Raw genomic sequence first — 144,179 nt, forward strand, 5'->3', positions numbered from 1 at the left:
TGAGGCAAACGTTTTCCTGAGCAGCAGCAGAAGGCATTTCTGTAGGCCAGGGTTTATTCCTCACTGGCACTGTAGGCTCTTAAAGGTGCATAGTGTTGCCAGTTCTTGCAATTTTATTACAAATGTTGTAATATTTAGTATTTTTGTTCAAACCTGAGCTCCTGGAATCCTGTGATTATGTGAAAATCCTGGGGCTGTTTTGTTTGGTGGTGTTTTTTTTTTTGTTTTTTTTTGAAGAAATGTCTCATCATTACAGTTGTGAAGAAAGGCTTGAAAATGTGATATCAGTGTACCCTAAAGGCAAATAAAAAGAACACAAAATCTATTTTAATTTAAAAATAACTTCATGATTTTGCGGAATGGATTCATTATTTAATTTTGGGTTGTGTGAGTGCTATTATAATTTCAATTTGTATTAAAAAGTATTGTCTTTTGTCTCTGTAATGTTTGTGGTTGTAGTATCACCTCCTTTTGTACTTTTGGGGCTTTTGGTGTAGGCAATATTCTGTTGTCTTTCTGGGCATATTCTAGGCAGTTCACCTGTCGATTTCAGACCAAATGAAGTAAAAGTCTAAAATCCAGTAAAAGTCTAAAATCCTGAGACACAGACCCAAAAGCCTCTTAGATATCCTTTCCAGCTACCTTAGCATCTGAGCCATCTTATTTTTGTCCAGTATTTTGAATTTCTGTTTCTTTCATGAGCAATATTAGAATATTGAAAATACTCATATTTTCAAAGGATTATTGAAAATTAGGATCAGAATAAGATAATATTTTAAGCTGAGTTTTAGTAGATATGTTCATAAGGGAAAGGTATGAGAAAGCAGAGAATTTATTTAGATGCTTTTCCACTTAAGAAAAATGTTTCCTCATAACCAAGCTGGGAGGGAAAGCCTCTTGGCAAAAACACATGAAGTGCCTTATACTGTGGAGAAGTACTTTAGTCAGCCAGAGGGACAAATGATGTCTGGCAGGCATGAATTAGCAGTACCCAAGGAGAGGTGACTTCATCCCAGGCAGAGAAATTATCCCACTTTTCTCTCAATTCTGCAGGGAAGGAGAGACAGGACTTAGCTCAGTATATAGCTCCTCTTATTGTTTGTATTATCATTGCACCTAGATTAATTACCAATTGAGGCTGGCATCGTGGGCTATTTGGAGGTGAGGGTAGCCTCTGTAATCTTATTTAGGAAGTATTTATCTTTTATCATGAAGTAGGGAAGTGCTTTTGCCCCCATTTTACAAATGGAAAGTGAGGCACTGAGAGCAAATGACTTGCTCAAAGTCAGACAGGAAGTCTGTGAGGGTATGTCTACACTACCCCGCTAGTTCGAACTAGCGGGGTAATGTAGGCATACCGCAATTGCAAATGAAGCCCGGGATTTGAATTTCCCGGGCTTCATTTGCATAAGCGGGGAGCCGCCATTTTTAAATCCCCGCTCGTTCGAACCCTGTGCCGCGTGTAGCCATGCGGCACGAACTAGGTAGTGAAATGAGGAGTAACGGTAGTTCGAACTAGGAAGCCTAGTTCGAACTACCTAGTTCGTGCCGCGTGTAGCCGCGCGGCACGGGGTTCGAACGAGCGGGGATTTAAAAATGGCGGCGCCCCGCTTATGCAAATGAAGCCTGGGAAATTCAAATCCCGGGCTTCATTTGCAATTGCGGTATGCCTACATTACCCCGCTAGTTCGAACTAGCGGGGTAGTGTAGACATACCCTGATAGAACAGGAAATTGAAATATGGTCTCTAACCACAGGACCATACTTCCTGATGAGTAAATGCTAGAGCATGGAACACCTAGTGATCTTGCATCTTAGCTTATGAATAATACAATCAAATATCTAAAAGAGAATTATGAGATTTTTAGTCTCGGTTTGACAAAGCCCTGGCTGGGTTGACTTAGTTGGGATTGGTCCTGCTTAGAGCAGGGGGATGGACTTCATGACCTTCTGAGGTCTCTTCCAGCTCTATGGTTCTATGATTCTGTGTATTACAACAATCAGTGACATTCTATTTTATCAGGGTTAGCTAGAGATTGGTGACAACCTGATATCCTTTTGCTTCATGGAACAATCTCTTCTTTGCTCCTTTCTTCTCAGGCAGGTGACATCTCTAGACTTTCTACCATAAGGAACAGTTCTTCCTCTTCACTTTCTCTGAAGGTTTATATCTCAGTTTCTGTTGCATAGGCTGCTGTCTTATTCCCATTATCTGGGGGTATGTCTACACTACCCCGCTAGTTCGAACTAGCGGGGTAATGTATGCATACCGAACTTGCTAATGAAGCCCGGGATTTGAATTTCCCGGGCTTCATTAACATAAAGCCGGCGCCGCCATTTTTAAAAGCCGGCTAGTGCGAACTCCGTGCCGCACGGCTACACGCGGCACGGGCTAGATAGTTTGAACTACGTAGCCATTCCGAACTATCTGTACTCCTTGTGGAACAGATAGTAGTTCGGAATGGCTACGTAGTTCAAACTATCGAGCCCGTGCCGCGTGTAGCCGCGTGGCACGGGGTTCGCACTAGCCAGCTCTTAAAAATGGCGGCGCCAGCTTTATGCTAATGAAGCCCGGGAAATTCAAATCCCGGGCTTCATTAGCAAGTTCTGTATGCATACATTACCCCACTAGTTCGAACTAGCGGGGTAGTGTAGACATACCCTGGGTGTCTTTTTGTAAAGTGATTCAGATGAGAGTCTGGAATTAGATGAAACCCACAGTAATGTTTTGTGCTATTTCCACTTTTGCCTCTGAAATTTTAACTCCAGGAATACTGAATTTCCCAAAGGAAGCAGCCCTCCATTGGCTAGATGCTGAATCTGGCTCCTCTCCGTTCTTTCTCTTCAATTTATTCTGGGGGAGAGGTGCACACCAATTAGACAGAGGTTTATTATAATGCCACATTGCTTCTTTACCCATTCTCCTCCCTGCCTCCAAAAAGTAGAAATGTCTATTTTTATAGCCAGCAGATTATTAATTTTTATGAAATTTGACCAAACTCTTGAGGACTATTCTTTCACACTCTTTAAAATATTCCTTAAAAACAATCAGCATCTGCAGCACCTTAGAGACAAACAAAATGTAGAGAGTATCATGAGCTTTTGTGGGCACAACTCACTTCTTCAGATGAAACAGGTTGTGCCCACAAAAGTTCATGATACTATCTACATTTTTTGTTAGTTTCTAAGGTGCTGCAGAATCATTCATTTTTTAAGTTTTTTTTTTTGTTTACAGACTAACACAGCTACCCATCTGAGACTTTTAAAATATTCCTGCAATTTTTCAGTTTCGTGGCAAGAATGAATATGAATTCACCCTACCCCATCTCTGCCCTTTGAATTTTTTCTTCTTTGTAGTTAGATTTTGTATTCCATACAGTTCTAGTTTCATTTATTCCCTGTATGTAGAGTATCATAATCTGGAAAATCCCAAAGACCAAGCACCACCCAAACCTCTCGCTAACTGGGTCTTTATGGTGTATTGGCTGGATATTCAGGGCATGTCTCCATGAACACTTACTGGGTGGCAGGCTGGACTATAAATCTACAGTATTTCAGCATGCCATGCATTAACTGTCCCTGTGGACTTTGCTACTGTGCACTGAAAGTTCCTTAGAGCACATCACTTCCTGCTTTTCCAAAGAACAGTAGGTCAAAGTGCACTTCAGAGTTTCCAGCGCATAACAGCTGGATCCACATGGATAGTTAGTGCACAACAAGCTGGAGAGCTGGAGATTTACATCTCAGCTTGCTCTATAGTAAGTAACCATGTAGACAAGCCCTCAGTTTATGTCCTTCATTGGCAATCTTATCGGGCATCCAAAGCTTTTGGCAACCAAGTGATCATCAGCCACGTAGTGATTTTCTTTGGTAAATATGTGTTATAGTTTGTTGGTAATTCACATCAAGAAATCTACTGAAACTGAACCAGTTTTTATGCAGACAGTTGCTGGGTTTGTCTGAAAATGTCCTCAATGCTGTCCTGACGCTGCCACTTAACATGGAGCAGCTGAGTCACAAGTGTCTGCATGCAGAGATTCAAGGCAATCATTAGCTGCAAAATGATAAATGGCTTGGCAGTATAAACATGTGGGGCATACAAGCTGTGGCAGTGGTGGTGATTATTTTTACCAGAGGGGACCATCTGGACACAAAATACGGAAATGGGCAGAAAATAGGAAGGTATTTTAAAGCTCTGACCAGTATTCATTTGAGATTCTGTTTGTTACTCTGTAAAGTAAACTCTTCACAACCATAGCACATAGAGCTCACCAACAATTTTCCAGTCCCAAACGTGGCTTAACATATAATAGAATAAACTTAGCCTTAATGTAAAGCTATCCAGGTCATTGGAGTTACACCATGAATAATGTGGAGCAATATAACAATACTGAAAGCACTTCCTTCTTGTTGTTCAAATGGAGCTTTTCAAAGCCAGTCATGTCTATCATATCACTTTGCCAATCTGTAATATTCACTATTTCACATGCTTTTCACCTTTGCAATAATATTAACTTTTGGATGAAAAACCTGATGGGTCAAAGAACTGTTGTGATAGTAGTGGGAGCTGGAGACATGGACTTACAGGCTGTCATTTGTGATGAGTTATCAATCTGTGCTTCTTGGTGCTTAACGTTCCAGAGGGCTAGTATTCACTGCACCTTTCTTTACAAATTCTTGCTGTTATCATGCTCTCTAACTGGTTCAGGGGACAATGGGAGGAGGGAACATGAATGTTTAGCCACTTTTACTTTGAGTATATCTCAAAATAATAACACACTTGGAAGGACTAGAACCCAGAAATGAAAACCAAAGCATTGCTTTAGTAGTAGGTGAAGCATGACTAGGCTGTGGAGGATGCTAAGCATGAAGTGAACTCCCCAAATACAACCTCTCATACCCTTCTGACTACATCCCAGGGTGGCAGTTACATTTTGCTGATCTAAAAGTGTTTATTTTCTCTTGGTTAAGGTAATGTTTTAACTTCCTGTACTAAATTGGTTGCTGTGTGCCCATATGCACTTTTCTGAGTCATCCTAGTGTTCGCTGCATTTTGTATGCAATTAAAATTCTCATCAGTTTAAATTTATATTTGTAAGAGTTCTTAGGAATCTCAGGATATTTAAATCGTATACAGGTTGAACCTCTCCAGTCTGGCACTGAGCCTGAAAATTTGGTGGACTATGGGAGATCAATATTGACTAGCAGCATTACTAACACTTCCACTACTTCCTGGGTTCTTAGAAGACATTTAAAGGTAAATTAGAGCTAAATAACAGCCCACAACATTGAAAGCCAAGACTGGTGGCTGTAAGCACATTTTATGAGAAACTTGGCCACACCCATGATAAGTGGGCATCCAGCAAACTAAAATCATGCCGGAACATGGATGTTGCTGGACCAGAGAATGCCAGACTAGAGAGGTTCAACCTGTACTTACTACATGAAAATTATTATGGTTGAGGGATCATGCCCATTGAACAGAATTACACTAAAAACTTATGGCAAAGCTTATAGTATATATTATGCAAAGACATAAAAAATTGCCTCATATGAAAAGGCCACCAGCATCCCCCAACCCCCAAGCTACTGCTTCAACCATTCAGCAAGCTTTTATCTTTTGTCCATTAACCGACTTCTCCACAAATGTCTATACAAAAAGGTGTAAGCACATCTTTGCCTTGACCCTGGTTTTCTGTCATTCAGGTGCTGGAGGTGAGAAAACATTGAGACAATTGCCATTTTGGGCAATGGCTACATTCTATCTAGTGCCATATTTCCCTTATAAAGTTGTGACGAGTAGCAGTTATCATTCTGTGGTGTGAGACAATATTTGCTCATACTCTGTGGTTCCTGGTTATGGAACTGCACATGCACATCTACTAGCCTGCTTTCCCAGAACCAAGCTTTGCAGTGTTATTACTGACTGCCAGAAGCACTGAAAGTGATAACTTTCTGAGACTATTTGAGAAAAAAGCCAGAAAGGAGGGCTACAATTACATAAGAGAAAAAAAATGCAGCCAACAGCCCTACATAACAGCAGATGCAGTGGATGGAATGTTGCACTTCACCATATTTATATATAGTGTCTGTCAAATACAGTAAACAGTGTCATCTTAGAGGTTAATGGCATTTATTATGGGAATGCCTAACTGAATTTGTCTTGAAATTTTAGGGTGTATGTAATATAGAGAGAATTTGTTCTCATGAGGGGAGACAAATGACGTGTATGATTATTGAAAAGCATAGCGCTAATGGGAATAAATTTCTGAATGACATCACCATGTTCAATAATCAACGTATACCGAAATTCACTATACTCTCTTTAATTCATTCTGATCAGAATATCCTTTGTAATGACTAATGGTCACCTCATGGATGCTTCTGGCTGGCAGCACTTGCCTACATATTAGTTCTGGATGAGACCCAGGTTGCTTTTAATGACAGTGGGTGGCTTTGATGCATTTGGTTGCCCAATGTTACATTGTTGTTTTTTCCAGGATCTGCCTGCTGTGTCGAATATTTGATGGGGAAGCCGAGAGAAGTATGAAGAGAGAGCTTGGAAAAACATGAAACAGTTCTAAATCTGGTTGAACCTCCTGGTGTCTGAGGCTTTGTAAAAATCAGGTTTTGAAAAAAAAATAGACTGAAGGCTTGTGTCCAAGTTCCTACTAGCCTCTGTGTCCTAGACCCTGTCAGAAGTGTGTGTGTGTGTGTGTGTGTGTGTGTGTGTGTGTGTGTGTGTGTGTGTATTCAAGTTGCTACACCCAGGAGTGTTAGCAAAAGACTCACATTTACTTCATGGTCACAGTTTCATGTCATCAGTCAGGGTTACTAAAATTTAGGTCTGTCAATTGGCAGAAATACATACCATTAACTTCAGGATGTGGGATTTAAGGTTTGCCTACATGGAAGGGAAGGGTAATGTACTGTATGATCCATGTATACATTATTGGCACATTTCAATGGAATGCTGTTTGAAATCATACTACATTAAACTTCTGTGTGCACCAGCAAAGTCTACATGGACCAGCTAGTGATATGCGAATGTTTTAGAAATATGCCCTCAGAACAATTGGAATAGTGTACCAAGGATTGTGATGAAGTCACAGTCATTGGCAATTTTTAAATCAAAATTGCAATTTTTGGAAGTTACTATGCTGTAGTTCAAAAGAAATTATTTTGGGGAAGTTCTATGGCTTGTGTTATACAGGTCAGATGATATGACCACAATGGTCCCTTCTGGCCTGGAATCTATGAATCCCAAGCTTTATCTTCCTTCCATCCAGGAGAAGTGAGTAGAGAAGTACCATTTCCCTTGCTCTTTTTGCTGTCTCCCAGGAACATCTTGGAGTGCTCTATTTCCTCTCCAGCTACTCTCTTCAAAGTATACAAGCAAGGGGCCCTCTCTGCAAAGAAAGGGTTTTCTGAGATCTGGTAGCCTGCTACTCCTCTTATCCATCCTCAGTCCATCTGCCAGCAGCAGATTAAGGAAACACCTCTTAGGGCACTCCACCGTACCTTTAAATGCTGTGGGGGCAGAAATGAAACAAACATACTGAATTAAACCCCACTCAGAGGCTTTGAGTATCTCAACTTTTCTATAGGAATTGAGCAAGATGGGGTTGTGCAGAGGAATCACCTCTCTCTTACCTAGAGCAGGGTGTTCTCTCCTGCACTGTTTAGAAAAAAGAGGAGGGTCATGCCTCAATTTAGACTGCACAGACTTATGATTTGGGGGACTGTTAGCATCAGTAGACATAAACTGGTAGCTGCTAGGGACTAGGGGAATACAGTACCCTAAATATTAGAGATCTGTTCCTTATTTCAAACCCACAGGTTGTGTCTACACTGGGCCACTTATTCCGAAAAATCAGCCGCTTTTCCGGAATAAGCTGCGAGCTGTCTACACTGGCCCTTGAATTTCTGGAAAAGCAACGACGCTCTACTGTACAAAATCAGCCGCTCTTCCGGAAAAACTATTCTGCTCCCGCTTGGACATAAGTCCTTATTCCGGAACACTGTTCCGGAAAAGGGCCAGTGTAGACAGCCCAGTAGTCTTTTCCGGAAAAGCGCGTCTACATTGGCCACAGACGCTTTTCCGGAAAAAGGGCTTTTCCGGAAAAGCAGCCTGCCAAAGTAGACGCTCCTTTTCCGGAAAAACTGAAAACGGAATAGTATTCCGTTTTAAGCATTTCCGGAAATTCATGCCAGTGTAGACACAGCCACAATGTTTGAACAGATTCAAAATTCAACAAATATCCTTGTTCACTGGGGCTACATCTAGACTGCACGCCTTTTTCGACAGAGGCTTTGTCGACAGATACTGTCGACAAAGCCTCTGTTGAAAAAAAGCATCTAGACTACAATCAGTATTGTCAACAAAGCAAGCCACTTTTTTGAAAGAGAGTCTAGACACTCTTTCGAAAAAGCACAGTTTGCATGCAATAGCGCCTTTTTTCAAAAGAGTACTTATGAAAAAAGGTGTTATTCTTCATAAAATGAGGTTTACCGCTGACGACAAAACTGCCACATTCTGTCGACAGAACGCGGCGATAGTATAGACGCAGGTATAGTTTTGTCAACAAAAGCCAACTTTTGTCGACAAAACCCTGTAGTCTAGACACACCCTATAAGTTCCAACAGTAATTCATGGCTGTCACTAATATAGAATTTCATCTTATCTGTTTAAAAAACATGGAAGTGATCTGAATAGTATGTATAATGAACTTGCATCCCTGAAAAGGATTATCTTCTGTTTACTTTAGTTTTGGCACCAGTCATGTATGTTTTCTGCATTATAATAAATATTAACATTAAAAGATAACATGAAAGATGGGTCCAAGCCAAAACAGTCCTCTGGCTCTCAAAACACCTGAACTTTGTAGAAATTTGGATCAGATCCAAACTTTGGAACAAATCATTCTTTCTAGATAAGATCAGAAGCAAAGAAAAGTTATATTTGAAAAAGTAAGGGAGCCCTGTATTCTAGTGGAATTTAGAATAAGTTTAGTACAGAGGCACATCAGAGAAGGCTAAACTGCCCAGTTTCATGGAGCAATTATTTCCATATATTAAATGACAGCATTCAAACTACTGAAATTGTCTTTTGTTTTCAGGAAATAGTATTCCAGGAGTTATGAAATACCTCTTTGCCTAAATGAGATTTGTTGATATTATGACTTTTTTTCCTGTAGTGTCACTAAATAAATATTGATCAGATAGTACTACATCACAAGATGGAGCACACCAGAGGAGACAATCTTGAGGTAAGGGATGAGATAGCTTACTTTAAAAAGACTCACCGAAAACACTATATATTTCTTATAAATCATTAGCAACTGTAAGTGCTTCAGAAATGATCTTATATAGTTAACAGAATGTCTCAGAAAAGAAAAGATTTCTCAAACAAACACATTTTCTAAACAGGAAAAATAATGCTACATGCAACAAAAATGAATCTTATATAAATGAACAGAATACAGCTCATTAGAAAAAATAAATTCCTATTGTCCCTGAAGGTAAAATACAATTGAATGTCGGCCTATTTAAAACTCCATTCAATTAATATCATTTGTGCATACTAAAGCAAAATGTATTTCATAACAAAATAGATCCTTCTTAAATGGCTTTTTTTTTTACTATTAAATGTTCTTGTTCTATAAGTTGCATTTTCTACAATATTGTCTTTAAGAAACCATACTTTTGTTAGAGTGGCATACTAATTTGTTTTAAATTATTTGTTATATTGTAGAGACAACTGTATTGTGTAATGAACTAGTAAATATTTAGAAGTGTACTTAAATTACTATATGAGCATGCATTGTATTTTATTACTACTTATAGATGCTTTGTAAAATAAGGCTACGTCTACACTGGCATGATCTTGAGCAAAAACTCTTTTGAGGAAGAGTCCTTATGCAAAAACTCTTCCAGAAGAGAGCATCTACACTGGCATGTGCTTTTGCTCAAGAGATGTGCTTTTGCACAAGAGCATCCATGCCACTGTAGACGCTCTCTTGTGCAAGAAAACTCTGATAGCCATTAGGGCTTTCTTGCACAAGAAATTCATGTTGCCTGTCTACACTGTCCTCTTCTGAAAGAGCTCTTGCACTAGAGGGCTTATTCCTGAGTGGGAGAATCAGAGTTCTTGCACAAGAAGCCCTGATTTTACACAGTAGAACGTCAGTTTACTTGTGCAAGAACTCGCGGCCAGTGTAGACAGGCAGCAAGCTTTTGCGCAAGAGCGGCCACTTTGGCGCAAGATCGCGCCAGCGTAGACACAATGTATTCCCAGCTCATTTAGACTAAAGGAGCAATTGATTTTAAAAAAGAGCTCCAGGGAAGAATACTGCATTGCAACTAGGTCATTCTATCAATGGATTAGAGTTGATACTATGTTGTCCTCAACGACATTGAATAAAAGGTGTGGGATCTGAGTTGGAGGACAGTGCAGGAGCAAGTTGGGAGTGCAGGGTCTGGAAGAGTGTGAGTAGGGAATGGGTCAGCTCGGAGGGAGGAGGCTGGAAGTGTCTTGCATGGCTACTGTGTACTGTGCAGGCACCAGCCCCCGCCACTCCCATTGACTGATTCCTGCCAATGGGAGTGACCACGGTGGTGTCAGCACAGAGCACTTCTCTGCAGTGTTCAGAGTCATGCAGAACTGCTTTCAGATCTGGCCTGTTGCTTGGACCTGTGAAGCTGGAAGTTTCTCCGTCACACTGATTATTCAGTCATGGTGCCCCCATGTGGCTGGAGTACCAGTGGCAGCTCATGCCACTGTGGGGAGGGGGAAGCCCCAAGCCAAATTGCCTCTCCCCTGACAGAGGAAAATAGTAGAGAGGACCTGGATGCCAAATTTTTGCTGTTAGGTAAGAGATTAAAGGCCAAGCCCTCCCTGGTAGCGTTCTCTGAAATGTTTCCAGTTCTATATACAGAGCACAGTTAGGCAGAGCTGCAGAATCTCAGTGCATGGATGAGCCAATGCTTCAGGGAGATGGGTTTTAGGTTTATTGGGAACTGTGCAAAGGAGGAGCCTATATAGCAGGAGTGGGGAAGTGAGGAGCAAAAAACAAAGCAAAACTCACTGACCTGGTTCCCAACAAGCAAAACACAAAAACAAAACAAAACCAGAACTCTCTGACCTGGCTGTCAACAAGCTCAGAGACTGCAGTCCCACAGGGTGTGTGCACCATGGATCAGAGACTTGCTGCAGGGCTAAAGAGCAAGCCCTGACCCTCAGTATGGGCTGGATCCATGTAAGCTGGGGGCCAAATCTGGCCTACGGGCCATAGGCTCCCCACTTCTGATCCAGAAGTTTGCAGTCAGGCAACATGTTGGGCCTCCAGGTCTTTCTGAATTCCAGTCAGTTTGATTTAAAGCCTTGTAAGCGGAGAGTGTGCTGGCTATATTGGTTGAAGATCTGCCTTTGGCAATGGATAAAATTCACCAAGCTGATTCTCTATTACTGTCTTTGTTGTTGATAACCTGCAGTCTCCATAGCAGGGTAGATGAATCATTCTTACATGGATCACTTGATGCTTTGTCAGCTACCTCATCATATATATAGTAGCCCAGTGTCTGTGAGTCTGTAATGCCAAAATGCTGGCTGTTCCCTCTGGGCAGTGCTGTTGCTGAAATGCTGGCTGTTCCCTCTGGGCGGCCCGTGCTGCATAGAGAGTGTGGGGCCCAAGAAGAAGTCCCGCCGCAGGGCTTGGCTGACTTCTGCACCACTCAGCCAGGCTGCTGCGTGAGAGCCCAAACGGCCACTTTTCCCCCCGCAGCGGCCTGGCTGAGCGGTGCAGAGGTCAGCTGAGTGCCATGGCGGGAGGTGAAGGGGGGCGTGAAGGGGTCAGGGCAGTGATGTACACGGACAGGCCCCACCCCCTGGTGGTGTACATCAACATCCCGCCCCCCTTCCCCTCCCGCCGTGGCACTCGGCTGACTTCTGCACCGCTCAGCCAGGCCGCCATGGGGGAGCAAGCAGCCGTTTGGGTCCCCCGCGTGAGCGGAAGGAGGGGGAGGAGAAGGGAAAGAGGGAGACAAAGAGAGAGGCAGGAGGTGGAGGAGAGTTGAGGGGGGGGGAGGCAGAAGGAGGAGGAGAGAGAGAGAGAGAGAGAGAGAGAGAGAGAGAGAGACTGGAGGCTCAGGAGAGAAGACTGACCTGGAGGAGAGGCCTGAAAATCCCGTCTTATGATGAGCTTTCTGGCTAGTGGGGTAATATGAGGCATTTATTCCATTGTCTCAAGATCACTCCTATGTTGGGTTCCACAAGTTCAGCTTTGGGACTGCTCCTGTTCAGACTGTGGGGCAGTACATAAACAGCAGTGTCTTTAGTACATGATATCTGTTCTATGTCTCCATCTCATCTGATTTTTTCTCTATGCAGCTGAGCAACTTACTCAGTATTTGACTCAAACTGGGATCTGCCTGGAGAATAATTATCTCAGGCGAGCTCCAGATTACAGTGAACTAATGCTTGATAAAGTGGAGAAGTAACAAAAATTGGGAAAAATAATTGGCCTGTGATGGGGTAACCACACACAAGATTGAAAGAGGTTAAGGTGGCCAGGCAGGTCAATTATCTTCACAGGCTGCACCTGAAAGTGCAAGGAGCTAGTAGGAAACAGGTTCAAGCTGTGCAGGAACAGGCAGAGCCTGTATAAAGCCAGAGAGCTCCCTGCAGGTGGGCCCTATAGGAAAAAGATTGCAGGGGGGAGTCATTCTCTAGGAAGAAGGTCATGGAGTTTGTATGCTCAGTAGGAAAAGGGAAGCTAGATGAGCCTGGAATCAATCCAGGGAAAGAGCAGTGAGGGCTGAGAGAGGAAGATACAGAAGTGCTACCTGAGGGTCCCTGGACTGGAACCTACAGTAGAGGGTGGGCCTGGGTTCCCCTTACCAGCTACTGAGGGACTGGCATTAAAGGGGCAAGGAGAAGGAAGACTGCCTAGCAGTGATAGAGAGAAGGGACTTCATTACCATGGAAGGGAGAAAACACTCTTCCAGAAGAGAGCGTCTACACTGGTATGTGCCTTTGCACAAGAGATGTGCTTTTGTGCAAGGACATCCATGCCAGTGTAGATGCTGTCTTGTGCAAGAAAGCTCCGATGGCCATTTTAATCATAGGGCTTTCTTGTGCAAGAAATTCATCTTGCCTGTATACACTGGCCTCTTGCGCAAGAACAGTTGCACAAGAGGGCTTATTCCTGAGCGGGAGCATCATAGATCTTGTGCAAGAAGCACTGATTTCATGCATTAGAACTTCAGTGTTCTTGTGCAAGAACTCATGGCCAGTGTAGACAGGCAGCAAGAACTATGGCAGCAAAATCTTGCCAATGTAGACACAGCCTTAATGTTTTGACTTCTAAAACTGCTACCTGGTTTGGTTACCTCAGTGTCATGTCACAGCTGTTGTGATCAGTTTCTTTCATTGTGCCATGTTTCTCATATCTGTTCTAATCCTCTTGGATATAAAAAGGAGGGGGAAAAGCAGGTGGTGTTAGTGGTGGGTCCTTGTCTTTGGACTGTGCTTCCACATTCTTTGGTTTACCAGAGTCTTTGAGTGACCTTCAGATCACTCTTCAAAGCTTAAACATTCTCTTGGGCTACCTGGATGGGTTGATTAAATAGGGCTTTGTGGTATAACAGTGAGTAGGAAAGGGTTGAAGTTTTGGAGATTGGAACAATTTGTCTGTTCTCTAGAAAACATTATTTTTTGTATGGCAAATTCAGCTTGAGGTTTAGCTAAGGGCACTTGCAATAAAGGCAGTGCTTCTTAAAGCCACGGTTTCTCCTCACAAGGTGTCAGATTGATGGCATTGGAAATTAAAGTAATCTGTTTCTTCACAGGACAGGTGGCAAGCTTCTCTACACTACCCCACCAATATCCTGTAAGAATGACCTTGAAAGGCCCCATCTCTGTAAATGAGAGAACTCAATCTCCGCTCCCCCTCAGTCCTTGGCCTCTGTGCTGATAAAGCCAACAGCCAAACACCATCAGTGCCAATTATGATGGTGATTGTTTAGGAAAAAATACTTAACTTGGACTTCATTCAACTTCATTTCACAAGGGGTATTGAACAGCCATAAGGTCTTTGGTGGCTGCCCAATAAATAGTGTAAATTGTACCTGGGATGGTTATGTTTTGTATATTCTGTCCCCCTCTGATCCAAACAATTAAACCTATGTAGGATGCTGCTGAAAGTGATTGTGACTCTATGGTTTTTTGCCTCTTTAGTCACAATGTTATAATGCAAGCTTGTTATACATGCTTGTTATATAAAGTGCATATTGTATTAGAGTCCCACTGTACAATAAAAATACATTCTGGAAATTCTTTAATGTGGAGCTACAACCTGTGTAACATTTAACTAAATAATTCTGTTCCAGGTTTGAAAACTCAAAATTGACGTAATGACTTATTTTCAACATAAATAATTAAGGCATCTTTTCTTAAAATAGAATAAAAATGGAAGGTGAAGTTATTTTAAATTTTATTTTTAATTTTCTTAGTTAATAAAATGGTTTTATTTAGAAAAATCAAGAAAGCGTGTTCCCCTTCATTTTCCAGTAAGTACAGTGAAATCAGAGCTTTCAAAGTTTCAGAGGCTGAAATAGTTTTCTTTTAAAGTGTGCTTTTTTATATAAAGATATCATGCAGTCTTCACAATATGCATGAATTAGACACCATATGTAGCTGTTGTTCATATAATAGAACCACAAGATAAATTGCGTTTATTATGCACCTTTCACAATCTCACCTCCTATTAATCCTCATTACTAGCAACTTTTAACATTCTAAAACTTGAAACAGCTGCCATTTAAAGAGAGAAGTGATGCCATTTGTAACTGGTGATGGGGACTGAACCCCAGATCTCTAGGTCTAAAGGTAGGAGCTTATACTGACTGGGTTAAAAGACTTAGCTCTGTTGGTGTGAAAGCTGTACAGATGCAATATTCTACCAAAGGTCTAATCAAAGAGGGTGACAGAGCCACACAATGACCGGATTTATTTTCCTATTGGTTGGAAGGTGCTTGTAGGGGTCAATTGTGGAAGAACTATGTACGTGTGAAGTATAGGGGTGGTGAGGCCTGCATCCCCCCGCCTTTTCCATTATCCCTCCTCTCTTTCCCTACTACTGATGAGCCAGGAGCAAGCCTCTAGGAACATACGCCATTGTAGCAAGAGCGAATTGTAGATAAGGGCGGGAACATGACAATCTTGTTTACCTAAATGTACTGATCATGTAAACAAAGTCAAAGGACAAGCAGCACAGCTGAGCCATAATGTAACAAGCAATGAGTAACCACTGAAAATTTCCAAACTGCCACAAACAAGGTAGACACCCCATATTTAAAGCTGCACCAGAGCACAGCAATTTGGACCTCACCAATGGGCTTTGGGTACCAGCGCCTCGGAAGCCGAGACAGTCTCCCACTTTATCCACAGCCAAAATTAGTTCCTTGGCTAGAAAGGATGTAAGAAATGCCACTTTTCCTGTCATGTTGTTCTTTTAGTTACGGGGCACAGATGATAGCTGTCAGGAAATAAACTGCTTGTGTTTGACAGATACCTGTGTAGCATGTCTTTGTACTTTGAGAACCCAGTGTTGGACCTGAGACTTACTCTTGCTGGCAACAGTGCTGCATAATTTGTGTGTGATTTCCCTACTCATGAGTGTTAGTGTTTAAGACTCCTAATAAAGTCTTTATGCTACTCTACACCACAATATACTTTCTATGTATGAACTTGTATATGCACATGAAGCTCCTCCTGTTCAGTAACCCAGCATGAGATTATTCAACATAGAGGAAGCCTTGTGACTTTTTACACAACTCTGAGAGACTAAGCCTGAGGTTGCTTTGTGTGCTCTGCATTGTGTGTCAGTGTGTGTTCACTTCAGACAAACCGCCAAGAACAAGCTTTATTCTGTAAAGAATATAGAACAGGATTACAGTTCAGCAGCTTCTTCTCTGCTTGCAGTCAGTGCTGAGTCCCTGCTGGGAGAGCAGAGGGCACATCCTAGTAGGAACCAGGAAGTTCTCCCAAACTGCCACAGTTTGTAGTCCACAACTTGTAGTTCCAAGGGCTGCTCCTGAAGAACACTGGACCTTGGGCAACACACATATACTGTATACATAGGCTCAGCTTTTTTTGTAAGGGCATAAGTGGGCCAGAGCTATCCACAGATAATTACTCCTCGGCTACATCTAGACTACATCCCTTTTTCGGAAAAGGGATGTAAATTAGACGTATCGCAATTGCTAATGAAGCAGGGATTTAAATCTCCCGCGCTTCATTAGCATAAAAATGGCTGCCGCTTTTTTTCGGCACGGAGCTTTGCTGGAGAAAAGCACCAGTCTAGACGCTGATCTTTTGGAAAATAAAGCCTTTTCCAAAAGATCCCTTATCGCTTATTTCAAGAGGGATGCTGTACAGATGCAATACTCAACCAAAGGTCTAGTCAAAGAGGAAAATAAAGCCTTTTCCTAAAGATCCCTTATCCCTTATTTCAAGAGGGATAAGGGATCTTTTGGAAAAAGCTTTATTTTCCGAAAGATCGGCGTCTAGACTGGCGCTTTTCTCCGGCAAAGCTCCGTGCCTAAAACAAGCGGCAGCCATTTTTATGCTAATGAAGCGCGGGAGATTTAAATCCCCACTTCATTAGCAATTGCGATACGTCTAATTTACATCCCTTTTCCGAAAAAGGGATGTAGTCTAGACGTAGCCCTCATGTATGGGGAATCTTGTCTGGTGCCAATCTTGTGCAGTCTGCGTGCAGTCCAGACCAGCAGGAGATTGTCACCACTTGGCCCTTAACCCTATGTGCCTCCAGTGCTTTGCTGCCATAGCTTCCAAGCTGTGATGCTCAGAACCAGCCTACAAGTGTGCAGATCATGCTTTGAATGTATGTCAATGGAACCAGCCCCGGTTCAACAGCTCTGGCCTTAGCAGCCTGTCTACAGCCTTACTCTGGTTTCTGCAATCCTTGGTCACTGCTTTCAAGGTGACCTCAACACACTCTAAGTACTAGATTTTTTTCCCCTAGATTGTGCTCTGTGATATCTAGCTTGCTTCTAGACACTTAAAAGAAATATGATTTTCTTTTTCTAGGGACCCAAACCATATCACAGCTTATGAACTTAACTGGAATAAATATACTCTCTCATTTAAACCCAGCACTGAGGGGTTTTTTTAAATAAAAATAGAACAATCTATGTCCTAATGCAAAGTAAAAGGAATAGTTAGATTTACAAGCAAATTAAAGTACAAATAAGCATCTAGTGTCAGAAGGGTAGCCGTGTTAGTCTGAATCTGCAAAAGCAGTCTATAAGGTGCCACAGGACTCCTTGCTAACATAAGCTTTCGTAGGCAAAGACACACTTCGTCAGATGCATGTCATCTGACGAAATGGGTCTTTGCCCACGAAAGCTTATGCTCCAACACTTCAGTTAGTCTGTAAAGTGCCACAGGACTCCTCACTGAATAAGCATCTAAAATGCTAAAACTTAACTTAGCAAGGTACACACTTTGTTCAAGCTGTTTTCTCTCTCATTTATTTTCTTCACAGCTATGGTTGAATTTCAATCAAGACCTTCCACAAAAAGCACAAGGGGCTGATTTCCCTTTTATTTCCTAGTGGAAATAAAGAGAAAGATCTTTGTGTAAGCAGACTTTGCTTGTATCAAGTTCCAGAGACTTTGAACCTCTTCCTATTGGTTGAAAGACGAGTCTTTCTAAGTTTGCAGATGCTCTGGCCTGCTATGTCTGTCTAGTGTTAAAGGTGGTTTCTATTCTTGTTTATATCTACCAAAATCTCAGAGGGGTTGCCATGTTAGTCTGTAACTTAAAAAAAAAGAGTAGTCCTATAGAACCTTAGGATTCACAAATATATAGTCATATCATGAGTTTTTATGGGCAAAATTGAGAGAGTGGATTTTGCCTATGAATGCTCATGATACCATATATATACATATAGGCTGTGTCTAGACTGGCAAGTTTTTCCGTAAAATCATCTGCTTTTGCGGAATAACTTGCCAGCTGTCTACACTGGCCGCTTGAATTTCCACAAAAGCACTGACGATCTCATGTAAGATTGTCAGTGCTTTTGCGGAAATACTATGCTGCTCTCGTTCGGGCAAAAGTCTTTTTCTGAAAAACTTTTGCGCAAAAGGGCCAATGTAGACAGAAGAGATTTGTTTTCCGCAAAAAAGCCACGATTGCAAAAATGGCGATCGGGGCTTTTTTGCGGAAAAGCGCGTCTAGATTCGCCATGGACGCTTTTCCGCAAAAAGTGCTTTTGCGGAAAAGCGTCCTGCCAATCTAGACGCGCTTTTCTGAAAATGCTTTTAACGGAAAACATTTCCGTTAAAAGTATTTCCGGAAAATCATGCCAGTGTAGACGTAGTCATATTGTTAGTTTCTAAGGTGCTACAGGACTCCTCCCAAAGTTGAATTAGGTTGTTTCAAGAGACAGGTTAACCTCATGTTGCTTTTTCTTCTTGTGGGCTTTCCGTCCCTGTGTATATAAATAGGGCTGCTATTGTTTTGTTTACACTAGGCTTAGTTTACATAAGATGCAGATAAATCTGTGCCTTCTGTCCTGTCCACAGACTTTAAAACATATCAGTAGGTATCCATACTTCTTCAAATAGTATTAGTACTATATACATTTCACAATTTTATATATATACCTGTGTGCCAGAGAAGACCTCACTATGCACTTTCATAATATAGTAATAATTATACACTTGGGCTACATCTAGATTGCATCCCTTTTTCGTAAAAGGGATGCAAATTAGACGTATCGCAATTGCTAATGAAGCAGGGATTTAAATCTCCCCCGCTTCATTAGCATAAAAATGGCTGCTTCTTTTTTTCGGCATGGAGCTTTGCCGGAAAAAAGCGCCAGTCTAGATGTGGATCTTTTGGAAAATAAAGCTTTTTCTGAAAGATCTCTTAGCCCTTATTTTAAGAGGGATAAGGGATCTTTCGGAAAAGGCTTTATTTTCCGAAAGATCCACGTCTAGACTGGCGTTTTTTCTGGCAAAGCTCCATGCCGAAAAAAGCGGCAGCCATTTTTATGCTAATGAAGCAGGGGAGATTTAAATCCCCGCTTCATTAGCAATTGCGATACGTCTAATTTGCATCCCTTTTACGAAAAAGGGATGCAATCTAGATGCAGCCAATCTGTTCATTCAATTACTTATCACTTGAGCTTCAGCTTTTTCCCCCCTCCTGTTCTGGTAGATGAATATACCTTTGAAACTGATTCTGCTTCAGTTTAACTACCCAATCTTCAGATACTTACTGATGCTCTGTCTCCCACTCCCCTCCATTTTTCTTCCCTATCCCTCCCCTCTCCTATTTATTTTGGGTGTACACATCCTAAACTCATAACTCCAGTCATCTGAAGAAGTGGGCTGTGCCCGCGAAAGCTCATGATACCATCTACATGTTTTGTTAGTCTATAAAGTGCTACGAAACCATTTGTTGTTTTTTTCTGTAACAAACTATCTCAGCTACCCCTTGAAGCTTCCGATGCTTTACTGTAAATTTACTTGTGCAAGAACATGCGTACAGTGTAGATGCACCGCAAGTTTTTGCACAAGATTGACTGTTCTTGTGCAAAAAGCCTGCAGTATAGACGTAGCCACTGAGAGTGGAAAGGTGTATGTGCAAAAGCGGCGAGGAGTCCTGTGGTACCTTATAGACTAACTGAAGCGTAGGAGCATAAGCTTTCATGGGCAAAGACGTGGGTGTATGTGGTATAACTGAATTCCTCTATATCAGCCATCCACTGATCTAAGGAAACTCACCATCTGGCAGAGAGCCCTGTAATTAGGGAGCTGAAGACAACCCCTTGCAACTGCCCCTCTCTAAGTCGGAACACAACTCAGATGTGATGGAGATTTGGGGCCATGATACTTGCCAGATATTGAATCCTCTGAAATGTTTTATATTAAATTAATAACTGCACTTTCACTTCAAATCTCCACCTGTATCCTGTTCTCTACAACATGGAAGACATGAATTAGGATCAGACGCCATGTAAATTTGGTCAGAGAACTAGCTGTGAATTTTAGATATATTGTTTAATACCCTAAGGAGAGCCTATAAATACTTGAACATGAACTCATTACATTATTTTGCCATGCCAAAATGACAACAACCATGAAAGCTTTTCTTTAACACCTCTTTACTTAGGCTTACTTAGACATTTCATTGCAATAATTTAAGTACTGAAACAAATCCTCCCTTTGCTTATCTTACATAGAAACAAAACTGTAGCTTATTGGCACCCTCACTGCATTGTCTGTGTATTTTTGTGGATTTATAATCAATCTGCCAGCTTCCTTATCAGTGCTCATTTTATTCTTCTACTGTAAGTGCATTGCCAGAAGACAGACATAAATACTTCTGCACCCCCAACCGTTTGCCTACTTTTAATGACTACATTATTTCTGGAGCCCCGGGAGCTTGAAAAGCCCACCTGACAAATGGACTTAGTTAATTGTGACATGGAATTTGGAGAGGCAATGATGAGATGAATTGAAAGATGTTTCTCACCCAGTGGTAATGAATACACAGCAAGAGATATTTGACTAGCAATCTTCGCAGTGGCAGCTGGAGTACTGGTATCCATAAAATTCATCTAACACAAACACTTATCCCTCCCAGACCTTATTTAACATCAAATTGGCCACCCTTACATGCGTGCCCTGAATAGGCTCATTGTTTTCAGTGGGTCAACTCATGGGATAAGGTGCTAATTAATGTAAGAAGAATTTGTCCTATTTGGAATGTAGGAACTCAGCTGTCTCCAACTTGATTAACTAGCAACCCAATGAGCTTGGCTGAACCTGTGTAAGTGACTGTGTTCTCTGACCAAAAGAACCAACATATTACCATGTAAGCTCTGTAGCAACAGCAGCCAAGTGACTGCTCAGTGTGTTCCATGTATGTAGCAGACCTTCTCTCTGTCCAGACCTTGCTCCATCCTTGTCTGCTCTGTTCCAGCCCAAGTCCCTGCCAACCTCTTGACCTCTGATTCTTAACTCCAGGCTTGTCCCCTCACCATGGGTACGTCTAGATTATATGCCTCTGCCAACAGAGGTATGTAAAATAGGCTACCTGACATAGTCAATGAAGCGGGGATTTAAATATCCTCAGCTTCATTGAAATAAAAATGGTGCCACGCTATGCCAGTTTAGCTGATCGTCGGCACAGCGCGCGCGTCAAGATGCGGATCAGTCGACAAGAGAAGCCTTTGTCGACCGCTCCCTTGTGCCTCATGAAATGAGGTTTACAGGAGCGGTGGACAAAGGTTTCCCTTTTCGACTGATCTGCATCTTTACTTGCGCACTGTGCCAACGATCAGCTGAACCAGCACAGCGTGGTGGCCATTTTTATTTCAATGAAGCTGAGGATATTTACTATGTCAAGTAGCCTGTTTTACATGCTTCTGTCGGCAGAGGCATATAATCTAGACATACCCCATGAGTCCCGCTTTGTCTTGTTGGTTCCATTCTGAATTCTGGTTCCACCCATTGCCTCCTGACCATACCTCCAGTTTTACTTTATAGCTTTGCTTTGACCATTAGGTTGCACTGTCTACACCTGTGATAGAATATAAACAGTATCTGGACTTTAAAGATTTTATATAATTGAACAGAAAATGTCATATCCACCAGTCTGATACTTAATTAGAAGAGTTGAGGAGGGCTCCTATAGCATATTACACATAGCTGATTGTTTCTATCAATAAGGAAACACGGGTGACTATTTTCAATTATAAAAATATTGTGTGTATGTATTGGTTTTTGTGGTGGTGACTATTGTAATGAACAAAGATTATTACTGAATTTTATATATTTATATAATGAAATACATTTAATTAAAAAGTTTTCCATCGACTACTCAATAAGGTGATAAGCGGGGGGAGGGGCGGGACTTGATACCCTCTCTCTCCCCGCTCCCCACTGTGGCTCTGCAGTTTGACTGTAGTAGGAGACAGGCTGCTGTGCTCCTACTAAATTTAAACTGCAAAGCTGAAGTGGGGTTGGTTTCCAGGGGCAGTGTGAGCCAGGACAAAGCAGTCCCGGGTCACACCAGCCCTAGTGGGCTCTTACTGCCTTTAAGAGGCAGAGGCACAGTGTCCCAGAGCTGGTGCAAATTGTGATTGCTCTTACTACTTTTAAAAGGCAGAGCTGCAGCAGTTGGGGACCCAGCAAAATTGGGAACTGTATCAGTCTCTGCTCATGCCAGGTTCCACGCAGCACCTCTGCCTCCCCTGCTCGTTCCTTCTCCTCCCTCCGGCACATCTCAAAGGCTCCCAAGAACTGGCTCCTGCTCTGATAGAGAGGTAGCAAGGAGAGGGGAAATGCAAATAGTAGACTCGACTACCCAATAATCCTAGGCTTATCAAGTAGTTGACTATTTGACTACTCTTTTTTACCTCCCTAATTGCAAGAAATAGGCTGAAACATAACAATGTCCAATAGACATGAACAAAAATGCCAACCTGTAATAAGGTCTTTGAAAAAGTCAGAAGCCAGGTATAAAATGGATCGGAACATGTACAAAAGGAGATTGTATAAATGGCAAAGTACAGTTAACAGTGTGTTACAATAAACAAAGGGAGAAAATGAAAGGAACATTGCACAGTTTGTTATGGCTCTCCCACCCCACTTGCCTACAGTGTGTCACTTATGTAATACGTATTTGAAACAATTATATAGTCATTTTTGAAGCTTTGACTTTTCTGCTAATTATAACATTAGCTTTGAGTAATTGGACAGAAAGGCTCCTTTACTGGTTATATTTGACTTGGGTAAGGGTGGGATCCTAATTCCAGTCCCTGGCACACATGTGAAGCCTGAGAAAAAGGACAAGCACCACAACTCCGCTGGGAGGATGTAGGCTGTTGTTCAGTAGGGGTGTATCTGCATCTCCCAGTATGCCAAAGATGTTTGCGAACAGGAACAGCTAACAGGAGAGTTTAGAGAGGGAGTTTAGAGGGCACTAGTGACTTCTGACCTTCTTTAAAACATAACTCTTAGAATAATCTATACTCCAGAGATTTAAAAAGAATCCCAGTTTATACTTAAACTTATTCATTAGAAAAATGGAGACAGAAGCCCAGCAGCAGAGTGGGGGCTATCCTGTTTATTGCGTCGAGTGTAACATGTATGATTACCTGCCCTGTGGGCGGGTGGCGTATGTGTGCACCCGTTGCAAGGAGCTCCTGACCCTCAGAGATTGAGTTCGGGTTTTGGAGGCCAGGGTGGCTGAACTGGAGGAGCTAAGGGAGGTAGAGAGCTATGTTGATGATACTTTCCGGGACACTGTAGTACTGTCCCACCTCCAGTCTGAGAGCCGCAGTGCTCTTAAGGAGGATGAAAGTCTTAAGGGAACAGAGCATTCAATGGGAGTAGAGGGAAACCATCCCGTAGTTGGGACCCTCCTCACAGAGGATGTTGCTGTATCCTCTCACACTGAGGATACCTCTGAGGGGGAGGGAATGCCAGTTAAGAAGATGCAGGTGTTTGTAGTGGGTGATTCGATCATTAGAAACATAGATACTTGGGTTTGTGATGACCGGGAGAACCGTATGGTCACTTGCCTGCCTGGTGTGAAGGTTGCGGATCTCTCGAGGCATCTAGATAGACTTATGTGTAGTGTTGGGGAGGAGCCGGTGTTTGTGCTACATGTAGGTACCAATGACGTAGGGAAGGGTAGGAGAGATGTCCTGGAGGCCAAATTTAGGCTGCTAGAAAAGAGACTGAAATCCAGGACCTCTATGGTGGCATTCTCGGAAATGCTTCCAGTTCCACACGCAGGCCCAGGTAGGCAGGCAGAGTTTCAGAGTCTCAATGCGTGGATGAGACGATGGTGTAGGGAAGAGGGGTTTAGATTTATTAGGAACTGGGGACACTTTTGGGAGAGGGGGAGCCTATACAGGAAGGATGGGCTCCACCTAAACCAGGATGGAACCAGACTGCTGGCACTAAACATTAAAAAGGCCGTAGAGCAGTTTTTAAACTAAGAGATGGGGGGAAGCCGATTGGTGCGGAGATGCACGTAAATTGGAGGGAGACTTCTCTTAGAGGAGAAGCCATTGATAGAGACTCTCTAAGCTGTAGTCAGAAAGAGAGGAGGGGAGAGGGCAAACTATGGGCCAGAGCAGACAAACAACCGCATACAAAGGAATCCAATGCATCAGGGAAGGGCAGACAGATAACCAGTGGCAAATTTTTAAAGTGTTTGTACACAAATGCTAGGAGTCTGACTAATAAGATGGGTGAACTAGAGTACCTCGTATTAAATGAGGAGATTGACATAATAGGCATCACTGAAACTTGGTGGAATGAGGAAAATCTGTGGGACACAATCATACCAGGCTATAAAATATATAGAAAGGATAGAGTAGGCCAGGTAGGTGGCGGAGTGGCACTGTATGTGAAAGATAATGTAGAATCAAATGAAATAAAAATATTAAGTGAATCAACATGTTCCATAGAATCGCTACGGATAGTAATTGCATGCTCCAATAATAAGAAATTAGCAGTAGGATATATTACCGACCACCTGACCAGGACAGCAATACTGACATTGAAATGCTGAGGGAGATTAGAGAGGCTACCAAAATAGAGAACTCTATAATAATGGGGGATTTTAATTACCCCCACATTGAGGATACATGTCACCTCAAGAAGAGAAGCGGAGATAAAATTTCTCAATGGCTTAAATGACTGCTTCTTGGAGCAAATGGGGCAGGAACCCACAAGGGGAGAGGCAATTCTTGATTTAGTCCTGAGTGGAGTTCAGGATCAGGTCCAGGAAATAACCGTTACAGGGCCGCTTGGGAATAGTGACCATAATATAATAACATTCAACATTCATGTGGTGGAAGAATGCCTCAGCAGTCCAGCACCCTGGCAATTAATTTCAAAAAGGGGAATTACACAAAAATGAGGAGGTTAGATAAACAGAAATTAAAAGGCACAGTGACTAGAGCCAAATCCCTGAAAGCTGCATGGAAACTTTTTAAAGACACCATAATAGAGGCCCAACTTAAATGTATACCCCACATTAAAAAACCTAGCAAGAGACCTAAAAAAGTGTCACCGTGGCTTAACCACCATGTAAAAGAAGCAGTGAGGGACAAAAAGGTATCTTTTAAGAAAAGTGGAAGTCCAATCCTAGTGAGATAAATAGAAAGGAATATAAACACTGTCAAATCAAGTGTAAACATGTAATAAGAAAAGCAAAAAAAGATTTTGAGGAACAGCTAGCCAAAAACTCAAAAAGAAATAACAAAATGTTTTTTAACATTAGAAGCAGGAAGCCTGCTAAAAAACCTGTGGTTCCCCTAGATGATCGAGTTATAAAAGGAGCAATCAAGGACGATAAAGCCATTGTGGAGAAACTAAATGATTTCTTTGCTTCAGTCTTCATGGCTGAGGACGTTGGGGAGATTCCTGAATCTGCACTGTCCTTTGTGGGTGATTAATCTGAGGTACTGTCCCGGATTGAAGTGTCATTAGAGGAGGTTTTGGAACAAATTGAAAAATTTAATGTTAACAAATCTCCGGGACCGGATGGCATTCATCCAAGGGTTCTAAAAGAACTCAAATGGGAAATTGCTGAGCTATTATCTGTGGTTTGTAACCTATCCTTTAAATCGGCTTCTGTACCTAATGACTGGAAGGTAGCCAACGTGACAGCAATATTTAAAAAGGGCTCTAGAGGCGATCCTGGCAATTACAGACCAGTAAGTCTAACTTCAGTACCGGGCAAATTAGTCGAAACAATAGTAAAGAATAAAATTGTGAAGCATGTAGAAGAACATAATTTGTTGGACAAAAGTCAACATGGTTCCTGTAAAGGGAAATCCTGTCTTACTAATCTATTAGAGTTCTTTGAAGGGGTTAACAAACATGCGGATAAGGGGGATTCAGTAGATATAGTATACCTGGATTTTCAGAAAGTCTTTGACAAGTTCCCTCACCAAAGGCTCTTGTGTAAATTACATGGCCATGGGATAAGAGAGAAGGTCCTTTCTTGGATTGAGAACTGGTTAAAAGACAGGAAACAAAGGGTAGGAATAAATGGTAAATTTTCAGATTGGAGAGGGGTAACTAGTGGTGTCTCCCAAGGGTCAGTCCTGGCACCAATCCTTTTCAACTTATTCATAAATGATCTGGAGAAAGGGGTAAGCAGTGAGGTAGTAAAGTTTGCAGATGATAAAAAAACTGTTTAGGATAGTCAAAACAGAAGCAGACGGTGAGGGACTCTAAGAAGATCTCACCAAACTGAGGGTATGTCTATACTACAGCACTAATTCGAACTAACTTAGTTCGAGTTAGTTAATTCGAACTAAGCTAATTCGAATTAGCACATCTAGACTTAAAAACTAGTTCGAATTAGCGTTTTGCTAATTCGAACTAGCATGTCCAAACTGAGTGGACCCTGAACTGAGGTTAAGGATGGCCGGAAGCAGTGCCGGCAGGGCATCAGATTAGGACTTAGAGCATGGAGCTGCTGTCTCAGGCTAGCCGAGAGCTGTGCTTAAAGGATCCCGACCCCCACCCTGGACAGACAGTTCTCAGGGGTTCCCCGCTTGCAAAGCAGGGCTGGCTTGGAGTACCCTGAGTGCCCACATTCGGCACATCACAGCACTCGGCCATCAACCCGGCTGCACTTGCCGCAGGCTGCCATCTGGAGGTGGGGGGGTCAATCAAGGGGCTTCAGGAGAGCTTCTACCCCGAGGAGCCCGCAGAGCCAGCCCAGTCCTCCCCATCGGGGGCTCGTACCCCATTCCTCCCTCACCTCCTTCCACTTATCCCTCCCTAGCCTCCCTTCCTGATGTACAAAATAAAGGACACGTGTGTTCAAAAAAAGAAACTCTCTTTATTGAACAAAACTGGGGGAGACTGAGAAAAGGAGGTGGGAGAGGGGAAGAGAGAGGGTGGGAGAGGGGAGGGCAACTAAAATGATCAGGGGTTTGGAACAGGTCCCATATGAAGAGCGGCTAAAGAGGCTGGGACTTTTCAGCTTAGAAAAGAGGAGACTGAGGTGGGATATGTTAGAGGTCTATAAAAACATGAGTGGTGTGGAGAGGGTGCATAAAGAAAAGTTCTTCATTAGTTCCCATAATAGAAGGACTAGAGGACACCAAATGAAATGAATGGGTAGCAGGCTTCAAACTAACAACAGAAAGTTCTTCTTCACAAAGCAAATAGTCAACCTGTGGAACTCCTTGCTGCAGGAGGCTGTGAAGGCTAGAACTAGAACAGAATTTAAAGAGAAATGAGATAAAGTCATGGAGGTTGGGTCCATGGAGTGCTATTAGCCAGGGGGTAGAAATGGTGTCCCTGTCCTCTGTTTGTGGAAGGCTGGAGATGGATGGCACGAGACAAATGGCTTTGTCATTGTCTTCGGTCCATCCCCTCTAGGGTACCTAGTGTTGGCCACTGTTGACAGACATGCTACTGGGTTAGATGGACATTTGGTCTGACCCAGTACGGCCATTCTAAGCTCAGGGCTCAGGGTCGGGGGTCTCACTGGACCACCTTGATTTTCATGCAAACCTGCTCCTGGGTGGCCAGGCTGGCAGCTATCCTGCCCTAGAAGGCCACTTTCCTGTGCCTAGTGCAGAGATCGTGGATGAGGTCCACGATGTCTGCACTAGACCAGGCAGGCGCCCGCCTCTTACAGACCCGGGCAGGCTCCCGGGAGCTGCCAGCCTGGCCTGGGAAGAGGCGGAGGGCTGGGTAGCAGTGGGTGGCTGGCTCGAGCTGTGCTAGGTACAGGGTCTGCTTGCTGGGTGCTGGCAGGCTTGCACCTGGCATGGGCACCGTAGCCAGACCATGCCCCTTTAAGGGCTCCGGGGCCGGGAGGGGGGCAGAAGAGTTTCCCTGGTGGTTCCCAGAGTGGCCACCAGGGCAAGCTGGGGAGGGCTAGCCTCCCACTACTTCGAATTAAGTGGCTACACAGCCCTTAATTCGAACTAGTTAATTTGAACTAGGCGTTAGTCCTCGTGGAATGAGGTTTACCTAGTTCGAATTAAGCGCTCCGCTAGTTCGAATTAAGTTCGAACTAGCGGATTGCTAGTGTTGCCCCATCAAAGTTAATTCGAACTAACGTCTGTTTGTTTGAATTAACTTTGTAGTGTAGACATACCCTGAGTGATTGGGCAACAAAATGGCAAATGAAATTTAATGTGGATAAGTGTAAAGTAATGCACATCGGGAAAAATAACCCCAACTATACGTACAGTATGATGGGGACTAATTTGGCTACGACAAATCAGGAAAGAGATTTTGGAGTTATCATGGACAGTTCTTTGAAAACTTCCACGCAGTGTGCAGCAGCAGTCAAAAAGGCAATTAGGATGCTAGGAATTATTAGGAAAGGGATAGAAAATAAGACCCAGAATATCTTACTGCCCCTGTATAAAACTATGGTACGCCTACATCTTGAATACTGTGTACAGATGTGGTCTCCTCACCCCAAAAAAGATATTTTGGTCTTGGAAAGGGTTCAGAATAGGGCAACTAAAATGATTAGGGGTTTGGAACGGGTCCCATATGAGGAGAGGTTAAAGCGACTGGGACTTTTCAGTTTAGAAAAGAGGAGACTGGGGGGAGATATGATAGAGGTATATAAAATCATGAGTGGTGTGGAGAGGGCCGATAAAGAAAAGTTATTTATTAGTTCCCTAAATAGATGAACTAGAGGACACCAAATAAAATTAATAGGTAGTAGGTTTAAAACTAATACAAGAAAGTTCTTCTTCACACAGTGTGTAGTCAACCTGTGGAACTCCTTGCCAGAGGAGGCTGTGAAGGCTAGGACTATAATAGGCTACGTCTACACTGGCCCTATAAAACGGAATAGTCATGCAAAGCAGGTAAGTCAGAATAGGGAAATCTGCGGGGGATTTAAATATCCCCTGCGGATTTAAATAAACATGTCCGCCGCTTTTTTTCCGGCTTGGGGAAAAGCCGGAAAAAAGCGTCTAGACTGGCACGATCCTCCGGAATAAAGCCCTTTTCCGGAGGATCTCTTATTCCTAAATAAGAGATCCTCCGGAAAAGGGCTTTATTCCGGAGGATCGCGCCAGTCTAGACGCTTTTTTCAGCTTTTCCCCAAGCCGGAAAAAAAGCGGCGGACATGACATTTAAATCCACGGGGGATATTTAAATCCCCCGCGGATTTCCCTATTCTGACTTACCTGCTTTGCATGACTATTCCGTTTTATGGGGCCAGTGTAGATGTAGCCATAGAGTTTAAAGAGAAGCTAGATCATTTCATGGAGGTTAGGTCCATAAAAGGCTATTAGCCAGGGGATAAAATGGTGTCCTTGGCCTCTGTTTGTCAGAGGCTGGAGAGAGATGGCAGGAGACAAATCGCTTGATCATTGTCTTCGATCCACCCTCTCTGTGGCATCTGGTGCTGGCCACTGTTGGCAGACAGGATACTGGGCTAGAAGGACCTTTGGTCTGACCCAGTACGGCCGTTCTTATGTTCTTATGTTCCATGCCAACTTTTCTGCTAACAGTGCAAGGGGTACATGGTAGGGAAGTGGGACTATAGTTTGCCAGTGAGTCTATGAATTACATAGATCCATTAATTGAAAGCCTACTGAGCCATAGGTAGGGGGCAGCAGGAACATATGTGGAGTTGCTGTTTGGCTGCTACATAGGGGAAGTGGGGATACTATTGCTTTCCCAGTCCTGCAAATACCAGCTACAGTATTTGAAGGGGATGTGGTTCTTATCCTCCATGAATGTATACTGTAAATTCTGAAGACCAAAGCTAGTGTGAGATCTTGGTGAACTAAAATAACATTATACTAAGTTATACTAATAAAATAAAATTAAACAAAGCTGCAAATGGACTTAAGAGGAAGAAATGTTTTTTAAAAAATTGTGCCTCCCTCCTCCCAAAAGTTAGTCTAAGAACTTCGATTATGTAGCTGTTACAAATCAAGAGATTTTGTACAAACATAGCATTAACATTAAGTAGTTCTATAGTAATATCCAAAATGAAATGGAAATCTTATAGCACTGTTTCTTACCTATTAAGCATGGCCCTTTTTCTTTTTCTTTTAAATAAAAACAGAGTCTTCATCTACATAAGACAATAAAAGACTTCTCACTTCCTACAAGATAGATGCTTGTACCCTAACGTGTATTTTTAGCCTCTCTGTGTGTGAATTGAGTAAGATAAATCTGTATAGGCCTAAAATATATTAATGTCTGTGCTGCTTGTTCCATTTATGTAAGTGAAATTGGCTTTGTATGATGGGCAGCTCTCAAAATGTTTGCCAATTGTGAGAATCCTTGACCATAACATATAGGCTAATTTGCATTTGGGCTGCTTATTTATATGCTAAGTTTAGTTTCCATGTCTTTCTGAAATAGACCAACTGTAGACACATGAAAATGTGGGGCTTACAACTATATCACGTGCTGAGTGCAATTTTATATAACTTGAAAAAACTGAATGGTCAAACAGCAATAAAAAATACATAAAGTGACAGACCATTAAGCTAATCCTTTAAGATCTTAACTATCATACAGTCATGACATATTTTCCAGATACACAGGGAGGAACTCTGCAAAGTTTATTAATGGTTCATCATACTGCTTATATTACTTACATTTTTCATATGCAACACTACCTTTCCTTGTTGGGACTTTCCATGCAACAGACTGTAGCAAGGAAAATGGCAATATTTTTCCAAAGTAATTGAAGAACAGCCATGAAGATGAATATTGATCTCTTTAAATGGTCTTAAAAATACCTCTGTTTTCTTGCAAAATGTGTGTGTAATATAGGCAAGAAGAGCAAAAATGAAGGTGTAGTACTCCAAAGAAATGTTGCTTATAATAGCTAGCCAAGGCTGTGATGATGTGTATAAGAAAGGTGACCACTTATTACTATTGTTATAGTTTCCATAAATCTGGCACTAAATCATGAAAAGTATAAATGGAAAAGTTATGATTTGCTTTGTATGATCTTTTTTATATGCATGTATCATCTTTATATCTGAAGTTATGAATTTTGGCTGTGTACTTGTATCTTTCATTCTTTTCCTTTTTTGTATTCCTAGATGACATCCCACAGAGAGATATACATTAAAGCTAGAGAGCTATGTGTTGATGGTCCATCAAGGACACTACATACTCACAATGGACCATTGAAGAAACTCATCTCACCCAACATGTTTTCCAGCTAGGAATGTGAGTATATAACTGTGTAAACCTGTCCCACTCCTGGGGAGTCAACCACCACTCATGCTGCTGCATCTATATCAGCGTGGGGGTGGAAGACAGCTTCTGGGAGTGGAGTTATAGGCAGGAGCCAGTGCATGCCAGGGCAGCAACTAGCTCCCGGGAAGTGGTATGCACCATCTGCTAGGGCCGTGGTCACCGACAGGTCGATCGTGAGGCCTCGACCAGTCAATCGCGAGGCATTCGGGCAACCTCACCCCCTAATTTCACCCCCACCCCCGAGAAGCCGGCTTCCCACGGAGTGGACGGAAGTCCTGTCTGAAGCTCGCGTCACTTCCGGGGGTTCCGGAAGTGCACGAGCTGCTCCCTTCCCACAGCTCTGTTGCATGCTGGGGGAGGGGGCGTCGGCCCTGAAGGAGGAGTGTGGAAGCTTCCATGTGCCGCCAGCACTGGAGGGGTGAGTTGAGCCCAGGGTCGGCCCCAGGGTTTGGCCGCGCTACGGGAGGGGAGGGAGTTGGCTGGTCCGGGCTGGGCTGCGCCGCGGGAAGGGGTTTTGGCCCCAGGGTAGGCGCCTGTGTGGGTTGGTAACTCTGTCCCCATTCCTGTCCCCACTCCCTGAACTATGTCCCCACTGGCACCCTGTCCCCTGCTGCAGAACCCTGTCCCCTGCTGCAGGAAGGAGGAGGAAGGGGAAGAAGGGAAGGGGAAGCTCAGGGTTGTGGGTCCTGCTGGGTCTCCCGTCTCACAGCACTGCGGGTGTGGGGGCGTCGGGGGGGAGTGGGTGTGGAGGGTGGGGCAGGAGTGATGGGGGGCGTGCGGAGGAAGCGGGAGTGGGAGCAGGGGTGGTAGGAGGAGTGAGAGATGGGGCGGCCACAGGGGCTGGAGCAGAAGGAGGCCGGAACCTGACCACCAAGGTCTGGAGGTGGCCATGGAGGGCACAGCCCTGCTCCTCCAGCGCCTCCAAGCTCCGCTGCCACAGCCGCAGAATCTCCTGGACCCAGTGGTCCTGGGTGCGGAGCTGGTGCTCCAGTAGCTGCAGGTGCCACCACTGGTAGTCCTCCAGGTTCTGGGTGCGCCTGCTGGCCTGGGTGCGGGTGGCTGTTGCAGGCGGGGTGGTGCATCCTGCAGGCCCAGGTGCTGCGGCTGTGGTGAAACAAGAGCAGTGGTCAGTTCTCCCTGGGGACACAGTGGGTGAAACCCAGCCCCACTCTGCAAGGCGAGGTCGGCATGTGGGGAATGGGCCAGGGCCCCTGCATGACACCCAGCTGCTGTTCCATGGTGGGCAATGCCCAGGCGCATGGTTCCTGGGCTCCCTTTCGCCCTACTCCCCGCCCCCATACAGATAAGGGGAGCATGATAGCACTCACTTGTGAAGCCCTCCCCGGCATCGGATGACGCAGCCGATGTGCTCTGTGGGGTGCCTCGGGGGTCCTGGGTAGGCTCCTTGCAGGCTCCTGGCTCTCGGCATCCTCCTCCTCCTCTGTGTCAGGGACAGGTCCCTCTGCCCCGGGGTCAATCACCATCTGGGGGGCATGGACTGCATGAGCCCCCAGGATGTGGTCCAGGGCCTCGTAATGAGTGCATGCCTCCGGGTCATCCCCTGTCTGGGAGGCCCTGGAGTAGACCTGCCACAGATCTTTAACCTTGCAGTGGACCTGCTTCTGGATCCACATGTGGCCTCTGGTGGCCAGGCTGGCAGCTATGTGGCTATAGATGGCAGTGTTCCTGTGTCTAGTGCGGAGATCATGGATGTTGGAGGCCTCCCTCCAAGCCTCGATAAGGTCCATGATCTCCTCACTAGACCAGGCAGGTGCCTGTCTTTTGCGATCCCGGGCAGGCTCCCGTGAGCCACCAGCCTGGTCCTGGGAAGAGGTGGAGGGCTGGGTGGCAGTTGGTGGCTGGCTCATCTCATACCAGGTGCAGGGTCTGCTGACTGGATGCTGACAGGCTTGCAACTGGCACGGGCACCGTGGGCAGACCGTGCCCCTTTAAGTGCTCTGGTGCCGGGAGGGGGGGCAGAAGAATTTCCCTGGTTTGGCCCAGAGTGGCCACCAGGGCAACCTGGGGAGGGCTAGCCTCCAACTAGTTCGAAGTAAGTGGCTACACAGCCCTTAATTCAAACTACTTAATTCGAACTAGGCGTTACTCCTCGTAGAATGAGGTTTACCTAGTTCAAATTAAGCGCTCCACTAGTTCGAATTAAATTTGAAATAGCAGTTTGCATGTGTAGCCCCTATTAAAGTTAATTTGAACTAACGACTGTTAGATAGAATTAACTTTGTAGTGTAGACATACCCTTACAGGTTAAGAGAACTTTTACTTTTTTGTCTTATTGCTACTTCTTTCCCCCTATAATATGTATCTACCATCTTTTCCTTTTTTATTTTCTTCTTCTGCTTAATTTTTTTCGATTTTGGTTTTATGCAATCTCTACCATTGTTATTGGTGGAGTAACTGGGCCCTCATTGTCCTGTGTAAATCAGGAATAAATCCACTGAAGTCAGTGGAGTTCCTGTTGTAAATCTGGAGGACCTCCACTTAAAAGGTATCTTAAGAAATCATTGAGAGATTCTCTCAGCAGTTGAGTAGTGGGCTCTCACAAGCCTTGGCTACAGTGCAGGATGATTGCACTGCTTTCCCAGTCTTAAAATTTTTACACCAGAGATTTAACACTTGTTTTGCCAAGTCTTCTCCTATACAATAAAAGTATATATAAAGACCATTATTTAATAGAAATAGTATGAACACAGCTTGCAACCCTAAATGGAGTTTTCCAAACACTTCAGTTTAAACACATTAGGTTAGACACACTTAATAAGCTACAAAAATATTAAGTAGATAAAAGTAATGAGGCATGAAAGTCATAAATAGTTACCACTGCCTCCTTCCTTCCCCTTCCTATCTCCCTTTCCCCAGGAGTTAACATGCTACTGTTGCCTAGCTTAATAAACTAACAAATTCAGATGAAGTTTTTCACCATATGCTGTCAGTAGTCTTACTGGACAAATCCTCTAGGTCAGCAGAATGCTTCCTTGATTGCTACAGGTACCATGACTACAATGGACAGGAAAAGAGATGGGGGTGCCTTGGAGTATTTATTCATCCTTTTTTATAGTTTCAGTCCCCCTTTTGAAAAAAACAATTCAAGATGAACCCCACCTTAGGAGACAAAGTTTGTGGAAAGACATTCCCTGCTGCTTTTTTCCCTCAGCTGTGGGCTCTTTGTTTTCCATTGTGCTTGATGACTATTTTACTGTTTACATGTAAATTAAGCAGAGCATATTCCTTTTTAAAGACAGACCTGTGTACCAATTTCAGTTTGGAGCATGTGCTGATACCCCACATATAATTTCTCATACAATTATGCCGCACATTTTACTAGGACAATAATGACCAGAACACTGAGTCTTCAAATAATGCCTTGCCAGGAATACTTTATCCCAAGATTATTACAATAATGTGCAGGGTGTAGATACAAGGATACATTCTGGCACAATTTGTTTGCTTCTTATTGGTTCACTACAGTTGGCAGTGAACATTGTTTTGAGGAACAATGTGTAACAATTTGTAGCAACTAATTCTGTAGGTCAGAGAAAAAGCTCCGACACTGTCAAGCCAGTGTTAATGGCTTTTTCTTGGAGCAGTTGGGCCTGGAACACATAAAGGGAAAGTCATTTTTTATTTACTCCTGAGCAGAGTACCGGAATTTGTCCAAAATGTTGAACAGTTCAGTAATAGTAACCATAATATAATTAAAATTAGCATCCTTGGGGGGAAGGGGGAAGGAGGGGAGAAATAACCCTCACCTCCTCCCACCCCCACAACAGGATTTAACTTCAAAAATGGGAACTACACAAAAATGAGGAAACTAGTTAAACAAAAATTTTAAAGAATTGTCATAACCATGAAATGCCTGCAAGCTGCATGGAAACCATTTTAAAACTACACCTACACTACAAATAATAAAGTAAAAGGAACAGAAAAAGAATTGTGATAGAAATGTAGCCGTGTTAGTCTGGGGTAGTTGAAGCAAAATGCAGGACAATGTAGCACTTTAAAGACTAACAAGATGGTTTATTAGATGATGAGCTTTTGTGGGCCAGACCCACTTCCTCAGATCAAATAGTCTATTATTTGATTTGTCTATTTGATCTGAGGAAGTGGGTCTGGCCCACGAAAGCTCATCATCTAATAAACCATCTTGTTAGTCTTTAAAGTGCTACATTGTCCTGCATTTTGCTCCAGAAAAAGAATTGTCATCATTGTTAGCAGCAGAGTAAAAGAGGCATCCTTTTAAAAACTAGAAGTCAAATCTTATGGAGGAAAATAGAAAGAAGCTTTTATGCTGACAGGTCAGGTGTAAAAATATAACTAGGCAGCCCCCCAAAAAGACTGCAAGAACAACTAGCAAGTCAGAAGAACTAACAGCATTTGTTTAAAGTACATCAGAAGCAGGATGCCTGCCAAACAATCAGTGGGCCCACTCAATTATCAGGCTACTAAAGGAGCTCTCAAGGAAGACAAGGCTCTTGTGGAGAAGCTAACTGAATTCTTTGCTTGGTCTTTACTGCAGAGAATGTGAAGATGATTCCCAGGCTTGAGTCATTATTTTTAGGTGACAGCTCAGAAAGTGTCCCAGATTGAGGTGTCAATAGAGGATGCTTTGGAACAGATTGATAAATTAAACATTAAAGTTAGCAGGGCCAGATGGTATTCATTGAAGAGTTCTGAAGGAAATAGGATATGAAATTGCAGAATTGCTGACTATTTTACATAATGTATTGCTTAAATCAGACACTATACCAGGTGGCTAGAGCAATGGTCACCGAGCAGGCACTGGACCAGCACTCAGCACCACCCAGAATGTGTCACGCTGGATCTCCTACTGGCCAGCCTACTGGCTGGCCAGCCCTGAGAGCTTCCTGGAGCATGCCGTAAAGATCTTGGGGCTCTGGCTGCCACCATTCCTGCACCCAAGGCAGCAGCAGCCAGGAGCCGGGACCTTTTAAATTGCAAATTCCCAGGGCAACTGCCTCCTTTACTCCCTTGTCTGTGGGCCTGCCTGTATCCCAAGCACCTGCACCAGTCCTGACCCAGAGACATCATCCCCTCCTGAACCCCAACCCTCTGCTCCAGCCCAGTAAAAGTAAGCAAGAGTGTGGGAGAGTGAACTACAGAGAGAAAGGGGATGGAGTGAGTTGGGCAGGTTTTCGAGGGAAGGGATAGAGTCTCAGGTTAGAGGCAGGGTAGAGCTTTGGTTTCCCTGAAATTCAGAAAGTGATCTTGGGCATAAAAATGTTGCCGACCACTGAACTAGAGGATAGCTATTGTAACACAAATGTTCAAAAAATGCTCCATGGCTACTCCTGGCCACTACATACAAGTAAGCCTAACTAAGTACCAGGCAAATGAGGTTGAAACTATAGTAGAGTACATAATTATCAGACACACTGATGACCATTATGTTTGCGAGGGATCAACATGTATTTATAAAGGGAAAAATATCTCCCCAAGATATCAGAATTATTTGAGGAGGTCAACAAGCATGTGGACAAAGATTATATAATATTCTATGACTTTCAGAAAGCCTTTGACAAGCTCTCATATCAAAGACTATAGAGGTACGGCTAGACTGAGAGGATCTATCGGAAAAAGATACACCAAATGCGCTCTGCAATTTGCATATCTTTTTCTGATACTTTTGTCAGAAGAGGCTTTTCTGAAATTTGACCCATCTAGACCGGGCCAAATTTCGGAAGAAACCCGTCTTTCAAAAGGCCCCTTCTTCCTTGTGGAATGAGGAATACAGGGACTTCTGAAAGAGTGCGTTTGCTATTCTGCAAAAAAAAAGCAGAAGAGCATACGTGTTCCCTGGATGCGGCGGACTTTTTTGGGGATAACAGAGGTACCCCGAAAACCTCCCGCAGTCTAGCTGTACTGTGGGTAAAAAAAAGCATTTATGGGATAAGAAGGAAGATTTTATCATGGACAAGTAACTACTTAAAAGATCGGACACTGAGGGTAGAAAAAATAGCTTTCACAATAGAACGTGATAAATAGCAGAGATCCTTAAGGACCCATATTATTCAAAATACTCAAATGATCTGAAAACACGGTAAGCAGTGAGGTGGTAAAATTTTCATATGAAGCTAAATTACTGAACATAGTTAAATCCAAAACTGTTTGCAAAGAATTACAAAGATATTTTACAAAAATGGGGTGATTGGGCAACAAAATGAGAGATGAAATTCAGTATTAAACATGGGTTTGTGGTATTCTGAAATCTCTGCGGGTACGTCTACACTACAGCGCTAGTTCGAACTAACTTAGTTCGAATTAGTTAATTCGAACTAAGCTAGTTCGAACTAACGCATCTAGAACTAAAAACTAGTTCGAACTAGCGTTTTGCTAGTTCGAACTAGTAAGTCCACATTGAGTGGACTCTGAACAGGGCTTAATGATGGCCGGAAGCAGTGCCGGCAGGGCATAAAAGGAGGACTTAGAGCATGGAGATGCTGTCTCAGGCTAGCCGAGGGCTGCGCTTAAAGGGTCCCGACCCCCACCCCGGACACACAGTTCTAAGGGGTGCCCCGCTTGCAAAGAAGTTCTGGCTTGGAGTGCCCTGAGTGCCCACACTGGGCACATCACACCACTCGGCCATCAGCCCGGCTGCACTTGCCGCAGGCTGCCATCTGGGGAGAGGGAGTAATTGGGGGGCTGCAGGAGAGCTTCCACCCCCAGAAGCCCGCAGAGCCAGCCCAGTCCTCCCCATCGGGGGCTCGTACCCCATTCCTCCCTCACCTCCTTCCACTTGCCCTTCCCTAGCCCCCCTTCTTATTGATGTACAAAATAAAGATAACGTTTCTTCCAACATTGACTCTGTCTTTATTGAACAAAACTGGGGGAGACTGGGAAAAGGAGGTGGGAGAGGGGAAGAGAAAGGCTGGGAGAGGGGAGGGCAACTAACATGATCAGGGGTTGGGAACAGGTCCCAGATGAAGAGAGGCTACAGAGACTGGGACTGTTCAGCTTAGAAAAGAGGAGACGGAGGGGGGACAGGATAGAGGTCTCTAAAAGCAGGGGTTGGGTGGAGAGGGTGCATTCAGAAAAGTTCTTCCTGAGTTCCCATAAAGAAGGACTAGAGGACACCAAAGGAAAGGAATGGGTAGCAGGCTTGAAACTAGTAAGAGAAAGTTGTTGTTCTTGACAAAGCAAATAGTTAACCTGTGGAACTCCTTGCTGCAGGAGGCTGTGAAGGCTAGAACTAGAACAGAGTTGAAAGGGAAGTGAGATAAAGTGATGGAGGTTGGGTCCATGGAGTCCTATTAGCCAGAGGGTAGGAGTGGTATCCCTGCCCAAAGTTTGTGGAAGGCTGGAGAGGGATGGCACGAGACAAATGGCTTGGTCATTGTCTTCGGTCCATCCCCTCCAGGGTCCCTAGGGTTGGCCGCTGTTGGCAGACAGGCTACTGGGCTAGATGGACCTTTGGTCTGACCCAGTACGGCCATTGTAAGCTCAGGGCTCAGTGTCGGGGGTCTCAGTGGACCCCCTTGATTTTCATGCACACCTGGTCCTGGGTGGCCAGGCTGGCAGCTCTCCTGCCCTAGACGGCCACTTTCCTGTGCCTAGTGCGGAGATCGTGGACGAGGTCCACGATGTCCGCACTAGCCCAGGAAGGTGCCCGCCTCTTGCGGTCCAGGGCAAGCTCCTGGGAGCCGCCAGCCTGGTCCCGGCAAGAGGGGGTGGGCTGGGGGGCATCGGGTGGGTGGCTCTGTGCCGTGCCAGGTGCAGGGTCTGCTAGCTGGGTGCTGGCAGGCTTGCACCTGGCACGGGCACCGTAGCCAGCCCGTGCCCCTTTAAGGGGTCCGGGGCCGGGAGGGGGGCATAGAGTTTCCCTGGTGTTGGCCAGAGTGGCCACCAGGGAAACCTGGGGAGGGCTAGCCTCCCACTAGTTCGAACTAAAGGGCTACACAGCCCTTAGTTCGAACTAGCTAGTTCGAACTAGGCGTTAGTCCTCGTAAAATGAGGTTTACCTAGTTCGAACTAAGCGCTCCGCTAGTTCGATTCAAATTCGAACTAGCGGAGCGCTAGTGTAGCGCATAGGAAAGTTAGTTCGAACTAACGTCCGTTAGTTCGAACTAACTTTCTAGTGTAGACATACCCTGCAAGTCATAGCAGTTCAAGAGTCATCTGGGTGAAACAGCTTTGAGTAGATCCACTGTGAAATCCACATCATCATTCAAGAATCATGGCAGCATATTGGCTTGCTCTGTAATGCAGAAATGATAGAACAATGGTTCAAGGCATATTGGGTTTCCTTCTGCCTCTTATATGTATAGCTGTTCTTTAATTATTCTATAAGTGTATAATTATTGCTAACATTGTCACTGAGAATTACCTTTAGTCCAATCTGGATTTCATCACACGAGCTTACTGAACTCTCACTCAATAATGAGAAAACTAAAGTACTTCATCAACCTGCTTCAGGCCTTGCACATGACCTACCACAAAACACCATCAGGGTTAGACTTTGGAGACAGTTGAGCACTTTTGCTACATTGAGACCCAACTTTCTCAAAATGCAAAAATCAACAGAGAAGTCCAGGACAGGATCCAGTGTGCAAGTACTTCCTTTGGGAATTAGCTACAATGTGTCTTTACGGACTGTGACTTTGTCAAGACATCAAGATCCAGGTCTACAAGACATCTGTTGTTCCTACACTTCTCTGTGGAAGCAAAACCTGGGTGGCAGCACCTCAAGAGCTTAGAGAGGTAGCATCAATGATGCCTCATGTTGCAAGATCACTGTACTAATCCCAACATCCTCACTGAAACCAGTGTTACAGGCATTGAAACAATGACCCTCATGCAACAACTTCAATGGGCTGGATATTGCATGTGAATGCCAGGCCTCTTGCCTCCCAAACATGTCCTCTATACTTAGCTCACCCATTGGCAGAGATCCTATGGTGGTCAGAGGAAAAGTTACACTTTCAGTGTGTTTGTATCTTAAGAAAACTGATGTGGACATCACAAGCTGGGAGGAGAGGGCCATCAATCAACCCCAATGGTACCATATCTGTAATCAGGTAGTGGCTTGCTTCGAGGAGAAGCACCGTGCCCTCAACACGGAAAAGAGAAAGAAAAGGAAGGAAAAAGAAAGAACTTCTCCCAGCAGGCAGATGGCCTGCCTCAAAATGCCATCTGTACTGATTGCAGGCAGAATTACGGTTCCAGGATCAGACTCCTGAGTCACCTCAGGGCCCATATGTAAATTTGTGGTAGACATTATACTCAAATTGAGGGATTGCCAATGAGTGATGATTGTTAATGTTAAAGGGGAAAAAATAGGTTTTACTCATTAATGGAATGACACAATGCTTGATTGTGTGTGGGAAAACATCTGAAAAACTCATTTCAATAAAAGAAGGTTGGGTCAGATAAGCCAGTTTAGATAAAAGAGAAATCACCTTTATACATTTTCCCAAATCTTGAACTAAAGCTCAACTGCACCTTGCTTGGAATTTGAAACATTTCTAATAATTTCCATTTGTTTTGTTTTTCCTGTGTATCTCGGTCCTGGCTAGGTCTAGAAGCAGAAGTGCCAAAATAACAATCCTTTTCTGGACTACCGATTTATTAGAAGTCTCATAAAAGAGCCTATTTTTATGAAATGTCAAGATGGTTTTGCAGACTCAGAAGTTTCAAATAGTTTGGTTAAATTTAAGATAACTTTCACCTAGGTGGACCTCTTATTTTTTAGGTTTGCCATCCTTAATGAAGATAACACACTAGCTTGGGACCTTGAACTTTCCATTGCTGCAAGCTCTGTCTACAGGCTTCAGGCAAATTGTATAATCATCATAGGAATAGGTAAAACAAAAGTGTGTCTCTGAGGAGTACTTTAAATTAATTGCTCCAAGATTTACCATTGTTATTAATAACATTAATCTGAGAAATATTTATACATAAATGGTGATGCTCATTAAAAGCTATGAAATCACACACTCATCTATCTATGGAAATAAATAGGAAACTATTTTACCTTCAGGTCATGGGGAGTTCTGTATGTTTTAGATCCCTTTATTACATCCTTTAGTGTTTCCTATTGCCAGGAAAGGATTGTTCCCTAAATAACAAATATGGATATCTTTGAACAGAAGCAGGAGAGCTTGGTAGATAGGCAAAATAGATATCTAAAACTGCCACAGTAGACTTCTTACCAGAGTGTGTGAAGATCATTCTATGTGACTCAAAACAAAATAAACCAAATGACCTTAAAGAATTTACACTGGCTAGAAATTAGTTGCAAGTATATAGATCCTACGTGTCTAACTTTGCTACAATTGTTTCATGAGTAAATAAAATCATTTGAAATATTGTTGGTTTTTCTTTTTTCCTAATATAATTTTTAGAAAATTGCAGCAGTAGGTAGGCAGATGATTATATTCCTAATTAAAACCCAAATACAGTAATTAGTTTATTTGCTGTTATCCTGAATCTACACAGGATGACTTTAAACAGAAAATAAGCCATTAATTTTACCATTCAAAGAAATGCTCATAATCTTTTAAAAATGCCATATAAAATATTCATTTCTAAATGCCCTACAGTGATTTCTGAATTTATTTAAAGTGGCCTGCTGGTAGCTTTTTTTTTTTTTTTTTTTTTTATAAATAAGCAATTTCAGTACACTAAATATATCATGGCCCATCTCTTTATAAATTCTATAATTTCATGGATGAAAGGCCTATAGCTGATCTGCATAAATATGGTGCATCTCACAGCAGGTGAAGGGTTTGATTACACAGGATAATCAGTGTTATTATTTATAGTAACCATTTATACCTGTTATTTATTAAAACTCAGTAAATCAGATATTGGTTTATTTTAAGAAGAAGTTTAGATTAAACTAGATGTATTACTATTAAACAGATTTTTAAAATTCCCTGTTAGGTTGTTAGCTTGAATCTAACCCTGGTCTGCCGTGAATGAAAGTGAATACAATCAGATAGTTGCACAAAGACCATTAGGAGAAGTTTCTGTTTTCATCCAGTTATGACTGGACAGATGTCCTGATCACAGACATGACTACCAAAATTGCAGTATTCAGTATCCTTGTTGACTGTCTAAACACAGAAAGCAAGGACTCACAGAGATGATCCCTCCTGGACTTGGACACATTCATAGCAAGAGAAGAGGCTACAGAGAAGATTTTAATGCAGCTGCTCATGCTTTACCTGCTTACAGTTATAAAGTTTTAATAAATATAAACAACAGATAATAGGACAGAGATATTGATTATCAGAATGTAATTATAAGTCCTGGAAAAATATCTACTTATTTACAGCCTTTGTATTTTCATAACGCCTCTGTATCTCACATTATGTAAACATGCAAACACTCTTTAGCTCTACACTTAGTATGACTACCCGGACTGGGTAGGTTTATGTATGGGGGATGAGGGAGGGAGATAAATTATCCACTATGGATGAAAGGATCCACCTAACAGTTGATCTACCAGTTCCACTCTCATTTGCCCTCCTCAGATGTACTCAGCTTCCTCTAACTGCCGCTGAATTAAGGAATAGGACAGCAACCAGGAGACATTGATAGTTCCACAATCCTAGGGCCAGTTTTAAAACTGTTTCTCAAGGGAAGCACTAGCATTAACAATCTTAAACAAGCCATCTGATCCCTACACCTGTGTTATGAATTAATGTAACTTCATTCAGTCTCTAAGGAAGGAAAAACATGACACTTATTTGAGAACATTTCAGTGGAGTAGCTGAGATGTGGGAATTGCCTGGGTCTTCAAAGGAAGGAACAGACATCTCTTGAGAGAATTCAGAATTGCTGACATCCAACAGAATGACAGCAATATATTACATTAAAACAGGCCTAAAATGTGTTGGGATGAGGGCCTATTTGAAAATTAGAATAATTGATGATACGGATAGGGTGACCGCAGAAGGTCTAATTCTCTAGTTACAATAAAACAGCACCCAACCTTTGTGTAATTGAGCAACTGAATGTCAAACACTGAAAACTAACTCAGTATATAAATTAGAAATATTGAGTGTAAATGCATATCTGAGCTGTGAAAGCCAGTCAAGTCTGTAAAACTAGTTCAGAAATTTCATGAAAACTGACATTTTTGCAACGTTTCTGATGCTACTTGCTCCCAGAAGAAAAAGAAACAACAAAAACAGCCCTTTGTGGGATTCTGAAATGACTCAGGAGGGGGGAGGGGATGCATTGTGCATTGTTCCTCTTCCAGTTTCAAGAATGGTCTTCTATGGACATATTAACTACATTTGTCTAGAATTCATAGGAAGACAAAAGTGTATCTGTATTAAATTAAGAAAAAGTTGCACATTCAAACACAAAACAAAACAGAGAGGATGACAGAGCCTTATGTGAGCTGAAATGTAGCTAATGGTTGCTTTATATATCCTTCTTTTTTCTTAACAAAGCTGTTTATGTTCTTTTCTTGGACAGAAGAACTTAGTCATAATTACAGAAAATGAGTATTATCAATAATTAAAACATTAAGCACTTATACCTATTTCTGTTTATATTTACATATACGTTTCATTTAAAAAATGTAAGAATATTAGAGGAACTAATTTAAACTCATACTTCAGATATGTGAAATTCCCTCAAATAAGGAGGTAACTGTGGTATTATTAATTCCAATGTACAGTATAAAGACTGACATTTTGGCTCTGTTAGGATTTTTAGCATTGTCTTAGTGAAGCCAGAATTTCAGTGTTTCTAAATAATGAAATATAGTATATAATTTACAGGAATTATTAAAATAATGTATTTTTCAAAGGTGGGCCTTAATGTGCCTAAAACGTGCATACCTGAATCTTTGCACATTCACATCAGTATTTGTATATGCAAATTGAACAAACATTTACTAATCAGATTGCATTTGCAAATATAATTTGACTGCAAATTCAATATGCAAATCAGTTAACAGAATGTTTGGGGGTAATTTGGCCCACAAGATCTGTACATTTTAGTTATGTGATTCAGTAATCTAAAATGGTTTGTAACAAAAACATTGTTGGGTAACTCAAAATGATACTGGCTCTAGGCCTCTGGCTTAGTGGCTTCTAAAATACTTCCTATTATAAAAATGTTGGCCCATAGGTCTTTCATTTTACTTTACAAGATTTTCTTTTAACTTTTAAATATTAAAATACTGCTGTTGTTTTCTAACTGTTTAGAAACACTAAGTATAACAATGAGGGGTTTTTCTTGGGGTGGGGGGAATGGTGGAGGAGAGGGATTGTGCAAGATTTCTTAAGGTTTTGGTAAAATGTCTTTCTTCCAAAATAGCAATGTAAAAGTATGGCATTCAGAGTCTCCTAGGGGATGTCTACACTACAGCATTAATTCGAACTAACTTAATTCGAATTAGTTAATTCGAACTAAGCTAATTCGAACTAGTGCATCTAGACCTAAAAACTAGTTCGAATTAGCATTTTGCTAATTCGAACTAGCATGTCCACATTGAGTGGACCCTGAACCGAGGTTCAGGATGGCCAGAAGCAGTGCCGGCAGCGCATCAGATTAGGACTTAGAGCGTGGAGCTGCTGTCTCAGGCTAGCCGAGGGCTGTGCTTAAAGGGACCTTAGAAAAGACGAGACTGGGGGGGGAAACGATAGTGGTCTATAAAATCATGAGTGGTGTTGAGAGGGTGCATAAAGAAAAGTTCTTCATTAGTTCCCATAATAGAAGGACTAGAGGACACCAAATGAAATGAATGGGTTGCAGGCTTCAAACTAATAACAGAAAGTTCTTCTTCACAAAGCAAATAGTCAACCTGTGAAACTCCTTGCCTCAGGAGGCTGTGAAGGCTAGAACTATAACAGAGTTTAAAGAGAAGTTAGATAAAGTCATGGAGGTTGGTTCTATGGAGTGCTATTAGCCAGGGGGTAGAAATGTTGTCCCTGGCCTCTGTTTGTGGAAGGCTGAAGATGGATGGCACGAGACAAATGGCTTTATCATTGTCTTCGGTCCATCCCCTCCAGGGTACCTAGTGTTGGCCGCTGTCAGCAGACAGGCTACTGGGCTAGATGGACCTTTGGTCTGACCCAGTATGGCCGTTCTTATGCTTTATGTTCTAAGCTCAGGGCTCAGGGTTGGGGGTCTCACTGGACCACCTTGATTTTCTTGCACACCTGATCCTGGATGGCCAGGCTGGCAGCTATCCTGCCCTAGACGGCCACTTTCCTGTGCCTAGTGTTGAGGTCGTGGATGAGGGCCATGATGTCCACACTAGACCAGGCAGTCACCCACCTCTTGCAGCCCCGGGCAGGCTCTTGGGAGCCGCCAGCCTGGTCCCGGGAAGAGGCGGAGGGCTGGGTGGCAGTGGGACATATTTCATGATTCAAAGAAAAGGGACAAGTGAGAACAGAGGAATAAGAACAATGGATTTTGAAAGGGAAGATAATTTAAGGGATAAAGGAGGACAGGAAAGCAGTTTCTTAAGGAGACAGTATTAAAGACACAATTGCAATGCTGTCCCAATGTATATGAAAGACTCACATCAGAAGAATGATAAGAGGCCAATATTTTTGCATCAGGAGTTTTTTAAATTATCTGAACAATTAAAAGTAATACTATAGAAAATGGAGGGAAATGGATGAATTGCTAAATGGGAATAGAAGTAGCACAAGCATTTAGGGACAAAAATCAGAAAGGTTAAGGCATAAAATGAATTACATCTAGCAAGGGACATAAAAACAATAAGAACTGGTTCTATGAATACATTAGTACTAAGAGAAGGAAGAGGAAAAGTGTAGGCTGTCTATTAGTGGGGAAGAAGAGCTAATAGTTGATTATATCAAAATTTCTAAGGCATATAATGCCTATTTTCCTTCAATTTTTACTAACTTCAATACCTGGAAAGATAAAGGAACAAATTATTGTTAAAAAAACAATTTTTAAGCACTTGAAGGATAATAAAGACAAGGAATAGTCTACGTCAAATAAAAATTATGCCAAACCAACCTAATGTCCTTTTTTGACATGGTTACTAACCTAGTGGTTGCCGGCCTGGTGGTAAATGTGATATAGTCTGATGTTAGTAAGGTTTTTTATATAGCATCTCATAACATTTTCATATGTAAACTAGGGAAATATAGTCTGGTTGAAATTAATATAAGGTGGATGCACAATTGGTTGAAAGACTTAGGAACAATTATCAATAGTTCATTGTCAAACTGGGTGGATGGATCTTGTGGGGTCTTGCAGGTGTCAATAGTGGATTTGGTACAATTTAATTTTTTTCATTTATGAATTTGAGAAGGGAGTGGAGAATGTTTATAATATTTGCAGATAACACCAAGAAGAGAGGGGTAGCTAGCACTTTGGAGGAGTGGATTAGAATTCAAAATTACCTTGACAAATTGGAGATTTGGTTTGAAATCAACAAAATGAAATTCAATAAAGATAAATGCAAAGTATTTCACTTAGGAAGAGGTAATCATAGCCAGTCATTTTCCATTTTGTTGTTGTGGATGAGTGGCACTACTGCTGAACATGATCCGGAGTTTAGAGAATACCACAAATTAAATGAGTTAATAGTGAGATGCATGTATGAAAAAAGTTAATATCATTCTGGGATGTAATAACAAGACTACTACAAGGAAGATATCATAGGCAATTGTCCCACTCAACTTGGCACTGGTGAGATTTAAGCTGCTGGACTGTGTCCATTTCTTCATTCTAACTTTAGGCCAAACTGGAAAGGAACCAGGGGAGAGCAAAAAACCTCAAGAGGGATAAGGGATCTTTTGGAAAAGGCTTTATTTTCCGAAAGATCAGCGTCTAGACTGGCGCTTTTGCCCAGCAACGCTCTGTGCTGAAAAAAAGTGGCAGCCATTTTTATGCTAATGAAGTGTGGGAGATTTAAATCCCTGCTTCATTAGCAATTGCGATACGTCTAATTTACATCCCTTTTCCGAAAAAGGGATGTAGTCTAGACGTAGCCATGAAGGATAGGTGAGATCTCAGAAGACAGAAAAATATAGTATCTATTTATAAAAAGGGGAAGGACAACCCAGGAAATTGTAGGTCAGTCCTTAACTTTGTTGCCTGGAATGATAATGGAACAACTAATCAAACATTCAGTTTTTAAGCACTTTGTAGATAATAAAGTGATAAGTAACAGTCAACACAGATTAAGAACAAAGCATGTCACACCAACTTGAGGGTGCATGTACACTGCACCCTTAGTTCGAAATTTGATATGCAATTTGCGCGACACAAATTGTGTATCTTATTTTTGAAACTGTTTCGAAATTTGAAATTTGGTGCATCTATTCAGCACCAAATTTCAAAATAACGCACTATTTCAAGCCATTCCTTATCCCTTGTGAAACAAGGTTTTCCGGGATGGTGAAATAGTGCGACCATTATTTCAAAAAATATTTTGAAATAATGAGCAGCTTGTGTAGATGCAGGGTAGCTATTTTGGGATACCTCCAATATCCCGAAATAGCCATGCAGGGTAGAAATAGACTTGTAGACAGCATAACAAGCAGTAGATTCACAACAGGTTAGAGAACTGTACTTGAAGACTAGTTATTAATGATTCATAGTCAAACTGAAAGGGTTTTTTGAGTGGAGTCCTCTGGGGTCAGTCCTAGGTCCAGTTCTACTCAAAATCTTCATAAATGAGTTGGAAAATGACAGAAAGAGTACACTTATGCAATTTGTGGATGATACCAAGCTGGGAGGGATTGTGAGCACTGTAGAGGACAAAATTAGAATTCAAAATGGTCTAAAAAACTGAAGAAATGGTCTGAAAGAAACACAATGAAATTCAATAAGGACAAATGTGAAGTACTAGACTTGGAAAAGAATAAACTATGAAGTAGGGAATGACTGCTCAGGATGAAGTTCTGCAGATGTTCTAGAGACTGTACTGGATCGCAAATTAAATGTAAGTTAACTATGCAATCTTCTCCCAAAAAAGCAAACCTCTTTCTGAGTGTTGTAAGCAAGACACAAGAAATAATTCTTCCACTCTACTCAGGAATGATTCTACTCAGTTCTGGGCATCTCTCTTCAGGAAAGCGGTGAACAAATTGGAGAAAGTCAAGAGGAGAGCAACAAAAATATTAAATATCTAGAAAACATGACCTATAGTCTTCAAGTACATAAAAGGTTACTATAAAAAAGTGATAAATAATTCACTTTATCCACTGAGGCCAGGACAACAAGTAATGGGCTTAAACTGTAGCCAGAGAGATTTAGGTTAGAAAAAACTTCCTAAATGTTGAACACTGGAACATATTATTGAGTGAGGTTGTGGAATCTCCATCATTGGAGATTTCTAGGAACAGGTTAGACAAGCACATGTTGGGGATGATTTAGATAAGTTGTTTTCAACCTCTCGTCTATAGACACCTGAGAGTCCATAGACTATGATTTCCAAAAGTGTCTGCACCTCCATTTGAATTTTTTATGGGTCTGAAAATGAAAAAAAAAATTGAAAACCACTTATCAAGACAATGCGCAGTCCTACTTCAGTGCAGAGGACTGGACCTGGTAATTGATTGAAGTCCTAAATTTCTCTTATGGTATGGCAAGTGTACCATTGGACAGCTGGCACAACACTGAAAATGGGCCAACCAAAATTATCACTCTGGAAAAAAATACTTAGGGGGAAACTTATGGGAGTTAGCAACACACAGGACATTCAAAGAGAGGCCTGGGATAACTAGGGATGGCAGTCTTGTTTGTACCATAAGTGATATGTGATGCAGTCTGTAAAAAGCTCCATAACCAGCACTGGCTTTTTTCAAAAAGATTGCTGTATTCTCATGACTTCTGGCCTTTCACCATCCTATGACTCTCAAAACTTGTTATATAAGAAAAATATTTATATTACAGTTGTGCCTTGAGGCCCCAATCAGGTCCTTGTTGTGCCAAATGCTGAACAGCATGTAATTATAAAAAGACAGTCTTATTCCAAGGAGTTTACCCTTTAGTGTGTGAGCAGAGGACAAGTGAATAAATTTCATCAGGAGAGGGAAGAGGATAAGGTGCATATGAAGTGAAATGTTTAGTAAAATAAGCAGCAGATGAAAAGGATGAATCAGTTCTGAGCATGGCTGGGGAGACCCTTTGGTGGATGAAAGAGTTAAGAACTCCAGGGCTACGTCTACACTGGCCCCTTTTCCGGAAGGGGCATGTAAATTTCAGCAGTCGTCGTAGGGAAATCCGCGGGGGATTTAAATATCCCCCGCGGCATTTAAATAAAAATGTCCGCCGCTTTTTTCCGGCTTTTAAAAAAGCCGGAAAAGAGCGTCTAGACTGGCCCCGATCCTCCGGAAAAAGTGCCCTTTTCCGGAGGCTCTTATTCTTACTTTGAAGTAAGAATAAGAGCCTCCGGAAAAGGGCACTTTTTCCGGAGGATCGGGGCCAGTCTAGACGCTCTTTTCCGGCTTTTTTAAAAGCCGGAAAAAAAGCGTCGGACATTTTTATTTAAATGCCGCGGGGGATATTTAAATCCCCCGCGGATTTCCCTACGACGACTGATGAAATTTACATGCCCCTTCCGGAAAAGGGGCCAGTGTAGACGTAGCCCAGGGGTATATCTACACTACAAAGTTAATTCGAACTAGCGGAGCGCTTAGTTCGAACTAGGTAAACCTCATTGTACGAGGACTAAGCCTAGTTCGAACTTACTAGTTCGAATTAAGGGCTGTGTAGCCCCTTAATTCGAACTAGTAGGAGGCTAGCCCTCCCCAGATTTCCCTGGTGGCCACTCTGGCCAACACCAGGGAAACTCTATTGTCCCCCTCCTGGCCCCGGAGCCCTTAAAGGGGCACGGGCTGGCTACGGTGCCCGTGCCAGATACAAGCCTGCCAGCACCCAGCCAGCAGACCCTGCACCTGGACCGCCTCGAGCCAGCCACCCGATGCCCCCCAGTGTGGGTACTCCGGGCAATCCAAGCCAGGACTGCTTTGCAAGTGGGGCACCCCTGAGAACTGTCTGTCCGGGGTGGGGGTCGGGTCCCTTTAAGCACAGCCCTCGGCTAGCCTGAGACAGCAGCTCCACGCTCTAAGTCCTTATCTGATGCCCTGCCGGCACTGCTTCCGGCCATCCTTAACCCCAGTTCAGGGTCTACTCTGTGTGGACATGCTAGTTCGAATTAGCAAAACGCTAATTTGAACTAGTTTTTAAGTCTAGCTGCGCTAATTCGAATTATCTTAGTTTGAATTAACTAATTCGAACTAGCTTAGTTCGAATTAGCGCTGTAGTGTAGTCATACCCCAGGGGTGTGGAAAATGGAGAAAGAAGAGCCTAAAATCTGAGTCAGTGAAGTAGTGAGAAGACAGGAGACAGAGAAGAGGACTTTAGAGCAGAGAAGAATATATGTGTATTGATGAACTGGATATGATAGGTTGGAGAGGGAGGAAAAGGAGTCTTGTGTGCATTGTTGAAGGTGATGAACATGTTACCTGTATATCAACAGAATTAGAAAGGATGTCTTAAGGACAACCTTCCGAAGGTTAATTTAACAGCTTGACCAATCCGCAAGGGATGGTACTTAAGGTAACGACCCCCTACTCCGTATCTATTCACCGGAGAGTGTCAGATCTTAGTTTATAAGGCGCGTAAATTAAAACATAAGTCTGGTTTAAAACTGGAAACCACAGGACTATATTGTTTAACAGAAATTTTAACAGCAATACCTCTAATGAACACACAAGGGGGCAGTCCCCTCTTTACATTAAATGAACCAGGAGGGGAAGTCCCTCAAGGTCCCTATACCTACAACAGAGTCAGCGGCGCTGCAGCCGATTGATGCGATGCTGGCGACCTACGACCTTTGGGCTAATTGAAAGCCTTCAGGGAGGAACTTCCAGGCGTCCCTTGTTGGGTGATCCTGTCGCTTGGCGACCTACAATCCTTTGGCTAATTGGAAGCCGCAGGAGAGGAACAGCCAAGGTGATCCCTCGAAGTGCCGGTTGAGTTCGGTGACGGTCGGTTCACCTTCCGTGAAGCCTCTGGTCTCCGGATCCTCTTCCTGTGCTTCGGTGCAGCAGGATCAGGCGATTGATGACTCTGTTCTATCTACTCTAATTCTATCCTAAAATAAAACCTTATCTAAATCGCGACGAGCCCGACGAACAAGCACGATGACGGCCGACATGCGTGGACCGACGCAACCTGCTGTACAAACTCGAGGACGATAGCTAATCTATCTAAAATACTAAACTAACTAACCTAACTAATCTATTTGAGGAGGTCTGGCCTTCCGCCAGCCTGACTCAAGAAAAATACTATATTATATAAAATAGAGGTAGCATAGCCTTCCGCTAGCTTCTCTAGAAGAATATCTCTACAGGACCTCTTTCATACACCTAGGACAAGGATGACTCACTCTCTCTGTAACCTAAGCTAAGCCTATCCCTAAGCCCGACGCCCCGACGCTGCAGGCCCCAGCTAGGTCCGGGAACCAGCACGAACTGACGTTTGGTCACACCTTATATAAGGTAGGTTCATACATATTCATTAGGACAAGGATGGTTTAAATTGATTGGATATAACAAAGATGCTCTTGCAGCGTGGTATGATTTGATTGGCTGATATGAATGCTCATGCATATTCATACTTATGCCAAGTTAACTGTCAGGTAGCTTAAGGTTTAAACTCAAACATTCTACCTGCACATTTGATGCCATACTCAACTGCAAAAGCAACTCTGCAAAGTTCTAAATACAAAATGGAGTTTTGGACTCCATTTTGGAAAGCCACAATTTAAACAGTTTCTCCATCATTAATGGTCTTTACACACATTTTCTTATAATTTGCAATTCCTCCCAGCATTTGACAAGAATACAGCACTAGATTATACCACTTAGATTCATTACAAGTAGTGGGCCTTAAAATTTACACAGTTCTTTTCTCTATTCAGCATTTCTGCCTTACAAACAGCTGGGTAATTCAGCAGTGGAGGGGGGAAGGTGACTCAAGGCTGCAGGAGAAACAAGGCTGGGAAGGCAAAGAGACAGGAAACTAGGAGGGATCAGATGAAAAATGTATCTGTGAAGTCTCCCTCAACACCCTTGTATGCCCCTTGATAGTACAGAAACTCCTCTTTCTGGATATCTTGTCTGGAAAATTTCTGTGTCAACGTGGACAACTTGCATGTCAATACATTCCTATTACCCAGACAGAAACATGGACAAACCAGAAAGAAGATCCTGAATATACAAATGCCGTGTTACAAACATCACAGCATGACAAATAATTATCCTATATGAAAATATAAAATCTGTACAAAGTAATAATAGTCTAAGAAACTTCTTCACCTTTCCAAAGCTGGCTGTTTTCACAGTAAATCCATTTTATATCAACAACTCAATATGGGCATATCTACAGTAGGAAATGATTTTGAAATAACTAAATTTGAAATAATAACTCTTGAAATAGCATGCCCATGCTACTCGGAAGCCTTGAAATTAGTCCAAGGCAGGCTCCTTTATTGTGGACATGCTACCTTGACTTAGAGACCCAGGAAGCAGGGGAGTAATTACTTCAAATTTCTCTGGGGGGTAGTTATATCAAAATAGCAGCAACAGAGTGTCCACATTAACATTGTTTCAAAATAAAATTTTCAAAATAAGCGTTATTCCCTGAGGGTATGTCTACACTACCCTCCTAATTCGAACTAGGAGGGTAATGTAGGCATACCGCACTTGCAAATGAAGCCCGGGATTTGAATTTCCCGGGCTTCATTTGGATGAAGCCGGCCGGCGCCATTTTTAAATGCCGGCAGTTCGAACCCTGTGCCGCGCGGCTACACGCGGCATGGAGTAGCTAGTTCGGATTAGGCTTCCTAATCCGAACTAGCTGTACTCCTCATTCCACGAGGAATACAGCTAGTTCGGATTAGGAAGCCTAATCCGAACTAGCTACTACATTCCTAATCCTAGGAAGCCTAATCCGAACTAGCTACTACATGCCACGTGTAGCCGTGCGGCACGGGGTTCGAACTGCCGGCATTTAAAAATGGCGCCGGCCGGCTTCATGCAAATGAAGCCCGGGAAATTCAAATCCCGGGCTTCATTTGCAAGTGCGGTATGCCTACATTACCCTCCTAGTTCGAATTAGGAGGGTAGTGTAGACATACCCTGAGGGTGCATCTACACACCACCCTAAACTCGAAATAAGATACGCAATTTGCACTACTCAAATTGTGTATCATATTTTGATTCTATTTTAAAATAGGTTATTTTGAAATTTGGTGCATCTACATAATGCCAATTTCAAAATAATGCACTTTTTCGAGACATCCCTTAACCCTCGTGGAACAAGGTTACATGGAAGCCAAAATAGTTCTCCTGTTATTTAAAAAAGTATTTCAAAATAATGGGCAGCTTGTAAAGACACGGGTAGATTCCTCCGGTATCCCAAAATAGCTGCACAGTATAGACATACCCTGAGGAAAGCAGGAGTACAGATTTCAAAATAACCAGCCAGTTATTTTGAAATAATGGGCTTGGTAGTATAGATTCTCCCCTTATTATTTAGAAATAAGAGGGGTTATTTTGAAACAACTCCATAGTGTCGAGTAGGGCTATGATAGGAAGTATATGGAAAAGTCAACAGTGTATTTTCATGTAGAAGCAAAAATAAATGTAAAGTACTTACACTTAAATATCAAGAATATTTCATATTTTAACTCAGATAACAGGCATTTTCTTAAACATCTATTAAAAGAAAGATGATGGTGTTATTTTCTATAGGGATTTAAAGCAAAGTACTTCAGAATGGAATATTTTCTCTCTCTCCTTTAATTCTTTCTGGTGGACAACAAACAGAAAAAGCTAGAGCCCAGATGGGAGGCTTTTTCTCAAGAGGATAGTTGTAATAGGCAGAAGGAAAGTGCAAGTAGGTGAAAAGGGAATAATAAATAACTGAATAGAAGCTGGAATGTTCTCTGCTGAAAACCCTGAGAAGTGGAAGCTGAGCGCTAAAAAAGGCATAGAAAACAGAAGGAAGGCTGAGAAATGCCACCCATGGCAATTAGTTTGAAATGCTGAGACTGAATCTGGTAGGAAATTTTATACCAGAATAATTTCTGTGCAGCTTCCACAAAATAGAAATTCTCCACAGGAAAATGTACGTATTTGTGAAAATTTGACTCTCCACTGGTAAAAACAAAATGAAAAAAATTGTTTTGGATTGGTTTGATCCAAATTATAGAATATTATACAATACTTCATTGTACTGAATATACTCTAAATATTTCTTTTTGAATCGGTAAAAAATAAACAAAAAATAATCAAACTGAATTTTCTTTTTTTTGCACATTATCATATGGGAATTGTAGTCCATTGTTTTCCCTAAACAGGGGTTCATGGAGGACTGCATTTCCCAAAATATAACATGGTCTAAACTGGATGATCCATCGGGGTGCCCATGGCATGCAAAGCATTATGGGAGATAGAGTCCAGCTATAGCCCTGACTTCCCACAGTTTCCTCTATGGTCCGGTACATTGTTCCCACCAAATGAGGATCAGCAGAAGAGCCTGGAAGGTCGTGAAAGTTGAAACTGTTTCTGACTTGAGGGCTGTGTCTAGATTGCACCCCTTTTCCATAAAAGGGATGCAAATTAGATACAGGGCAATTGCAAATGAAGCAGGGATTTAAATCTTCCCTGCTTCATTTGCATAAACATGGCTGCCATTTTTTTCCGGGCTCGGGGCTTTGCCGGCAAAAAGCGCCAGTCTAGACGGGGATCTTTCAGAAAATAAAGCCTTTCCCGAAAGATCCCTTATTCCTCTTAAAATCAAATGAAGCAGGGAAGATTTAAATCCCCGCTTCATTTGCAATTGCGCTGTGTCTAATTTGCATCCCTTTTACGGAAAGGGGGTGCAATCTAGACACAGCCTAGGTGTTGTAAAATAGTACTAGAGTGGCTGGTTGAGGGCACCCATGTTTTCTCTTCACGATGCAATAACATTGATGATAGACTTGCCTTTTTAGGGGCTTAGAATATATAAGAATTTAAAAATGTGGTATGTATTGCTCAGCTTCACCAGATTCTGGATTTGTCTTTGAAGCCAGTACTATGTAATTATTACTGCAACACAAGCAGCAAACTCTTTGAAATTTAAAATAAGAGAATATATTGTTAGCCCTCACTAGCTATGGTATAAATCTTGAACATCTAGTTTTTCTTATCTATTTTGGGGTATTTTATTATGTACCTCAAGGCTATTTTGATATAGTGCATATGTGAAATGTAAGGTGAGATTACTTATTTGGGGGATAGAGGAGTGAAGTGCTGTGCTGCTCAGTTGAGATGGTGAGTAATAATATGAGTATAAATTGGTATTCTTGCTTGGGAATTGTGATGTTCTCTGTCAGAGCCGGAGATGGCTGCACCCATGGGGTGAACTTCTTGGCATAGAAGCATATTAGAAGATCCATCAGCTTTTCCTTTGCTCTGCATGAGATGTAATTCTAGAAGTGTAATCTCCAGCAGGAACTGAAGAGCCTGAATCATGTCCATTGGTAAAAATTAGTAAGTCCATTGATATTAGCGAAATTTTTATATGAATTAAGACAATGTAGAAACATCAGATTAGGAATTTTGAGGTTAAAGTTGCTTCTTAAAAGTTAAAAACTTTTTTGGGGGATCTGCATGGTTTGAGGTAGGAATAATTTAAAGTAAATAAGAATCACTCAATCCATATCCACTCTCTTGGGCCACCTTAATGCTGAATCGCTGACAAGAGGAAAACTCATTTTCTGTACTTTAAATAGATTTTTCCAAGTAATGTCATACTGCACAAGAAAATATTTAGAACTTGATAACTCTGGCGATTTATATATTTCTTGTTTTATAATCCACCAAAATTGATCTTTTTTTAGAGGAAGAGTTTATTATCTGTAAAACTCCATGTTTCCAATGGGAACATGTTTTGTTTGAATTTTTTGACCAGCCCTATTATTTAGTAATGTTGTGTTGTTTCAATGTCCTAAGCAGTTGAGTCAATTGGTCTTAAATCTATATTTCTCATCTGCTTTAATTCCTACAGCTTTTCACTATGGCTGTCAGAACTGATATTAAAATCTGCAACCAAAGAAGCAGGGGTGGTGACTACTGTGTACTATAGTTGAGATATTTCCAGGTTTATCTTTCAATATGCAAATCACTCTGTAATTTTAAACGTTACGCTTCACTTGGTCAAATGATTTCCGGATACACTGTGATTAAAAGATGGGCCCAATCCACAAACCTCAGATCCAAAGACACATATCCCTAGAGTTTGTGAATGTTTAAACCTGGAGTTTTGGCTTACCATTATTGAGATAAGATCCATTGCAGATTTTATTCTGACAAAAAATTATATCATTTCAAGTATTTCTAAGAGTGAAGCACATTAGAATTTTTAAAACTCCTAGCAAAATGGATATTCTCATGCTGACAGTGTTTTCTACTTGCCACTTAAGTAGCATTCTGAAAGAATAGTTGCTGGAAAGATTGCACAATAAGAATTTGTGGGATTTTCCTGATGATATATTTGTCTCTCCAGCTATTATTCAGAAACTGATGATGCAAAATGGGCATTGGCAGATTTGGAATTAAAGGAGAAAAAACAGCAGTGTTGGACAAACTTGACTAATCTAGTGGTATTCCTTTGCTAGTTTTTTTATTATTATCTCCTCATTATCTGTCTGTGATTAATCAGGAATTAACGTGCATAAAATGTGCACTATCAGGCAGTGGCATTTCAGACTTTCCTAAATGTTTGTAAGGACAAAGTCAGTGTAATATTTGACAAGGAATATTCATCCTGGAGGATCTAGTTATTAAATCTCTTGCCAAGTTATTAGCCATTATTATCATCCCAAAAATGTGTGTACGTATGTGTGTGTGTACATATATATCTCCAAACAAAACAAAAAAAGAGTGTTCATGGTCTTCCAGAATTTTGGTCAGTGGTAAATGTCTATACTAGGAAATTATTTCAAAATCGTTTATTTTGAAAAAATAGCTCCTGAAATAACTATTTTGAAATAGCATGTCCTCACTATAGGGAATCCTCGAAATTAGTCCAAGGCAGGGTCCCTTAGGACGTGTCCAGACTCAGGGGTTTTTTCGGGAAAAGTAGCCTTTTCCCGAAAAAACTTCCCCTGCGTCCAGACTCAAGCCGCGTTCTTTCGAAATTATTTCGAAAGAACACGGCTTTTCTTTCGATGGCGGTAAACCTCGTTTCACGAGGAAGAACGTCTTCCTTCGAAAGTTCCTCTTTCGAAGGAAGGCGTTCTTCAATGTAAAGAGGCCGTCTTCGAAAGAGAGCATCCAGACTCGCTGGGTGCTCTCTTTCGAAAAAGCGGATTTCCTCTATCGAAAGATCCGCCTGCAGTCTAGACGCGATCTTTCGAAAGAGGCTCTTTCGAAAGATGCTTTCGAAAGAGCCTCTTTCGAAAGAAGCCTGCAGTCTAGACATAGCCTTAGGGTATGTCTACACTGTGGAGCTATTTTGGGATACCAGAAATATCCTGAAATAGCTATTCTGCGTCCATTGAAACAGCTCGTTATTTTGAAATAGATTTATAATGAGTGGCTTATTCTGACATCCTGGTAACTCTCATTCCACAAGGGTTAAAGGAATTTCTGAATAGCTCATTATTTCAAAATTTTAATTATAAAATAAGCTATTTTGAAATACAATAAAAATAAGCTACGCAATTTGCATGGCGCAAATTGCGTAGCTTATTTTGAGTTAAGGGTACTGTGTAGATGTACCCTACATATGAATGTGCTACCTTGACTTAGAGCCCCAGGAAACACTCAGAATTACTTTGAATGACTCTTGGGAATATTTATTTCAAAATAGCAGCTGTGTAGTGTCCACACTTACCATTATTTCGAAATATCTATTTTGAAATGAGCATTATTCCTTGTAGAAAGCTGGATTTATTATTCTGAAATAACCAGCCCCTTATTTCAAAATAATGGCGTGGTAGCGTGGATGCTCTGATTGTTATTTTGAAATAAGCGGAGTTATTTCTAAATAATTCTGTAGTGGAGACCAGGGCTTAAAGTAATTAAAATTAAGATAAATGAAAGATAGGGAGTAGGTACTTGATTTAGCTGTCCAATAAATCTGAGAAGCATGGAAAATTCTTTTCAGATTTGGTAGGAACTTTTGTAGTCATAAGGATTTATAGTATAAGGAAAAAGTTAGTACCAGATTCTGGAAGAGGTGCTAATATGAAGATATTGTCTGTTAGACTCTGTCAAAGATTCATGCAAGGGAAGGTGAGCAGTGCACCCTGACTACTTTCAAATTCTTTCAGAGAAGGAAACTGGCTATTCCTGAGGTAAAAATATAACAAAGAGAAAGAAAGAGGGTGCCCCACCACAGCTTGTAAAGTAGCCCCTGTGACAGCGTTTAAAAGATTGATAGTGGATGTCACTTTATGTCTCAGCCACATAAAGTGGTTGTGGTGCTGGAGTGCAAAATGGAAAGGAAAATGGAGAATCATTGGTTTGGCTTCCACCATGGAAAAGGATGTTGTATAGAAAAGACTCAGGTCTTGTCTAATTAGTGCATTAGTCCCCACCAGAGGAGGGGGACACATTATGGTACATGTGTTTTGTGCTCTAACTAGCCCATGTGGGACCCTGCAGGCATGGACTAAAAATTCTTTTCTGTACGTTAATGTAGACCAGTTTCCAATAGTCAGAACTACATGTACAGGAAACTTTTAGTGTATACCAGCAGGGTCTACATGGACCTATTAGAATGTGACATACTAGTGTACCCTAAAGTTTATATTCCACTAATGCATTTTTAGACAAAAGTGCTGATAGCTATATGAAGCAGCTTTCAGTTCAGTGATGATGAGACAAACTAGAAGTGGGCTCTCTGCACAGGAAAGAGAGCTTAAACTTGAGTCTCTGCAGAAACTGTTGCCGTATTTAGCTCCTGAGGCTACATTAATTTCTATGAGAGTAGGAAGAAAGCTGTGATCTGTGCTCATGTAGCTGGGTCAAATTGGCACTTGAAATGGAGACAAGCACTAATTTAAGCTTTCTCTCTGGTAGGTGGCTTTGCAGCTGAGTGGAATTCTGCTAAGCAACTCTCTTCTTTCTCACCTACATTCAGCATGGCTTAAATAGAAGAGTTTTTTATATGGCCAGTGATAGAGCTTTACTATTTTTACAGCAAAGAGTTTGACCCAATTTACTCCTATTTCTGATGGTGAATTTATTGTGAACAGACTTATATAATTCACAGGGGGTTTTTTTGGACAAATGTTTCTGAAAACATATTTCAGCATATGGATGACTGTAAGCTATTTGCAACAATTACTGCTTTGAGTATTCACTATTTTTACTGTGTAGTTGATAACCTGCTACTGTTTCCTTAATTGGATGTCTCCCAAATAAACTCAGTCCTTTCAACATTGCTGAGCAAACATTTCAACTGTAAAAACTTGTGCAAATAAGTTTTTGTTCTAGTCTTTTAGTAAAGATTACCATGAATAAAATTTCAGTGGCATAAATGCTCATATAAAGTAATTATATGGGCTCACAAATACTATCAAAGTGAATTACTAAATTTTAATTGAATGACAATTCAGAGTTATTTTTGAAGCATTTGGCCTCTCAGGACCGCAGTTTTGTCTCTTCGGAAAGACTTCCTGTAGCACAATTCATATGTTGAACTGGTTTTGACTCGGGGAAAGAGTGCCATTTATTTGCATTGCCAACACACTGTACTTCAACACCCATCCAAATCTGACCAGACCCACACATGCTTACCTAGAGAGATCTTAAAAAGACAAAGAACAAAAAGGAGAAATAAGGGAAAGAGATGAAATTAAAAGTATGAAACTCTCCAACATATTATGGTAATTTCTTCTTCTTTGACACACTCTAATTTCTCTCTAAGATGTTAAATATACACACAGGCATACCGTACATTGAACTGAAAGGGAATGTGCTGGTAATAATTTTAATTGGGCTGTTTATATTGTTCATTTGGTTAGGTTTGGTGAGCTGCCCTACTTTTAATGAATCATTAGGGCCCAATTCTGTCCTGAGTTCCTTTGGGTGCAATTCCCATTGAAGTGTGAATTTAGATTTTATTTAGAACTTTAATTGCATGTGCAGCAGCATGCTTGGCTCTTATGAATATTAATAGTTCTCTGTAAAGGCATGATGTACATAACAATGATGTTATAGGGAGAACAACTGCCTTGGTTTGAGTCTGGTCACTTCATATTATTCTTGTTTCCCTGTTGCCTTTCGCTTTTTAAAGATGTTTTGCTAAGTTGTGTGTGTGTGTATATATATATATATATATATATATATATATATATATATATATATATATATATCCAAAAAATCCAAATGTATAAAAAATTCTTTTCAAACTATGATACATTTTCACAAAACTGTCAATTTCCTCAACATTTGATATTTTATGAGCTCACTTAAATGCTTATTACCCATGGAATTAAGCTATGTTTAAGTTCAGTTCTTTGAAGAGCAATGCTGCCGTGAATAAAAGGAGGGAAAGCTGGATAAATGTAAAGAAAATCATAGAATCATAGAATACTAGGACTGGAAGGGACCTCGAGAGGTCATCAAGTCCAGTCCCCTGCCCTCATGGACCAAATACTGTATAGACCATCCCTGACAGGCATTTATCTAACCTACTCTTAAATGTCTCCAGAGATGGGGATTCCACAACCTCCCTGTGCAATTTATTCCAGTGTCTGACTACCCTGACAGTTAGGAACTTTTTCCTAATGTCCAACCTAAACCTTCCTTGCTGCAGTTTAAACCCATTGCTTCTTGTTCTATCCCCAGAGGCCAAGACGAACAAGTTTACTCCCTCCTCCTTATGACACCCTTTTAGATACCTGAAAACTAAATGGAGGGTTACTTCTTTGTGGATGCACAATTGGGAAGTTGCATCCTTTGTAGTATTCTAAGTTTCTTTTATCCATGGGGAGGGTCCTCAGATAATGTTTTCAAGGTGAACTTACGGAGTCTGATTCTTCATTCTCTTTCACCTTGTGTGGTTCCTTACACCTGTGCATAGTGGCTGTTAAATGGTACCATTTAAATATAACTACAGGGGTGTGTATAACAAGCCAGGATACAGAGCAATAGAGAATCAAGTCCATAAAATTTCTCTAATCCTCTTCAATCTCCATGAAAGGGTACAAATTGAGCCCTACCCAGTGTTCTATGGGAATTGCTGCCCAGATCAGGGCCTTTGGTAAGGTTGTCTTTACTAACAACTCTGAAAACCAACTGATAAAATATTAATGAGTCCAAATCAGTACAAAACAAAAACTGAAAACTTTCAGAGCTATGGGCAACTTTCTACAAATACAGGAAGTCTGAATGGGAAAGGGAGCTTAATGAAGTAAATGGAAAATAAACATTAGATAACTAAGAAGCCCAAGGCCAACATTTATATTTTGGATTAAGACTTTTATCCTTCTGAAAAAATACATACTTATGAATTATCAAAAGCATATTGTTTTAAAGCGCCAGATGGGAACAATCTGTTAGTGAATTGAATAGAAAAACAAATTACAGATAGCAATGGCAGCATTACATACACACAGGCTTTAAAATCACATACATTGTTTGACACACCTATTTCTTCTTTTATTACGATGTCGAGAATTAAAGATATTACATGTTGTTACTACTGAAGTAACAAATTTTTAAAAAAATGTTCTCACATTCCTTTTTGTCACTTTCATACTTCCACCATCCTAATATACAAGGATGAACTGTATTGTTCTCAGTCATCTCTCTTATGCAAACCTATAACACAGTGGCTAAATATATGCATCCTATCGCCCCAGTTACTAGGACCCCAGGCTAGCAAGTCATTTAAGCATGTAAATACTCGCATTGAAATCACATGTTTAAAGCTAAGCCAGTGTTTGTTTTGGTTGTTGGTGCTGATACTGATTTGGGGGCATATTTTTCCCTAGGTGATTAGTAGTAAAATGAAATTTGCCTTTCTTTTTTGCAACACTGAATATGTAGAGAGCAGCCTTTCACACTTCATTATAGTCAATGATTTTTCAGGATTAATGAATTCATTTACCAATAAATTTAAAAACACCACCATATTTTTCTCATTGAATTGAATGGCCAGACTCTCACCGGATTCAGTGGGAGTAGGACTGAGTTCATGGGGCTAGATTTTCAGAGATATGTAGGCACCTAAAGATGCAGATAAGGATAAGAACATAAGAATGGCCATACTGGGTCAGACCAAAGGTCCATCCAGCCCAGTAGCCTGTCTGCCGACAGTGACCAGCACCAGGTACCCCAGAGGGGGTAGACCGAAGACAGTGATCAAGCGATTTGTCTCGTGCCATCCATCTTCAGCCTCTGACAAACAGAGGCCAGGGACACCATTTCTATCCCCTGGCTAATAGCCTTTTATGGACCTAACCTCTATGAAATTATCTAGCTTCTCTTTAAACTCTGTTATAGTTCTAGCCTTCACAGCTTCCTCTGACATGGAGTTCTACAGGTTGACTACACGCTGTGTGAAGAAGAACTTTCTTTTATTAGTTTTAAACCTGCTACCCATTAATTTCATTTGGCGTCCTCTAGTTCTTCTATTATGGGGACTAATAAATAACTTTTCTTTATTCACCCTCTCCATACCACTTATGATTTTATATACCTCTATCATATCCCCCCTTAGTCTCCTCTTTTCTAAACTGAAAAGTCCCAATCTCTTGGTAGATTTGTGAAAGGTGACTATCCAGGTTTGGCAACAACTCCTGTGCCCACTGGTCCGGAACTAAACAAAACAAAACAAAAAATTGTTTTCTGCTAGATAAGACCCTACACATATAATATTGAAAGATGGTAAGCATTGAATGTAAATTGCATGGATCTGTGTTTTAAGGAGAATGCATTTTTGTTGTGATTATACTATAATTCTTTTATTCTATGTATTAGCTTTATTTTTTGTTCTAGATTTATTTCATGTTGTCCCAAACTAAGTCCATTGTAAATACATACCTAACTTATTACTTCACTATACCTAACAACAATTTAAATTATACCTAATTTAATTGGGCCACAGTTATTGCTGATGAACCACAAACAAGAAATAACTTGGTTTGAATCTCAGATCCCATGCAAGGCTTATAGTTGGGAAGACATTTTGTAAAGATCCCTTCTGATTAGGTAATTGACTTTGACCAGAAGTCATTGACAGACAATAAACATAAAGACAGAAATGTCTTAAAAAAATACAATTTTATTTTAACAAAGCCAAATGTCTGGGTTTTGTTTCTAGTTTTTTTTAAACAATGATGCCTTTGCTACTTCTCCCAATACCAGGTGCACCCCAGGAAAAGCCATTATTGGTTCTCTTGCAAGTACAATTGAGGTAAGCAAAGTGTCACAAGCTGAATATGATCATTTACTAGTGCTTTCATTTATTTTTTTTACCTAGATTATCAAATGTGACCTTTGCTAAAAGAGATACCAAATTCTGTGAAATTGTACTGAGCAATTCCATTTCCTAAGCTGCTTGTAGAAAATAGGAATATTTTGCTAATTTCCCTTTCCATGAGCACCATATTATTTTAACACAATTTTATGCAGAAATACAGAATATTAATTAAGAAATTATACTTAGATGGGACTTTGTGAACATTAACTAGTTAATGTAGTTATCAAAACATATATGTGAATCAGATAAATTTAATTATTCCCATTTAACCTATGGGAAGAGTGAGATCAAAACTAATCACAAGACCACAGGGGAAGCTGAAGTGTCAAATAGCATTTTTCAGCAGTTCCTGATATTCTGGAACTACACCATTTTTAATGTACAATTTATATAGGAAATACCCTGTCATTGCAATCTGCTTTGGGATTTGGGGGGTTCTGTTTACAGATTTCTAAATACTTCCCTAAAATACCAGTGCATTGGGATTTATCTGTGAAATGAGGTAGAAAAGATAGAAATATCAGAGGGACAGTACTAGCCCTATTGAAATCAATTATTGGTATTGACTTCGGTGGGGGGTCATAATTTCACTCTAGGAAAGAGATTTTTAAAAGCACTCGGTGTCAGTTTCACTGTCTTTCCACTGATGTCAATGGGAGTTCTACTAGTGACTTCAAAGGAAGCACAGTTAAGTCATCATTGAGCACTGCAGAAAATCCCATCCTAACCACATTTCTGTTTTTGTTTTCTTCTTTCTAGATTTTAAGTAACTTTCATGCTGGTGAAATGCACAGAATTGACAGTAAGAGACAAGGTGACTGAAGTGCTCTCTCTTATTAGACCAACTTCTGTTTGATGAAGGACACAACCTTCCAAGCTTATGCAGAGTTGGAAAAGAGGACTGAGTAAGTTTGAAAGCTTGTCTCTCTCTTATCAACAGAAGTTGGTCTAAGAAGACGAAGAACCTCAGAAACCTTGTCTTTCTGTGAGGAAGAAGCCTTTTTCTGAAAGAACTCTTTCAGAAAAAGGTGTGTGTGGATGGGGAAGAGGGTGTTCTCTTGCAAGAAGAGGAAAGAGGAAAAAGTACAAGTGCCCTGGTGGCCATTCCTCCCATAGTAATAACAGCTTACGTTTGAGATAGCATCCCTTCAGTGTGGATGCTCTCTTTCGAAAAAGTAGGTGGCTTTTTCAATGTGTGGATGCTCTTTTTCAGAAGAAGTTTTTTCAGAAGATCTCTCTGGAAAAGTTTCTTCCGAAAGAAGCCTGCCATCTAAACATAGCCTCATTCACAGAATAGCGTAGGCAGCATGTTTTTCATGTGCTATCTGCCTTTGTGCATCTTAACTGGTGGGGTTCATTTGTAGTGGGTGAGAAGTGTATGAGGTCTCTGGCTGTTCAAACCCAAAGAGAATATCAGTTGTGATGAGAACACATAGTCCATACTAACTGATTTAGAATAATCAGTCTATGAGCTGAAACCTGATTCATAACCATCAGCTGGTAAAAATAGTTTTCTGCCACTATCACCTGTATCAGGATTGGCATCTGCAAAGTGAAAGCTTTCGTACCTTTCTCCAGTCTTATAATATGCTCTCTGATTTATCCAAAAGATTATTTATAATTTATTAATTTACCAAACTCTTAGAAATAATCTATTCCATGCCTAGATTTTTTTTTCAGAAGAATTCCAACATTGTGCCCTAAATAATTTCTACTTCCCTTTTTAAATCTTGGCTGTGATCACTGGAGCACTTGAGAACATATAAGCTGAAATTTCCACCTGATAAAAGACAAGAACAATCCCTTCAAAACGTGAGCATCAATAAAACCTCCAGTCTGACATTGGTAGCTGGCATATGAAGTACTTCTCTGAAAATTGCAGGTTTTTTTTTTAATTTAACCTATAGCTTGAAAATTTAAAATACATTATCCTTTCCCTCCCAAAAGCTTCACTGTCAGTTACTAAGTAAAACCATCATTAATCACAAGTAGCTACAGTCATGTGGTGATTGTAATTTGGTCACAATGAACAAAAGACAAATGATATAGAATACTATTAGCCGTGATGGTTTTAATGTAGACATTTATCATTGATTTAGGTTCACTTGATATGACTTTGAGATAAAAACAGGGAAAAATTGCCTAGCTGTTGAAAATTTTATTGCTATTAAATCATAATTTTGGCAAAAACGTTCAAATAAGACTTGCAGAGTTTCCTTTATCATTTTATCTTTCCTAAAAGATAAAATTACAGAGGGAGGACTCAGAAGAAACCAGATGCAGTGCAATTAGAAAAGTGAATGCTGATTAGTTGTCATCTATCTAATTGCTAATAATAGAAGCAGAGGTTTTTTGGCAAGCTATCTATTTATAGGAGTCACAAGGCTTATCCAGCTCATCAGAACAGGTACGACACTATCAGAGCAAACGGGGGTGGGAGGAGATCTGCACATTCTTTCAGTAAAGTCTTCCCTCTCCCTCCTCCTCCTCCATAAAACTAGCACTGCATAATAATTCCATTGGCACAGAGACTGATGACATACTTAAGATAATCTTCATAATCTAATTTTTGTTCAGTGATGCTATCCAGCGGCATAAGGCAAATCGTTCTTTAGTGCGTCAAAAATTAAAAAGCACAAACAAGACTTTTGCTTCCTTTCCCTGTAGGATATCTCCTTATGTTGTGTGATGTAGCTACCAATGCTTTTCTTAGAAATAAACTTTGAGCTTACACTTAAAATTTGGCAGGTGAAATACAGGACTCAACATACAAATGTATCTGTAATTCAAAACTGCCATTAAACATTTAGCATGACTCCCCTATAATAATATTTGGACTTGTGCCGTTAATTCCTCATTAAGCCAAAAAGTGTCATTTTACAAGTATATTAGTATCCATTGTCATTTTTTTCTGGCTTAGACACTAGGTATGGGATCCACTAGGTCCATTTGTGGCTGTACAAGCCCCAAAATATTATGACTGTGCTTTAATTTGGTGATACAGGCTGTGAACTAGACAAGCTACCGAGTCCAAAGAAGCTGAGTTGTAACTTGGCATTATCCAAGTGGAAGGGAGATTATCGAAGTGGGAGGGAGTTAGTAGAGGTAGAGCTATAGCCATTGGGTATGTACATGGAACAAATCTGCAGGTCACGAATGCCATATGAACACAAGAGTTCATGGTAATGAATGCATCTGTCTGAGTTTGAAATAAGTGAGATGACTAACTGGGTGTCATCGACATATCACTTATCATAACATTTACCTTTTGAGGGTAAACATCTCTAGATTAAACCAGGTGAAAAAGAGAATCCTTGTAGGATATTATAGGTTATGTCTAAGCAAAAAGAAAAGTTAGAAAAAGATACACAAATTGCAAACCTCAATTTGCATATCTTTTTCCACTTTTCTTTCAGAAGTGGCTTTTCCGAAATTTGGCCTGTCTACACGGGACCAAATTTTGGAAAAATCTCCCCTTTCGATACATACCTTCTTCCTCATATAATGAGAAATATAGGGATGGCAAAAGAACACATCCACTTTTTTGGAAATTGTTCCCTGGAGGCAGCATATCTTGTTCAGGATAACTGGTATCTCAGAAAAGCTCTGCAGTCTAGTCATAGCCATAGTGAATGAGATTAAAACTGTGTCTGTCTGTCTGTCTTTCTGTCTGTCTTCAGAGATAATGACTACAGAATTACCTGCACAATACAACTTTATCTATTGATTAGTCTCAGACAATTACAAATAAAGTGGTGTCTAATTAAGCCTTATCTGGTGTCTTCTGTCCTTCTTCTAGTATAGCTTGAAGAACTCCATAGTGAAGAGCCCAACAAACAATAATCTTTCTAAAGGTTTTTAGACCATCCTTTGATATTTAATAGAAAATTATACCCCTTTTACAAGACTTTAGAGGATAGCTTGAAATCATAAGACATATAAGAGAGGGATCTTTCTCTATTCAACTCTATGGGTATTATAGTAATTTCTGTGCAACCTTTTTTGTTTTATCCACGTTTAAATTCTCCAGAGCTTTTTCATGGGGTGTAACCTGGTAGTGTCATCATTATTTAATAAACAGCAATATAGTATTTATTTACATGATGCATTGTATTTGGCATCTCAAAGCACTTACACTGCTCCTGATTACTGAAGCTGAATTCAATCAATAATAAATTCAAGACTTATTAGTTGGTTTTTAGTAAATAAGGTTTTTTAATTCATTGTGTGCACTTTTTATTATTCTGTTTGTCAAAATATATTTAAAATTTCTTTTTACCATTTCTAAAAAATTACTTCGAGATACATTACTCACGGGCACATTCTTAGCTTTGGAATCAGCTGTGAAATGCAGCATGGTAAAATAAAATAACCTTTACAATCCCTGGTAGCTGCCACTGAAATGAACCTTCAGAATCATTGTTTTCCCTTTCCTGAAGGACTCCCTGAGGATTACATTGAAAACAATTCTGTCTTGCTGTCTAACACAGTTCATATAACAACTCCAACCTAGAGTGACATTGGTGAACTCCTGTGTTGTATTACACTGGATAATACTGTATATACTGTACATCAAGGTGTTTGAGGATTCTTATCCTTCACATGTAGGTTCCTAAGAGCTCTAATTGCCTCACAAAAGGAGAAAAGGATAACACCTAAGGAGTAGAGCAATGTAGCCCTGCACCGTTGGAGGCATATTGCTGCCTGAGCACGAGAAGTAGCATAGACAGGTGGACAGTATTCTTTGCTACGTCTTTAAAAGGATACAGCAAATGTTCACCCATTGCAGCAATGTTGATCCATAAGGTTACAAAGCTATGGGTTCATCTCACCCACAAATACTCCCTGTATTTCCTAGCTCACTAAAAGCCAAATTCCACCCATTCTGGGATGGTCATATTTTAGCCCATAATGTCGCTGATATTCTCATTATTCTCAAATAATAGAAGTCACTGTATTTAAAAATACAAATAATACCTTCACTCAATTTTGTGACTTTCCAAATATTCAAACATCTGATTCTGTGAAATTAGATTTTCAGCTCAACCTTTTGATAATGGATTGGGTAGTATGGGCCCGTAACGCTAGAGATGTTTTATATGTTGTGCAGTATATGTGTTTCCAGTGCTGTTTCAGGCTGTGTCGCTCTATGAAGATTGTATGAGTCTATGCAAAGGATACTCATCAAGTGGTGCAGTCATACCTTACCCAAAGTGTTAACTGCTGACTAGAGTTGATTGGGAATCTTTTAAGAAAATGAGGGGGGTTTTGGTCCAAAAATTCCTCAATTTTTTAAAAGTTAAACCAGAAACTTTTCACAAAAACTTATGGCCCAGAGTACTTTCCTGAGATATAGGACAAGCACAGTCACAACACTGTTCTGCCTGATACAGACCAGGGACTATGAACCTAGGTCTTTCACATTTGAGATAAATTCCTTAACCATGTAGTTGTTCTGGAGTAAACATGTCTGAATTTTTTCCTTAAAATATTCAAAAGATCAGTTGTATTTTTGTTCTAATATGGAATAAACAAAAAAATTGAAATCCTCAATTTTTCACAAAATGGAATCTTGGGTTTCCAGTCATCCCAACTGTTGGATCATTTGAAAGGAAAAAGTGGAGTGGAATAAGGTGCGAATTGGAATTGCTCTGGAATGCTTTCTTTTTATTTGGGGGGTGAAAATGAAAGTTGGTGCTGAAGACAAATGAGTGCTGCACAATTCTGCCTATTCAGAGATTCCAAGATATAGGCCTAAATTATTTCTTGACAAGACTACCAGTTCTACAACCGGATATATGCCAGTAGACTCTGCTTCTGAAATGAATCCAGTGTAGAATTTGAGACACTTGATGGCTATTTCAGGACACGCTTGCCTTTGGATACACTAACTTGTCTCAGACTGACCTCAAGGAAATCTACCATTGAGGATTCAATCACAGAATTCAGTCCACATAGTGTGTCTAACTGTGGGTCAGTAAACTACCATCAATACCAGTATGTGGCGGGGGGCATTTCCAAGCTTTAAAGACTTCCTAAAACATTTAATTATGTATTTTATGCATCTATATTTTTTCTTTTCAATGCTGCAAGCTTGATTTATCTAAAGAGATTCTGTGCCCAGTGTAGAAATACAGACTAAACTGTGCAATCTTTTCTGAGCTATGTTGCTTGCTGTGCACATCAATGAATAATATTCACATCACACTCAGACAGAAATTCTCAAAAAGCTCAGAAGTCTCAAGGTCAGGAAAAATGGCACAGTCTAATTCTAAAAATGTTTTAAGTTGTCTGGTAAAAATATCCAATAATCTGTGTGCAGTGGTATACTTTCATCATTTTTATTTATGGTAGATCTTAACTGGTATGGGCTATAATGCTTTCAGCCTTCCATAAACCCACAACAATACAGTAAATTGTTGGCACCCACATCAGTAATAGTAAAGATCCTTTTTTATATATATGCTGGATTACAATAACTGTTAGAATAACAGGAGTCTAAAGTGTATTTAAGGTCTTTAGTATTGTGTAACTGCAAGAAGCTGGCACTGTGATTGACAATTATTGTTATTAAATATCACCAATACTAAAGTCTCTGTGTAGGAAAGTTGACTACACACAAATGTCAGCTCAAACCAAGACACATATGTAGCTTTAAAATATCATGAGAGAGATCCATACAGGACTGCATGTTTTGAAACAGTGATAACTTGAACTTGATGGGAAGATGTAGCTCAGTTTATGCACTCAAATCTTTATAAGAAGTAGCATTGTATTGCTTTCCTACCATTGTCATCTTCACTGGCTTCCTACCCATCTTAGAATTTGAATACAAAGCTGTCCAATCAAAGCTGTCTCCATAGTCTTATTCACTCCCTATTTCAGAGAGCTTATTCTCTCTGGGTACATCTACACTAGCCCCCTAGTTCAAACTAGGGAGGCTAATGAGGGTGACCGAAATTGCTAATGAAGCACAGGATTTAAATATCCCGCGCTTGATTAGTGTATTCCCGGCCGGTCGCCATTTTGGAAACTGGCTAGCCCGAAGTAACTGCCTGTGTCTATAAGCGACAGAAAAGCGGGATTCCAAGATAAACCCCTTAATTTAAATTAACTGTTTCTCCTCATGGAATGAGGTGTAAGAATTAATTCAGACTAAGAGGTTTATCTTGGAATCCCGCTTCTCTGTCGCATATAGATGCGGGCAGTTACTTCGGGCTAGTCAGTTTCCAAAATGGCGATCGGCCGGGAATACGCTAATCAAGCGTGGGATATTTAAAGCCCGTGCTTCATTAGCAATTTTGGTTGCCCTTATTAGCCTCCCTAGTTCTAACTAGGGGGCTAGTGTAGACATACCCTCCCATATTTCTGTCCTTCCTCTATTTCAAAGTTATTTGAAATGACACACAGATGCCAATTTTTCCAGATACCCCTGCTTCTTAGTCTTCTCTGAGCTGACTTCATTTGTAATTGACTCCTCTCCCTCAGTATAATTTGCAGGTGGTAAAAAATTGTTTCTGACTGATTATCATCAAAATATAAATGTCCCTCCCCCCTTTTGAAAGAAGCTCTGTGAATGTAATAAAATCAGTGGAATTGGATACCTTTTGCTGAAGATAAAATCTATTCCTACTGTACAATAGCTTTTGAGGGGCTCCAGACCTCAACAATTAATCAAAATCAAGAACCAACAACTTTTATGACAGATTGGTATACAAGATGCCACACATCCTTCCTGATATTAGATTTAGATTAACTATATTATCACAAAAAGGCAAACTCTACCCTTTCAGGGGTGATGAGAGAGTATGTGTAAGTAAGGCATAAAAGGAATACTTCTTTACTATAATATAAATACCCGTGGACACTGATTTATATTCTAAGATCCAAATCTGCAGACCTTGCTTATGTAAAATGCCCACTGTATTCTTCATGAACTTGATTGTACAAGGACTGGGGCCATATGCCATGTAACTGTTTTTTAAGCAGTGAATCCAGTGTGGGATTCTACTTGAAGGTCAATGGCATGATGCAGTCTTCAGAAAAGTCTTCAGGACTGAGCTAAAAGTGAATTGCTGTTTATTTGTTCAAAGACTGAAAGATGTGTTTACTGAGAAACAATAGCAAGAGGATTCTGTAATGAAGCTACATGTGGGTGTGGATATATGGTTCTGCTCAGTCAGATTCTTCTGAAGATTAATGCTTTAAAGCTTCCACTGCTGAGACAACACAAAATACATTTTTTAAAAGCCCTGAATCTTATTTATTTAGTAAATCTCTTCATTCAAAATGTTATAATGTGATTTGCTTTTCTTCTAAGATCTTAGAATGGACAACTGCATTAAATGTAATGAGTTTACTTCTGATGAAGTAGATTATCTTCTTGACTTACATCATACTTGTTTAATAACTATACAGTTTCCGGAAACTCTTATAGTAATGTGTATCATACATAGGAATGACATAAAGTCACAAATGACCACCCAACAAGCCATTAATTTTGCTTAAATTAGGAAAAGAATTATTCAAAAAATGCCTTTAAAGAAAATAACTTTATGGAATGATATCTTATTGAATAAATACTGCAAACAGCTAGGTCTGAAACTGAAAAATGTAAATTACAGTATTGTACACGACAGTACTAGAGTGGCAAGTGCACAGATTTGTATTTTGGGGCATTTCTGAGAGATCTGGACAACTCTTGATGCCAAATACCTTTGTGTCTCAAAATGTCTACAAATAAATAAAAATCTCCTTCGACTCAAGAGTTTCTGATTTGTGAATTATGCAAAAGACAGAGGAGGAGCTTTTTCTCTAGAGGCCAGGGGATTAAGCACTCTTCAATCTAAAACCTTCTTGGCTCTCTGCCACTGAATGACTTTAACAATAATGTGCATTTACAGAGCACTATGCAAACATTATTAAAGATACGTCTTTCTATGTTTCTGTGGGAAAGTGCTATTTTGTTTAGAAAGTGTAAGCAAATATAGATAGGTGTTAGGTAGAATATAATTAACCACTAATTTTTCTTGTGTATTTTTCTTCATCTGTTTTTTCAATGGAAAAATGATTGTTTTCTGTCATAAAAGATATAATTAACTTACTATTTTGCTCATTCTAGAATTATAGGAACTTAAAAGTTATTCATGAAAGGGAAGCACCAGATTTAAAATGGTGTAACTCTTAGGAAATTATAATATCATGGTATATCAGGACCCTCATCTTCTGTCTAGGACACCATTATCCTTTTTACACTAATCATAAGCTTCCTCAATCAATGGAGTGTTTTGGATCAGTGGTTCTGTCAGGGGAAAATTGCTAAGTATGCATGAGGGGGATAGTTAAGACTGTGTGTCAAAACTTGCCATTTCCTCGTGTGTATAGGCATGTGTTGGGGGGCAACATTGCATTTATTCAATCTGTATTCCCTTTAAGACTGTTTATGGAATAGATACACAGAACATAATCCATCTTCATGGTCTATGTTCTATATATACAGTAAGCCAATGTGTTTTCCCAGTAAAACAGTATCATTCCAAAAAATCAGAATGCTATAGGCATTTATGAGTATTGACATTGCATTCTCGACTACTGAATTTGTCTTATTGCATTAGGCACCAACAATAGAGCCAGAATTCTAGAAACTCTAATCCTGATTTGTGTATCTGAAGGTATGTCTACACTACAAAGTTAGTTCGAACTAACGTCTGTTAGTTTGAACTAACTTTCATAGGCGCTACACTAGCGCTCCGTTAGTTCGAATTTAATTCGAACTAACGGAGCGCTTAGTTCGAACTAGGTAAACCTCATTCCACGAGGATTAAGCCTAGTTCGAACTTACTAGTTCGAATTAAGGGCTGTGAAGACCCTTAATTCGAACTAGTGGGAGGCTAGCCCTTCCCAGCTTTCCCTGGTGGCCACTCTGGCCAACACCAGGGAAACTCTACTGCCCCCCTCCCGGCCCCGGAGCCCTTAAAGGGCCACAGGCTGGCTACGGGGTTTGTACCAGTTGCAAGGCTGCTAGCACCTGTGCCAGCCCACCCAGCAGCTGACACCCCATGAGCCAGCAACCCGATGCCACCCAGCCCTCCCCCTCTTCCCGGGACCAGCCTGGCGGCTCCCAGGAGCCTGCCCGGGGCCACAAGAGGCGAGCGCCCGCCTGGTCAAGTGCGGAGATCGTGGACCTCATCGAGGTTTGGGGGGAAGCCTCCAATGTCCACGATCTCTGCACTAGCCACCGGAACGCGGCAGTCTACGGCCGCATGGTTGCCAGCCTGGCCGCCAGGGGCCACCAGCGCAGCCGGGAGCAGGTGCGCTGGAAAATTAAGGACTTGTGGCAGTCCTACTCCCGGGCCTGCCTGCCAGGGGCCGACCCGGAGGCGTGCCCCCACTTCCAGGCTCTGGACCGCATCCTGGGGGCTCATGCTGTCTCTGCCCCCTGGGAGGTGATAAACCCCGGGGCAGAGGGACCGCTCCCAGACACGGAGGAGGAGGAGGAGGAGGGATCCGAGAGCCAGGAGCCTGCCGGCAGCCTGCCCAGAACCCAGGACACCCGAGGCACCCCACAGAGCCGCTCGCCTGTGTCGTCCGAGGCCGGGGAGGCGTCCACATGTGAGTACCATCATGATCCCCTTATGTGTACGGGGGGCTGGGGCGAGAGGGAGCCCAGGGACCGTGCGCCTGGGCCTTGCCAACCACGGAGCAGCAGCTGGGGATCCTGCAGGGGCCCTGGCCTTGCAGTGGGGAGCTGGGTTTCACACACCTGGGCCCCTGGGGTAATTGACCGCTGTTCTTGTTTCACCACAGCCGCAGCACCTGGGACTGCAGGGCACACCACCCCACCTGCAGCAGCCGCCCGCGCCCGGGCCAGCAGGAGAGCCAGGAACCAAGAGGACTACCAGAGGTGGCACCTCCGGTTCCTGGAGCACCAGCTCCGCATCCAGGACCACTGGGTCCAGGAGGACCTGACGCTGCGCCGGAGGAGCTTGGAGGCACTGGAGGAGCAGGGCTGTGCCCTGCAAGGCCACCTCCAGAGCCTGCTCGACAACTTCCCCTCCTGCTCCTGCTCCCCCTCCAACTCCCCCTGCTCCCGCTCCTGCTCTCCCTGCTCATCCTCCTGCTCCCGCTCCTGCTTCCTCCACACCCCCCGTCCCTCCTGCACCACCTTCCACAACATTCCCCACCAACACCCCTGGACCCGCAGTGTTGCGAGACAGGAGAGGCAGCCGGACCCCCACCCCTGAGCTTTCCTTTCCCTTCCTCCCTTCCCTCCCCTTCCAGCTCCCTCATCCCAGGTTTCCCCCTCCCCTCTCCCACCCTCCTTCCTCCCTCCCCCCACCCCAGTTATGTTAAATAAAAAGACGTTTTTGTGTGAAAAACAGGTGTCTTTATTTGACAGTAGGTAGGAAGGGGAAAGCGGAAGGGGGTAGGGTGGAAGAAGGCCCCAGTGGGGCATGCAGGGAGAGGTCAGTCCTCCTCCTCCACCAGGAAGCTCTCCCGCAGGGCTTCCCAGATCCAGACGGCCCCCCACTGGGCTTCCCGGACGGCGGTGGTGCGGGGCTGACTGTAGTGTCCAGCCAATGCGGTCAGCCTCAGCCATCCAGGCTGGCAGGAAAGCCTCCCCCTTTCTCTCACATAAATTGTGGAGCACACAACATGCTGCCACCATGGGAGGGATGTTGTGCTCGGCCAGGTCCAGACAGGTGAGGAGGCATCGAAAGCGGGCTTTCAGTCGCCTGAAGGCCCCCTCCACCACGATGCGGGCCCTGGTCAGCCTGGCATTGAAGGCCTGGCAGGAGGGATTGAGGTACCCCGTGTAGGGCTTCATCAGCCACGGCTGCAGTGGGTAGGCGGCATCCCCCACCAGGCAGACAGGCATGTCCATGTCCCCAACCCTGATGTGGCGGTCAGGGAAGAAGGTCCTGTCCTGCAGCCGCTGGCACACGGAGGAGTTGCGGTACACCCAGGCGTCGTGTGCTTTGCCGGACCAGCCCACATTAATGTCCGTGAACTGTCCCCGGTGGTCACACATGGCCTGCAGGAGGATGGAAAAGTACCCCTTGCGGTTCACTTAACAGGACACCTGGTGTTCCGGGGCACGGATGGGGATGTGTGTCCCATCGGTGGCCCCCCCCCCCGCAGTTGGGGAAGCCGAGGGCACCGAATCCCCGGATGACGGCGTCTGGGTAGGCGAGGTGGACCACCCTGCGGAGCAGCACCCGGTTGATGGCCTTGACCACCTGCGGAGAGAGACACAGCAAAGCGCCAATCAGTGGGGCGCCCGGGTGGCTGGGAGCATTCGTGTCCTGGCAGTGCCCCGCGCCCCACTCCCGGAAGCACCCCCCCTGGCGGCGTGTAGTACGGCCGGGACAGACCGACCCCTTTGTCCCTGGGGCGGCCCATCCCCTCCTTGCAGCCCCCCCTCCTCCCCTGGCGCAGTGGCCGACGAGTGCCATACCTGCATGAGCACCGCTCCGACGATGGATCTCCCCACGCCGAACTGGTTCCTGATGGATCAGTAACTGTCCGGCGTGGAGAGCTTCCAGAGGGCGATGGCCACCTGCTTCTGGAGGGGGATGGCGGGTCTCATGTGAGTGTCCCTTCTGCGCAGAGCAGGGGCGAGCCACTCGCAGAGCTCCAGGAAGGTGTCCCTCCTCATCCTGAAGTTCTGGGTCCACTGTCAGTCTTCCCAGCGCTCCAGGACGATGCGGTCCCACCAGTCGCTGCTGGTGTCCAGGCGCCAGATGCGGCGGGGCTTGCCAGTGCCGGGGGGCCGCCGCAGCTCCTCCATGGCCCCCAGGGCAGCCAGGTGGAGAGGCAGGGGGCTGACGTTCCCCAGGTGGTGCCAGGCAGCCTTGAGTCATTGCTGGCAGGCTTGCAGCAGCAAGTCCAGAAAGTGCACCAGAAGGTGCAGGGCGAGCTCTGGCTCCATGTTGCCACCTGCGGCGGCATCCCCGAAGGGAACCACCGACACAGACGGGCACAGAGACCAACGCTTTGCTGTCCCTCGGCGAGGTTGGCAAGCAAGCAGGAAAAGCTGAGAACCGGCTGTCCAGGGGGGTCCCTTTAAGCATGATCCTCAGATAGCCTCAGACAGCAGCCACACAATGCAACTACTGACCTGATGCCCTGCCAGAACCGGTTTCATCTGCCCTTAAATGCGCCTTATTATCTCTACTAGATATTAGCAAAGTTTTTCAGTTCTGATTTTACATTTGATATTTCTGTATTTTTTCTCATGGAATACCTATAATCAGTAATTTCTTTTTTAAAGTTTATTGTTACCAGGGTACCATGCCAGACTATTAATTAACTGATATATTCTGTAGACTAATGTTTAGTTTGTGTCAAAGCATGTGTATATTAGCTTAGTGGATTCCAATGCTAATATTAGAATTGGATAAAAGGAGAAGGACATTTGGACTTTGATGCCATCCTAATGTTCTTTTTTTTTTACCAAATGTTATAATTTATTTTAGTGCTTGTTTATATATAATAAGTGGCTTTTGAAGTATAATTTTCATTTGATTTATAGGAAGTATGGAAGGACCCACCCTGCCTTAACTAGGAGATAATTAATGAGCCGAAACTCAAAAATGAGTCCTACAAAAAAGTGGAACATAGGTCAAATTTTAAAAGGATGAATGTAAACAATAACACAATTATTCAGTGACAACATTAAAAAGATAAAGACACAAAACAGGATTAAACCAGCTGGAGACACAAAGGCGACAAGAAAATATTCTACAAGCATGCTTAAAGCAAGAGGAGACCAAGAGCAGGGTTGGTCCATTACCAAATGAGAGGGGGAAAAACAATATCAGAAAATATGGAAATAGCAAAGGATCTAAATGGCTTTTTTTGGTTTCAATTTTCACCAAAAAGGTTAGTAGCGATAGTGAATGGCAGTGAAAAGGGAGTAGGATCTGGAGCTAAAATAGGAATAGAACCAGTTAAGAGTTACTTAGACTAGTTAGATGTCTTCATTTCACTAAGGTCTGATGAAATGCATCTAAGAATACTCTAGGAACTGTCTGAGGAGATATCTGAGTCATTAGAATTATCTTCAAAATGTCATAAAATAGGAGATATTCAAGAATACTTGAAAAGAGCAAATACAGTGCCCATCTATAAAAATGGAAATAAGGACACCTAAGAGTATTACAGACCAGTCATCATTATTTCAGTACCTGGAAAGATAATGGAGCAGGTAACTAACCAATTAGTTTGTAAATATTGAGAAGATAGTAAGGTGATAAGTGACGGCATGGATTTGTCAAGAGGGTTTTTTGTTTGGTTGGTTGGTTTTTTTTGTTTGTTTGTTTTTTACTGGGCAACAGCCCTTGTGGCTGGGGGAAAGCACTAGATGTGGTTTACTTTGACTTTAGGGTGGCTTTTGATACACTCTCTTATGAGCATCTAATAAACAAACTTGGGAAACAAAACCTAGACAGTGCTAATATAAGTTGGGAGCAGAAGTGGCTGGAAAACTGTTTCCAGAAAGTAATTATCAGTGATTTACAGTTGAGCTGGAATGGCATATCGAGTGGGAATAATGAGCTTGGATGAGGTTTAAGTCTAGTTGTATCTTCATAAATGACGTGAATAATGGCATAGAGAGTTTGCAGACAATAACAAACTGGAAGGGGTTGCTAGTGCTTGGGTGGCTAAGATTAAATTCAAAATTTTCTGGAGAAATTGTATTAAATATAATTAAATTCAATAAGGAGTAATACAAAGTATCTACTAAGGAAAGAACAATCATTTATGCACCTACAGAACTGGAAATGACTGCTGGATGGCATATTTCAGGAAAGATGTGGACAAATTGGAGAGAGGCTGGAAAAGAGAAAAAAAATCAAATTCTGGAAAACATGACCCATGAGGGAAGATTGAAAAAATTGGATTTGTTTAGTCTGGAGGAAAGAAGACAGAAAGGGGACAGGATAACCGTTTTCAAGTACATAAAAGGTTATTATAAGGAAGAAGAAGAAAAATTGTTCTTGATCTCTGAGCACAGGACAAAAAGCAATAGGTTTAAATTGCAGCAAAGCATTTTAGGTTGGATTTAGGAATACCTTGCTGACTCTCAGGGTGGTTACTCACTGGAATAAATTGCCTAGGGAAGTAGTGGAATCTCCATCATTGGAGGATCTAAGGATCAGGTTAGAAAAACACTTGTCAGGGATGCTCCAGATAACACTTAGTCCTTCTATAAGTGCAGGAGAATGAATTATATGATCTCTCAAGGGGTCTATGATTCTGTATATAGGATTAGAAGAGTCTTGTTTGCAGCTATATTGCTTTTGAAGTCCACCAACTGCACATAGACCTTAACAGAACAGATAACTGCAATCCCACATTGCTTTCTTCTCTGTGAGTTCCCTTGTCCCATTTTTCCCCTACATCAGTAAAATCACAGTACAACTAGAGATGGATAAAAGTTTACTTTTGAATTTTTGATGAAAATTTTAAACTGTAATCTCTTCGGGTGCATCTACACAGCAGGGCTTAACTCGAAATAAGCTAAGCAATTTGAGCTACGTCAATTGTGTAGCTTATTTCAAAATAGCTTATTTCAAAAATGGAAGCGTCTACACAGCACTTATTTCGAAATAGAGCACTCTTTCTGTGACTTCCCTTACTCCTTGTACAATGAGGATTACGTTAGTTGGAGTAAGAAGTCCTACACCTTAAGACTACGTCTACACCGGCCCCTTCTTCGGAAGGGGCATGCTAATTTTGAAAGTGGGAATAGGGAAACTTTGAAGAAGGAATAAGAGATCCTCCGGAATAGGGCTTTATTCCGGAGGATCGGGCCAGTCTAGACGCTTTTTTCCGGCTTTTCCCCAAGCCGGAAAAAAAGCGGCGGACATGTTTATTTAAATCCCGCGGGGGATATTTAAATCCCCCGCGGATTTCCCTATTCCCACTTTCAAAATTAGCATGCCCCTTTCGAAGAAGGGGCCAGTGTAGACATAGCCTAACAGTATTACAACATTATTTCGAAATAACTGTCTGCTGTGTAGACGCGGACTGTTATTTCAAAATAACTAGCGTTTTTTTGAAATAATGTTGCTGTGTAGAGGTACCCTTTCAGAAAAAACATTAGCATAAGTGTGTAATAGTTTGTATGATGGGGTTCATTCTGTCAGGTATAAAATAAAGTGTCCTCTTGAATTTTAAAACATCTTGTTTCTCTGGGCACACCCTCTTCTACCCCCTTATATATGTACATTACACTCCTTTTGTGCAGCTGATAAGTGACATACCATTTTTGTACATTTTCCTATCCACTCATACCCATATGCAACATGCATTATTGCTCCATCACCATTTAACTTATCTCAGGATTCCACTGGGAGCTGCAACTGCTTACACTTGGGTGAATTTGGCGTATGCAATCTGCACAGCAGGACAAAGACACATTATGAAAAAGCTAGAGGTAAAGTACAGTGTACTTAATCTATAAACAGACTATGAAAAGAAAAAAAATAATTATTCCCCAAATGCTTTCTAAGCTTAAGGGCTAAATTTCCAAAGAAGTGTGTGGGGAGTTGTATGAGTAAATCTCATTATTGTTAACAGGATTTGTGTACTTATCTCCCCATGCAGTGTTTAAAAACACACAGGAACAAAAAAAGGCCAACTAAATACAAAACACTCAGTGCACAGTCAGTTCACAAATTCTCTTCTCCTATAGTTTAATCTTTGGAAAACTCATATTGTCAGGGCGTTTGTAGTATGTTCCAAACATGGTGAACAGACAACTGCATAGTTATTTTAACATAATTGACAAGTCCTTTCCTGATGTGTAACTTTGCAATTAGTATATTCTGCAGTCTAATTTCCAAGCTAGGACTCATAAAGGAATTTTACAATTGAATCCAAAAGGACACAGAACCGACTTCAACCGAAGAGACTTCACATGAGATTATGTTTTGCCCACACAGTTCCATTTGCCAGACCAAGACCTTCATTCTCTTTAGTTTTCTGTTTTCCTAATGAGATCTGTCAATGACTTACACTAATTAGGTGGGTAATAGATGTTAATGGGATGGGATTTTAAATATGCTATTCCATATTATATGAATAAATCACTCACATTTCAGTGCTGCCTTTCACCAAGTCATTTCCTTCATATCAATATAATGTTTATTACTTGATACACAAAAATTGTTGTATAAAGTACAAAGGTAGAGTTCTTGACTTTGAAGCAGTCTAAAGGCAATGGGCCAAGCTTGCCTATATTTTGAAATTTAGTTACAATTAATTTTAAATAGCCTGATCTTATTAGCTAATATTATAAATGCTTGCTTTAACAAGAAAACTAATTTTGTTAAATTAATAATATCACTTGGTTCTGATCTTGTTTACACCAGTTTTACACTGGTGTAACAATATAAGTCCCAAAAGAACAATTATAACAATATATGTTCCAAAAGAGTTATGCCTAATTTACATTAGTATGAATTACACCGTTATTTATGTTAATTGCATGAGTTTAAAAACTTCTGCTTTTTTTTCTTTTGACATTGATATAATTACACCAGTGTAAATCAGAAGTTATACAATAGTGTATCAATAATTTCTGGTAATAGAGACTTTGATAAAACATTTGCAGTAAAAATATAGAATTAAATCCAGACTCCCTAGATGTAAAATAATTGCAGATAAACAGTAAATTACACATCATGTCAGGCTAGATGTTGGACTTAGTCTGTGGATAAAGCAAGCTTAGGTTAAGCAGCTATGAGTCCTTACTGCGTATTTGCACCAGGTCAACATTAGACAGTTACAGGTATCAGCAGTTTAAATATAGTCTCTGCAGAGGACACCTTTAAGATAACCGCACACATCCATTCATTTTGCCAAGCAGGGAAAATAATTGGTAACTGTTGGTATTATGTACAAACACTGTGTTCTGCCAAGAATAACCCAGAGTGATTAGCTCTCAGCAGATAGGCTGTTCTTTTACTGACTCTCGAGTGGCTTTTTATACGTATGTATACACACTCACAAGCCACTGATTAGACGCAGCACAGCAGATGAGTCATCTCACTGAGTTCTGTTCATCTGTTCCAAAATGGTATTGTTTTGTTTTAAAGAGAACAAACTTCTATTTTTAAGGAAGGCTGGGATTAAACATTGTTATTTAAAAAGGTCCAGGCAGACATCTTATCTGACGCTGTGACATGTAGCAAATTCCTGATTTAATCTAACAATAATGCTTAGTCTAAAAATGTCATTTGGACACAAAAAATAATCTCTAGACTTGTCTCTCTGCTACCTAAATGCAGAATTCAAACTTTCCTCCCCAAATCACATCTTAATTCTAGAGGCTAGCAATGGTTCAAAAGTAATTTATAGCAGAGTGCAGCTGGAGTGCTTGTCTAGCTTGAGTATAATGAAGACTCTTACCTATTCTTCCCATTCCTATTCTCTTGATATGCGGATTTCAAACAGGCTATTAGGTGCATACATCTTCATACAAAGCAGTGTGTGAGCTGTGTCACTAAAGTACACTTAGGTGAAGGACCAAGCTACATTCTGAATCTCTTTGCTGTAAAGGAAAACTGCATCTCTTTTGATTGAGTCCCTCCACTAGAGTGTTTGGAAAGCTAAGAAATACTTCTCATCCTGGATATACCAATATATTTAAAAGTTATTTTCAACTATCATTCCTATTTTTGAACCTACTGCTGGTGGTGGATGTCTTACTAAAGTTAGTGATGCCATTTGCAATACTACCATATTATCATAGAAATGTGAAACTAGAAAGGATTGCACCAGTACACATCTCCTCCCCCCTCTTGCCAAAGCAGGATTAAGGCAGTATTTAAGCTTTTTGGACTTTTTTCATATTGACTTAGCAATCACAAAAAGAAGATTAATTTTTACAAGTTAAATCTTTTGTTTAAATAAATATAAATAATATCAGATTGCCAGCTCAGTATCAAAAGTTTTATTTTCAGCCTCCAGCCAAATGTGAAATTTGTGTCTGTTATACACTCGTACGCATATATACACTGATCTAATAGACTATCCAGCACTTAGTGGACAATCGAGAGGTCTGTAGCAGAGAGAATGCAAAAAATCTCAGTAAAGACGTACCTGAAATATTGCAGAATTTTTAATCCAATATTCCCAAAATAAGATGAAACTATTGGAAATGAAGGTCCTCAGCACTTAGTTGTAACACAATCAGGCAACAATAGGGGGACGTCATGACACTTTTACAAGAGATGGGGCGATTGCTACCTGTGTTTAATGACAGTAGTAATAATATACATTATTTCAGAACAGAACTGTAGAACAACTTACTCATCTTAAACGACAAGTGAGACTGTGTAAGTAGGCTGCAGTGTACTTTTTGCTGAACTGAAAATGTGCTGAGGACACCAGGGACTCAGTTTTATTTTGGAATTAAAAAAATCTCAAAAAGGCTTTTTTAAAAGATCAGACCAGACAAAACTGAAAAGATAATGGTAGGACTCAATGAGCAACTTAAAGGATGGTAGAATGAGATCTACACATCTTTAGAAGTAATGCACTGTTGTTTGCAATACGGGTTTGTGTAGGGTTTTTGTCTTTGCTCTTGGAATCTCAAGTAGCAGATGAGGTTACAGAACAATTTTTTCATATGGGCATGGCCAATAAACAGTAAGATTTACTTCTGAACATGTACATTAGTGCCATCGTTTATGCTGCTGAAACTTCAGGGTTAGGTTACTATAATGTACTGTCCATGGAGCTACCCAATGGGACCACTTAGAAACTGAAACTGGTGAAGCCACTTGCTGAGCTACGTGTTATGCTGGAAATGCAGAACTTTAGTACTCTGAGGATTGCAGTGGCTGCTGATTTGTTTCTTGGCAGAAAGCAAGTTGTTATTTTAAAGCCTTAAATGATTTGAGTTCTGATTATCTGAGACTCTGCCTGTCATGCTGTGTTATGCTCCCACAGTTTTACTCAGTGGAGACAACTGAAATAAGGGCTACATCCTAGACAACAGGCTTCTTTCGGAAGAAGCGTTTTTCAGAAGAGATCTTCCGACTAAACTTTTTCCGAAAGAGAGAGTCTACACTGCAAAAGTGCATCAAAAAAGTGATCTGCTTTTTTGAAAGAAAATGTCCAGACTGAATGGATGCTCTCTCGCATGTAAGCTGTGATTGCTATGGATAGAATGGCTACCAAGGCACCTGTGCTTTTTCCTTTTTCCTCTTCTACCGTAAGAACTTCCTCTTCCCCGACCACACATGCCTTTTTGTGAAAGAGCTCTTTTGCAAAAAAGTATCTTCCTCATAGAATGAGAATTACCAATGCCAGAAGAACCCCTTTGTTCTTTCAGTTTTCTTGCAGAAGAATGCAATTGCAGTGTGGACGTCCTTCAGGTTTTGTCGGAAAAACGGCCATTTTTCCGACAAAACTCTGTAGTGTAGACATACCCAAGAGGTGATTATTGGCACAGCATTTTCTGAGAGAAGTGATCAACCCCAGAATCTGTTTCCCTCTTTGCTCCACAGCAGCCAAATATTAATTTTCCAGAAACACTGCAAAGACCTTATTTTTTCCAGTGATTAGGAAAGCTGCTGATCCAGAAGTACTGAAATTGTTTATCATACTGAGGAAAAACGTTACTCCTCTCTATCTCTCTCTCTTTTTTTTTTTAATAAAATATAGCCTTTCAGAGAAGGAAGAGGTGAGCACTCAGAGTGATGAAGCACCTTGCTGCTCTAAGAAAACCTCATCTGTGGCTTTGGAGTTAGCTCTCCAACTCCACTACAAAGAGACAATACAAACACTCTGCTCTGGGCCTCACAGGCCCAGCAGTTACTCTGCAGGTCCTCAGCTGGCTCACACAGACTCTGAGCAGCCCCCTGGTCCAATGGATACTCACAATTTTCACAGATTCACTGGTTCCAAAGGCACAGTACACCCCAGTTTACTGTTCGCAGCTCAGATTATTGCTCTGCTTTCCACACAGCACTTAGAGATGTTTATAGTGAAATCAAAGTCATTTATTTAACAAAGTATAGACATTCAAGTGGAAGCAAACAGATTTATTTAATATGTAACCATTTTTACCAATAACAACATGCATTCTAGAGCCTAGATTTAATTAACAGGATATTCTTAGTCCCACTAAGTATTTCTCCTCTAATACCCTTGCAGCGCTTTAAAACCGGGCTGGTTGTGACCCTCCTTTCATGAGACAAGCATGTTGTGAGCTTGCATCCTATAAGAAGGGTCTTTGCACTCTAAAGTATATCAAAACACACTTTTGTCTCTCTATTCATAAACAGGATATTTCTGGTTGTCTGTTTATTCCTCTGGAATATCTCACCTGAAGAATTCACAATGTCTTCTTTTGCTTGTGTGTCAGTAGGCCAATAGACGTACGCTATGATGCAGTCAATACACAAATGGCCAGACAGGGAGATAGGTATCTGCCTCCTTCCTGAAAGGAATGTTCAAGATACATCATATCTTGGTGACCTGCCTTAACTCCAATACCTTCAGCACATAATTTTCAATGTGGATTTATAATTCCTTAAATATTATCCATCCATACATTTCACAACAATGATAATCGATGGGCTACTGGTTCTTAGTAGTAGAGACCTCACGTGCCACTGATTGGTGGACTATTGCCCACCAAATATCCAATCTAGGCACCTCCATGAAATCCCTGTGCCCTCTGACAGTTGGCATTAAGAGGCTTCCGAGCCACAGAACAATTGAGCCCAATGCATTTTTGGAGTATCTGATTAATTTTTTTTCTACAATATATTTTAGCTAGATCTCTCCTGAGTTTGTTTTTGCACTTCCTATGGTATAGCCCTCTTCACTGTCACTAGTTGCTAGTTAGTTTAAATGTTCAAACTGTGTGTGTGTGTATGTCATGCATATTTCACATCTGGCTGTATGCCCATGCACCTGATGAGTTCTCTTGCAAAATTATACCAATTAAAGACAGCAAAGTAAGGGTTTGGTAGAAGTAAAGGCACAACAAATATAAGAAAAATTTAAGAAAAAAAAAAGTAAGAGCTATACACTTGGGATTTAGTTGAGCATCAGTTTAAGAAGCCAGAACCCTAAGTTGAAAATAATGCAGAAGGAACCGTTTTAAAAAATCACAATTGTACAGTAAGAACAGAGAGGTAAGAATGAATAAAACTAGCTGTCAAACTCATGAGATCTTGTGCCTTCAGAGAATACTGTGCCCATCTTCCCCCCTCCCTCTCCGTCCATTTTTGCTTGGTTATTAGCAAACTTTTTACTTGTGAAAACAGTAAAAGGTTGGCAAGTTTGCTGTTCATATGTCTCAATGAGTGTGGTAAAATGCAAGCCATAGAGTGACGAAAACAATTTTAGATCAGCCAGAAAATAAATTACATTCTGTTTACTAATAACTTTTAAAAGTAATATCTGAGTTGTCATTACTAGAACCTTTTTTCTTTCAAAGAATTTCTTTACCTATGATATTTTTCACCCTATTTTGTGTGCTTTTCATTAGTGAAAGGAAGCATTGTAAAAAAATCAAACAGCTGCATACATATGTGAGTTTTACTGGTGTTACTAGCGAAGGGAATTCTTCCACCCCCACACATAAGTAGTCTTTCAGTATGTGTGGTGTGTGTGTTGCCCCAGAAAGCAGACTGGATAGCAAATTATGACTCAGAGAATCTTGCTTGGTTTTATTTTGCTTTGGGGAGGGATATACCCTTCACTAGCTTTCTACATGGAAAAGGGTTTAGCAAAGCAATGGAAGGAAAGCCAACATGCTGTCAATTCCATTCCATCCCATTTCCTTCTCCCTCCCACTGCCTTGTGGAAACTACTTCCCCCTTTGTGCAGCTTCTCAGGGCCTGAGCAGCTGGTACAGGAACAAGTAAAAGGGTGCCTTATAAAAAATCTTTACTCTCCTATTTCACCTCTATTTTAGTAATGATGTTTTAGATTATGAATTAAACCCCAAGATGTCAGTGTGACATGAGTAGAAAACTGGTGTTTAGAAAAATCATTTTCCTCCTTACATTTTGAAGAACATGTCTTTAGAGCAGCCTTATGGTACCTTTGAGACTAATACATATATCAGGTCTTGATCTTTTGTGTGTAAAACTCACTTCATCGGATGAGTTGGAGTGGAAATTACAGAATCCAGGGTATAAATAATAGCAAAAGAAATTACCTGTCAATTGTAGGACTGATGTTAATGAAGCTAATTAAGTCAAGCAGGAGGTGTCCCATTCATCACATCTGATGTAGAAATGCAAATATCAAAGGTGGGGGAAATTGCCTTTGTAGTGGATTAGCCAGTTAATATCCTTATTCAAGCCTAAGTAGATAGTGTGAGCTTGTAAATAAACTCCAGTTCAGCAGTCTCCCTCTGTAATTGGCTGATAATATTCCTTTTTAGAAGAATGTCTACTTTTAAATCCATTATTGAATGTCCAGAGAAGTTAAAATGTTTTGCTACAGCTGTGGTCACCAACCAGTAGATCTTGGAGCCTCTGACGTGTGATCCTGCCTAGTTTTGCCAAAAGGTTATCAAGTGCTAGCAGTTCAGTTGCCTCTCCCCCTACTGCTGCACACCTCTTTTCCTTTGCCTTGGAGCTCCGGTCCCCACTCCCTGGGAGCCTCCTGCTTGCTGTGCAAGATAAGGGATGGAGAAGAGGAGCACTGATGTCAAGGTGCCCCCTCTTCCACCCTGTATGCTAACTCCACAGAGCAGAAAGGGGGCACAACAGGACTTGCGATGGAGTTTGCTAGCTGCTTTTGGGAGGGCAGGGTGAGCCTGCCTTAGCCCCACTGCACCACTACCCAGAAGCCACCTGAGGTAAGCAGTGCCCAGCTGGACCCCACATACTGAAACCCTACACCACTCATGAACCCCCCTCCTGCACCCTGAGGCCTCGGAGAAGGGGCACAAAGGAGGCAGGGCAAGGCTATTTGGGTTTGAGGTAGATCTTGGAATGCACTTCAATTAAAAAAGTGATCTTATGTTTAAAAAAGTTGGAAAACACTGCCCTACAGGTTTATGTGCGGTACCATTCCTCATGTCTGATTTGTGTCCATTTATCTTCTGTCATAGAGTCTGTCCAGTTTGGCCAATATACGTGGCAGAAGGGCATTGCTGTCACTTGATGGCATATATCACATTAGTGGATGTGAAGGTGTATGAACCCTGGTTTTGTGACTTATGTGGTTAGGTCTTGTGATGGTGTCATGGCATCACTTGTATAGCTATGTGGACAAAATTTGCGGTGGGATTTGTTTCAGGAGTAGGTTCCCAGATTAGAGTAAGTTTTTGGAGGTGAGACTTATTAGTCATTTTGGGGATATTTTTACTGTGTCTTTTATCTTTTCTTTAGACACGAATTTGTTGCATGCTTTACTATAAAGGAAAAAACTCCTCTCCATCATCTAACAGCCACACAAGTGGCTATATTTATTCATACTAAAACCCTGATCTGACGGTAAGCTGCAAACAGAACCTCTGTGCCTGCACTGAAGCTCTGTAGAAGGCAATGGGGCTCTGCATGGATCTATCCATTTCAGGATTGGAGCTTTATAACCTGAATTTGCTTATATCTAGTTTTTAATGTTTTGAGACCCATCATCTATTAATGCTTAGCTCAGAGAATTCCAGATGTTAAAGAAATGAGCTATATGGTCCAGTAGTGCACAAATTCTTCAGCAGTGAATACGGCATTGGCAACTTGTCAGGGAGCCAAAAGGCTCTGTCTAATTTGCATATATATTTCTATTGGATTTTAATTAGAGATAAATGTGCATCACTGTTTGTTTTTTTTTTTAAACTAAGAAAGCACTTTTAATTGTACACAGCATTTTACAACTGCTTGTCTTACTTTTCCAGCTAGGTGCCCCCCACACACATTATGGAGATTGAGTCTACTAGATGATTATGAAGTTTGGATGTTTTCAGTTTCATAATAGAAACGCTCTGTTCACAAATAGAAGCTCGTTGCAAAGACTTGAAGAGATAGCAGCCCCATTCGGCACTTCTCTAATCTGTCACTGGGTAGGCATTTATAACAATTTATAACAATTCATTGGTTCCTTTACACAACTTGAGTGGAGTGAAGCATGTAAGCCAATCAGTTCTGGTTGAATACTGTTTGAAAAATGGAAAGAGTTTGCATCTCCTTAGCTGAGGAGAGTCAGGGTGAAGTTTTGAGGTTTGCAGAAAATGGATTCCTTCAGAGAGATGGAAGCCTTGCACAGAGCTGAGTTCTCAATTAATCTCATAGGGAATAGTATGGTAGTCACCAGAACAACATGGCCTGACATTACATCCATAGAATATAGGACACCTTGTGTTCAGATGATGTCGAACTCACATCTGAATCAAGGTGTCTCTCCCGCCCCCCCCCCCCGAGCCATGGTCTCAAAAATCTGAATTTCAGAAAATAGTATGTGGACTATAAACACTTTTTTTCTTTCAGAAAATGTACATGGTGTCCATAATATAAAGGTCTTAAGACAAATCATTGCATAAATCATTATTAGTCATTTATTTTAATAGTATCAACAAATAAAAAAGTTCATAGGTATAATTTTAAAAATCACTCAATAGACTCTAGCTGCTGAGTCCCTTTTCATGAATGACAAGGGGCCAGATTTTTAATGTAGGTACCTAAATGCTTTTAAAATTCTGTCCCTTGGACATCTAGGATTTTAATCTAATCAGAAAGAGCTCTTTATAATGTGTTACTCTTAAGATCTTAAATCCCATTTTCAGAAGAGACTTAGGTGCTTACGATCGTAAGTCTCATTGATTTTCAATTAAACTTAGACTCCTAAGCATTTAAGGACTAGATCCACAAAGCAAGTTAGAGGTCTAACTGCACTTCAAGCACTTCACTCCAAACTTTCAATCCTCATAAATCTTCAGTAGTGGTCGTGTTATCCTGTAGACTTCTCAGCTCCCTAGACATCTAATTTTCAACTGATACAGTCCTTTAGATATCTAGAAATCTGGACTGGGCACATGCCCAGCTGCCTTGTTCCTGGCAACTTAGACACTAAGCCTCTCGAGGATCCTCATATTGGGTGTTGTTCTGCCTACCTCACCTGCAGGATCCAATCCAGTAGGCATGCTTAGCCCTGTACAAAATTCCAGAGGAGACAGAGATTACTGCTCTCATGTAACCTTTATCCCAATGGTTAAAATACTTACCCAGTCTGTGTGATTTACTGATCTAACTACCCTCATCTCTTCTGAGTGCTTTAACTTCTGGGGCTATGAGACATTCTGGGGTGGTGTTCCATCAGTCTTTTCTATTGAGGCTGTTTTACTCGGTATATAAATAATTAGTCATTGGCCAAGAGAGAATGAGTCAATAGTCCATTGCACTTACCTGGGTTCAAGTCTTTGCTCCAGTCACTATTTTAATAATTTATAGAAAGAGGAACAGTTTCAACAGGAGGGACCAAGGGTATGTCTATACTCCAGTTTTATTTTGAAATAACGCATCTACACACAAAATGCATTTTGAAATAGCATTTTGCTATTTCGAAATAGTGCGTCCACACTGAGTAGACTCTGAATCACATTTAAGGCTGGCCGGAACTAGTTCCGGCAGGGCACCAGGTCAGGGCTTACTATGTGGAGCTGCTGCCTGAGGCTATCTGAGGTCTCTGTTTAAAGGGACCCCCTCCCCCCGCGATAGCTAGTTCTCAGGTTTTCCTGCTTGCTTGTCTACCTCGATGAGGGACAGTAAAGCATTTTGTCTCTGCATGCTCTGATTGCCCTCACTTGGGACACCACAGCACTCTGCAACGTGGAGACAGAGCTGCCCCTGAGCACTCTGGTGCTTCTCATGGATGCATTTCTGAGAGCCTGGCTGCACTTTCTGCAGGCTGCCAACCAGAAAGTCCATTTAGGGGGCTGTCAATATCCAGGAGGCCCTGTGGGAGAGCTTCCATCCTGAGGAGCACTAAGAGCCTCCCTGGTGTGCCCCACTGGGGGCTTGTGCCTCATTCCTCCATCACATCCTTCCATTTACCCCTCCCTAACCCACCTTCCTGATGTAAAAAAAAATACACGTATTTTCATGAACACAAACTCTCTTTATTTAACAAAACTGGGGGAGGGGAGGAAATGAAACTCTGGTGAGACTGGGGAAAGGAGGTGGCAGAGGGGAGGGGGAAACCTGGGAGGAGGGAAGTAAGGGGAAGAATGGGGAGGGGAAGCTCAGGTCTCAGGGTTGGGGGTCTCTCCAACTAGATTTTCATGCAAAACTGCTCCTGGGTTTGCATGTGGCCTTTGGTGGCCAGGCTAGCAGCTATCCTGCCATAGACGGCCGCGTTCCTTCATCTAGTGCGGACATCATGGACATTGGGGGCATCCCTCCCAAACCTGAATAAGGTCCATAATCTCCACTCTGGACCAGGAATGTGCCCACCTTCTCCAGGCCCTGGCAAGCTCCTGGCAGCTGGCAGACTGATTGCTGGCTGTGGGCTGGCAGGCTTGGAGCTGGCTGGCACAGGCACTGTGGCCAGAGTCTACCCCTTTAAGGGCTCCAGGGAGGGGGGGAGAGAGTGGAGTGTTCTTGATTGAGGCTGGAGTGGCCACCAGGGCTCCCTGGGAAGGCTGGAGGCACCCTATTTCAAAATAAGTGTCTGCACATGACTTATTTCAAAATAGTTATTTCAAATTTGGTGTTATTCCTCATAGAATGAGGTTTACCAAATTCGAAATAAGCGCTCTGCTATTTCGAATTTATTTCGAAATAGCGGTTTGGCTGTGTAGACAATAGGAAAGTTATTTCGAAATAAGGGCTGTTATTTCAAAATAACTTTGCTGTGTAGACATACCCTAAGTGAGGCTTGCCCTAGAATAGCCCATAGGTCAGTGGTTAAGGTACCTATCCCCCAGGAGAGGAGGAATCATAGTGCTGCTCTACATCAGCTAATGGGTGGAATTGAACCTGGGTCTCCTGTGTGCTAACTCCTGAGTGAAAAGTTCTAGTGGAAGAAAGAAGCAGGAATACTTCTTCCTCCTCAGCTTTTTGTGAATAAGATCTTCGGCACCCAATAAAACAGGGGTCTCCAAACTACGGCCCGCGGGCCGGATGCAGCCCGCGAGGCCCTCTCATCCGGCCCGTGGAGACCATCCCTGGGGCGCCGCCGAACGGGCCCTTCTTGCTGCGGGGGGGGGGGCCCTGTCAGGGGTGTGCGGCGTGTACTCACGCCGCGCCGGGGCGGGAGAAGCGGGCCGCTCTGCTGACAAGCGGCTGCGCGGCAGCAAATGGCGCAGGGGGCGGGGGTTAGCACGGGCAGCGTACCCCCGCCCAGACTGACAGGGCAGCCGGCCAATCAGGGGGCAGGATGGACGGTGGTGGTAACGCCCGCCCGGCGACGTGCGGGGGAACGTGAACCCCGGCGGGAACTTTAAAAAGGTGACCCCTTCCGCCCGGGGGGGGAAGGAGTGAGCGGTGGCAAGCAGGAGGGGAGGACAGCGTGCAGAGGAAGGGGAGAGCAGGGGGAAAAGCCCCCCTCCCCTTCTGGGAGAAACGGATTCGCAAAGCCAGAAATGTCTGCTATTTTGGCATCCAGGAAACAATTTCACCATTCACACTAATACAGGTGTTCATGTGTAGTGTATCAATGTGTTATTAAATAATAACTGAATAAAATAATATTAAATAAATAATTAAAAACAACATCCATGTTTTGATTGTTTTTTATTTGGACCTCAAGTGTGTAGTCGGCCACTGAACTGCTGTTTGATAGTTAATGCAGCCCTCGGGCTGAAAAGTTTGGAGACCCCTGCAATAGAAGGTTGTTGAATGAACAAATCCCAAGCAGAAATAGGTTCCTCTGTTTTCCCCAGACTTAGATGCCTGATTTCCTGAGAGGGGCATTGCTTAGGCCATACCTCTCTCCTTGGTATTACCCATTGATTAGCTTATGGAACTCACTGTTCAGCTTGCTATGTTTTGTGGATCCCATTCTTAGGCAGGAATTGTACAGTGAGTCTCGGTACCTAGTTCAGGCTGTGGATTTCAGTAGCAGGAAGGCACCTAACACTAGGGCTGTGTCTACATTGGCACCCCTTTCCGGAAAAGGGATGCTAATGAGACCAGTCGGAATTGCAAATGCCGTGGGGGATTTAAATATCCCCTGTGGCATTTGCATGAACATGGCTGCTGCTTTTTTCCGGCTCGGGGTTTTGCCGGAGAAAAGCGCCAGTCTAGACGGGATCTTGCGGAAAATAAGCCCTTTTCTGGAAGATCCCGTCTAGACTGGCGCTTTTCTCCGGCAAAACCCCGAGCCAGAAAAAAGTGGCAGCCATGTTCATGCAAATGCCGCGGGGGATATTTAAATCCCCCGCGGCATTTGCAATTCCGACTAATCTCATTAGCATCCCTTTTCCGGAAAGGGGTGCCAATGTAGACACAGCCTAGGTGTTGCCATACTGAGCATGAATCACTTTTGTGATTCACAAGTGACTTTTGACATTCACCTTGGCACTTCTAAAAATGTTACACTAAGGCCTGGACTTTTAAAGTTTTGAAAAAGCAAACTGATTTAGGAGCCTAAATCCCAACAAAGTCAATGAATTTTCGGCTCTTCAGTGCCTAAATCTTTTTTAGGCATTGCTGCACTCACATACCTTTAAAAATCTGGGCCCAAGTGTCTGTTACAATTGGAAGAAGTGAACTTAGATGACTAAGTCACTTCAGTATTGTTGATGTTTGGGTAACGAATATTTAAGATTTTTTGATTAGGCAGATTTCACTTACACAGTGTTTTTCTAAAGTAATAATTCCACAACAAAGACACCTGTACTTTCATTTCAGTGGATACTGGCAATTTAAATCCTGTAGGACTTTCTCATACTTAATAAAGGAAAATAAAGACACGAAATATACAAAGTTTAATGAAAAAACTTAGTATTAATGTCACTATAAAGATTTAAGTAACTACAAGTCCATTCTGCAATCACCTCATAGCAACGACTTTGATTTTGTCTGGCCAGGCCAGCTCCCCATTCCAGGTGTTGTGATATGGTTCACAGGATCTCAGTGTCATTCACATTGGGCTCAATTGCCCCTCTGACCTGACAGGGTGGGGAGGTAGGTAGATGGGCCAAATTTGAGTGAGTGGCACTGTGATTCCATGTGCCACATCACAACACCTAGAATGAGGATCATGACTCAGATGCCCAGACCAAGAATCAGAGAAGTTGGTGCTGCAGAGTCAGTTTTTCATTTAATTTGTGTTACTTCATATCTAGTGATTATACTTATTTTTATTCTTGCATGCTTTGGGAATAAATATGAAACTTACTCTCTGCTGATTACTCTAAAATAATTGATTTTTCCTATGGGGATTTCCAAGGTCCCAGCCTACTACTCCTGTGAATCTAAAACATAAGGACAAGCCATGTTCATACATTAAAATGGGTATATTTTCCCACTGTTTAGGATGCATTAACTATTGTGTAGAATTTAATGCTTCTTAAGTACTGTATGTGTTTTGGTTCCACTTATTCAAGTCTGTAATTTAGCATATGCATTTAAGCACACTGCCTTAAACACAGCAGGAGGGAAGTACCTATATTTTATTTTTTTTATTTTACCCTTCTTAATTTTCTCTTTTACTTCTATCTCTTTCTTGGATGCTAAAATCCTCAGGAACATTAACATTTCTGACCCTGTAATATTAATGAACCATATCAGCATCATATCACAAATCTGATTTTTTTTCATACTCTTGGATCCCTCCCTAACCAATTAGCTTAACTTGCCCCCCTGAGTTGCATTATTTTTTAGAAATGTTGTTTAAATATTCTGCTGTTACCTAGGGGTTAAGCAGGTAGGATGATTGCACTAATAAAAATTGATAAGTAGTCAGGTTATCCTTTCTAATTTATTACCATGGCAACAGACAGCACATGTGGCTTGTTGCTGAACAACAGAATGCTAATAATCAAATGTGTCTTACCCAAATGAATATATAACACAGCTTACTAATACAGTGTCTTGACATTGTATACATTACTGAACTGCAGCACACATTAATTCTACATCTAAGTTTGTTGATACATATGCTCTGGAGAACAAAAAGGTATTTCTGATACATCAAAGCTGTTCATTAAAGTAATGTATTTTAAATAATGTGTACCACAAAACATTTAATTCTCTAACTCTTGTTTATTTCAATAGGTGGCTTGTATAGTAGGAACATGCTGTAATGCACAGTCACAGTGACATGACATAAGAGAACCGATACTGCCCAGGAGTTCGATTAAGTAATAATCTCTGAGAAAAATGGTCATTACCAGAAGTTAATGGTTGGTTTGTTAGTTAATGGCCCAAGGCAAAGCTGAGGGCAGTTATGGCTCTAACAAACTGGTTGTGAATTGTGGCAGTGAGAGATTTTTCAGGGGATTCTTCTTTGCTATTATATATTACATTTAATGGTTTGTGATAGCAATAATGTGCTTTTTAAGACAGTGGTTGTAACAGAGGATATTACTGGAAACATCAGTTGGTTCAGGGAAATAGACAATTGATTTTCTATCAGTAAGGATAAGAATATGCACTATTAAATATATAACTCCAGGCTTTTGTTTCATGTCATGCATGCATGTTTCAATGCCTTGGCAAGAAATGAAAGTACACTAAAAAAACTCTGTGTACTTTGTTTTGCTTATTTCACATTCAGGGAAACAGATCATCCTAAAACTTCACAACCATGAAGCACCCTCCCAGCAATCCTTGAAAGGAAATACCATCATCAAACTTAAGGCTTCCATTTTGTGTCAAGTTGTTTATCTGGCATGATAATCACAGTAATCTTTCCTCCCCAACTACACTTATACACAAACACAACTACAGGACCTGGACTAGATCAAAAACACTTTGAGAGACCCAAAATCAAAATGATAGGGTGGGTCATCTTCTGTCTGTTTTTACCCAGAGTTCTGTTCCATTGAGAAGGCCATTTTACCTCAACAAAGTTGTTGAATTGTACAAGTTCAGTCCACTTCACAGAAGGTTATGGGGTAATTGGGTTTTAATCAGTTTTCTGGAGGTTTAAAAATATCTTGATAAACTGAAATGGTTGTTGAACATTGCCAGAATGTTATAGCAAAGTAGCTTTACAATGAATCTGAGGTGAAGCAATTTCAGATAAGACAGGGTGCCATAAAACTGTCATAAACATAAAAGCACACTGTGTTTGCAGTATGATTGCTTTATATTCATTGTGAACATTTGCAGTGAGCACAATTCAACACTTATATTGTAAAATATCCATTTATGTAGGTGGAAGAGTCATAGGTTGCAAATTCTAGGTGATTATGGACTAGACTGAGTTCTGGTCTGGGTTTTTTTGTTGTTTTGTTTTTATTACTCAAAAATTCAGAATCAAAACATCATCCTGTATCCTCTCCCTTTATATTCTCTCAGCAGCTTAGGACCCCTATTTGATCCCAAATTTTAGACTTCAAATTTTGAAACTTTGACAAATTATTTTAGTCAGTATTTTAGGGGCCTTGAATATATTTTTATATTTTAAAAAATTGAACACTGAAAAGTTAGAAAATGCCAGAACTAAGGCTGCCAGTGCAACCTTAATTTGTTCTCCATCAGCATACGCCCTGAAGTTCTGTCTTTAATGTCATGATCATGTACTGTTATGTTCCACAGGATCTGTGCCTTATTCAGTGTGTAGATGGACCTGCTGTGGGACTGGATCAGAGTAGTATAGTGCATGAGGCTGTTACTTGTAGGATCCTTGCTTCATTTGTTGCAGAAGCCACTAGGGTATGTAAAGGCATCCTCCTACAGCTCAGAAAGCAGCACACTGCCATTAGTGAGATTTTAACCCAGGCAGGGTTGGAATGTAAGAGCAATGTCTCAACTGCTCAGCCAGCCGTGTAGACGCGGGCAGTTACTTCAGGCTAGTCAATTTCTAAAATGGCGACTGGCCGGGAACATGCAAATCAAGCATGGGATATTTAAATCCCGCGCTTCATTTGCAATTTTGGTCGCCCTCATTAGCCTCCCTAGATCAATCTACATAGACAACCCAGAAAGAATCTTGAATGATGTTGTAGAATCCTGAATGATCTTTTTAGGTAGTTTTCATTGCATATCTGAGGGCTAAGATGACAAGAAATACCTGGCTTCAGGTAAACAATTGATGGTACATAAATAATTAGCTCAATGCACATGATTACCTATTTGAGAACAGCCTCAGTCATATGATCATTTTTGGGGACACACACAATTTTCAAGTAACAGTGATTGTGGATAATTGAAGGTGCCAGATCCCCAGACTTTTTTCTCTGTCCATTTTCTCTGAAACATATGACCCTTTTTCAGATAAAATGTGGTTTACATTAGAGGATGAACTATACCAGCTTCTACTGATTTGAGAAAAAGGTTTTGAGCTAGGAACTTCTAAGTTTTATTAATTTTATTATTTCTGTTACAGTAGTGCCTGGATGCTAGGCACTGTGCAAATATATAACAAAGAAAGAGTCCCTGCCTCAAAGAGTGTATGATCTCTCTAATATACTTAGTGGCCTGCCATTAATTAGCCTTTTGCTGCCATTTTTCCAAAGAGGATTACAAATAATATTTGTCTACCTATCTTATGGGGATGCTAGGGGAACTAACCAATTGGGTCCTGGTTTACAGAAGTGCTGAGCACCTACAAAAGCAGCAAAAGTCAATGGTAGCTGTTAGTGCTCATAATCTGGGAGGGGAATATCAGGCCTTCATTGTTTGACAACCACAAACGTAGTATAAGTATTATTAGTGTCCTGTATACATTGTGTTCCCTCAGGTGGGTCTGATCATGCTTAATCAGGATTTTTTCAAATAGTTCCTCTCTCTGTCTGGGGAGGGAATTAAATCCAAGTCTTCAGTATATCTGAAAACATTTTATGTTCAAGTTTGAGAGGGGAAGAGAAACTCAATGACTGGGTGGAGAAGGGCAAGTTCTGTTTATCAGGAAGACAAAAGCCTTAGGCAGGGAAATATTTTTCAAAGAACAGTGAGAAAGTGGGAGGATAGTGAAGAGACATATGAACAGAAAGTAAAGAAATAGGGGCAGGACAGAGAAACATGGAGTGGGGGGAGGAAAGGGTCCTTGAAGCAAAGATAGCCAGTAACAAGGTACTGTAACTGGAGCCAGCTGGTGGTGATGTGGGCGGAAGGGAGGCAGGAAGTGAGGGTGATGAGACTGGGAACAGAGGTGAGAATGGGGTCTTTAAAACAAGTGAGTAGAGAGTGGTGGGTTCAGAAAAATGAACAGAAGTCATGCCAAGGTTCTCTGTGCCATCATAATTTGGCCCCCTTGGGCAAATGAACCTAGGATACAACTTTGAATTGCACAACCACATACAGATTTTCCAAAGGAGCCCTGCCTCATTCAGTGTGCAGGATGGCTGATGATCGGGGGATGAATCAGAGTTGTGTGGTGAAGTAGATTGCTGTTGTTAAGCCCAGGCCTGACTGAAGGTTAATAATTCTGTTTCAAGGCAACTTACAATACTTCAAATTTTGCTTTTGTTCTAGACTGGAAAAAAACCCAAACCTTTCAGATGTTTTCACAAAGATGGAAATGGGTAATAATTACCACTTGCAGACTGAAACCTGAGCTTTTTCACTCCAAGAAGGTATGCCTTATGGAGGTTAGGGCCCTGCTCTGATCTATGGGAGTCATAGGTTCAAAGCTCTTTTCTGTGTGATTCAGAGCACAGGTGTGGTTTTTGTTTTGTTTTTTAATATCTAAGGTCACTCAGAATTATCCACAGCAGGGACTTTCATGTAGGTGTCTTTCCCTCAGATCAATACCCTAATCATGAGTTACAGAGTGTGAAAAAGCCCTTTCTCACTCTCAAAATCTTCCTTCCAAAATTCTCAGAAAAACCAACTCATCTCTGCAAAACATTTTGTCTTTGACACAAAAGCATTTGGTGTTAGTTCATTGTATCAAAAATCATCTGGCCAGCTTTAGGTCCCCTTACTCATTTGCTGTAGATTTTAGAAGATGTGCTGTGAATGAGGAGGGGGCTTGTAGGAGAACAAATAAAGTTTGAGTTAAAGCAATTGACTGCCACCCTGGAGAACTAGGTTCTGTCTCTGACTTTGCTATAGCATTCCCATGAGGTCCTGGATAAGTCACTTGAGCAGGACTTTCCATGGGTGGTCATTAACTGTGTGTTCCTCATTTTCTCAGTTCCCAGATTGAAACACCTGGGCTCTGATTTGCAGACGTGCTAAACACACACAACTATAACTGAAGTCAGTAGGAGCTGTGCTTTGAATGTGTAAAATGTTAATAATGCTGCTAAGTACTCTGAAAAAAATCCTAGGAATCAAGTCAGAGATCTAAAATTAGTGGACTTTTTATGTTAATCTTTCTGAGTTCAATTTCCAATCTCTAAAATGGGATGATAAAACCTATTGCATCTCATGGGGTATTTTGGGAAAAAAATCATGTTTTCTAAGAACTCAGATATAGTGATTAGTGCCATCAAAAAGGCCAGGAGAAATGTATCAATTTTGTCTTCAGAGCAGAGTGTTAATACTGTGCAGTAAATAAGGCCTTCAACAGCACATTGAATAATGAGAAGAAAAAATATTGAATAGGAGCTCATTAAGAACGCATTATCCATCCTATGTGTTGAATGAGGCAGAAGTCCTGTGGAAATTTTTTTTACTGATTATTTAGTTAAAAACTGAATCATAATGCATACACACACAAGAGGGCTGAATTAAGGTTTCATGAATTCTGGTATTTCCTTACTTTTGAGAGAATAATTTTGCAATCTTAATTTTTGAATATCATTTTTGTGTGTGTAATTATAAAAGAGTATTGAAATGTATGCATAGTGACCCAGAACATCCTGTGCCATGGAAAGCCAGCAAAGAGAGGGTCTGGAGAAGAAAATCTCCCAGCATAGGGTACATCTACACAGCAGGGCTAAAGTTGAATTAAGCTACACAACGTCAGCTACGTCAGTTGCGTATCTTAAGTCAAAATACCTTAATTCAGCTTTTGGCACTGTCTACACAGCAGGAAGTCGAAGGAAGAACACTCTTTCTTCGACTTCCCTTACTCCTTGTGAACTGAGGGTTACCATGAGTCGGAGTAAGATGCCTTCCAGCTCAACATTATTTTGAAATAAAGGCTTATAATGTAGATGCGCACTATGTTATTTTGGAATAATATCAGTTACTCTGAAATAAAGCTGCTGTGTAGATGGACCCATAGAGTCCTCTCCAGTTATTCCACTGGGGAAAGGAGTTTGGCATAGGGCCTATTCCCAAACTTGGTAGATAATCAAGAGGAGAACCGAGCATAACATGCAGAAGCACCAATTCCTACAGAATATCACTAGAACCAAGTATTTAGCAGGATTCCAAGAGAGAGCAGGCATTTTTGTGGTTAACAAAAATAGCCTGTTATAATTATAAATCCTCATGATACAGAATTAATAATAATAGAATTTTGGAAGGGATGTAAAACCTTCTGAACTTAACCCAGTCTCTGTTAGGGTACGTCTACGGTGCATCCCTAGTTCGGGATTTAAATATCCCACGCTTCATTAACATGATCTCGCTGGGGCGCTAGTTTGAATCACAGCTGATTCGAACCAGGAAGTGCGTGCCGGGATGCATTAGTTCGGACTAAAGCCCTTAGTCAAAAAATGAGGAGTAACGTTAGTTAGGACTAAGGGCTTTAGTCTGAACTAACGCGTCCCGGCGTGCACTTCCTGGTTCGAATCAGCTGTGATTAGAACTAGTGCGCCGGCAAGATCTTGTTAATGAAGTGTGGGCTATTTAAATCCCCGTTTCATTAACTACTTCGGTTGTCTCCATTTGCATCTCTAGTCCAAACTAGGGATGCAGTGTAGACGTACCCTTAGATTTTAGGAGGAAACTCCCCTCGCTCAGCAGATTTTCCAACATCTGCTTACTGTGGGGTTCCTTACACCATTGCTGACACAGGATCATGGGATCGTGGGATCAGATGGATTATGAGTGTCATCTGACTCAATGCAGGTTCCAGTGAGTCCTTCTGGCTACAAGAGCATCCAGGACCTGAATGGGGACTCTGTGGAAAAAAATATATTAAAACTAGGGACTATTATCTATTTTGCCTATGGTCTGTGGGACCACAGGGAAAATAATACGTGAATGTCTCCTCTCATATCTTATATTCTCCCTTTGAAAGAGCTCATGTCTGGGCATGGGCCACAGAGGTACCCAAACCCCACTTTTCCAGCTTTAGCACAGAAAACTTTGCACAAAGCAATCCTTCGTTGCACAAATCTAGTGGGCATGATCTGTGCCAATTTTATTGGAATGTCAATTTCATCAATACTGTCACACTCTACTTACATTTATTCCTGTGTTTAAATATATATAATGTAGGAACTATGTTGGAATCTTTGGGGAGCTCTTCAACTATACATTTCTGATTAATGTGAATGGGTTTATTTTTAATAGGTGAAGTTTTTCAGGTTATGTGAAGGAAGGACTGGGAAAAGAGATTCTTATTTTTTCTCTGATTTGTTTGTCCATTCTCCCTTTAACTTATTGCTCATGGAAAGGTAGCTGACACAAGCAGCAGCAAACAATTTCCTAGAATTTTATGTTGAATCTAATAAACAAAATTATTTCTGTGGCAAGTTGCTCTATAAAAGCAAGAAGTGATCTGTCTATCAACAACAACTTGTATGCAGCTAGTAGATGAGTGAATTTTACACAGAAGCATTAGAATTCAACTGGGAAAACAGAGAATGACCATGCACACAGTATGATGGGAAAGTGGTCTTTGAAATTAATTAGAATGGGGAAATAATGGACTTCTGAGAATCTAGAGGAGAAAAATAAGCACAAGGAAAACATTAACTGGGGAAAAATTGTTTTCACCTTTTGGCTTGATGAATTATTAATTTCTGTGTTTTTGGTGGAGTTCCAGAAGTAAGTTAAAGAACCAGACCCTACCACACACAATCCACCCCACCGCATTAAAATAGCAGGGAAGAATAGAAATAGAATTTTTCTCAGAGGTGTGCTCAGAATCACTGTTGTTTGATTTTTCTGAGGAGGAATTCATTTTTTGGAATGCAAGTAAATCTTCAAAAGGGAATTTTTCCTTTGGAATGCAAATCATTATAGTGATGCTTCATCATCTAAGAAATGCAAAAGTAATACTTCATATTGATATAGCTATTGCATTTACAGATGAGAAAGCATTGTGCAAATGCTAAGGAATTAACAACCCCCCCTCCCCTGGGAAGCAGGTAAATATTATAATCCTTAGTTTACAAATGGGGAAACTGAAACAGATCAAATTCTCTGCTCTGTGCATGTGTTTAGTTTATTCATGTAATGTCAGTGAGACCATTCACATATATAAAGTTAACATTTCAATTAAAGGTTTGTGTAATCAGGGCCTAAGTGAACTGTTCAAGGTCAAGTCACTTAGTAGAGCCAGGACTGGAATGCACAACTCCATCTTCTCAAACCTGTGTCTACCATAATAGTAAAGCATCCTCCATCCTCCCAAATCTTTCCTTCTGCAAGCAGCTTGTTCTAAGAATCCTAGTGTTCTAAGCAGGGATTTGAAGCATTACTGCCCATAATAAATTAAGTTCATTCAGTTTGAAGTGAAAAGTTGCAGCTCTCAACAGTGAATGTGCTGAGCTGTATGGTGCTTCATACTGATACCTGTGATTTAAACGAAGGATAATGGCAATACTAATGCATGTCATCTGCCTTTTGTGCAATGGGAAGTGAACAGAAAGTTTTCAGGAGAAGTTCATTATCTTGTTGGAATGTAAATCTCTCATTTTAAATCTCCTTCTGATTTATCACTTGGAAGCAAATAAAAACAAACAGCTGGACTGTCTCAAGCTGAAATCCATTCTGACCTTAGAAACAGCAATATAACAATGTTGCTGCAGGCTTAGCTGCTGGAATAACTGTTTTGTTAAACCTAAAAGAGGAAGGAAAGAAAAGTTCATGATTTATTGATATGGTGTTCTTTCTGTTTTGGACTTAGTGGTTTGGAAGCAATCCTCTACACAGAGACTGATTATTTAGTAGTACTAGAAAGAAGGGGAGGATAAGGGTTTTGGGTAGGACTGCTCAAAGTGATTGAAAATATTCACTGAGAGAATCCAAGGAGTTCTTGTAGAGCAATTTCAGCTGAAAGACCATAACATGTTTAATGGAAAATACATGCAATCACCGGGGTACGTGGAGTTTCTGTTCTCATTGTCTGCATGGCAGTTTTCAGGAATCAAAGGATCTAAGGGGCAGAGAGGCTGATTGGAACAGAGCTGTATTTCAGTTTAAAATTTTAACTCTATCACTTAGCCCCTGGTCACAAAATTAGATGTGTAAAGAGCAGAAATCCAGAGCATAAAACAAAAACAAATCCAAACCCTCCAAATTCTTCTTTAATAGCCATAGAAAGACTCATTGTTTTACCTTGTCCTGTCATCTTATGCTTCATTCCCTGAGGTTCTGAATGGAGCTTCCGAGTGCCAATGAAGCATTGTGAGGGATTTTTCACTGAGAGCTATCATACATAGTCCCTCATATCCAAAGTACCATACTCCTTTTTATGAAGCTGACTCCATTCCTTCCTCACCCTTTTGGGGGGCTTTCCATCCTAGTGGTTTATAGATGAAGAAGCCTCTCTGCTTTGTTGAGTTCAGGGACTGCATCATCTCACACTGCTATGTATGAGTCTTTTCACCTTTGCAACCCCAGAGCAAACCTCCCTCCATGAATTTACACACCAGCCCACAAATGGCTACTGTAAACAGATACAGTCATTATAATAATGTGCTGATACAAACTTTGTGAAACTCAAGTACTGTTGAATTAAACAACAAATCCTAGTCATTGAAAACCAATATTTTGTCAAGCTGCCATCTGCAGGTGTTTAACTGCAAACCAATGATGCACCAGCTGAGTCTATGCATAAGACATTGAGACACCGCTGAGAATTAATTGGTGAATTAATTAGAATTAAAAATTAGCAAACAGAGCAGGATACCAGAAGCAAGTCTATCAGTGTGGCTATTTTCACCACAGGAATTTCCCTTTCTCCTGCTGGGTTCATGGTGTCAGTCCATAGGCTGAAGGTAAGAAACAGTTCAGAACAGGTGGCCATCAACTCTGAAATAGCATTTTACACAAACAGAAAAGGCTGGTATAATCTAATCCTTTGCTGATATGGTAGGTTTCATTTTCAGACACATTGCATGAAGTTAACAATTGCTTCCACTAAGGACATAGATTGTTCTATAAATAAAACACAAACAGTTATAAATTGACTTGTTAAATTCCCAGTACCTGGTTTACATTTCTTAGAGAAAAGAGGGAGAGAGAGAGAGAGAGAACATACCACAGTACAAATTATGTCTGAAAAACTGCAGTCTTAAAACAAGCCTCAAGAAATAGATAAAAATGGTTTCCTTGTCAATGAAGATACAAGACAGTGCTAATGTAATGTATGCAATTATAATCAGTTACTGAGGTTAAACTTAAATTATTTTCTAACCAGCTCTACAGATGCAAATTAGCAGGCCTTTCAAGAATCAGTGACAAGGAAGATGTTTTGTTGCTCAGTCACTATAATTCACACTGTCTCTTTCACTTCTATGGCCCGCATCTGCTTGTCACATTCACTTAATGGTCCATGGTTCCTGGTTGCAGAATGCAGTAGGATACTACAGAGGCCAGTACCACTATGTTCTGCTCTGCTTCTTTCAGAATGTGCCCCATAAACCTATCAGCAGGGAGCAATCAGCAAAGTCAGTTACAGTTCACACTAAGGGCCTGGGGGATGTGCACTGTTAGTTGAAATGCCCTGAGCTTGCAATACCCATGCAGTACCTCACATCCAGACAATACGCTTCCCAGGCATTTAAAATGTTTTTTTGTTAATACCTGATTGCAAGAGATTGGATGAGGTTTTAAGCCAAATCTTAATGAAAAGGCACAGTTTATAAGGCTACGTCTACACTGCAGAGCTATTTCGGGATACCTTGGTATCCCGAAATAGCTATCCTGTATCTTAACAGAGTGCCTGTTATTTCGAAATATAATGGGTTTTCTATTCTGACATCCCTGTAAACCTCATTCCATGAGGAGTAAGGGATATTTTGGAATAGTGGGTTATTTTGAAATTTGGCACTATGTAGATAGTGCCAATGTACACAATAAGCTATTTCAAAATTGGCTTGCATAGCTCAAATTGCGTTGCTTATTTCAAGCTATCGGTGCAGTGTAGACATACCCTAACAGTGTCAAAAGTCCTATAAAAACAGTGTAGCTGTCTGGTTGTGCTAATTTATTACACTGAGAAAAGAGGAGGCTAACAATTTAGTGAATTTAGACAGAGTCCTTACAGCTGTTCCTTGCACAGGACAGACATGTGTGATCCTTGAAAGGATCACAAATTAACTACTGGAGGAGGATGTAGGAGGTATCCCCAGGAAAGGTAACTTGGGCTCAGCCAGAACTTGTGGCAGATTGAAGGAGATATAATTACCGTATTGGTGAAGATCATGCTCTACTTACACTAATGACTGAGGCAGTTTTTATAGATTAGGGGAAAAGAACCCAAATAGGTTAAAACATAACATAAAAAATGTAAATTAAAAATATTCACAGAACTTCCAAGCTCCTTTTTAAAAGAGCTCTCAATCCCCACCCGTAAGGACATGAGGCCCTCAGTATGTTCTCTGACATTTGTATAACAGAGGAAGAACTTCTCCTGAAAGTGGGCTCAGACACCTGGGCTACGTCTAGACTGGCATGATTTTCTGCAAATGCATTTAACGGAAAAGTTTTTCTGTTAAAAGCATTTGCGAAAAAGAGCATCTAGATTGGCACGGATGCTTTTCCGCAAAAGCACTTTTTGCAGAAAAGCATCCGTGCCAATCTAGACACGGTTTTGCGCAAGAAAGCCCCGACCGCCATTTTCGCCATCAGGGCTTTTTTGCGCAAAACAGTTTTCAGCTGTCTACACTGGCCCTTTTGCGCAAAAGCATTTCCAAAAAAGGGCTTTTGCCCGAATGAGAACGTTAAAGCATTTGCGCAAGAAGCACTGATTTCGGACAGTAGAACATCAGTGCTTTTGCGCAAAATCAAACGGCCAGTGTAGACAGCTGGCAAGTTTTTCCGCAAAAGCATTTGCTTTTGCAGAAAAACTTGCCAGTCTAGATGCAGCCCTGAAGTCAAGAAACAAGCTTGTAGCAGTAAAGTGATTTCATAAGACGTGGGGAAGAGCAGATCAGTCTGGTATATCTTCTCCCATGGGATCTGGATACTAGCATGAAAAAGGACCCTCCAGGAGTGCAAGGCCTCCCCCAACAATATGTGTTTCGGGGAGAGAGAAATCCTGGGAATCCTGCACTAGGGCCTGACATTTTGCTCTTTTCATCTTAGATATTTGTGATGATCTGTTTATTGGTGGTAGAGGAGAGAAATCCAAAAGAGGAGTTTCTCAGATATGAATGTTGCTAGCTATATAATCAGATGAGATTTTAGAGTGGAGGCTGAAAAGATAGACATAGCCTCAGGAGAGTGTCATGACATGGTGTGATAAACGTTTTGAGATTGTGTGCTGAGGGGGGAGATTATGCCTATGCGTCATATACAGAGAGGACATGGGATAGTTTGGTGATAGGAGAAGGCTGGGAATGACTTGGCAGGGAGAAGTTTGTATTTGAGGGCATTGGGGTCGGCAGGGATTTTAGCGGATGAAATGTTCTTTTTTAAAGTGTTTGTGCATATTGGGAATGTATTCTGTAGCCAAATGGGCATGATGATTAAGTAAGCCCATGACCTAATTTCCTTCTCCATCCATGTTCCTATTTCTCCATCTACGATTTGCAGCTATTACATGGGATTTGTCTGCCATTAGACCGCAAACTTTTGGGGGCTGGGAATGAACCTAATCTAAAAGACCTGGATGCAAATAGAACACATTTTCACATTTAAAAAAAGAGTGTAACTTTTTGTATTGATTTCTAAAAATATCCTTAATCTGGTTTAGAGATTTTTATGGAAGGTACCTAGCATATTGTGGATACTATGAATAAAAATTGACATTCAAAAATGCCTGAAGTGTCATTATATATAACAGGTGTTAAGGAATAGGCTTATCAGTGTATATGTCAGCTATCATTAAAAAATATATAAGACTGTATAGGCCTACCAATTTGCTATCACCACTTTTGATCATACTATTAAGAAAATTTTCACCTATTTCCTATATCAATCTGCTATAGCTAAAATGTTGAGATGTTCCTCAAATGAAAATCTAGTGGCAGAAAAAAATGTAATGGAGAATTCTGGAGTGCATATATAATACATGAATCAATACCTTTGTAAGGGCTGCATGATGTTGACTTTAAAATGTTGAAAATTTGAAACAATCTTCAGAAATATTTCCCTATTATATTCTTTTCTTCTTTCTTTGTGACCTCAATCCTCTTTATTTATACAAAGCATTTAAACATTTCACCATGAGCTTTTTCAATATGACCTTTATCCTGTCAGTCATCTAAGTCATTTTCTATTTGGTTTCTGATATCCAATCCTCCCGAGAAAAAACAGAGGAAATCATTTCAGTGAAAATGGAAAATAGCATGGGATGTCACAAAGAAAATTATGAAACCCAAATGGCAAAAGAGAAAGAAAAAAGTGTTAACAAATAGTCTAAGAAGCTAAGGGTATGTCTACACTACAAAGTTAATTCAAACTAACAGACGTTAGTTCGAATTAACTTTGATAGGCGCTACACATACAAACCGCTAGTTCGAACTTAATTCGAACTAGCGGAGCGCTTAATTCAAACTAGGTAAACCTCATTCTACGAGGACTAACGCCTAGTTCGAATTAAGCAGTCCGAATTAAGGGCTGTGTAGCCACTTAATTCAAACTAGTGGGAGGCTAGCCCTTCCCAGCTTTCCCTGGTGGCCACTCTGGGCACTGCTTTGCTGTCCCTCATCGAGTTAGACAAGCAAGCGGGGAACCCCTGAGAACTGTCTGTCCGGGGTGGGGGTTGGGTCCCTTTAAGCACAGCCCTCGGCTAGCCTGGGACATTCCTGAGTCCTAACCTGATGCCCTGCCGGCACTGCTTCTGGCCATCCTTAACCCTAGTTCAGGGTCCACTTAGCAAAATGCTAATTCGAACTAGTTTTAAGGTCTAGATGCACTAGTTCGAATTAGCTTAGTTCGAATTAACTAATTCAAATTAAGTTAGTTCGAATAGTGCTGTAGTGTAGACATACCCTAACATTTTTAAAGGTAATGAAGTTTTCACTTTAAGATCAAATTATTTCTTGTTTTTAAATTACTTCTTTAAAATTTAGATTTTGTAATCTAACCTATTTGACTGTACCTCTGTATAAAATACACAGTGCCAATGGCAGTAAATAGCTTGATTGTGACCTACAAAGAGATTAGGTGAGGGTGGCATTACAGGGTACTGATTTCCAAATATTTGCTCTGCTTGAAAGTTAAGAATGTTTTTATTTGCTTGCTTTTCCAAATTGCTAAACCTACAGTCTAATCCTGGGCTTTGTCACTCAGGGCATGTCTTCACTGCAATTTAGAATAAACGTTCCAGCCCATAGAATGACATAGAATGACACTGACTTTGCTATTTTAGCAATCTAATTTGAGTCATGTGGATGTTATGGCACTGGTGGAGATGTGGGCTAACCATTCATTCTCGGCGCGGGGGGGGGGGGGGGGGGGGGGGGGCTCAGGAGGTTGGGGGTTTTGACAGTTGTCACCTTAGCCATGAGGTGCATTATTTAGTATGCTAGCCTGAGTGGACCTACTGTGAGTCTGTCTCTAGGCTTGGAGGCTAGCTCCCATCTGCAGTAGAAACCCATTCATTATTACTAATAATCTAGGTTTTGCAGACCCGATTTACCTGGATGTTATCTGTGCGGTGCTGCTCTGTAACGATTTATGAATACTGTATGTTGGTCCCTTTATTACTGTGTGACTATATTGGTTTAAATATTGGGGGTGTTTACTGTAAGATTATTTTGTTTTACAAACAGGAAGATGAAGCAATGACTTCCCTCTCCTACTGTTACCTTTATCAATTAAACCTTTTGTCTCATTAAAAAATGAAGATATCAAGTTGATCTGACATGATCTATTTTCCATAAACTCCTGCTAACTGTAATTCATTATATAACCCTCCTTTAGTTCTGATTTTACCACTAACCTACTGCTATTAAAATTAAATGACACCTTCACTTAAGGAAGCTGTCTGGTCACTCTACTCACCATTGGTCACAAACTCCCAGAGGAAGGACTCTAGGTATTGAATTCAGTCAGACCTGCTGGGTAAGGATAGTCAGCCTGCAAAGTACCATTGCCTATGAACCCATAGAAGAGTGGGAGAATCATAGGGTTTCATTTCAGAAAAGGCAATGGCATGAGACATGACACCTGGTGGGTAGGGGCTTCACCTGACTGCTAATTTTCCAGCCATTAACACTGTGTACCCACTATTATCATGAGATTGTGTCCTTAGTAATACCTGTGCAATCATATTAGCCCTACTTGTGTACTCTATGATCTAATCTGGATGTCTGTGTTAGTAGTAATAATGCCTAAAGTGAAAAGACCCAGGCTTTATCATCAGACTCCTTTGTGAGTTTGCAGAGGAAGGGGTATCTGTTTACCACTTAAGATATGATATGGCAACCAGTAAGCTCCAAATGGAAGGAAATACTAGAAGATTTACCAGGGTCCTTAACTCAATTTTTGTTTTTTTGGAAAATGAAATGAATATGTACATGCTTTATTTAAATCCTTGCTCTAGCATGGGGTTGGAATTAGGGGTTCAGGATGCAGGCTGACCCAGGGAGAGAGGACTACCCCAGCGCTCTCTAAACACTGCAGCTTGGGGCTAGGTGAGAAGCACCTGTCCATGGTCACTGCAGCTCCAATGGGCAGAGCTGAGGGAGGGGTGCATATCCCCTGACTGGAGCAGGTCTAGGTTCTTCTGTCCACTGTGCTCCCCAGCCAGAGTGAGGAATGCAGCAAACTGCATTTTCCCCTTACTGCCTGATGAAGGGGAACACCCAGCAAGTCCCTATATGAATGGGGAGGGAGGAGTCTTCAGCCCCCCCGCCCCAAGAGGTGTCTGGAAGTGGGAGACTTGGGTCTGAGGTAGTCCAAGATGGAGGGGGGATCTCCTCCTGCCATTCTCTTTCACTTGCCTGGTGTTTGTTTCTTTTCTATATGGTCTTCTGAGAAGCAATCCCATTTCAGGCACATCCCATTTTCCTGGCACAACCAAACCCTTACCTTGCTTTAAGTTCTGATAAGAGAAAGCTACATACCAAAATGTGGTGGTCTAGCTCTTTCCATTTAGGCAGAGTTCTTGAACTGATATCCAGATAGGAAAGCTCTCTCAAATATATAGCAGATTATGCCATTTTTAACTAACTCGCTTTTTCAAGTCAACATACAATTTCACATTGGAAACTAATATTCACTGAAAATGTAATCTTTCATAAACTGAAGATGATTTTTGCTTCTGAATACATTATCTGTAATTATTACAATGAGTTATTAAAAAACATGTATTTCAGTGTCAAAATGGCTGGAGCTGATGATAAAACATAAAATCATAGAATTGTAGGACTAGAAGGGACCTCAGTAAATCATCTTAATCCAGTCCCCTGCACTAAGGCAGGAATAAATATTATTCTAGACCATCCCTGGCAGGTGTTTGTCTAACCTGATCTTAAAAGCCTCCAACGACAGAGATTCCAATAAATGTTATTCACACAAAAAAAATCACTAAAAACTTGAAAATTGTTGACTTTCTGCACAATTTACTGGGTTTGTGGTTTGTGATTAGTTATATAAGCCATATGGTGTTGAGTCTGGTGTCTGGTTGCTGGATGATCAACCATTTGAACAAAGAGAATAACAAATAAATAGGCAATATTAAACAGCTAACAGAAATAACACTCCTCTGGCACAATGTTCTGACCATAAATCATTTATGTTAAGAGTTCCATTAATTTTGGAAATCTTGATTTTTAAGAGCAAACCATTGGTCATCCATATATTTATTTGGATTTTTCCCCCCAAAGTACCCACAATATGCCAGCTGTTGTGCAAGGTTTGGAGATGTTTTTATCTAAGGGTCTGATAATCTAAGCACATATTTGCAAAATTTAACTCTTGTAAGTAGTCCCATTGGTCAAATAAAGTTATGCATGGTTGAAACATTTGCAGGAGTGGTGTGCACTAGGTTATTGGACACACAGTGGAGGAAAGTCTTGCAGGTAAAGTGGTAGGTGGCAGTGTCTCAATATGATATGTGGATGATATCTTTTGTGATAATTTATGAGAATAATCAAAATAGGCAGAGTGTAATCCCACAAATAGCAATAAATTGAACTTGTTGTCTGTATTTTCAAAAGCATTTTCAGAGCTCATTTTGCATTATTTTACTAGCTCTGTTAAACAGCTTAACATCATTGGACTCAGAATCTCCTTAACTGCCATTGTGCAATCAACACCTATATTCAGTTATTGTCTGAATTCAGGATTATTCAAGATCAAGAGTGGGAGACACTACCCAGTGTCTATGAATGCTTTATGAATAAGGGACTCTTAATTCAAAAGGCTGTTGACAGAATTGACACAAGTACATCACATCATGCACAATATGTTTTTCCTTCTTTGGAACTATACATATTGTTTTTCTTCCTCTTGTGGGTGTTTATTTGAAGGATGAATAGGTCACTCTTAGCAGGAGAGCTCATCACATGAGTGCCAGATACAGAAGACAGATGAGTCAGTTCCACACAGACTACAAATTATGCATGCTGGATAAATCTATATTCGTATTTGCATTTGACCTACGCTTCAACTTTAAAAATAGGTTTAACAGAAATTATTCTGAAATTCGGAAATTGTATCGTGGGGTAGGAAACTATTTAAGGAATACGATTTAAAATGAGAGAGTCTCTTCTGCTAGCGAGAGATCACATTTAAAATAAAATACTGTATGTCAGTCTGAGTTTAAGCTACTTTCAAAAATTTACTGTATATACAACTTCTAAAATGCATTTATCTGTTGGATGATTGATTGATATTGTTGCAACACAGAGACCTTAGGCACTGTCCAGTCATTGATTGTCATTGTAAAATATAGTTTTGTGCAGAAAATTGTGCTGCTTTTGTGACTGATATGGCACAAAAACTTTATATGCCAGATGTCTCTCTTGCATCTGGTGCCAATTAATTGATTTTTCTTGTTTTTTTTATTTAAGTATACTTTACATGCACAGTACATGAGCAAGTGGAGATACAGTGTTGTTGCTGTCTGTCTTTTTCACTGTGTACAAATGAATACGAGGTGGGAAAGTCACACAGCTTCTTACAGGAACTGCAGCAAAGTCTAAAAAAAGAAAACTGCAGTGAACCAGAGGACAATGCTGAATACTGCACTCCTATTTGTATTCTCTCTTCACTGTCTTAAGTAATGGGAGTTACTGGACATATGACCCAAAATGTCACTGTTCTAAGTTGTGGTTTTGCCACAATAAAGGCATTATATTTAGAGTACAGAGACAGATTTCAGAACCACAATGGATAATAAATAGTGTTGCTAATAAAGGTCAGGAAAATAAGGTAGAAGTATTCGCAGTGGGGAAGAGGGGCAATGGGGATGCTGGTGTGCACTTGCTAGCCAATTAAAATGTAGCCACCTACTGTGGCAATCTCAAGAGAAAGGGTAGTGAGCTCAAAAATATCCTCATGAAAAGAAAATGTGTCTTTCTGAATGCTGGTTGGAGGGAGAGAAAGGGATCTGACAAGCAGTAGTAGTATCAGCGTACCTGCTAGGCTTTATAAATATGTATACCCATTCCTATCCTTCGGGGGCAGTGAGTGTGGTTTTGTCGGTTTTGTTGTTGTTTTTTTTCCAGTTTGCAGAGGCTGTTAGGGGGCAGTGTGCTGTGAGAGAAAATGAGTCTTTCCTTACTCATAGGCCTGATAAAAGGCAGGGCTTCCTGATTACGGGGTGGGGCTTCCCTGATCAGAGAGTGAATAAAGTCAGCTTAGCAGCTAGGTGGAGGCAGATAACCCAACAGAGATGAGAACAGAGTGTTTGAGTGGGAGTTTGTAAGGAGCGCTGGGGGGACGAAATGTGTCATTTTCTGACACATTTAATCCCTGCACCATGTTTAGTTTGGTGTGTGTTGGCTTTTTGTTTTTTCTTTTCCTTGACAGGAGCTTACGCAGGGAGACTAGGTCAGACACAGAGGTGGAAGTGATAGTGACCCAGGGAGAAGAGGCAATGAAGATGACTGAATGGGGAAGATGGAGGATGTATGTTATCTTGGAGTGGGTTCCTGAAAAGCGTTTCATTTGGATACAATGCCATTTGTAGTGCTGAGGAAAGAGAAATTCTGAGGTTTGTAGATGTGGACGGAAGCTATGGTTCCATTTTGAAGGGGATTCAAGCAGCTAATGGAGAGAAGACAAAAGGAGGCTGAAGTGAAAAGACTCTCAGATTGGACTGAAGATCTCCAAGGGGAGACTGCTGGGTGAGGAAAGTGGCCAGAGGAAGCAAGAAATAATAAGAAAGAGGCAGAAGAACCAGCAAGGGAGAAATAGAGCTAAGGAATATGTTTGCTGAGTTGAAAAATAAAGAAGAGGCACAGCAGCCAGTAAAAGAAGATGGGAGGGCAAGGAAGAAGAGGAAACATTGATTCACGAAGGGCAAGTTATGCCTGACCAATCTGATTAACTTCTATGATGAGGTAACTGGCTCTGTGAATATGGGAAAGTCAGTGGATGTGATATACTTTGACTTTAGCAAGCTTTTGATACGGTCTCCCACAATATTCTCGCCAGCAAATTAAGGGAGTATTTATTGGATAAATGGACTGTAAGATGGATAGAAAGCTGGCTAGACTGTTGGGCCCAAAAGGTAATGATCAACGGCTCGATGTCAAGTTGGCAGTCGGTTTCTAGCAGTGTGCCACAAGGATCAGTTCTAGGACTGGTTTTGATCAACATCTTTATTAATGACCTGGATAAGGGGATGGATTGCACCCTCAGCAAGTTTGTAGATGACACAAAGCTAGGGGGAGAGGTAGATATGCTGGAGGGCAAGGATAGGGTCCAGAGTGACCTAGACAGATTAGAGGACTAGGCCAAAAGAAATCTGTTGAGGTTCTGCACTTGGGACGGAAGAATCCCAAGAATTGTTACAGGCTGGAGATTGACTGGCTAAGTAGCAGTTCTGCAGAAAAGGATTTAGGAATTGCAGTGGATGAGAAGCTGGATATGAGTCAACAGTGTGTCCTTGTAGTTAAGAAGGGTAATGGCATATTAGGTTGCATTAGGAGGATCATTGCCAGCAGATCTAGAGAAGTGATTATTCCCCTTTATTCAGCTCTGGTGAGGCCTTATCTGGAGTATTGTGTCCACTTGGGGCCCCCAGTATAGAAAGGATGTGGACGCACTGGAGAGGGTCCAGTGGAGGGTGACCAAAATGATTAGGGGGCTGGAGTACATGACCTATGAAGAGAGACTGAGGGATTTGAATTTGTTTAGTCTGCAGAAGAGAAGAGTGAGGGAGGATTTGATAGCAGCCTTCAAATTCCTGAAGGGAGGTTCCAAAGAGGATGGTAAAAGGCTTTTCACAGTAGTGACAGATGGCAGAACAAGAAGCGATGTTCTCAAGTTACAGTGGGGGAGGTCTAGGTTGGATATTAGGAAAAACTATTTCACTAGGTGGGTAGTGAAGTAGTGGAATGGGTTACCTAGGGAGGTAGTGGAATCTCCATCTCTAGAGGTTTTTAATCTCAGCTTGACAAAGCCCTGGCTGGGTTGATTTAGTTGGGATTGGTCCTGCCTTGGGCAAGAGACTGGACTTGATAACCTCCTGAGGTCTCTTCCAGCTCTATGAAAGCAGCTAGTCTGCAAGAAAGAAGAAGGGATGAGTCAATGGAGATAGCAAGAATTCAGAGCTACCACAGTAGAGAGTATGACTTACAGAAGATTGCAAAAAAGAACAAAAAACAAGAGGACTTGCAGCAAGAAAGAACAGAAGAAAGGAAGGAGAATCACACCATTACCAAGAAGAGGCAGGTCTACAAGATTTCTGACACCGTACTAAGAAGAAAACTATATGGGCTCGTCACCAGAACTGATCAAGAGAACAGAAGCATGTATTATCTGCTGGTAGCTAAGATGCACTGTGTGGATCGGTGGCTAAAGAGCATCCTGAGTTCAGCAGGAACAAATCCACTTATTGTCCATTACATGATAACAAATTAGACAGATATATTCTCATTGGAACTCATCAAAGGAGACTATAATTGGCTAGGGAAGATGCTTAAAGAAATGGTGATCCTCAGGGAGAAGAATGAAGATGAGGCAAGATTACGTTGACGAACAGATGACTTTTAAGCAGCAGTGTTTTGGGGGAGTTGACCCCTGGGAGGTATTCATGGTCAGAGGGTGGTTCTCCTGGGAAGTACTCCAGTGGAATAGATAAGGAAATAGACTTGTGGGATGTTGGCACAAACAGATTAGAAGATCTTTAAACTAGGAACTCAGGGGGGATAATTGGGAGATGCTTATGTAATCGCCATATGTCTGATTCTAATATTGACCCAGCACCTCCATGTCTTTCTGAAGCCTGGGGGCAGGAGACACACCAAAGTGCAGAACACAGGGTGGTTGCCCTGAACTGTCCTATGGACAGAACAGCTGTATACAAGGCATTTCTGGGAGCTCATCTAGAATGCTGAGTTCAATTCTGGTCTCCCATGTTTTGAATTTAATTTGAAACAGATACAGAGAAGGGCTGCTAGGATTATCCAAGGAACCAAAAACCTACTTTATGAGAGGAGACTGAGGCTACATCGAGACTGCACGACTTTTTCGACAGACTGCATTACATGGATCAAAAAATTGATCTGCTTTTTCGAAAAAGAGCATCCAGACTGCCTGACGCTCTTTTGAAAACAAAAGGCAACCAGAAGGGCTTCTGGCAGGGCATGGGGGCAACCTTTATTTCCAGGTGCTGCTGCATGCCCTCTGCAGAGATGTGTGCCGTTGCTCTGCTTCTGCTTCTGGTTTGCCTGCCTTCTAGAGGGAAAGCAAAGCTCTTGCAGTGATTGCTCTGGTTGCCCTGCTTCCTCGGACATCACATCAGTTAATTTGCAGGGTTTTTTTTCTGCTTTTCACTGTTTCTGGCCATGGAGCCTGAGCTGCCCCTGGGCAGGCGATGGCCCCACGCTGCCATACTGCAGCTTCTGCTGCATCTTCATCACTCTGTCATGAATCTCCTGCCCCATATGGACCCGGACCGCACCTAGAAACCCTCTTCCAGGATGCAGGAGCTCTGTCCTTGCCCCCAAACTTTTTTGGGGACATGCAGATTTGGAGGCACAAGATGAGTTCGGACTGGTGGGACTGGCTTGTCATGCAGCTCTGGGACGATGAACACTGGCTCTGCAACTTCCAGATGTGGAAGGACACATTCCTGGAGCTGTGTGCCTGGCTCGCCCCTGCTCTGGAACTCCAGGATACCCATCTGCAGCCCACCATCCCCCTGCAGAAGCAGGTCACAATTGCCCTGTGGAAGCTGGCCACCCCCGACAGCTACCGCTCTGTGGGACACCAGTTTGGCATGGGGAGGTCTACCATCGGGGCCGTTTTGATGGAGGTAAGTCACTTTTTGGGGACAGGCCCTGCTGAGTGGGGAGGTTGAGAAAGGGGGACTGCCAGGAAAGGGCAAGAGGGAGTGGGGGATGGAGTGGCACTTGGAGGCTGTTCCTCGGCCACCCCTGCCCTGATATGGGGGAGGGGGCATCCTGACAAGGGGAAGGGTGGATTGGGAGGGGGGGAAGGTTCTTCTCCCAAGCACTTAAGTAACCTGTCTAACTGCCTGGTTTCTGTCTGTCTATTTGTCTTGTGCTGCAAGTGGTGAGGGCCATCAATGTGGAGCTGCTGAAGAGGCTTGTCCATCTCAGGGATCTGGATGACATCCTTGCCATGTTTGCTGCCTTTGGCTTCCTGAACTGCGGAGGAGCCCTCGATGGGACACACATCCCAATCTGCGCACCGCCCCATCAAGCAGCTCAATTTATAAACCAGAAGGGCTACTATTCCACGGTGCTGCAGGCCCTGGTTGACCACCGGGGATATTTTATGGACATTTGTGTCGGGTGATCGGGGCCAGCACATGATGCCCGCATATTCTGCAATTCCTACCTGTACATTTTTCACCAGTGACACCTCACATTCGGGGACATGCAGATGCCAGTATGCATAATGGCCGATGCAGCCTACCCACTGATGCTGTGGCTCATGAAGCCCTACACTGGCCACCTGGATGTGAGCAAGGAGCTTTTCAACACGCATTTTGGCCTGGCTTGCATCCAGGTGGAATGCACCTTCGGCCATGTGAAAGGGAGGTTCCGTTGCCTCCTCATATGCCTGGAGATGGGTGAATGCAACATCCCGGAGGTGGTGGCTACATGTTGCGCCCTCCATAACCTTGTGGAGAGGAAAGGGGAGGCCTTCCTCCCGGTGTGGGGGACAGGTGCTGATGGCGAGGACAGATCATTTGAGCAGCCCCGGATGGCTGCCATTTGCCAGGCTCACCAGTCTGGTGTACGAATCCTTGAGGCCCTGAAAGAAAGATTCTCAGAAGGAGCCCGCTGACTCTTTCCAGGGCCTTCCCCATGAGGGTTTTGGACTGGCCCACCCCTAACTTTCCCTCAACAACCCTCACTCTCTTCCCATAAATACATACACACCCAGTTTTCTTTGGAAACAGAAATAGTTTTTTTATTAGAAACAGTAGCAATACAGAAAATGTGCTAAGTGTGTATAAACCACCTTTCTCTTGGTACCGTTCAACTGTTTATTTTTGAGGGACAGATTTACTTTGTTTATAAAGAATTTGTTCCATAAATGAAATGTCCTATTACTGGGGTGGTAGGGGGCTGAACACCGGGAGGGGGGAGGGGGCTCAAGTTGGCCGCTGTTTCCCTGATTGCAGGGTCCTGCCACCTTCCTACATCCTGGCACTGCCATGGCTTTGGGCTCGGGTGGAGCGAGAGCCAGTCCTGACCCAGGCGGGGGAAGAGAAAGGGGGGGCAGCTTTTGGGCCTGTGAGGGCTCGGGACCAGGAGGGGGTGGGGGAAGAGTGGGATAGAGGGGCTGGTGGAGCAGGGACCTGGCGTGCAGGTGTAGCGATGCCCGTGGCAGGGGCAGGCAAGGCTAGGACCTCCCGCAATGTGACACAGATGGTAGTGTGCTGCTGGACCAGCTAAAAACTGTTTTGTGCAAAAAAGCCCCGATGGCAAAAATGGCGATCGGGGCTTTCTTGCACAAAACTGCATCTAGATTGGCACGGACACTTTTCCGCAAAAAGTGCTTTTGCGCAAAAGCATCCATGCCAATCTAGACGCTCTTTTCCGCAAATGCTTTTAACGGAAAAACTTTTCTGTTAAAAGCATATGCGGAAAATCATGCCAGTCTAGACGTAGCCACAGTGTATGTGTCATATCCTATCCAAGAGTAATTGAAAGTAGGAATGTGGGTTCCTGCAATGACCTACATTTGCAGCATGCAGCCGTACCACTCATGGGCCACACAGATTTTAATTTGAGCACATTTCTAGGCAATGTTAAAAGCTAATTTCTTTAGGTGCAGAACTGTGGTCGGAGAGCTCTATAGCATGATTACAAAGGGATTCAGAATTTATCTTTCTACCCAGCTGCCTAATGTGAATAAGAATCCCACACAAAACTGTTGAATAAATTAAGCTGAACCATTGTGACAGCAATGCCTTGTTAACTCCACTGGAATATCAAAGAAATGGGCATGACCTTCTGATCCATGACAAGTAGATTTAGGCCTAAGGACTTTCTGGAGGAACTGCTAGAAGTTTGGCTTTATTGTTTGAGTACCAGTAAAATCAAACATCTGGGAAACCAACCTTTAGTAGCATATGTGTAACAGCCTTTGTTTGGAGTAGGTTGGGAACACCGAGCTCCTCACAAATATGTACATGTGATTCTTAAGAAAGAACAATCTGTGAATCTCCTGGATTATACTTTTTACAGGTAGTAGGGACTTGGGGAAAGGCCAGCTAGTGTTCTGAAAGATGTTTGTCTTCAGACTGTAGAAACATTCCTAGCAGAGGATTTAGCAGCAGAAAAAAAGCAGGCAGGAAGACGTTTGGGTCCTGAACACTTCATTTTGGGCTTAGGAAAAAGAGGAAGTTTTAGGGGTACAAGTCAGACCTCTCTTGACCAGCACACTTGGGACTTGAGTGGTCCCAAACAATGAAGTTTTCTGGATGAGGGGAGTTCAAGGCTCCCTACCTGGCTGCAGGCTCTGCTTCCGGGTGGGGCTGCACTCCTTGTCGCCTATTGCTGCCTCTAGCCCCAGCTCTGACAGGGGCTGGCCCTGCTGCCTCTGGCCCTGCTGCCTCCAGCCCCGGCCAGGGCTGTGCATCTAGCTGACTCCAGCCCTGGCCAGTATTGTGCTCCTGCACTGGGCAAGCCCTGGCTGGGGCTGCGCTCCCCACTGTGCCAGCCCTGGCGTGACTGCACTTTCCACTACGCCAGCCCCAACTGGGGCTTTGTGCTGGCCACTGGCCCTGCTACTTCCAGCCTTGCTGGGGCTGTGTTTTTTGCCACTAGCCCTGGCCATGGCATTGTTCTCCGCTGGGCTGGCAGTGAGGAACTGTGCTTCTGAACCTGGATAGCCAAGGCTCTCTGGTCCAACTGTATTCATGGTCCTGCTGGACCACAGATGTTGCCAGACTAGAGAGTCCCATATTTTAGAGGTTCAACTTGAATAGCCATTCCAGACAGTGGCCCCTCATCCTCACATCTCTAGAATCTGGAATACATATAAAACCTTGCTTGCATGTTTTCTTAGTTAGAGCAGCTCAACAGATGCATTTCCCTCCCATACAATAGTTCATCTTCCAAATACCTTATTTGGATGTGAGTAGTGACAATGTCTGTGCTGGCAACTAAAGCATCCAGCAGGCATTCATCTCAGTTGCTTTGTTGACTGTTGCAACTTAAAAGAAAAAGCCGAACAAAGCATAAGCCAGTAAGGAGTCTCTTTTTTCCTGTCTACTGAATAACTTAGATTCTATTTTGTGTTCTAATTTTAAGCACATATGGTCATGACAGTTTTTAATGAATGTCTCAGTGCCTGAATACCTGTTGCTGACACTTGCATGCAACTTCCCATAGAGAGGATATAGACATTAACATATGTTATGTGATGTGTAATTTTAAAAGCTAGCGTGAAGGCTTTAAATGACACACTTCTTTTTTCCACCAACATAGTTATGTTGGGTTCCCTTTTAAAATAATCTACCTTCTCCCTGCTCTGACCTTGTTTGTTAATAAGATAGTAGTGCAGGAACTGTCCTATCAAATCAGCCCAGTGAAACATCAATTCCACGTATTCTATCTCTGACAGCGGCTGATACTACATGCTTCAGAAAAAGTTGAGGGGGGTGGGGAAAACATTCTAGACAATTATAGAACAATAGATCAGTAAAGGAGAAGTTTCTTCCAGACCTTGTTAGTGCTGAACAGGTGATGCCCTAGAGCATGAGATTTCTATACCTTCTAATATATTTGTAATGCTGTCTTAATGTAACTGGATGTTCTCAGACATGTAACATTGAATATTTTTAATCTAATCCTATTAGAAAAGGCCCTGTGGTAGCTTATAACGAAGAGTTCCATAAGCACGTGTTGTATGAAAGTATTCCTTTTTTCAGTTCTAAAGTTGTTTCAGTTTCTCATGTACAGGTTTTTTCCATGCCTCTAATCATTTTCAGTGTATGTCTCTGAACCTTTGTTGTTTGCCTATAAAACTGCTGGACTGTCACTGTTTTTGCAATTGTTCCTGGAACAATAAGAAAACCAGTACACACAAACTTCCTGTTTGTACAAAAAATGGAAACATCTGCCCAACTTGATTGTCTTGTGAGCTATGTTAGTGGCAGAGGAGCCTGCATTTGAAAAAGAGGAAATTACAGGGATGACATGATGATCTCTCAGGACAGGGCTTATTGGGTACTCTGAGTCCCTCCTACAGTTTTATCACAATGTTTATGTACCAACACCAATAATCCTTAGGGGGCACTTTGCCCTGAAGAGAGTGATCCTGTTCCTCCAAATACTGTGCTATGATGAGTGCTTTAGTTGTAAGCTTTTCTAGGGCACAGCTTAATGGTAATTAGGCACCCCATAGATAGTGATAGATTTTTTCTTACAATGCCCCATAAGGTAGGGAAGTTATTGTACATAGGAAGTACTGAGGCATAGATAGCTTGAGTGACTTTCCCAAAGTTGTAACAGAACCTGGAGTGGAAATTATTTGCTTCAGGCACAGCACAGATATCACAGTGTGGAGTAGATGTTTTTGTACCCTTGAGATTCTAAGCTGTTCTTGGGGCTGAAATTATCCTAGTGCAAATAAGATAGCCGGTAGGGTGTTCTAATTTACAACAGCTTTCCGAGTGCTGCCTATAGACTGTTCCACATGCCAGAGCAGTGCAGCATCTGAATAGGCTCTATGTGCAGCTGAGTGCCCCCCTTATTTTTAGTATGCCTCCTGTACAAAGTTTGTGATGGGGCTAGGGTGAGGCTACTTAGGCAGTTCTGTGTTGTCCCTGCACCAGGGAATTCTATTCCAGCCCTATATGGCCCATCTCTGGCTTCTACATTAAGTTTTAACAACATATTTAGGAGCATGTGAGGCAGAGGACAAACTTATTTCTAGGTCTTCTGAGAGTATGTCTAAACGCAAAGCACTTCAGTGACATGGCTGCAATGTTACAGCTCCACCATGGTAGCATTTCAGTGTAGATACTACCTTTGCCAACAGGAGGGATTCTACCATCAATGTAGGTAATACACCTACCTGAGAGATCGTAGTTAGATCAATGGAATAATTATGTCTACACCAATGCTTAGGTTAGCATAGCTATGTCTCTGAGAAGGATATCTCCATTAGAGATGTGATAGAATAATAGAATCATAGAATACTAGGACTGGAAGGGACCTCGAGAGGTCATCGAGTCCAGTCCCCTGCCCTCATGGCAGGACCAAATACTGTCTAGACCATCCCTGATAGACATTTATCTAACCTACTCTTAAATATCTCCAGAGATGGGGATTCCACAACCTCCCTGGGCAATTTATTCTAATGTTTGACCACCCTGACAGTTAGGAACGTTTTCCTAATGTCCAACCTAAACCTCCCTTGCTGCAGTTTAAGCCCATTGCTTCTTGTTCTAATAGAGATGTATCCGTGTTAGTCTGATCTTGCTGAAACAAAAGACAGGACTATGCAGCACTTTAAAGACTAACAGGATGGTTTATTAGGTGATGAGCTTTTGTGGGCCAGACCCACTTCCTCAGATCAAATTTTGGAAGAAAATTGGCACAACCATATATACCAAAGGGATACAATAAAAAAAAAAGCGAAATAGACAAATCAGACATAAAATAGACAAATCAGATTTTAGAATAGAGAGGGGAAGTTAATGTCTATGAGGTAATGATATTAGAGGTAATAATTGGGGAAGCTATCTTTGTAATGGGTGAGATCATTAGCATCTTTGTTAAGGCCCATTCGTAAAGTGTCAAATTTAAGCATGAATGACAGTTATGCCATCATGTGCCAACAGTGTCCGTCTGCTATGTATATTGGACAAACTTCTCAGAAACTTCTCCAAAGAATCAATGCACACAAAACAGACATCAGACAGTTTCAGAAAGAAAAAACAGTTTCTTGCCATTTCAACTAGCCTGGGCATTGTTCAACGACCTTACTACCTGCATCCCGCTTCAAAGAGGCTGTAACACAAGACTTCAAAGAGAAGCCTCTGAACTGTCATTCATGCTTAAATTTGACACTTTACGAATGGACCTTAACAAAGATGCTAATTATTTCACCCATTACAAAGATGGGTTTACTTTTTTTTATTGTATCCCTTTGAATATATGATCATGACAATTTTCTTCCACAATTTGATCTGAGGAAGCAGGTCTGGCCCACGAAAGCTCATCACCTAATAAACCATCTTGTTAGTCTTTAAAGTGATGCATAGTCCTGTCTTTTGTTTCGTGAGAGATGTACTTATGCTGATAAACAACAAGAAGTCCTGTGTCACCTTATAGACTAACAGATTTATTGGAGCATAAGCTTTTGTGGGCAAAGACCCACTTCATCAGATGCAACTGATGAAGTGGGTCTTTGCCCACAAAAGCTTATGCTCCAATAAATCTGTTTGTCTATGAGGTGCCACAGGACTTCTCGTTGTTTATGCAGATTCAGACAATTATGGCTACCCCTCTGATACTTGTCAGTTATGCTGATGTAAGTTCCCAGACTACACCAGCCCTGAGTTTTAGTCACTGCCTTAACTACAAAACTGGCCCTCTGGTATTCAACATTACTTATGATTCTCTATAATGCTTCTGTCAGGCTCCTGTGGCCCAACCAAAAACTGACAAAGAATCATTCAACAATAGAGGACAGTGATGGACAACCTCCACCAGTATAGGCTTATATTAATGTTGGAGGGAACCTAAGCTGCTAGCTAGCATTTCAAACTATAGTAAACATGCCTGTCAAAGCTTCCAAGCTGACTGCTGTTTGCTCAATAGGTTTGCTGTTAAATGCTCAGGCTTATGACAACTAGTGAGCACTAAAATAAATAAATAAAACTTTAAAAAATCCCTAAACTCATGGAAAACTCATACTGCTCCAGGAAGGAGAAACCTGGTGAAATCTCTTGCTATGTGAAATAACATGGCTTTTATTATCTTGATATCATTTACGGTACAGTTTTAATTTTTGAAGGCCTGAATCATGTCTTGCAACCCTATTGGTTTCAGGATGACTGAAAACAAACTCAGATTTATTTCAGGTTTTATAAGAAGAAGTTATGATACAACATCCCAGAGGGATTTGTGGATTGTGATTATATAACATCCATGAGGCTGACAGCTTTGCTACTCTTGGCTGCTGATAGACCCGTAGGGTATGTCTAGATTACGTGGCTCCATCGATGGAGCCATGTAAACTAGTTTACCCGACATAGGCAAAGAAACGGGGATTTAAATAATCCCCGCTTCATTAAAATAAACATGGCTGCCGCACTGTGCCGACAGTCAGCTGATCCGGCACCGCTCAGCAGTCTAGATGTGGATCTGTCAGCTGGGGAAGCCTTTGCTGACCGATCCCTTATGCCATGTGATGTGCCGGATCAGCTGATCATCGGCACAGCACAGCAGCCATGTTCATTTTAATGAAGCAGGGATTATTTAAATCCCCGCTTCTTTGCCTATGCCGGGTAAACTAGTTTACATGGCTCTGTCGATGAAGCCATGTAGTCTAGACATACCCTTCATGGTAAGCTGAAGAATTCAAGGTGTCAATACACTAGCTTGAAAGTCACAGGATGTGATATACTGGAGTCCCATTCAAATGGTATGTGACAAAGACTTGTTGCTATATTTGGTCCCTGGCCTGTGCTGGGTACAGACAGGGAGTATGATATGAAGGTTGGCCCATTATGTAGAAATATGAATTTCTTACTTTAGAATCTATACAAATAATCTATATAATTTTAATGATTTTGTTTTTGGTTTATTAATAATGACAAAATAAAAAGCTTAAAAGGTTTTTTTAAATCCCCCCCTTAAATACAAATTAATCATTATTTCACCTTTTGACATGTTAATAAGCATTGCAAATCTCTGCAAAATCATCTTAAATTTGTGTTCTCCAATAAACCTGCCTTGTGGTTTGTAGACCTAGTCAGCTTGGAAAATATTTTTTTTTCAAGGGAAGCTGTTATACCAACTGAGTTTTCCCAAAGTCAACCAGTTCTAATTAACATGCAGTTTTTGTAGTTGGCTAATGTAACTGGGAAACATGAAAGCCTAAAAGTATATAATATTCATTCTTGGTAGCTCTTGTTAGTACATATTCTGTATGAATATCCATTGCCGTCTTCCCACTGGAAAAATATATTTGCACATAATTCTGGGTAAAATGTGCTTGTGGATGTTTCTTTTTGCACCTCTGTGTCTGAAAAGAATGTTTGAACTATTTGTGACGGAGTTCTTTTTGTTTCTTTCTGTTTGAAATTTGTATGTGTTTTATTGTAGTAGTGTTCACAGTGTTCTAACAAAGGGCACTGTCCACACCCAGAAGAAATCACAGTTCCTGCTTGGAGCAGTTCACCATCCATAAACCTCAATGTATATTTCCATGTCATAGACACAGTTAATCTAAAAATTAGTTCAAGTGGAGTAACTTCCCACAAGGAACATGGTCATCAAGGCTTTCATTTCTTCCTCCTTCCACTTTTACTGCTTCAGTCATGGCTCTAGTTCTCAGATCCAGTATCCTTCTTCCCCCTATGTGCTTCATTCTGGTGTCTTGTTTTCCTCTTAGTTCCTTCAATTCCCTGCACATAGATCCTCTTTAGATTTCTTTGCTCCACTGCCAACACTTCCATATCCCTTCTTCATGTTTTTTGTTCCCTATTTTTTCCATGGAAAACTCCAATATTTTCTAAGATAAAATGTGAAATCAAATGCTTGAAGAGGTTTACAGTGTGGAATAGAAGGTCATGCACACAGATGTAAAGGGAAGGCAAATTCAGTTTTCAGGTATAATGCTCATCAATACATGAGGGTTCATCTGAGATATCTATTCTATAAACTATTCCCAGAGATGAGAGAGTTCTTGTTTTATACCTGGGAATTCATTGAGTGACACTTTCTGAAAATCATTTTTCTACTTCTTTGGATCCTGGAGCTGGATGAGTGACAAACCAGCACACTGTGCACGTGTGTGTGTGAAGGGGGACACTCCTTTATACCTTGGCTTTCAATGTCTCCAGTCCAGAAGAAGTGGGCAGAAGTGAAAATCCCACCTCATTTTTCTTAGGGGATTTAATCTGACCCAAGAACCTAGCCCAGTGGGTGGGTGGAGAATAAAAGCTACGTCTACACCTTCAGCTGGGGAAGTGATTTCCAGCTTGAGGATACATAATCATGTAAATGATTTCACATTGCACAAAGCAGTTGAATATCAAATCCAGTTCCACTAAAACTCACTTTAAAAAAGGAACCTTTTGAATTACAGATACACAGGACAGAGTCAGTAGTCTTTATTCTTGCATCAGTGTTACATCAGTCCATCTCCTTTGATTTTGGTGGAAGTATTCATAACTTAAAACAATCTTTTCAAATATCTATGCATAGTATCTTTGGCATCAGACAAATTCTAGGTGCTTTGCAGATGGAGGCAAGGATCTGAAGCAACACAAACAGATTTGGAGGATTTGCCACACATTCTGGTGGTTCTACACTTTTTGATTAAATCCTTTAAAAAATAAAATTGGAGGGGAAGGAGAACAAACATATTTGTTAACTGTATTCTAGGAAGAAGTCTGGTTAATAAAAGCCCTTTGAAATTACTAATATTGCTGAGATATTGAAAGTCCAGTTTCATCTTAGTGGATCTCAATGACATGCAAAAAAAAAAATTCTACAGAAAGTAATAATTAACTGGCATTAATACCTACAAATGAGCAGCCATTGTCATCAGTATTTATTTCTATGAAAGTGGCATGGGATGTAAATGTGTGTGGAAATCATAAACAATGATGGATATTTAATATGTTTGAAATAAGAACCATAATGTTAAGAAATGTAATTTATATAAACAAACAAAAAAAGAATGCAATTATAATAATTCAGTAAGAACATCTGTAAGAAAGTCTGTAATTTGTTTATATTGCACTGACTATCTTTAATTAACATTTGAGCTATGTTGCAAATGTACCTATTATCAATGAAAATGAGTGGACCTTTTCAAGGTGACATATAGTACACATAATCACAATACTGGAATGAAGAGTTTATTGCTGTAAAAAATAAGTAGATTTTTAAGGCTAATTCAAGCAGCAAGGATGCAAGCTTGTCTAATTTATTTACTTTTCTGTAATAGAGAGAAATGATTTTTTTAAATGTCTGTGTTGCTGTCTTTAATGCCCATATACAATGACTGGAGCCTTTTAATTTGGAAATGTGTTCAAAATTCATCAAGGGCGGTTTAGGTTAGACATTAGGAAAAACTTCCTATTGGTTAAACACTGGAATAAATTGCCTAGGGAGTTTGTGGAATCTCCATCATTGGAGATATTTAAAAGAAGGTTAGACAGACATCTGTCGGGAATGATCTAGATGGTGCTTGGTTCTGCCGTGAAGGCAGGGGACTGGACTGGACTTGATGATCTCTCTAACTCCCTTCCAGTTCTAGTATTCTATGATTCTATCTGTCATATGTAGGCCCTGATTTGTGGCCCATTTAGGCCACTAGAAAGAATTCCATTGACTATAATCGACATTGAATCAGGTCCTTATAGATTGAATGGTCATTAACATAGGTTCTGATGTTGACTTCACATGGAAATTAATTGAAATAAATGAGGCTCCAAGTGGGCAGTAGTATCTGCCCTCTCAGTCAGTTGTAAGATGGTGCTCAGTAATTAAGCACTTGTGTAAATGAACAGTTTGTGCAAGCTATGGTATATATCTATATACAATAACCTGCTGTGCACTAACTATCCAAATGGACTCTGCTGGAGCACACACAAAAAATCTATATTATGCTTTGATGTACCCTCTTGAAACAGAAGTAGATTCAATTGCCATAGGGAGCTTTTAGTGTGAAGCAGCAGGGTTCACAAGGACACTTAGGGCATGTCTACACAGCAGCTTTATTTTGGAATAATTGATGTTATTCCAGAATAACAAAGAGTGGGTCTACACAGCATGCCATTATTTCAAAATAATGGTGAGCTGGAGGACTTCTTATTCTGACTTCTGCAACTCTCATTTCACAAGGAGTAAGGGAAGTCGAAGGAACAGTATTCTTCCCTTGGCTTTCTGCTGTGTAGACTAAGCCAAAAGCCGAATTAAGCTATTTCGAATTCAGCTACGCAACTGACGTAGCTGAAGTTGTATTGCTTAATTCAACTTTTGCCCTGCTGTGTAGATATGTCCTTAGTGCACTTAATGCAGGATAGATTTACAACACAGCTTGCTGGCAAATTTAGTGTTTGTATAGACAAGCCCTCAGCATTATAGTTGGAGCAAAAGCTCATTGATCCATCCTATGCAGGGCACAGTCAAAGCCCCTTCTTTGAGGGTGAAGTCATTTTCTCCACTCCATTCTAGGCTTAACCTTGTGCTCTCACTTTTGTGTGCGTACCATAGAATCACAGAATGCGAGAACTGGAAGGGACCTTGAGATATCACCTAGTCCAGACCCCTGTACTCGCAGCAGGACCAACCACCATGTATACCATCTTTGAGAGATGTTTATCTAATCTATTCTTAAATATCTCCACAACCTCTGTAGGCGATTTATTCCAGTGAATTATGACCCTGTGCTCCAAAGCCCTTGTAACTCCTCCCAGCTTGTTGTTATCATGTTCTTATGCTTTTTAAATAGTAACAATGGGAAAGAGCTGTGTGAGATTTTCATGTTTCACATACTTGGAAAATAGTGAGGGAAGAACTCTTATTGTTCTGCTTATGGAGGGGGCGGGGTTCTTATTAAGTTTTTTAAGGAAAAATCATGAAGGATATTTGTAAATATATATGAAAGTATAGCCGTGTGAATATCATTTATCAGCTCAAGAAGCTGGTAGAGGAGGTATCTGAGCCTCTAGCTATCATCTTTGGAAAATCATGGGAGATAGGAGAGATTCCAGAGGATTGGAAAAGGGCAAATATAGTGCCCATCTATAAAAAGGGAAATAAGAACAACCCAGGAAACTACAGACCAGTTAGTTTAACTTCTGTGCTAGGGAAGATAATGGAGCAAGTAATTAAGGAAATCATCTGTAAACACTTGGAAAGTGGCAAGGTGATAGGGAACAGCCAGCACTGATTTGTAAAGAACAAATCATGTCAAACCAATCTGATAGCTTTCTTTAATAGGATAATGAGTCTTGTGGATAAGGGAGAAACGGTGGATGTGGTATACCTAGACTTTAGTAAGGCGTTTGATGCAGTCTCGCATGATATTCTTATCAATAAACTAGGGAAATACAACTTAGATGGGGCTACTAAAAGGTGGGTGCATAACTGGCTGGATAACTACTCAGAGAATAGTTATTAATGGTTCACAATCCTGCTGGAAAGGCATAACAAGTGCGGTTCCGCAGGGGTCTGTTTTGGGACTGGCTCTGTTCAATATCTTCATCAACGATTTAGACATTGGTATAAAAAGTACACTTATTAAGCTTGCAGATGATACCAAGCTGGGAGGGGTTGCGACTAATCTGGAGGATAGGGTCATAATTCAAAATGATCTGGACAAATTGGAGAAATGGTCTGAGATAAATAGGATGAAGTTTAATAAAGACAAATGCAAAGTGCTCCACTTAGGAAGGAACAATCAGTTTCACACATACAGAATGGGAAGCGACAGTCTGGGAAGGAGTACGGCAGAAAGCGATCTAAGGGTTATAGTGGACCACAAGTTAAATATGAGTCAGCAGTGTGATGCTGTTGCAAAGAAAGCAAACATGATTCTGGGATGTATTAACAGAAGTGTTGTGAGCAAGACACAAGAAGTCATTCTTCCGCTCTACTCTGCACTAGTTAGGCCTCAATTGGAGTATTGTGTCCAGTTCTGGGTACCACATTTCAAGAAAGATGTGGAAAAATTGGAGAGGGTCCAGAGAAGAGCAACGAGAATGATTAAAGGTCTAGAGAACATGACCTATGAGGGAAGGCTGAAGGAATTGGGTTTGTTTAGTTTAGAAAAGAGAAGATTGAGGGGGGACATGATAGCAGTTTTCAGATATCTAAAAAGGTATCATAAGGAGGAGGGAGAAAACTTGTACATCTTAGCCTCTGAGGATAGAACAAGAAGCAATGGGCTTAAACTGCAGTAAGAGAGGTTTAGGTTGGACATTAGGAAAATGTTTCTAACTGTCAGGGTGGTCAAACACTGGAATAAATTGCCAAGGGAGGTTGTTGAATCCCCATCTCTGGAGATATTTAAGAGTAGGTTAGATAAATGTCTATCAGAGATGGTCTAGACAGTATTTGGTCCTGCCATGAGGGCAGGGGACTGGACTCGACCACCTCTCGAGGTCCCTTCCAGTCCTAGTATTCTATGATTCTAAGATCATATCATATCAAACTTCCATGCAGACCCTACTTTGTATTTTAGATTAAGAGCTTAAAAATAAACTCATATAAATCAGCCTAGTGATTTAGACATTGGTATGTCAGGCAGGCATTTCAATCTCGGTTCCTGGATCTCTCAAAGGTTTTTTTACCCTACCCCATTTTGTATGTGTGTTCCTGGGTAAGTTATTTAACCTCCATGTTTCTTCATTTATAAAGGAGGGCATTTATCTTCCTTTCCAGGTGGCGCTATGAGGTCTAATTAGGAGTGTTTGTGCACTTTTTTGAAAAGACAAAGCCCTGTATAATTAATTTAATTAGTCATTAATTTTGGGCATGTTCTGACAGCATAGAATCAGAGTGGAAAAATTTGTTGTGATTAAGGTTGATCACCTTCTTCACTATTTCAGGTTGTCTTACAGGTCCCTTCAAGCAATGATAACTGAGTAGTCCTCTTTTCTTTTTTTATTTTCCATATTCATTTTGAGAGCTTCTTTACTTCATACTTTAAGTGGGCACCAGATGTGAAATTGTAAAAGCACTGGGAGAAAGCCACCCTTAATAGATTCCAGACTAATTTTGCAAATATAGACATGTGAATAACTTTATGAACATTTTGAGTGCTTATCTGAGTGCAATTCAAACTATTGTTATGAGACATCTGATGATTAATTCAAACCCTTGTTACATATTTGAAACATATTTATTCAATGCAGTTTTTTTGTTTTAATTTCCAAAATTCTATTTGTTAGAGAGGGACTCCTAACAATATCAATAAAAAGAAAAAAATACTAAGATTTCAATTCTTTAATCAAAATACTTCATTTCAATACAGTGATAAAACTACTAATTTTTATGGTAAGACATAGATGATGAATACAGTGCACTGTTTTATCTTCATGGCCACATGTATTATTCTTCCTTTTCTATAACTAAAGGCCAATAAGGTAGCATTTAGAAAAAATCCTTACTATCTCCCATAGTGTAATATAACCAGTAATACTTCTGATTACCCGACATGACCATAATGCAATCCTCTAACTGACAGACAAACATAATATTGTTTTTGAACCATCACTTTCAGTCAATGTAAGCAGAGTATGTGTCTGCCTAAAAAAACATGACATTTTCTACTGACCACATAATACAGGGTGAGCTCAGCCTTTGCATGATTGGTGAAGTCTGGAATTTTATGGCTGGAATAACATGCAAGACATAAGTCTTTACAATCTCTATTTCACAAACTGCAGAGGAATGTGGAAGAGAAATGAAAAAAGAAATGCCTGAGACTAATGAAGTAGGTAGAGGGCTGGGTTCTGATCTTGCATATCTTAACTTGGAAATGATATAACTCCACTGACTTTGGAAATGTTCAAATACTTTGACTTTATTTACACACAACAGAAATATTTGCATGTGCAAATTGAGTATTTTAATGCTGAAATGCTCAATTTGTGTGTACAAATGACACTTCTATGCAACTGAGTACATTTTTGTGCATTTAAAATTGTGGTGGTACATTTAGAAGTTAGGTTATGGATTAAGATTTTTAAAACGCCCAATTTTTTCTGTGGAAATAGTCTATGAGCAGTTTCTTAAATGGTGGGCATATTTAGACCAACAACATCAATTTAGTGATTGTGGGTCTGCTATATTGTGGGCCAAATTCTGTTATATTTTGAAATTGTCTAAAAATTGTAACATATATTTTTTTGTTTATTCAATTACATTGCATTTATAGATTCCAAAGACAGAAGTGATAATCTAGTTTGACTTTCTGTACAACATGGGCTGCAGCGTTTCTTATCTTTTATTTTTTACCTTTTTGTGCTTGACTGAAGATCCCGTTATCAAATACTAGCTTTCTATGTAGGCACTTATAGACCATAGTCAAGTCATCTCTTAATCTTCTCTTTGTTAAAGCTAAATGTATTGAACTTCTTGAGTATACCACTATATGGCTTGATTTCTAATCATTCAATCATTTTTGTAGCTCTTCTCTGGACAGTCTCCAGTTTCCTAACATCCTTCTGTGCAGCAGAACTGGACACAGTATCCCAGTACCAGTCATACCAGTACTAGCCACAGAGGTATAATATAACCTCGATACTTCTACCTGAAATTCCTCTGTTTATGAATTCAGCCACAGCATCACACGCAAAGCTTATGTTTATTTGATTACCCACCACAACTCACAATTCTGTCTCAGAATCACTGCTTTCTGGGAGAATCCCAAAACCTGTTGTTATGGCTTACATATTTTGTTCCCAGATGTATATGTTTACATTTAGCCATGTTAACACATACATTGTTTGCTTTACCACATCACCAATTTTGGGGTCATCTGCAGACTTTATTAATGGTGGTTTTATATTTTCCCCAAAGTCACTGAAAAAATGTTATATAGCAGTGGTCCCCGACACTGTGCCTGCGGGCACCATGGCACCCGCCGGGACATTTATGTGCGCCCACCACACAATCTGGGCTGGCCCCGCCCCCGGGTGCATGGCACATGTGCGGTGCCGGCCCCAGCGCGTGGCGCATGGGCGGACCCTGCCCTGGGCACGTGGCACATGCTGGTGCTGGCCCTGGGCATGAGGCACATGAGCGGCCCTTACCCCGGGTGTGTGGCACATGCTGATGCCAGCCCGTGGTGCATACTTGGTGCCAGCCCCGGGCATGTGATCAGCCCCAAAAGGTTGGGGACCACTGTTATAAAGTGTAGTGCCAAAAACTATTCCCTGAATGACCCCATTAGAAACATACTTGTTCAGTGATGATTCCCCATTTATAATAATATTTTGAGAACTATCAGTTAGTCAGATTTTAATCCATTTAATGTGTGCATGTTTAATTATCATTCTAATTTTTTAATCAAAATGGTGCGGCACCAAATCAAATCAAAAGTATATTACATCTATACTATTTCCTGCATCAATTGAACTTGTAACCTCATCAAAAATGGTATCAAGTTACTATGAAAGGCTCTATTTTCCATAAACCATGCTGATTGGCATTAATTAGATTACTTTTCTTAATTCTTTAATCAAGACCCATATAACCACTATCTATACCCATATAACCATTATCTTTCTGGGAATTTGTGTCAGATTGACAAGCCTATAATTGAGCTTAACTTTACCTAGCACTATGATAGTTTCTTTCAGTCTTCTGAAACTTTACTACTCAAACCTAACAGTACAGGGGGCTCCTCAGCCAGCTGTTTTAAAACTCTTGGATGTGAGTTAATTGTACCTGCTGGTTCAAAATGTATAAGTCTAATAGCTACTGTGGAATAGAAAGAGCATTATATGAATTTATCACCTGTTTTTTCCCCAAATACATAAGAGAAATATTTGTGAGCACTTCTGCCTTTTCTGCAGAATAATTATTGATAGCTCTCCCATTTCTGGCTAGTAATGGATCAGTGACTTTTTGTAGGATGCTTTTTGTTCCTTATATACATAAAAACTCCCTCTTATTACAGGCAGTCCCTGGGTTACGTACAAGATAGGGACTGTAGGTTTGTTCTTAAGTTGAATCTGCATGTAAGTCGGAACTGGCGTCCAGATTCAGCCGCTGCTGAAACTGACCAGCGGCTGACTACGGGAAGCCCGAGGTAGAGTAGCTCTGCCCCGGGCTTCCTGGAAGCAGCAGCTAATCATTTTCAATAGCGGCTGAATCTATACGCCAGTTCCGACTTACATACAGATTCAACTTAAGAACCCCACGCGTCCCCAAGTCAGCTGCTGCTGAAACTGATCAGCAGCTGATTCCAGGAAGCCTGGGGCAGAGCAACTCTGCCTCGGGCTTCCTGTAGTCAGCCGCTGGTCAGATTCAGCAGCGGCTGACTTGGGGACGCCTGGGGCAGAGCAGTTGGGGTGCTGCTGGGTTGCTCCAGTAGCGCCGCTCCTCGGCGCTACTGGACCAACCCAGCAGCTGGTGAAACTGACCAGCAGCGACTGAATCAGGACACCTGGGACAGAGCAGCTGGGGTGCTGCCGGGTTGGTCCAGTAGCACCGAGAGCGGTGCTGCGGGACTAACCGGCAGCGCCCCAGCTGCTCTACCACAGGCATCCCAAGAAAAGCCTGGTCTGCTGGGGGGGGGGGCGCACTAGCTGAATCCCCCCCCCCCAGCAGACCAGGGAGATGCGGGTGGTGGGACCGAGATGTGCCGCGGTCCCACCGCCCCGGTCCTCCGCATCTCCCTGGTCTGCTGGGCCCTCCTCCCCCAGCAGACATGGGAGACGCAGAGCAAATCGCCCAGATGCACCACGGTCCCGCCGCCTGGGTCCTCCATGGCTTTGCTCCGCGTCTCCCTGGTCTGCTGGAGGACCTGAGCAACACCAGATACATCCTCTAGTTACACAATATAGAAGGCAGATCATGGACATGTATTAACATGACAATATTTTCTGTGGACCTATGGGACAATCTGGGGTTACACTGAAGTGTATGGGCTAATCCTTTAAATGTTCATATAACTTGCACATTTAATTTCCTTGATTAAAAACAAAAAGAAATCCCTGTATTAAATGTTAGTTTTTAAATGGTCACAGCTTGTCTTTGATGTTCACATGACAATAAAGTTAATGCAATGACATTGAATAGGAAGATAATTCCCAACTCATTAAGATGTAGATGCTAGTGGGTAAGCTTGCTATTGCTGATTGCCCTGAAACCATTTTTTTGCAGGGCCAGGTTAATAGTCAGCTGCTCATCTGTTCCTCTGTGGTGAATGTAGCAGGAGTAAAAGGAAAGATAAACAATGTATTTGTAAATGAAATCTTAGCATTTGCAAAATAGAACAACAAGCACAGGGAAGCTTAATATTTTTCATGCCAATAATGTAATTCCATTGCACTTACCAAGGCAGTGGAGGTTTTCTGTTTGGAAGATTTTATTCCAGCTGTTTCAATGAACATTTGCAATGTCACTCATTGTCCCAGTAGCAGTGTGAGAGCAGGCATCCTTGGATCTTCAAGGCTAGCAGGGAGCATATGGATTCTAATGTCACTGAAGAGGCAGGGCTTTAATAAACTTTGCTAAAAGATACATACTTTACAGATATGCCAAGGTGCAGGTTCTGTAGCAATTTGGTTCATTAACAGTTTTCAAATTTGGACATGAGTGCAATGAGTGAGAATCACATATAAGATTTCAAAACTGAGCTCTCTCTGAGGGAATAGCAATTGTTTTTAATGGGGCTGGCCAGCCCAGCATGGCCATCCAGAAATAGCAGCAGTAAGGGCCAGCCAGAGCTGATGAGGCCCAGAGCGCCATCAGACCGCTGCATTATTCAACAGAGGAAATAAATTGTAAGTGGAACTGCCAAAGAGTGTCTCATGGCCTAGGTCACCAACAGCCATTTTCATTAGGCTCAGTGAAGCCAACTACAGGCAGTGGAGTGAATGACAGCCTTGCCTAGTGCATGGGGCAATGAACAGGTAATCTAGAAACTAAAGTTCTAATACTGTCTAGATATTTATCTGTGTTATGACCTTGGAAAAGTCACTGTGCCTCTATTGCCTCTTTCACCCCTTATCTGTGTTGTCTCAAACAAGGGAATGCCTCTTAATAATATGTGTGGCTGTGCAAAAAGGCCTAATCTTGTTTGGGGCCTCTGGGTGCTACTGTTATAAGAAACATAATCTTATCTGCATCCAGGAGTATCATCACTTACCTCTGCTGCCTTTGCCCTTTTCATTAATAGGACCCTGGTCTGTGGATTGGAGATGGAATTGTTAGAAGAAACTGCCCGTGCTTTTTCATCACTTGTATTGAGAGGAGATAGTGGAAAGTGTTGCAAGATATATTCTGAAGCCACCATTTGCACACCCAACTCTTGCAATGACATTTTGGAAAACATCACAATTAACATCTGGGGATCTCATAATCTTTAGGGAAGGAGACCTGGAGGGGTACTTCCCTTGGGTGAGAGTGAGGCCATAAGACTAGAAGAGATTACAGGTTGATTAATGTCTGTTCTAGGTCCCACTGGCCTCCTTTAATGTCTCCGGAAAGCAGCTAACAGAATTTCATAGTGCTTAGTGAAAGGTTAGAGGATTTACTATTTATGGACAAAGCCCTGATTTTCTTTGTGTCGGTGAGACTCAAGTAGATTACTGTGCAGTTGGGCTTCTGTTAGCTACATTTTCAGTGGAGCATGAGTTTTACAAGTTTTGGGAGAGGATGTGGCCGCACTTTTTGTGTAAGACCCTTTTTGTGCAGTGGGGTGAGCTAGTCCAAAGAAAGAGACATTGAATATATTTGCTTAGTATATGCAAGTCCAGAGATTTAGTTCACTTGGAAATGCTGATGGCTCTACTCTGCCGGAATTACTATGAAGCAGGTTTAAAACAAACATAAGAAATACTTCTTCACGGAATGAACTATCAGCCTGTGGAACTTGTTGCCAGGAAATAGTGTGAAGACCAAAGCTATCAATGTGTTAAAATGAAAAAAATTAGCTAATGATGAACCTATCAGTCAAGATGGTCAGACATACAACCTTATTCTCTGGGTGTCCTTAAACTTCTGATTGCAAGAAACTGGATTATAGGGGAAAGATCAACCTAAAACATCTGGCATCATCCAAAACTGGAAAACAGTGTATGGAGTTAGATGAACCTTTGATCTGACCCAGTATTGCCATTCCTCTGTTCTTAGGATTTCAGTCTATGATGAATGAGCTCTTATCCAGTCTGGTGGAATGCAGCCTTATAACTGGGGCTACTTCTATGCCTATATAAATTCTAACTCTTTTGGGGTGAGTTAGGATCTCAAGATATCCATAGCAAACCTAACTAGCCATATGAGCCATGGGCCAATACTTAGGAGAAACATTCTGATTCTTATACTTGGAGCTTTGGCTCAGGTCTGATTACAGGAAAAGTACTCGTTACACTCTTATTATTGGATCATCTTCTGAATAAGAGACAACATTTTCAGAAGTTCTCTAAAATTTGGTGATAGCATACTTGAGCCACGTGGGGCTTGTACTAAAGTGGTACTGAAATCTGTAGCTCTCAATATACATCTAGTCTACAACTCTGTCGACAGAGAGATATAGATTAGGCACATCAAAATTGCTAATGAAGAGGTGATTTAAATATCCCGTGCTTCATTAGCATAAACATGGCTACTGCTTTTTTCAAAACGGAGATTTTTTTTTTTAAAAAAACCGGTAGTCTAGATGCGGATCTGTCGAAAAGAAACCCTTTTTCGACAGATCCTGTAAACCTCATTTTTTGAGGAATACAGGATCTGTCAAAAAAGGGTTAATTTTTGACAGATCCGCATCTAGACTGCCATTTTTTTTCCGAAAAAGCTCCATTTGGGAAAAAAGCAGTAGCCATGTTTATGCTAATGAAGCACGGGATATTTAAAGCCCCTCTTCAGTAGCAATTTTGATGTGCCTAATCTACATTTCTCTGTTGACAGAGAGGTGTAGTCTAGACATGCCCTCAAGTGACTTCATTTAGAGTTTTCATTGCTTAGTGAACAACAAAATAAAATGTGTTTTATTTTGTTTTTTAAATGTAAAACAATAGCTGAAGTGGCTTATAATGAAAATGGTAATAATACCAAAGAGAGCAGTCATTGAAATCAACATGAATTTTTAACCCTAAAAAAACCTGGAAATAACCTAGCTAAAAATGTTATCTTGCTATTTACAAAAGTCCATGTTAGTTCTTAATGAACCTAAATGAGTTTGGACCTATGTTTCATTCCCCCCATCCCTCAATTTATATGGTGTATCCTGAGTAAATAATGGATACATCAGTTAGCATGTTTATTACCATAGAAGCAAGTTTTATTTTTAATCTGTTACTTTTTTGTAGTAAAAACCTTTTCTGTTCGGTACTTTTGTGATGCATCTTGCATGTTTTGCTGCTATTTAGAAAATGTCTCCATTTACTGCTTGTTGACATTTAAAAGGATAGCTAGAGCTTGTTAACTGGCCAAAACCAAAGCCTCTGCTTATTACAGATTCATGTAATTTGATTTTTGTTGATGTACAAACTCATATATTTATTAAATGCATTACCAGCCTACACTGCTTCCCTTTTATTCAGAATTGATGGATTTGGTTATTTAGTGACTAGCATCAGTTGAAGTTTTTAGTGATATTTATGGAGCTGCAAAGCAGTAGCAGGTTTTTACTGCTTTAAAAATGCTTTATTTTTATGGTTCCATGGTCTCTTTCCCTCAGCAAACTAAACCAAAAAGAAAACAGTGTGAAATAATTAGTTGGCACTGACAAATCAGTGTGATGCAATTGTTTCTGTAGACTCTTCACTTTATATATGCTTAAAGAGAAAAAGGCAAACTAAATACATTTGATTTTAATGTTCTTGCTGTCTTTCCGAGAAGATAAATCAATTTTTAAAAAATATAATATTGAAACTCATTGCTCTATGGTATTCTGAATGCTCTTTGAAATAGCACTAATAGAAATATTTATGTTACAGACACTGGAATACTTACACACAGTAAAATTTTCTGGTAGTTGGGGAGTGGCTCAACCTTCTCCAGCTTAGTGAATACAGTCATCTATACATTTGTATTTCAGACAATTTTTCAGATCAGAGAAGTATCTGCCAACAACTTGCCTCTTTCCAGCAGGTGGAAAATTATCCTCTAACTAAAATGACACCATGCTGTGCCTCCCATGGAATGCTTTTTCTATAAGAGCAGATGAAAATTCAGTATTCATTAAAACATACTCCCCAGCCCAGCAACCAATTTTGGTTTTAAAGTAATATTTTTAGTGTTGCTTACATGAAAATTGCATTTTGGTTACGAAGATGCCATACGTGGCAAGACATGTATAGCTCCTGGGTGTTTTATTGTTTTGTTTTAACAGTTGTTTTTGGAGAATTTGTAATTTAACATAGAAAAGAAAGGTATCTGAAAGGCATTTGCATTATTTCCTTATATAGGGCCTGAACCAATATCTACTGACATTAATGTCATACTAGTGGCTTTAATATGTCAGGCCTTCTCGGGGTATAGTAAATCTGCAGTTCATACACATTTCATGTGACCAATCGTTTGGTTGCACAATGTCTTAAAGAAAATCACCGCAGAACAAATCCTCCATTGAAAAACTGTGTTGGTGTAGCATTTCTTCTAAACAGAAGCATGTTTAACAGTCAATAAAATGAGCTCTTGGCAGACATTCAATTTGTGATGATTAAAGAATTCCTGCCTTTACAATAACAAAGTTATAATAGAAAATAGCATTAGGAAAAGGAGTACACTGATTGGTTCATCATGAGTCAGAACTGGGCAATTATGGCTCTGTAATTACACAGGCAGGCATGACATCATAAAACTACCTGTCACAATAAAGACTTTAAAATGATTTAAATTTCGGTATTTATATTTTTAAAACAATAACAAATATCCCATGTGGTGGGAGATAGATTAGTCTGTTGACATGTTATGATTGTAACATATCTCTTTTATAAGTCCAACTTTGCTGTTTTCTACTGGCAGCCAAATAATCATCCCCAAAATTAAATCAACAGAGTAGAAATTTCATCTGTGTGGTCCTATGTTATGATAGAATGCTTTCTGGAAAGTTTGATGGAAATCAGTTACCATTGGGTTCATATAACACACACACAGAAATTAGATAAAAACAGGAAACTTTTGTTGGGAGGTTGCAATTTAACCACTTTATTCTCCCAAATACAGAATCAGAGCTAATGAATCTAAAACTAGAGAGAGATGAAGCAAGCTGCGCCCTATCACAGGGAGATACAACTGAACTCACCTTATTCTAGGATGGTTCGCTACAGATTGACTCATATTGTTTACTTCCCTACAGAGCTCCCTAAGGGCATGTCTACACTGGGGAGTTATTTCAAAATAACTCCCCTTATTTCAAAATAACAAGGCAAGAATGGGCTTGTTTTGAAATAATGGGCTTGTTATTTCAAAATAATAACTCCTGCTTGTGAAGAGGAATAAGCTTATTTTGAAATAGTTATTTCGGTAGCTATTATTTCGAAATAACCTGGTAGTGTAGACATAGTCTAACTTGCAAGCAGGATGAGGGACTCTCTTATAAATCATGTGGCTGATACGGTCTCTCTGTAATGCATTGGGTAGACCAGTTAATGAAATGAGCTCCTTCTCCTTTCTTCTATTCCCTATGGGCTCCATACTAAGATACAGGGATAGAATCAAAGTCATCTCCAACCCACTCCCTCAACATCTGCTTAGTGTTGCATTAGGAGAGGAGAAATAGTGAGAAATTGGAAGAGACCTAGGAAGAGAAGAGATCCCAAGAGTGTATCCCTTCCAGTCAGCCCATATATAAACCTTTCCCCTCCTTGCTGTGCTTATTTATGCAGCTGAACATTCAATTATCATGGGGACGAACCTAGGCAGGTGGCAAGCAACAGTGTCTAGGAGAGTGGAGAAAGTATGAATTCCAATGGAGCATACTTCACAGGGCTAGTGAAAGATGCGAGTTACTCAATCTCTCTTGTTCCAGCTCATAGCATTAGTTTCAGATGTCTGGGCTGCTCTTATTACATAAGAACAGGAAGAATGGCCATAATGGCTCATGCTAATAGTCCATCCATTATCCCATCTTCTGAGAGAGGCAGTTGCCAGATACTTCCGGTGAATTAATAGAACAGGGTAACTTCAGGTGATCCACCCCTGTTGTCCAGTCCTAGCTTCTGCCAATTGGAGGGGTTAGAGAAACCCGGAGCATTGGGTTGCATCTCTGTCCATTTTTGGGTAATAGCTATTGATGAACCTAACTTCCATGAATGGAGCTAATTCTTTGCTGAACCCATTAGGAATGTTAATTATAATACTGAATACTAGACTCAAAGTTTGATGGATCAGTTAGAAGGCATGTATGTAGTGAAATATTTATTTCTCCACCAATACAATGGTATCAGCATATGTTTACACTACTTAGGTTACCAAATATTTTTCAGTACAGAGTATAAACATAGAGTGCATGAGGTTGGTCAGTGCATTGCTCCTTCCTCATTTCTAAGGTTAGTAAGGTGCCTGCTCTGCAGCATGAAAGTTTATTCCCTGATCTACCTGAATGATATTTTTATCACAGCCCTCTATGTATCCTATTCTTTTTTTATGCTGTAGCCTTGGTTCATTAACTTTTCACCTGGGGAATGTAGTAAACAGAGAAAAAATCAATTCTGACTCAATCCAGCTCTCTAAACTTTCTGGAGTTCTTGTTCAACACTGAAACCATGACCCTGGAGACTCCTCTTTCATAGAGAATATATATTAGCTTTGTCAGTAAGTCTGATTAAATCTCTTTCTTACTCTCTCATGTCTTATGGGCTCTTTTTAGCCCTTTTTTATGCCAGTCCTTATTGCAATGAGATATAACAGAACCACACCAGTTTTACCCTAAGGAGATGACTGCAGATATTACGTGATTGATGGCTACTCTATTTTCCTTCTGAATTTGTTTCACAACTGTCTCCATCTCTTCTCTCTGGGAGAGTTGCACTATATCTAGATGGTACAGGGCAAAAGCAAAATAAGTGGCATTAAAATTCAACATGTGTTCCCCCTTTATGCTCTGATTTCAAGCAGAAGATGGCAAACCCTCCCCTCCAAATATTAAACTTTGTAATAATGTGTAAAGAAGCACTAAAATATGAATTCCAGACACAGTGCAAAGGTTTTCACCAAATCTCAGTTACCTGTTTGTGCAATGATTTGCAGAATTCCATATTATATCAATCCAGGAGCTAACTTCTCATAAGTAGTGTCCATCAGTGAATAGTCCTTCAGGGTTGGTGAACAGTAGGAGGGTAATTTGAGAACTAGGATATTCATTAAATACCAGGGCTATGTCTACACTGCAAAAGTATCCCAAAATAGCTATTCTGTGTCTTTAAAGCAGCCCGTTATTTCAAAATAGATTTTGAAATAACAGGCATGATATTCTGGCATTCTACAAGGGTTAAGGGACATTTTGGAATAGTGCTTTATTTTGAGGGAAGGGAGCAGTGTAGATGCACCCTAGAAGTTTTAGGAGACACCTATTAATTTAAGCAGTTTTGGTCACTGATCTCAAAAAAGAAATGGGCCAACCCCAGAACCTAGACTTGAATTTCAAATTTGAACATCTTATCTATAAAGTGGATTGATTCATCCCCCAAACTGGGCACTTCCAAACTTGAGAATTAAAAAATCCACTCTGAATATGACCAATGCCAAGTTTTAGGATGATTGTCTTTGGCTTCTTGTAGAAAGAGAGGGTTGAGATTCAAACTGAGCTCTCTGTCTGGCTATGGTACTTTAGGTCCATCACCAATTCAGAAATACCCTTGGTTGGTTATTTATAACACTGTTGAGCATTCAAATGCCCACACCCCAAATTTTTAATTTTAGCCTACTACTTAATTGCAATCACATATGGCAAAAACTGAAAGCATAGAACCTATAGAGCAATGCTGGTAAGTCTACTATTGAAGGTGACAAGATTAGAAATAGAGAAAAAGGGGCAATTAATATTTTTAGGTTCTTGCAAACATACCAAGATTTAATTGAGAATGCACATGAGAATCTTGGATGTTATGAATTACACTATCAGCATTACTGAATATGAATCTGGTTTTGTTAGGATGCATCCCCATTACCTATTACTCATGCTGTAAGCTTAGACACATTGAAAGTGCTGCAGCAGAAAAAACCAGTTGGTCTACCCAATTGATCCTCTCTCAAACAGTGGCCAATGCCAGAAGCTCCAGAGGAAGTAATAAACTTTACATAATGTACCTAATTGTGCAGTAATATACCATGGGGAGAAATTTCTTCCGGACTCCAGCTGGTGATCAGTTTATATCCTGAAAGCATGTCTGTGAATAATATTTTGCATTTTGGTTCTTATTGGTGATATCTATTTATTCGAAAGCAAACACATTTGGTAATGTTATATAAATCTCTGAGTCATAGACCAGACTGTCTTGCAGCAATTTACTATATTTTTCTTGTAATATACCAGACAATACTAGAGTAGATTTTTCATCTCTTAAAAGGTATTTTAATAAACATCTTCATTTAGATGAAGAATTAGTGTGAGCAGGTGTAGATGTCTGCATTTTTTTCCTTTCTGTATTTTAATCACTATCCTCAGCCAGAGATATGAGCCATTGTTTATATTCCCCGTAGGAGGAAAACCAAAACACTGAATTATAGTAGACACATTTGTATTTACAGTGGTGATATAAATTATTTATTCTCTTCTCACCAGAAAATAGCATTAGTACTATAAGGAATGGTATATTTACAAAATTGATGTTTTTTAATGAAGATACTATTGTTAACTATTGCCAGTATGGTTGTCATGAAAAAAAAATCTGCAATGTATCATGAACACTCAATAAACAACTCGTGTCATCATTGTATTTATCATTGTCATGTCCTCATATTTAATTCTAGCAAGGATTGCTTCAAGTAATCCCTAATGGACCAATAACAAATGTTGATAATACATACAAGGATTCTTTAACTAAAAAACAAACCACAACAGCACCGGAAACTTTGGGGTTTCTTTTAGAAGTGGGCTTTGGTGCAGATTTCACTCTGAAGTTTTGCCCCCTTCAGTTCCTCAAGGAAAGTGAAACATATCATTGTGGGAAAGTCTCAGAAGGCTAGCTGTGTTGGTCTGTAACTTAAAAAACCCCACAAACTTAAAAAACTAGTGGTCCTGTAGCACCTGAGAGACTAACAAAAAATGTATATAGTATCATGAGCTTTCATGAGCACAACCCACTTCTGTAGTTGACTGGTGTCTCTTGCTCCATTAATCTGAAGAAGTGAGTTGTGCCCACAAAAGCTCATGATACTATATATACATTTTTTATTAGTCTTTAAGGTGCTATATGATCATTCATGTTTTAATTTTTTGATATCATTGTGGATCCATCAGCAGGTGGCTAGGTGAATAACGTAGCTGGAGTTGGCAAATCTTAGGTTGAGTTACCAGAGGGCCTACACTGGTGGTGGGGAGGACGGGGCACAACGGGAAAAACTCTCCCATTGACTTACCTTACTCTTCTTGTCAAGGATTGAGTACAGG

The 144,179-nt window shown here is 41.2% G+C and overlaps 1 protein-coding gene across 1 annotated transcript; it reads left to right on the top strand.

Moving 5' to 3' along the window:
* The first annotated feature begins 51,081 nt into the window (after positions 1-51,081).
* LOC149524687 (uncharacterized) lies at positions 51,082-117,035 on the top strand. Its single transcript, XM_089777159.1, has 4 exons — positions 51,082-51,244; positions 92,220-92,306; positions 116,264-116,533; positions 116,788-117,035. Exons 1-4 carry the CDS (start codon positions 51,082-51,084, stop codon positions 117,033-117,035), a joined length of 768 nt encoding a protein of 255 aa, XP_089633285.1.
* Positions 117,036-144,179: the final 27,144 nt, after the last annotated feature.

This window comes from Pelodiscus sinensis, chromosome 3 (genome assembly GCF_052426305.1).
Source record: "Pelodiscus sinensis isolate ZL-2025 chromosome 3, ASM5242630v1, whole genome shotgun sequence".
Lineage (NCBI taxonomy): Eukaryota > Metazoa > Chordata > Testudines > Trionychidae > Pelodiscus > Pelodiscus sinensis.

Excerpts from the sequence above, each read along its gene's own strand:
- LOC149524687 (XM_089777159.1), top strand. The coding sequence starts at position 51,082 with ATGCGATGCTGGCGACCTACGACCTTTGGGCTAATTGAAAGCCTTCAG. Across the intron at positions 51,245-92,219 it reads GGTGATCCCTCGAAGTGCCG|GAGTGAGCGGTGGCAAGCAG; the intron begins GTTGAGTTCGGT and ends CGGGGGGGGAAG. Across the intron at positions 92,307-116,263 it reads CCCCTCCCCTTCTGGGAGAA|CGGACTGGTGGGACTGGCTT; the intron begins ACGGATTCGCAA and ends ACAAGATGAGTT.